The sequence below is a fragment of the Sorex araneus genome, chromosome 3 (assembly GCF_027595985.1).
Source record: "Sorex araneus isolate mSorAra2 chromosome 3, mSorAra2.pri, whole genome shotgun sequence".
NCBI lineage: Eukaryota > Metazoa > Chordata > Mammalia > Eulipotyphla > Soricidae > Sorex > Sorex araneus.
In genome coordinates this window covers 49828542-49972720 of record NC_073304.1, presented here as the reverse complement: position 1 = coordinate 49972720, position 144179 = coordinate 49828542, and the positions used below count along the sequence as shown (strand labels likewise).

General features: G+C 43.0%; 6 protein-coding genes across 9 annotated transcripts; 2 read left to right on the top strand and 4 right to left on the bottom strand.

Annotated features, from left to right (window-relative positions):
• Window positions 1–74724: 74724 nt before the first annotated feature.
• On the bottom strand, window positions 74725–76405 carry RPS29 (ribosomal protein S29). Its single transcript, XM_055132432.1, has 3 exons — window positions 76247–76405; window positions 75930–76029; window positions 74725–74952 (listed from the first exon to the last, which is right to left on the bottom strand). The coding sequence occupies exons 1-3, from the start codon at window positions 76306–76308 to the stop codon at window positions 74944–74946; spliced, it is 171 nt and encodes a 56-aa protein (XP_054988407.1). The 5' UTR covers window positions 76309–76405; the 3' UTR covers window positions 74725–74943.
• A 2716-nt stretch (window positions 76406–79121) lies between these two features.
• On the top strand, window positions 79122–92697 carry LRR1 (leucine rich repeat protein 1). Of its 2 annotated transcripts, XM_004601710.2 has the most exons (4): window positions 79122–79427; window positions 85894–85992; window positions 89169–89890; window positions 91983–92697. In XM_004601710.2, exons 1-4 carry the CDS (start codon window positions 79233–79235, stop codon window positions 92221–92223), a joined length of 1257 nt encoding a protein of 418 aa, XP_004601767.2. In that variant the 5' UTR covers window positions 79122–79232; the 3' UTR covers window positions 92224–92697. The 2 variants fall into 2 exon arrangements, with proteins under 2 accessions (XP_004601767.2, XP_054988607.1); XM_055132632.1 differs by lacking the exon at window positions 85894–85992.
• A 4532-nt stretch (window positions 92698–97229) lies between these two features.
• On the bottom strand, window positions 97230–98209 carry RPL36AL (ribosomal protein L36a like). The gene is made up of 2 exons (XM_004601711.3): window positions 97895–98209; window positions 97230–97771 (listed from the first exon to the last, which is right to left on the bottom strand). The coding sequence occupies exon 2, from the start codon at window positions 97751–97753 to the stop codon at window positions 97433–97435; it is 321 nt and encodes a 106-aa protein (XP_004601768.3). The 5' UTR covers window positions 97754–97771; window positions 97895–98209; the 3' UTR covers window positions 97230–97432.
• Window positions 98210–98351: 142 nt separating this feature from the next.
• Window positions 98352–101181, top strand: MGAT2 (alpha-1,6-mannosyl-glycoprotein 2-beta-N-acetylglucosaminyltransferase). The gene has a single exon (XM_055130865.1). It carries the CDS (start codon window positions 99170–99172, stop codon window positions 100490–100492), a length of 1323 nt encoding a protein of 440 aa, XP_054986840.1. The 5' UTR covers window positions 98352–99169; the 3' UTR covers window positions 100493–101181.
• A 142-nt stretch (window positions 101182–101323) lies between these two features.
• Window positions 101324–114197, bottom strand: DNAAF2 (dynein axonemal assembly factor 2). The gene is made up of 3 exons (XM_004601713.2): window positions 111303–114197; window positions 105381–105524; window positions 101324–104010 (listed from the first exon to the last, which is right to left on the bottom strand). Exons 1-3 carry the CDS (start codon window positions 113061–113063, stop codon window positions 103504–103506), a joined length of 2412 nt encoding a protein of 803 aa, XP_004601770.2. The 5' UTR covers window positions 113064–114197; the 3' UTR covers window positions 101324–103503.
• A 4930-nt stretch (window positions 114198–119127) lies between these two features.
• On the bottom strand, window positions 119128–140940 carry POLE2 (DNA polymerase epsilon 2, accessory subunit). Of its 3 annotated transcripts, none has more exons than XM_055130723.1 (19): window positions 140873–140940; window positions 138315–138415; window positions 137327–137402; window positions 135222–135299; window positions 134984–135077; window positions 134379–134453; window positions 133845–133928; window positions 132722–132778; window positions 132073–132121; window positions 130526–130598; window positions 127118–127290; window positions 125807–125896; window positions 125595–125649; window positions 124426–124485; window positions 124103–124180; window positions 122734–122842; window positions 121110–121286; window positions 120056–120123; window positions 119128–119225 (listed from the first exon to the last, which is right to left on the bottom strand). In XM_055130723.1, the coding sequence occupies exons 1-19, from the start codon at window positions 140938–140940 to the stop codon at window positions 119207–119209; spliced, it is 1584 nt and encodes a 527-aa protein (XP_054986698.1). In that variant the 3' UTR covers window positions 119128–119206. The 3 variants fall into 3 exon arrangements, with proteins under 3 accessions (XP_054986698.1, XP_054986699.1, XP_054986700.1); XM_055130724.1 differs by having other exon boundaries at window positions 124426–124482; XM_055130725.1 differs by lacking the exon at window positions 135222–135299.
• Window positions 140941–144179: the final 3239 nt, after the last annotated feature.

Sequence of the window (144179 nt, the reverse complement as noted above, 5' to 3'; positions counted from 1 at the left end):
GATCCATCATCTGAGATAAGAGCCTGTCCTAAAGACAAGCACCCCAGTGTAGAGAGTTTCTCGTCCCTGGGTATACATACAGACTGTCATGCTCAGCCCTGTGTCAGACTGCAAAACAATGTCCCAAAAGATCAAATCTCCTGGAACCTGTATGTAGCACCTTTGAAGGCAAAATCCCCCTTTGCAGGTGTGGTTAAATTTAGGATCTTGAGACAGAAAGATGATGATTATGGGGCCATTATCCTGAATAGCTGACATGGACTAGAGCGACAGCACAGTGCTACAGCTGGGACTTAAAGATATTCACAAGGTATTCTCAAGTACCTTTAAGTACCTTATACTAAGAGAAGGGAAGATTTGTCACAAACAAAAGAGGAGACATTGACCATAGGGAAGATCAAAGAGATGTGGCCACAAGCCCAAGAATGTTGGCTGCCACCAGGAACAGGAAATAAGGGCCTCAGAACATAACCACCAGCACCTAGTTTTTAATCAGATGAGCCTAAGTCAGACTTCTGACTTCTCGAACTGAGAGAATGAATTTCTGAGGCTTTCAGCCATCAAACTGTGGTAAGTTATTAGACTGAAAGCACATACCAGACACCCATGTTACCCAATAGATGTCTCCTGTAAATTCAGCTGAGCTTGTTTCAAGACCTGGAAAATGCAGTTTAATGAACGGCAAAAGGGAAAGACTTGATACTTGGCCAGAGGTGTGGTTTAGTGGTAGAGTACAATGCCTTGCCTATGTGTGGCCCTTGGATCAATTCTGGCACCCCCAAAAAATTAAAAAAGTAATAACAGCAATAAAAGAACTAAGACTACCCATGACCCATCTCCCTATGGAGTTAAGATTGGGGCAAGTTCAAATGAGACTGGAAATTCATTCTGACAGGATGCAAATGTTCAACCTGTTTTGAATATAAAAACCTCACTTTTTCTTCTTTATTGCAATTTAGAAAACAAATTATCCTGGGCTAGGGAGTCAACTCAGAGATCAAGGGTGCATGCAAGGACTGAAATTTGATCCCTGACATTGTGGTACCTGACATGGTCCCATGAATACCAACAAATATAACCCAAGAGGGCTGAGCATTGATTGGCCCTGGTAGCCCCCACACCACTGGGTCCAAGCAGCACCATATCCTTGGGCCTGGTTTACTGGCCTGGTTTAAATAGCTATAGCTTTTTTAAGCCTATTGCTTATGATAGGAGGAAGAAAATAAGGGACCAAAAATCAAGGTGCACCAGTACAAAGAGAGACCAAAATTGAACTTATCACTACCAAGAAATGGGGCAGAGAGATAGTACAGAGACTAAAGGGGCTAGGATACTTAAGGTATTTGTCTTGCATGCAGTGATCTTTATTTATCCCTGACACTATATACGGTCCCCTAAACACAGAGCCAGAAAGAGGTCCTGAGCATCACCAGGTATAGCCCAAAAATCAAACAGGAAGGAAGGAAGGAAGGAAGGAAGGAAGGAAGGAAGGAAGGAAGGAAGGAAGGAAGGAAGGAAGGAAGGAAGGAAGGAAGGAAGGAGGAAAAAAGGAGAGGAGAAAGAAAGAAAGAAAGAAAGAAAGAAAGAAAGAAAGAAAGAAAGAAAGAAAGAAAGAAAGAAAGAAAGAAAGAAAGAAAGAAAGAAAGAAAGAAAGAAAGAAAGAAAGAAAGAAAGAAAGAAAGAAAAAGAGAGAGAGAAAGAAAGGAAGAAAGAGAGAGAATGAGCAAGCAAGCAAAAAAAGAAGTGGATTTAATCAGCAAAAAGAATATGTCAGCTTGGCCAGGGAATACCCTGAAAGAAGTGGTAAAGTTTCAGGGGCCAAAGAGATAGTACAGAAGTTAAGGCACTTGCCTTGCCTGTTGATGCAGCTTGGCTCAAGTCTCTGCATCATACAAGGTCCCTCAAGCACAACCAAGAGTGGCCACTAGCACCGGAAAAAAAAATTTCTTACAAGTAGGACCAAGTTCATTACTAGTTTCAAATTTCTTTTGTTATAGATTGAACTGCAATTCCCCCCCCCCAAAGGAAAAAAAAAAGAATTACCTCTAAGTCCTTGTTCTCAGGTACCTCAGAATGTGATCTGTTCTGGAAATAGTCTCCACTGAAGTAATGAAGTTGGAATATGATCATCACAGTGATGTAGGTAGGCAGGCAGAGAGGAAAGACCCCCATCCCAAGGCAATGGCAGTAAATTTCCTGGGAAGTAATAATGGCAGTAAAATTCCTGGGAAAGCCAACCTTCCAGAAAATGGGTACTAAGGTCTGGTAAGACTTTCATCTGGCCAGCAACAGACACAGAGAAGGCAGGATCCACCTCCAACTCCACCCCCCACCCCCAGACTCCCACCCCCCTCCGAGAAATTCCACCAGAAACAAAAGGCCAGGAAAGGAATTTCAAAGACCATCACCACTCCCAACCCTATCCCCCATGGCAACCCCCTTAGCAAGACCTTACTAGGTAAAAGTCCCACATGGGGCAAGTTGGAAAAACCCTATAAAAGCCACCTTGAACAAAGAAAGGGCCCACATATGCTGCCTTAGCCCATGTACTGCTTGCGCCCAAGCACATGTGGCACCCACATCGCCCCTCTTGAGATGTGTACTTCCATATCTAATGCTGGGATGTGTATAGGAGTTTCTCTGACTTTGGGGAAGCTCACACTCTCTTGATTGAATTACTCTACCCTCTCCCACTTTCTCTCCCTCCTCTCCTTCAAAACCTCCAAATAAAATCTGTTTTACTTCACTGCTTGTCTACTCCTGAAATTCTTTTCTGTAAGGCGAGACAAGGACCCCGAGACCCTGGATAAGTCCTAGTACTGGCTTTTCCTTTCCTGCAAAGAGCAAATCCTCGCTCCAATCTGAGTCTGTGGCTCCGCAAGAAATCAGGTGGTGGGAATCAAATCCCATGCTTAGAAGACCAAGCGGTCAGGTGTGGTTGACGGCCACCCGGTGGAGCAGGCGGGGCTCTGGCCCATGCGATGAGCAGGGGTTCATCACAGACTGTATCAGTCTTCCCAGTGGAGCCTAGGGTGGCAGAGGCAGAAGGAGAAAAAGTGACTGTCTCTTCCTCATCCTCACCTCACATAAGTTACCAGTGGGGCCCACCAATGTCAACAGGGTCACCAATGGAAGCCCTCCTAAAGGGGGCTTCCATTGGAGCACAAAGACCACCACACACAGGGGGACAGTGTAAAGGCACCCCAGAGCTGCCCAGGGAAGATGGAGGTGTGTAACAGCTCACCCTTTGACCAAGGAATGCCAGAGACTGCTGGTGAACCACCAGGAGCTTGAAGTAGCAGAGAGCTTGGAAGAAGCACAGACAGCTTCTCCACCAGGGGTTAAAGTGAGCATAGTCCAACTGATAACTTGATTATGGCCTCCATAATTATGAAATATTATATGTCTGTTCCCATAATAAAGAGCAATAATATCTCTTTGTTACAGCAACACTAGAAAAGTAATACACACTGCTTTCCAAATATGCAACACATGCCAGCATTTCCCAGACATATTCATTTTAACTATCACACCATTTTACAGTAATATCTACCCTGCACACCCCGACCACACAGAGAGAGAGGGAGAGAGGGAGGAGAGAGAGAGAGAGAGAGAGAGAGAGAGAGAGAGAGAGAGAGAGAGAGAGATCCACCAACACACAGCCAGTGACTATGGAAAGTAATGACTCCAGTGAATTAATCCCTTTAATGTACACTATCAAGAACTTTCAAACTTTCATATTAAAAGCAAACCTGTCCTATGAATAACGTGAAAAACATGTCTCCTCCATGCTTTTACTGTGATGAAATATTTATCTTCAACAACATTACATTATTATCGTTTGACAGCACCTCCCACTTCAAACCTGGCACCAAGAGGAAATAATTGAGTTCATATACTCTAAAGACAATTTGACACCAGTGTGTGATATATCACTCCTGGGTTCCTCAGAAAAAGACCCAACACATTAGAAGTTCTACACTTAGTTTCTTTTATATTTTTTAATTTTATTTTCATAAAGTTGTTCACAGTAATTGATTACATTCTATATTTCAACACCAATCCCACCACCATTACACCTTCCCACCACCATTATTTCAAAGTTTCCCACTACCACTCAGGCCTGCCCCACAGGCAGATGCTAGATAATTTATTTTGTATTGCTTATTATGAATAGTTTAAGATGTCTGTAAGAGTCTATCTGATAGTGATTCAACAAAAAAATTTAAAAAGAAAAACAGTCTGAGATACCGCACAGCCAGATTATAAAAATTTAAATAATTGGAGTCTGGAGCCATCCTGCAGAGAGCTACTGAGTTCTGAGATTCATTTGTGAGTCTCTGGATCATGGCCAATAATGTGCTTAAATGGCACCCAGAGGTAGTTCGTGCCAGGACCTCAGAAGGGAGGGAGATGGGAAGGCACGACCCAGTCCCGCCCCTACAAGGCCTGGCATTTTCAGTCACTGGTCCCGCATACCTGGATTTTTCAGCGGATTTATTCTCTTGTGTGGGGGGCCCAGGATGAGCCTGTGAGTGTGGCGGCAATTGGATTCTGGAGGTTTGCTGCTGCCGGGGTTCATCTCGTGCAGGGGGAAAGAGAGGACGCCTGCTCCCATCTGAGGCACCCCAGTGAAATCAGCCTGGCGCATGGTCTGGAGTTATCCATCCCTGCAGCAAGCTGCTCAGTTTTAAGATTCATTTGTGAGTCCTACACTCACTTTCTTCTAGAACAGATCAACAATGCCAAAGACAAACAGAAAAATATGCTTAGCTAGCACAAATTTCTGTCAAGGTCCGTGAGATATATTTGAATGTTTTGCAAAATGATTTGAAAATCATTAAAGATCAATAAGTATAAAATAAAATAATTAAGAATACTTTGCTGAAAGAAAAGTTCAGTCCTTGGGGCTGGAATAATAGCACAGCGGGTAGGGTGCTTGCCTTGCACACGGCCGACCCGGGTTCGATTCCTAGCATCCCATATGGTCCCCTGAGCACCGCCAGGGGTAATTCCTGAGTGCAGAGCCAGGAGTGACCCCTGTGCATTGCCAGGTGTGACCCAAAAAGAAAAAAATAGTTCAGTCCTTGATACAGATTATTTGGAGGGGGGGTGGCGAGAGAGCATAGGGGCCAACGCACTTGCCTTACCTGCAGCAGGTCACAGTTCAATTCCCAGTTACTGCCAGAAGTGACCCCTTGAGCACAGACAGAGACTGGAGTTGCCCCTGGACACCACAGGTATGGCCCAAAATCCCCCCAAAAAATAACCATCTCTCTTCTCAATTATAAAATATCTCCTAGCCTTAAAATATATAAAGTAGTATATACCACCACTTAATCTACAGTACAAGATAAAAACCACCCAACCTAAGAATAAAAGGTCATAAATTTGCCATTTATTTAAAATTTGTTGAAGCAAGTAATAGGAAATAAATTTTTTATGCCTCCCAAGATGTCAGGCTGGAAGGTGGGAAAAAATCTGGGGGTACACGGAGAGGGAGGGGGGCATTGGTGTTGAAACATTATACACCTAAAACAACTTTGTAAATCCCGCGTCTATAAAACTAAAAGGGAAAAAAGGCTTAAATTGAGAGTGAGAAAAATGAGAAGAGAGACAGAGAGAGAGAGACAGAGAGAGAGACAGAAATCAGCAAATCTTTTAGAGGGTTTTGTTTTTTGGATTTTGGGCCACACCCGGTGGTGCTCAGGGATCACTCCTGGCAGTGCTCGGGGAACCATATGGGGTGCTGAGGCTACACCCTGAGTTAGCCACATACGAGGGAAATACTCTACCTACTGTACCATGGCCCCAGTACCATGGTGGGGAGAGGGGTTCGTTTTTGTTGCTACTTTTGTTTGGTTTGTTTAGGGGCTCAGGGCTGCCCAGGGCAGTGCTTGGGAAACCATGCAGTGCCAGGGACTGACCCTGTGACTCCTGTAGGCAAAGCGTGTGCTTGAGCCCATTGAGCTATCTCTCAGCATGAGCAAGACCTTTCTAAAAAGAAGACTAAAAACACAAATTCAATCAGCATTAAGATTCTTTTTTTCTTAAGTAGGATAAGGATCATATCCTATAGGTATTCTTACTTGTTTACATAATATTGTATGCAAGAACACTGAATCAGCACCTTTCGGTAAAGATTCAAAGTTATATATAACTATAGGTAGCCACTGAAAAGATTCTGGAAGAAAATGTTAGCTTTTACTTTTTGAATAAAAAGTAAAAACTCTGGAGGGGTCAGAGAGATAGCATAGAAATTAAGACGCATGCCTTGCATGTAGTCAACCCCAGTTTCAATCCCCTTTTGAGGTCCCCCAGGCCTCCTGAGCACCACTTGAGTAGGCAAAAAAGGGGATAGACGGATGTTCTGGGTCCAATTCCAAAGTAAGTGTGTTGCTGTTTGGGAGGGGCGGGGCGGGAGGGAGGATGAGTTACACGCAGCCAACCAGAGTTCGGTTCCCAGTATCCCATATGGTCCCCCAAGCACCACCAGGAGTAATTCTTGAGTGCATGATCCAGGAGCAACCCCTGTGCATAGCTGGCTGTGACTCAAAAAGAAAAAAAAAAGAGCCAAAAGTACTCTGTCTTACACACACACACACACACACACACACACACACACATTTCAGTCACCTGTGGCAAAATCTACACTCTGAGCAATGATTAGCAATTGGGGTCCAAGGATTCCCTCCCTTAAGGGGAGAAGGCAGATGGAATAGAGAAGGGATCACTAAGAAAATGATGGCTGGAGGAACCAGTCGGGATGGGAGATGCATGCCGAAAGTAGATAATGGACCAAACATGATGACCTCTCAGTGTCTGTATTGCAAGCTATAATGCCAAAAAGTAGAGAGAAAGTATAGGAAATATTGTCTTCCATGGAGGCAAGGGGAGGGTGGGAAAGGGGGGTATACCCAGGATATTGGTGGTGGGGAATGTGCACTGGTAGAGGGATGGGTGTTTGATCATTGTGAGATTGTAACCCAAGCATGAAAGCTTGTAACTATCTCACGGTGATTCAATAAAATTTTTAAAAATTTTTTTAAAAAAGGATTCCCTCCCTTAATTTCAAATAACTTGGTGGAACCAGATCATAAAATCCAGAGAAACACTTAACATTTGCTAGTTTATCAAAGCATATGAGAATGTGTACAGGTGAACAGCCAGATGCTGAAACATACAGCACAAAGTCTGAGAGCATACCAAGCAAAGAAAGGAGTTTCTGTCATAGTTTTACTCTCCCAGTGTGGATCAACTTGGCTGCCTGCAAATATCCCGAACCCTGGACTCCCTGTACCTCTGGGTGTATTTAACACAAAGCTTCATCATGTATGAATGATAGCTCAGTAATTCCCCCTTTTTTAAAAATCCCTTCTCCCCTTCTCAAGAGAATGGGGTGCTGAAAATTCCAAAGTTCCAGTCACAAATTGGTCTTTCTGGTAAGAAACCCCACTCAGAAGCTTTCCAGTAGCCCACTCAGGGTCACCTCATTAGAACAAAAGACACTCCAATCCCCAGGAAATTGACAAGGTTTCAGGAGTCCTGTCATAAGCTGGCTTCAGAGAAGGAGCATGAAAACAAAAGAAGCTCTCTGTTTTTCTCTTGCAGGAAATTACAAGGGTTTCCGGAGCTGTGCCAAGATCCACGGGCAGAGCACAATATGTATTTTCTATTATCTATCAGACATCAATAAAAAAGTAATATTTTAAAATAAGGTACATCCATATACTGAGAGGTCTAAGCAATTCATTTTAAAATGAGGCGGAGGTAGTTACCTAAGTTTGTTGCAGGCCCATTCCAATAGCCAAGATCTGGAAACAATCCAAGTGCCCAACAGACAAGCAGACAAAAAAAAAACTGTGATCTAGGGTTGAAGAGAGAATAGAGCAGGTGGGGCATTTACTTCATATATGGCTGGCCCCATTTGGGTCCCTGGCACACTATCTAGTTCCCCAAACCCCACCAGGACTAATTCTGATTGCAGAGCCAGGGTAATCCCTGAGTACCATCACCAGCTGTGGCACAAAAACTAACCAACAATAGAGCTGAAGAGATAGTACAGCAGGAGAGAGAGTGCAGGGGGCAAAGCACTTGCCTTGCAAGCTGGCCCATCTGAGTTTGGTCCTTGACATCCCATATGGTCCCCTAGAGACCACCAGGAGTAAACCTTGAGCACTGCTGAGTATGGCTCCAAAACAAACAACAACAAACATTTTTAACTAAAAAAATTTTAATCGTGAAGTTCATGCCCAATTCAATCAGCTTAATCAATGGCTGAATAAATAGCAGTGCTCCTATATTATAAAAATAAATAAATAAATTTAAATAACAATAAAAGAAATAGGGATCTGTATTCACAGTGAAATACTACTCAAATATGAGGAAAAGTTGAAATCCTGCAATTTACTACAGTCTGGTTGGAACTGAAGCACATCCTACCAAGCAGTGAGTCAAAAGGAGCAGGCCAAATATGGGACGATTTCTCTCTTATGTGGAGTTTAGAGAAGTAAAGGAAAGGAATAAACAAATGCAAGAACAACAGCCCCTGAGATTCTGCCTAGACAACTGGGTTTACTAGTGGAGGAACCAGGAAGAGGGAGGGACCTACAGTGGTGGAGCAAAAGGAACCTTCTGATGAGGGCTGGGGGAATTGAGAGAGTGAATATGCCTGAAATATTAATACCAGTATTATTATAAATTAACATGCCTGGGGCTTGAGTGATACCACGGCGGGTAGGGCGTTTGCCTTGCACACGGCCGACCCAGGTTCGATTCCCAGCATCCCAAATGGTCCCCTGAGCACCACCAGGAGTAATTCCTGAGTGCAAAGCCAGGAGTAACCCCTGAGCATCAACCGGTGTGACCCCAAAAAGCAAAAAGGAAAAATCAATATGCCTACATTTCTTTTAAAATTGAGGTAAAGTGAACCAACATGGAAGATGCTCCAAAACTGACTAAAAAAAAAAAAATCAGATTTCCTTGCATGTGTGGTATCTAGTCCACAGTTTTCTGATTTTCTTCTCATTTTTCCCCATAAAGTTCTTGTACCTAAAAAAAAGGATGAAGAAAAAGAAAAATAAAAAAGAGGAAAAGACAGCAGAGAGAATAGTTAGACTTGTATGGCGTAGCTCCTCCTAGTTCCTGATTTGGTTTCTTCATTGTGTGAGAACTTACCTTGGAATATAGTGGAATAGAATACAGGGCAGTTGGAAAAACTAGAACTGGGCTTCCCTGTTTTGTCTTTACTAAAAGCAGACACAGTTCCTGTTTGCCCTGTGTACTTTGTCCGAATTCAATTAGAATAAAGTTACTTAATTTCCACAGAGTAAGAGCTGGTGTACTCTGCTCTCTCTTGCCTGAACAGCAAAAGGAAGGTGAGAATTTAGTAATTTTTTTTTAAAGTAAAAAAAGAATTGGGCTTATGGCAAGTACCTGTGTTTTTTAATTATTCCTGGAATACAAGGTCACAAGTTCAACACCCCCCTATTGCCCACATGTTCCCCACATGGCCCGCCCAACTCTGCTGTTTAAAAAATCCCTTGACACCACACCAGAATAACACACACACACACACACACACAGAGAGGAGCCAGGTGACTGTAAGTACCACAATCAAATTTGTAAAACTGATCATGTACAAGCTCCCAATCCAGGAAGGCAAAAACCACAGTCTCCCGCCCCCTACCTGCCCACTGTAACTAAGAAACAAGCACAACAGAGAGAAGGAATAGGGCTAGGGGAGAGGACTGATGCTCAGTGGGTACATACATAGGGGAAGAGAAAATACTAAGTGAAATCTGAAAAACAGAAGCCCCCACCTGATTCAAACACGTTGAAAGTGTTCGCTAACACAGCAATCATTCACACACCCAGGAAATAAAGGAGTGTGAAAATCCCTTTCGCTTTGGAATTCAGCAATGAGAAGTCTGGGCTCCTAGAGGAGAGAGCTGAAGAGGGAGAGGAATTCATCACCGTGCAGTGCCCCTCAGGTGAGGCCCTCCTCCCTTCCAGCGGTCCCGAGTGTTCCTCCTCTCCCAGGCTCACAAGCATGTTGCTGGGGCCCTCAGTCAGCAGGTCAATGATGCTTCAAAGACATCACTCAGAATTCCAAATCTAGTCCCTTGGAAACTTCAGTACAGTGAATAAAAGTCTGAGGCACTCCATCACTTCATTTATTGCTTTTTTTTCACAGCTCATACTGGCATCTGTTCAGCCTAGGATTATTTAAGGCCTAACATTCATGGTGGTAGAGTGTACAGTGAAATAAATGGGGTTTCAGCTAATTAAATGCTGGCGCAAAGCTGAGGTGTTTGAAAAATCTCAAAATCCATCTATTACCAGCCTGTCCCAGAGCCAAGAGCTACTGCTGTTATATGACACAATAAAAGAGATGCTGTGTAAATTTTAAATATTTTATTGAACATAAATAATTAGAATATCTAACCATTTTCTAAGGCAGGAATATCTAGCAGCTAATGTGTGAAGAGCATTGCAGATGTTCACAAACTACAGAAATGTCAATTTGCTTTTAAGTTCCTTTTAAGCAATTTTTTACTCTAAAGAAGTAAACATTTAAAACTGTGAATAAATGGTTTGTGGTTTGGGCAAATGTTTAGGAATATTCAATAAAGCATCCGTATAAATATTCAGTTATGGAGATAATTTGATTTAAATAGATGGTACTTTCAATAAATAAACATTGTTCAACATGAATAAACATTTTAAACAACCAGCAAGCACCAAAATCCAGCTGATGTTTCATGCAAATCTTTGGAAAACATTTTACTTAGCAGATTTTCTTACATACACGACACATTGTCAGTGGTTCTTTCATATTCTTTACTATCAGGAAAATCTGCATGAAAGGAACACCTTTTCTTAAAAGAATTCGCCTTTTTACAGCAGCATCCTTTTATCTTTTCTTCTTCAAGGAGTGCTGTGTCAAGGAGTGGGTGTACTGTGTGGCATTGTGGTATCCAAGGTTATGAACACAACTGCGGGAACCAGCCTGCCTAGATTCTAGATCTCTCTGCTATAGACAGCTCTGTGACCTTGGACAGTTTAATCTTGTTTAAATCAATTTCAAAATGGAAATCAAGACAACCTCCTCATAGGAATGGAGATTAAAACAAGCACAGAGCCAGGAGTAGCTGCTGAGCACGGCTGGGTGTGCCCCTCCCCCCCAAAAAAAAAGTTTTTCACTTAAAAATTAAAATAAGATAATCAAAGAGCCAGAGATAATTCAACGGTTTGAGTTGAGCTCATGTTGTGTATGCAATCTCCAGGACCGGCACCAAATCCTCTCTGTCAGGACCACAGAGTTGTGGTTCAGATCAAAAAATGGGACTGGAGCTGTAAAAAACTAAAGCACGCCAAGGGGCGCCTGCACTCGCGGGCTCTCCGGGCAGCTCTGTCTCACCACCCACGTTCGGTGCTCTGGAACCGCAGTGTGTGGACTGGGGATCAGGACGGCTGGTGGTCAAGGACAGGCGAAGGAAGAACAAGGACCAAGTTTGTTGCTGATTAGTTACCGTTTATTCAATCTTCCATCTTTCTCATCTCCCGCACTCCCAGCTCCGGCCTCTCTCTGCATCAACTCCAGCCTCTCTCGCTTCTCTCATCTCTCCTCCTACTTGTCTCTCCCACCTTGCCCTCCAGGCTATACCCAGCCAGGTAGCAAAATCAACATAAGAAAGCCCTTCCTGAGGGCAGGGCATTCCAAAGCCCTTCCTGACTCTTAAGGTTTTTTTCCCTTTCCTTAGTCTAAACATTTATTAACATCTTAATACTAGTTATTTTTGTATGGACATAGCAAGAGATACATTGAGGCTGGCAAGACAGCTCTCCTGGCAACATCTTGCCACAGACTCAGACCACAGCACTCAGGCCAGATTAATCATTCCTCACCCTAGCAGTGTCCAAATCTAGTTAGTTATCACTGTTTGGATCATGACAACATTTGTCCATTATCAAGCTCTTAACTTATAGTTAAGCACTAGGCACTTTGGCCAGGCCCATCTCGATGCCAGGGTAGCACTCAACTCACCCCTTGCCCTGGGTCTGCCTCGTCCCTCGTTGGGACCCTGCTTTTGGGGGTGCTAGGAAGTAAGGGCAGCTGAGGCTTAGGTTGAGAGAACAGATGCCCAGGAGGAAAATATCATGTAGAGTCAAATGACTCCCAGGTTATAAAAGCATAGCATTTGCTAAGTCTTCCTGTGTCCATACAAAAAGGACATTGCTCTGAATAAACTATGCAAAGGACTCAAGGAGAAGAGAAAAACAGTATTTACAAGTCAACAGAACACTAAGAAAGAAGCTACAAATAAACAAAGAGGAATGGGAGCACTGTAAAGGGAGTAACCCAATAAACCTGAACTACCTGAGGCTATGTTATCCTATAGGAGCAATAGCACAGTGGGTAGGGCATTTGCCTTGCACGGGGTCGACCCAGGTTCGGTTCCTAGCATCCCATATGGTTCCTGCCCTCCCAGCACCACCAGGAGTGATTCCTGAAGGCAGAACCAGGAGTAACCCTTGAGCATAGCTGGGTGTGACCCAAAAAAACAAAAATAAGTGAAAAAATAAGTAAATTAAATATAATGATCAGAGAAGTGAAATGCCTAGCAAGTACCCTATAAATGTGTTGCTATCATTTTATGTGATTTTGTATAAACTGAACTTTGCATTTGAATCATTTCTTTGTTTTCAGGTTTGGGGCCACACCCAGCAATACTCCTGGCTCACAGATCATTCCTGACAAGTGGAGGGGGAGAGAGAGGTGGGGAACTGGACGGGACCATAGGGAATGCCAGGGATCAAACCCAGGTTGTCCACATGCTGAACAAACACCCTCTCAGTTGTACTATTGCTCCAGTCCCCTGAATCATTTAAAGCCGACTTCTGGGTGTCCCTTGTTATAGCCTGTAAGTAATTTCATTTGCTGTTGTTTGAAATGCGGAATGATACAACATTCCCAGAAAGCATTTTGGTAGAAATAGCTATCAAATTTTGGAATGTATATTTCCTCTAATCCCGCAACTCTACTCCTGGGAACTTACTTATTACGAGCCAGTTAGCAAATATATAACTAGATCTAAATCCCTAGATGTTCACCACTGCGTTTATATAAGAATAAAGTAAGGAAACAACTAAAATACTATTAATAAATAATTAAGTAAATCACCATAAGCCCCACTTAATGGGACTTATCACAATGAGATTTTTACCTTTGAATGCTTAATTATTAGATTATTACTGTCTTTTTTTTTTCTATGAGAAGGAAACACCTGTTCTCCTTTTTAAAAGCTACCTTCTTGAAAGTACCTCCCATAGAGGGAGGCTGGGGGGAGGGGTGGGGTGTTGGGGACGGTGGTAGGAAAACAGGGGGACATTGGTGGTGGGAAATGTACACTGATAGAGGGATGGGTGCTGGGTCATTGTATGACTCAAATCCAACTATGAATAGCTTTGTTATGGTCTATCTCACGGATATTCAATTTAAAAAAATTTTTTAATGAAGTAATGTGGAGTTCATGCCCAATTCAATCAACTTAGTTAATGGCTGAATAAATAGCAGTACTCCTACATTAATTGTTAAAAATTTAATTAAAAAATTAAAAAGTAAAAAAGTAAATTAAAAATAATAAAAAATAAATTAAAAAATAAAAAATAAAATAAAGCTACCTTCTTGGGTTTGGAGCAATAGCACAGCAGGTAGGGAGTTTGCCTTGCATGCAAAATCAAATCCAGGTTCAATCCCTGGCATCCCATATGGTCCCCCAAGCACAACCCGAAGTAATTTCTGAGTACAGAGCCAGGAGTTACCTCTGAGCATCGCTGGGTGTGACCCAAAAAGACCACATGAATAAATAAATAAATAAATAAATAAATATCCCTTCTTTATAGAGAAAACCCCAGTGCTGACAATTCTCTACTACATGCTGATATTTCTGTCTCTTCGTGAACTCAGACCAGGAGAGGCAGAGTGACTTAGGACTCTGGCAAATTTAGGGAGAATCATGACCTACTCTACTCAGTAACTCCCTCTCACCTCTCTGGTGAGGTCAGTCTCCAATGTCTTCTTATCCTGCTGTCTGATTAAACAGGTACCCCCAAGCCCACTCCAGCCCAGCCCCATTTGTGACTGGATATGCATTGTGTTCAACTCCAAATGTGGTATTAGCATGTCCCTGTATTTCAAATTAGCCTTAGTAACAATAGAGGTTTAGCGATCTACTTAGTAGCAAATAGGTCTTTGACCAGTGCCTTTAGATGCCAGTCTTGGTTCTATATCTCAATTTGATTAGAACTTGGGCAAGGAAAAGGAAAGCTTCTGAAGGGTTCTACATAATCACAAATTTAAACTCCGTGAATGAAGATGGGAATTGTATATATTTTGTTCACCATGTTATTTCTAAAAGTAGAATATCAGCCCTAAAATGAATGAATCATACAAAGAGCATTATTTGAAAGTATAAGTTATCGTTGTATGTTATGAGTCAGTGTGTTTCTCCTTGGAGAGAGGAATTAGGAGCCCAGTATCACGAGCTGCCTTTTTAGTGATACTCACTTGCACTGTTTGGATTTTCTGACCGTATTTGTATCACTTGTATCACTTGTCATCCCAGTGATCTTCGATTTGCTCAAGTGGGCGCCAGTAACGTCTCCATTTGTCCCTGTCACATGCTAGTGTAGCTCAATGATATCTGCTCGCTACAGGAACAGGAAGAGCCTCAAACCGTTCATTCAGGGTTTTGACGAAGAAATCTAACTATCTCGTTGGTGGGTGACCATGCAGTCTTTTGACATCCCGTTGGTAACAGCTCTAGTCCAGCGGTTGTCTCTGAATCACATTACGTGTCCAGCCCATCTGATTTTTGATGCCTTGGCAAATGAGACAGCGTCCCTGATTCTTCACCATCGACAGAGGTTGGAACTCCAGATTCCTTCTCTAACTTGAGTAAGATGTGATACTCCTAGTATAGCTCTTTAGATTCTTCTTTGAATAGCGAATACCAATCTCATCCTGTTTGCATGGGGCCCAGGTCTCTGAGGCGTCCATCTTTTTAAGTCAATGATCACTTCCTTGTAGAATGGTGAGATCCTGGTGGCGAATCCCTAATTCAGCTCATGGAGGATCTTGATGTACTAAGTTTGAACACCATGTTTGACTAGGGCTTTGATGACCGCTTCAGTCTCAACAGAATCAAAGGCCTTCTTTAAGTTGATGAATGTTAGACAGAGCAGCATCTTGAACTCTTGTAAAACTTCAATGAGTTTGGTCACTGTGTGGATATGGTCAATCGTGCTGAATCCCCTTCAGAACCCAGCTTGCTCGCATCGTTGTCCTTCATCTAGTGTTTTGCCTATTCTATTCAGGATGACACAAGTGAACAACTTGTAGATGACAGACAGCAGGCAGATTGGGCAATAGTTGCCAATGTCATGGATGTCTCCCTTCTTGTACAACAGAATAATCCTGCTGGTTTTCCACTTGATGGAACCTTGCTTTCAGACAGGTAGCGTATGAAGAGCCGAGCCAGTATATTGATGAGTACTGGCAGCAGATTCTTCAGGTGTTCAGATCTGACCTTGTCCGAACCGGGTGCTGTGTGCGTCTTTACCAACAAAATGGCATGTCGGATTTCAGAAGGGAAGACGTTGGGAAGGACATATCCATCCAGCGGAATTTGGTATGTGGGCAGGTGGACATGGCTGTCAAAGAGAACCGAGTAGAAGTCATAAATAATCCTCTCCATTGCCTTTCTGGAAGATGTGATAGATCCATCAAGACATCGGAGGGCAGTCATCTTGGTCTTATAGTTGGCAAAGGACAGGTGAGCATTGAAAATACTTTTCCCGGTTTGTGCCGCATTGGCCAACACTACTGCTCTTCTCTCTTTGAGGTCTTCCTTTATCACTTCTCTGCACAGCTTTGAGAGCTCGGAACTCAGCTTGTGATTGCCTGAGGCTCGCGCCAAACCACGTTGATGAATGAGCTCAAGAGTTTCCAAAAACAGGCATCTGTTTGTGGCTTTCTCACTCTCGGCATTCTGTGCGCAGTCATGGAGGTGCTGAACCAGTCAATCGTATTCCTTGTCGGTGTTGTCAAGGACGGCATCTTCCCACGTTGCCGCAATAGTGCCAAAGAGCTCCCAGTTGGTGGTCATTCTGGGAATTCTCTTCTTAAACTTAAACTTTGCAGACCTTTCTCCCTGCTCTGTGAAGTAGAATTTTGCATGAAGGAGACAGTGTTCCGATCCCGTTTGGAATTTTGGGACAAAAGCGACATCAGTCAGGCAAAACCTTCAATTGAATATGACGTGGTCAATCATTGTGAAACTGTCCACAGGGAGACTCCCATGCCCAGAGTTTAGATTCAGCCTTCTGGAACTGTGAGTTACCATGGATGGTCTTGGTCGACATGATGAACTCCAACAGTCTCTCACCCTGATCATTCCATTCTAGGCCATGGGTCCCAATGTGGAGTTTTTCAGGTGACCTTCTCAGTCCTATCTTGGCATTAAAATCACCAACAATGATCTTGTAGAAGGTGTGGTCTTCTTTATAGAACTTCTCCAGCTCCATGTAGAACTTCTCAATTTCTTCTTCATCATAGTTGGATGTTGGTGCATAGACGACGAAGATAAAAAACTGTGCAGTGAGCCACATCTATTCAAGCATAATAGTCCGATTCGGGTATTAGGCATTCGAATGAATCAATGTTCATGGCTAAGTTCATGTTGACAAGGACACCGACGCCACTGATGCTTCTGTTGTCGCATGTTCTGAGGAACAGTTCTTCTCCAGTGTCGAAAACTGTGTGATGTGATCAATGCCTTCTTGTCTTAGTCCAATGAGGGAGGGAGGGAGGCAGGGAGGGAGGGAGAAAAAAGGAAGGAAGGAAGGAAGGAAGGAAGGAAGGAAGGAAGGAAGGAAGGAAGGAAGGAAGGAAGGAAGGAAGGAAGGAAGGAAGGAAGGGAGGGAGGCAGGGAGGGAGGGAATGGGAGGGAGGGAATGGGAGGGCAGGAGTGGGGGAAGGACGAAGGAAGGCGAAGTCTCCTGGCAATCATTTTGTAGAATGAGTAATTACCCACGTCATTTTGTTGCATTGTTTCCTTTCCCTTTCTTGTTGTTGCTCCAGTGCCCAGGAGGCTCACACTTGCTTGTAGAACTTGCACACTTGGTTGTACTATCTGGGTTCACACAGCTGAGTTGCAATACTTATGGGTTGCCATCAGATTCACACACTTTGTTGTGTTTTGGGGGATGACACAAAATCAGAGTTCTTGATTGCTTGATTGGGGAAGAGGGGCAGGAAATATAAACAAACTCTAGCTACATAAAACAGAAAAAGGTATATATCCGAACATCAGGTGGAGAACAAAGTTGAGTAAAGTCTAGGAAACTGGCAAAAAAAAAAAAAAGACAGAATGCAAGGCAACCCAGAAAACAAACAACATAATGAAGCCAAAGGAGTTCATTTATGAAGGGTAAAGGGAGAAGTTTGGGGTCACACTTAACACTGCTCAGGGCCTACTTCTGACTCTGCTCAGGGTTCATCCAGGTGGTACTCAGAGAACCATGGATAGTGCTAGAGATTGAACAAGTGTCAGCAGCTTTCAAGGCAAACACTTTCCCCACTATATTATCTTTCCCACCCCACCAAAGGAACTCATGGTGATGACTATTCATTGAAGACACTTCCACAGACTGGTCACCACAGTGGACACTCTCACAGAGCCATGGGAGCATCAGCTCTGCGCCCTCATGTGTGACTCTTCTGGGTCTCCTACTCATACGTTCACAGATTAGGGCAGGAACATTGAGCCCAAGAGAGGAGACCTACCCAGGTTGAGGTTTGGGGAGCATTGGCCTCTGATAGGAAAGGGGACACTCCCTCCCTCCCACTCTCCAACACAAGAGTGTTCAGAGAATTTCCGTGAGGACACTGACAGAGGTGGATTTGTAGGGCAGAAGTGAAAAGATTTCTGATTGCTTGCTTCTATTCTGTCCATGGATTTTGACAGAGGACTATCAGCTAAGAGCACAGTGAGAGCAATGTGAGAGATGTGAGAAAAGAAAAATGCCTTTTGAAGATCATGCTTCAACTCCTGCAGTTATTAAACAAACTATTCCAAAACAATGAGATTTCTGACTGCCCAAGATGGTGATACTGATCATCTTGGGCTCTCAGAAATGGCTCAGTGGCTTAAGTGCCTACTTTGCAAATGTGAGGCCACAAGCCACCACATGCCTCGAGCACAGTCCTGACACTCTACCTCCACACCTGGAAGCTCTGTTGACTGTGCTCTGTGATTCCTGCCCTCCAGCGATTTCCCACCGCACCAGAGCCAGGTGTACAGCTCAAACACACCCCAATTTAAAAATAAAAAAAAAAGATGTGGGGTAAGCACTGTGGCAGGGAGTGCAATCCAGCAATCACCACAGCAGAATATGCAAAGCAACGCAACTGAGAAGTGTGCCTGTGGCCAAGTGTTCAAGCACAGCAATCAGGCATGCGTGCTGGGCAGAGCAACACCAGCAGTGGAGTGGGGGGGGGGGGGTCTTCAAAGAATAAGAATTTAATTTCTCAGGAATCTGGGCTTGAGTATAGCTGGACAGGCAGATCTCCACCAGGACCCTCACAAGTGCTGTCAGAATGAGGTTGGGGTCATCTGGAAGGTTTGTTCAGACATAGACTGGTTCTGCGGCCAGAAATCAAAAGCTTGGGTGCAGAGAACTAGTTCTCTCGGCCTCTCACTCTCTTTTTCTCACTCTCTCTCTTTCTCTCTCTCTATCATCATCATCATCATCATCATCATCATCATCATCATCATCTCGTTGATCCTCGATTTTCTTGAGTGGTCTCAGTAATGTCTCCATTCATCGTAGCCTTGAGATTTTAGAAACCTCTTCTTACTCGTCCTTCCCAATGGTGCCGCATTGGAGGCTTTTTCAGGGTCAGGGGAATGAGATCCATCATTATTTCTGGTTTTGGCATATAAATACACCACGGGGAGTTTACTAGACTTTCCCATGCAGGCAGAAAACTCTCAGTAGCTTGCCAGATTCTCTGAGAGGGAGAACTAGGCTATAAACTATAAGCTTCTGGGAACTTGGTTTTATAGTCTCTGGATGTTGGCCATTGATGGGATTACACGGTGGGGAGGGGGCGTGGGAGGCAGTTTCTGGGTGTGGCTGCCTATGCCTAGCTACTGGAAAATGGGGGATATGGGTAGAAGAGGCCCAGTCCTGTTCCAAGCAGGCTTGGAGATCTCAGCCCCGGATTCCACACACCTGGGTTCCTCTGCCAGTTCCTTCATGCATGAGGCTCATCCAAACATGTGGAGAGGGGCCTTGAGCATGGCTGTGGCTGGGTTCCAGAGGTCTTCGGCTGCAGGGGCTCTGCTCAGGGTGGGGAGGGAAACTCAACCCACCCCTTCCGAGGGGCTTCTCTCTCTCTTTCTCTCTCTGTCTCTCCCTCTCTCTCTCTCTCTCTCTCTATATATATATATATATATATACACACACACACATACATACATACATGTGTATATAAACATATACATACATTATAACGTATATGTGCATAGACATATATATGCATATATATTAATATACATATCTAGAGTATTCTATCCATGTGGTCTTGCCTAATGCTGGCCTCATTATAGCTAGACTTTTCCCATAGCAGCTGGCAGAATGTACCTTTTCTGATGGTCTCAGAAGTCACACAACATCCTGCCTGCTGCTCTAGTGGTGAAAGCAGTCACAAAGGTCCACCCAGACTCCAGGGGAGGGATAGCGACTCTAAGGACAGAAAAATCAAAGGAGTTTCAGAGGTATTTCTGAACCTTCACAAGAAGAAAAACAAAACTACTAAAAGAGAATTGCAGGGCTAGGGAGATGTTTCAAATGGCTAGTGTACATGCTTTGCATGCCACAAGACTGGGTTGGCTCCCTTGTACCACATGGCCCTTGAGCATCACAGGGAGTTATCACAGGCAATAATGCCAGGAGGTAGCCTCCACACACAACTGGGTGTGACCCAAAAGCAAACTTTTCTCTTAATTGAGTCAGAAAGATGGTTAAAAAAAAAAAGTTAAGGCATCCCATATGGTCTCCTGAGCACCTTTCCAGGGGCTGGAAAGGTAGTACAGTAGATAAGGCGCTTGCCTTGCACAAGGCCAACCCAGGTTTGATCCTAGGCATCCCATATGGTCTCCTGAGCACTGCCAGAAGTGATTCCTAAGTGCAGAACCAGGAGTAGTTTGGCCACAACTGAGAAGCATCGGTTGTGGCCGAAAGAAACAAAAAATGTTTAAGGCCTTAGACCTAGTTCAAATTTCCAATACCACATATGAACACTGCCAAGGGTAACTCCTGAGTACAGTGTCAGGAGTAGCTCCTGAGCACTGCCAAGAGTGACCCCCCTCCCAAAAAAAAAAGAAGAAGAAGAATTGCAAGGTTGAGCAGAGGGCTCATTCGAGACAGATAGTCATGAATTAAAGAGACAAACTGTTGTCTTAGCCCACTCATCTATAGCTGCAAGCTATATCTCCATGAAGGAGGACAACTGGGTTTAACATGAATTTTGGTGAATCCTAGCATTTCTAGGACAATGTAAGTGCTCTGAGGGAGGGACCTGGCTTGTCCGATTGATGGCGAGATCACAGGCATTAGAGCTGGGGCTGGTACCAAGAGAACCTACTGTGTATCTGCCTTGGGATTGACCAGGCTCTTTTTCATAGCTTTCATCCGAACTGTTCTTTCTCTTCACGCTGCTTCTCCTGACACCAACCTCACCATATGACTTTGGATAGATCACTAACAGCTCAGTCTTCAGTCTCTGAACCTATAAAGTGAAGATTAGATGATCTTTAAAGTCTCTTTGAGGTATAAAAATCATTTCTTTCTATCTCTTCCCATTCATTTGATGCCTTCCAACAATAATGCCAAAATACATCAGCTGAAAATACATCAGCTCAGATGAAGGCACTAACACAGGTGCCCTCAGGTTTTACCTTACAACTGATCCACTTAAGACGCAGCCTCTGGAAACACATTGAATCTAAAAGCAAAACCTCCTACACTCAATAAATCCTTGTTGTATTTCAGCAGGAGACCACAAAGAGAGAAGTATTGATGCTGGTGTTGTAAAGTCCCTAAAAAAAGACAGATCTAGTCCATTCTTTGCCCTCTTGGGTGTCCATATCCTTTCTTAACTATCACCCAGCCCAGTTGGATAAATATATCTCTCTTTATCTTTCCACATATGTCAATCCCTTCCTTTTCTGAATCATTTTTTGTTACTCTTCTCTGAGCCTTCCCCCACTCTGTCTCTGCCTTTTCATTATTTAACACCTGAGCCTCCACAGAGGAGAAAATTAGGAGGAGGATGAAAGCAAGAGAGGGTCAGGACCAATAGAGACGAATGACACTGGGGCAGCAATTGTCACTGGGCAGCCACTGCATCCTGAAAGCTGCTGACAACTGACAGGATGGAGATCTTAGGTTCTGAAGCAAATTCCTAACCCCAAATGACCTGGGTTCAAGTCTCATCGCTATTATTATGTGTATCTGTGACCTTGGACAAGACATTTCTTAACCATTCTACACCTCTGTTTCCTCATACAACAAGTATGACACTATCCCTGACTTCAGGGTTTTGGTGAGGATTACATGAAATAATATGAAGTGCCTCTTAGTAGGCACTACACAAATGAAACCTATTTTCTATTATCATCCACAGAACCCAAATTCCAGTACTAAAGACTTACTTGGGCTGGAAATACCGTACAGAGGTTAAGATGTTTGCCTTATATCCTGCAGACCCAGGTTCAACCCTCACACCACATGTGGTCCCCCCAAGTACTGCTGGGGGGTCACTCCTGAGCACAGAGCCAGGAAGAGCCCCTCACCATTACTGGGTGTAACTTAATCCCCTGTCCCCACCCCCACTCGAAAAATATACTTATTCTTTGGGATTCAAGCAGGATATCCTGGCTTGCTGATAGTCCTATTCTCTATGTCTTCCCAGACCAAGATGTCTGGCTATGTTTCTGCTTTATTCTGTGGAGAGTAAGGTTTCCACCTTGGGCTCCTGCAACAATTTCCCTGGTTTAATCATCTTTCCAACGTTTAAGCCTTCTACCATCAATTCCTCTTTGTGAATAAAATCCTGCTCCTCAAATCCAGACTCACGATGAACTCTGTCAGGCATGAAGCAGCTGTTCAATTACTATCAGTTGGTTGGCCAGTTAGCTTCTTCAGTCTCCTGGGCACTGATCTGAAATACTGCCCCTTCCACCTGCTCTCAACTTGCTCACTGCCTGCTTCTGAGCCCTCCTGCCATCCGCCAACTAAACAATTACTCTTTTCCTATCTCTTCTACTCAAACAAGATCATTCCATCTCTCAGGGATTTTTCTCCTGAGGACATGTTCCCCAGCTCCTGTGCTTTAAAACTCTGCCTGTTCTTAGGGCCAGAGGGATAGTACAGTATGCAGCCAACCCAGGTTCCATCCCTGGCACCCTATGTGGTCCCACCTAACAGAAAATCAGGAGTAAGCCAAAGGTAGGAGTAAGCCTTAAATATCACCAGGTGTGACCCCTACTAGAAGAAAAAAAAAAAAAACACCTGCCTGTCAGACAATCCAAGGTTTCTTGGATTCCACCTCAGACCATATGTCCACCTTCCCCTGCCCACTACCAGGCATTGCGTGTGTTGCAGAGGGTCCTTCTCTCCTCCAGTGCCTGGAATCTTGATCGAAGTCTCCTCACACCCCTGCCAAGGGCAGGGAGAGGAAGGAATATAACAGAGGCTGCCTGGGGCAGAAGGGCAAGAAGAGAGGAGTGGAGGACTAAGCTGGATAATCAGATGGGGCCAGATCAAGGAAGGCCCTAAAAAGAGACGTGGCAGTCTACAGAGAAATACGCCGAGGAGATGGGTGCTTGCAGGAGAGGGTCCTGTTCCAGTATATGTAGATTAAAATGAGAATTTGGAGGTGAGAGAGCCAGTCAGTGAGAGGAGCACAGATCACAAAATTCTATTTATTTTCTTTTTTTGAGGGAGCCTCCAAGTACTGTTCTGGGAACACAGAAGCAGTGTCAGTGACTATCTTGGCTGTCCTGGCCAGCTGGACCAATGACTCAATATAGGGACCTAAGGATGAAATTCTGCTTGGGCACTGCAGTGCTGAGGGTATCGAAGCCACTTCAGTGGTGCTGGGGACTCCCAAGGCTGACTTGGTGATGATTAGGGCATGACGTGCTGGCAGGACTCAAACCCAGGTCGAGTGCATGCTATGCATGAGCCCTGATTGTTATATTCTCCTTCAAGCTCTTGACTCTTTTGGAAGTCAACATAAGGGACCACTTTTGCTCAGGAATAGATAAATATATTGAACAATTTAAATGACATTTCAAAGAGTTGACAGACTTTTATCACCATACATAGGATGCCTGGGCATACTTCAATTCCAAGTTTAAAAATCTCTGGAAATTTTACAGCTAATCTGTACCTGGCAGAGTCACTCCAACAGTAATTGAGGATTTTTTTTAATTAAATCACTATGTCACCAATACAGTTACAGAGCTTTTATGATTGAGTTTCAGTAATACAATGTTCCAATACCCATCCCCCTGCCAGCCTGCCTCTATACTCTATAGCAGGCACTTCTCTCTCTCTCTTTCTCTCTCTCTCTCCCTCTCTCTCTCTTTCTCTCTCTCTTTCTCTCTCACTCTCTCTCCCTTTCTCCTTTTGGGCATCATTGCTTGTAATACAGATATAAAAAGGCCATCATGTTTCTTCAGCACACATCTCCAATCCGGAGCCATGTCTTCCAACCATTATTGTCATAATGGTCCCTTTTCTGTCCCAACTACCCTCTCACCTCGCCCTTGGGGCAGGCTTCCAACTGTGGATCATTTGTCCTGACCCTTGTTTCTACACCAACAGTAATGTTTAAACAACCACAACAACAAAGCAGGGAGTGAAGCAGTGAAGCAGTGTGCTACCAACAGAAAAGAAAATCAAAAATGAGTCTCAAGGCACTTAAGGAGCAGGGCATGGCCCAAAGATTTAGATTCTTGGATTTGGTATATATATAATCAGAAAGTATGACTATTTCTTTTTTATTTTTTTATTGAATCACCATGAGATACAGTTACAAAGCTTTCATGTTTGATTTTCAGTCATACAATGATAGAATACTCATCCCTCCGCCAGTGCATATTTTCCATGACCAATGTCCCCAGTATCCCCACCCCCACATCCCAACCTTCCCCCTGCCTCTATGGCAGACAATTTCCCCCATACTCTGTCTCTACTTTGGAGCATTATGGTTTGCAATACAGATACTGAGAGGCTATCACATTTGGACCTTACTCTACTTTCAGCACATATCTCCCATCCTGAACGATCCCTCCTACCATCATTGACTTAGTGATCCCTTCTCTATTCCAGCTGCCTTCTCCCCCAGCTCATGAGGCAAGCTACTAAACATGGAGCAATATGGTGTCCTTGGGTGTCAGTCTCATATTATGTTATTTTATATTCCACAAATGAGTGCAGTCATTCTATCCCTCTGTCCCTCTATCCGTCTGTCCCTCTCTTTCTGACTCATTTCACTTAGCATGATACACTCCATGACCATCCACTTATATGCTAATTTCATGACTTCATCTTTCCTAACAGCTGCATAGTATTCCATTGTGGAGATGTACCAAGTTTCTTCAACCTGTCGGCTATTCACGGGCACTCGGGTTGTTTCCAGATTCTGGCTATTGTGACCAGTGCTACAGCCACTGGTAGCACTGGTATGACCAGATGAGTTATGACCATTTCTCATCTAGGTGATCAGGTGCCTGGGAACACTTCCAAAAGAAAAAGGGTGAACGTTTTGTATTGATTTGTTCATCTCCATCGCTGGCAAAGAAGGGTGTGAAGTTTGTTTTTTTTCTTTCAACAAATTTCTCGTGTTCCATTTTCCTTGGAGAGGCCACACCTGGCATGACTCAGGGATTAGACTGAGGACTCAGATCCTGGCTCTGTGCTCGGGGGTCACTCCTGGAGGGGCGCTAGAGACAATATGTGGTTCTGGAGATTGAAACCAGGTTGACAAACACCCTAGCAGGCAAACACTCTAGCTACTGCCCTGGTCCCAAGTTTGAACATTTCTAATCTAGGTGACTAGGTACATGTATATGCATCAGAGGGAGAAAGGGTGCCAGTTTTGTTTTTAATTTTTTGTCTGGTTGGTTGGTTTTTGGGCGGTGTTTTCTTTTTGGTTTTTGAACCACACCCAGATGTGCTCAGGAATCACTCCTAGCAGGGATGGGGGAAACATAGGGGTGAAAAAAGCAAGTCAATCCAGCCTTGAGGGTGCCAGTTTGCATTCATTTATTCTTTTCCAATGCTAGCAAAGAGGAGTGTGTTTGTTCTTTCAACAAGTTCTTTAATAAAGTGCCTGTGAGGTGCCTGGCCCCGGGCACATTAAGAAGAAAAGGCAGAGAGCCCTGCTCTCATGGAACTTACTTTGCAGTGAAGAAACAAGAAGGCAAAGTTGCTGGAAGGTAGAGGAGGTTTGCACAAATGAGGGGAGCATGATTGAGGGTACAAGTCTGCATAGGCAACTTGTAAGGAGATGAGTTAAAAAGTGTCTAAAGTTCAAACTAAAGACATGAAGCCTGGTCGACAGGAAACATTGTTCATTTCCCTCTCCCAGACCAAATCGGCCACATCTCCTCTTGTGTTCTGGGCTGGCTGTCTCCTTTGAAAGATGAGCAGAAAGGTGTGATTACATCTAAGAAAGATCATGCTGACAACTAATGGAAAGACAGGAGCAAGAAGAGATTTGAGACAGTAGAGGAGAAAAGGCCGCATGGAGGCTGTGTTCATGAGCTTAAACCCCAAGTTGCTTCCCCTAGAAGATAAAGATAAGTAATAAATGTGAGCATTCAGACCAGCACAGCCAGACAGGTTTCAGTAAATCCACCTCTGGGGGATAGTAAAATCGCCTGTGGGGAACTCAAGGAGCCCAGGTCTTTGAATTGGGCTTTCATAGCAATGGGGCCAGATTTTCTTCTCTTTGTCTGCACTTCGGTTGGCCTCTGTGATCTCAGAATAAATCAAGAAAAAAAAAAGTTTTTCCTCAAGTAGAAAGCTTTCCAAAGGTGATATCTAGAAATTATAAATGCTGTGCTTTGGCAACTGTGTGACTTCCCAACAGGGAGTCCTAGGAATTGAGGTGACCTGGCAATTACAGATGAGGCAGGTCACGGAGCTCTAGAAAGTTCTAAAATTAAAAAAAGAAGGATATTCACTTAAATAAGAGAGAATGGGTGTGGAGAAAAGGTGAAAAGTGTCATAGCCTAGGCCCCCGAAAAATGCTCCATAAAGTCAGAATTTTGTCTCATCACGGAACCTTTATTAGCTGGCCAGCAACTACTCTTTCAAGCCCAGCCTAGATAGATGAGAGGTAGCCCTGCATGTAAAAAGCAATGTTTTTTTAAGGGGCCAAACCACTTCTTGGAATTTGCACACAAGCAAATGTACAGAAGCCAAAAAGTGGTTAACTAATTAACACAATCCATTGATTAACACAGAAACCAAAAATAAAGTAGTCAAACAAGAACAAAACCATAAGTAGTCAAACAAAGAGTCAATTAGTTGAGTGGTTAATAAACAAAGAGTTAAATGGTTAAATGATTAAACAAAGAGTTAAGTAGTTAGGCAAGAAATTTGATAGTAAAATAGTTAAACAGCAATAAGATACTCAAACAGTCAATTGGCTGCAAGAAAAAATTAGAAAAGAAAGTGGTTAGCTACAGTCTTTGACATGGTTAGCTACAGTCATTCTTTTTTTTCTTTTTAATTTTATTGAATCACCGTGAGATAGTTACAAGCTTTCATGTTTGGGTTACAATCTCACAATGATCAAACACCCATCCTTCCACCAGTGCACATTCCCCACTATCGATATCCTGGGTATACTCCCCTTTTCCCACCCTCCTCCTGCCTCCATGGCAGACAATATTCTCCATACTCTCTCTACTTTTGGGCATCATTGCTTGCAACACAGACACTGAGAGGTCATCATGTTTGGTCCATTATATACTTTCGGCACGCATCTCCCATCCCAACTGGTTCCTCCAGCCATCATTTTCTTAGTGATCCCTTCTCTATTCCATTTGCCTTCTCCCCTCCACTCACGAAGCAGTCTTCTAGCTATGGGGAAATCCTCCTGGCCCTTGTATCTACCATCCTTGGGTGTCAGCCTCATGTGATGTTATTCTATACACCACAAATGAGTGCAGTCCTTCTATGTCTGTCCCTCTCTTCCTGACTCATTTCACTTAGCATGATGCTCTCCATGTTTATCCATTTATAAGCAAATTTTATGACTTTATCTCTCCTAGCAGCTGCATAGTATTCTATTGTGTAGATGTACCAAAATTTCTTTAACCAGTCATCTGTTTTAGGGCACTCTGGTTGTTTCCAGATTTTGGCTATTGTGAACAGTGCTGCAATAAATATATAGGTACAGATGTCATTTCTACTGTGCTTTTTTGCAACCTCGGGATATATTCCCAGAAATGGTATTGCGGGGTCATACAGAAAGAGCCCACAGAATGGGAAAGAATATTTACCCAATACCCATCTGATAAGGATTAATATCCAGGATATACAAGACACTAGTAGAATTATATAAGGAAAAAACCTCCAACCCCATAAAAAAAGGGGGGGAGAAGAAATGAACAGAAATTTCCTCAAAAAAGAAATACAAATGGCCAAAAGGCATATGAAAAAAATGCTCCACATCGCTAGTCATCAGGGAGATGCAAATCAAAACAACAATGAGATATCATCTCACACCACAGAGACTGGCACACATTCAAAAGAACAAAAGCAATCAGTGCTGGCGTGGATGTGTGGGAAAAGGTATGCTCTTTCACTGTTGGTGGGAATTCCGACTGGTCCAGCCTTTCTGGAAAACATTCTCTTTTTTTTCCTCACCTCTCATCTGATGTCCCTACAGGTAAATGTTTTCTGTCCTTTCTTTTCTTTTTTTTTTTTTTTTTTTTTTTTTTGCTTTTTGGGTCACACCTGGATATGCTCAGGGGTTACTCTTGCCTCTGCACTCAGGAATTACTCCTGGTGGTGCTCAGGGGACCATATGGTATGCTGGGAATTGAACCTGGGTTGACCGCATGCAAGGCAAATGCCCTACCCGCTATGCTATCGCTCCAGCCCCAGTGTCCTTTCTTTTTCTTTTAAATAATTTTTAAATTTTATTTTCATAAAGTTGTTCACAATAATTGATTACATTCAATATTTCAACACCAATCCATGATCATTAAAGCCTTCCAACCACGATTATTTTGAATATTCCCACCACCACCCAAGCCTGTCCCATAGGCAGATGCTAAATAATTGATTTTGTGTTGCTTGTCATGAATAATTGACTAAAAATGATACAAAAGCTGCATTCATTCTTTAACATTCTTTATTGATTCACTTCAGTTTTGCATTTTATCTTTCTGTCAAGTGATTGCATCCATTCTGGATGTGAGGTCTGGTCAGTTTTCCACAGCAAATATAGAACATTTTTAGAAAATAGATAAGATTGATTAGAAGTATAGAAGCAAAGCACAGAAGGAATTTAGATTAATACCCAGATTTCTTACCCAGGGAACTTGATAGTTCACGTCACTCAAATAAGGAGTTAATGGAAATTCCAGGGAGAAATGGGTGTAAATGTCACTGGAAGAGAAGATAGGGGCTGGAGAGATAGCACAGCGGGTAGGGCGTTTGCCTTGCACGCGGCCGACCCGTGTTCAAATCCCAGCATCCCATATGGTCCCCTGAGCATGGCCAGGGGTAATTCCTGAGTGCAGAGCCAGGAGTAACCCCTGTGCATTGCCAGGTGTGACCCAAAAAGCAAAAAAAAAAAAAAAAAGAGAAGATAGTATTTGCACCCCTATTTTCAATGAAGCACTATTTATAATAGCTAGATATGAAGAAAAACCAACAATTGAAGTGTAGGTAAAGATATAGTGTATAAGTGAACGGACATGCTAAATATCATGCTGAGTGAAATGAGTCAGAGGGAGAGGGACAGAATGAATGATTGCACTCATTTCTAGGATATTTTAAAAAAACATAGTATGGGACTAATATTCAAGAACAGTAGAAACAAGGGCTGGAAGGACTGGTCCATGGTTGGAAGCTTACCACATATAAGAGGGGAGTGGTATTTAGGACAAAGAAGGGACCACTATGCTAAAGATAACTGGAAATGGTTAAACGATCACTCTGGACAAGAACTGAGTACTGAAAGGAGGTAAAGGGATATACATGGTAACTTTTCAGTACCTGTATACAAACCATAAAGCCCAAAACCAGAGAGAGAAAGAGAGAGAGAGAGATAGAGAGAGAGAGAGAGAGAGAGAGAGAGAGAGAGAGAGGAAAAGTATCTGAAGCATCTGCCATAGAGGAAGTCTGTTAGAGTAGCTGCAGGAAACTAGGGACATTGGTGGTGGGAGATGTACACTGGTGAAGGGATGGGTATTGGAACATTGTATAACTGAAACCCAATTATGAACAACTTTGTAACTGAATCTCATGGTGATTCAATTTTTAAAAATTTAAGATTAATTATAATAAAAAAATTTTTAAGTTTCTGGTAAACCAGAAAAAAATGATTGACTAAAAATAATAAAATTAATAAAATAAATATGTGATTAGAGTCATAATGGAAGACTACTAAGCTATAAGAAAATATTAAATTTTGCCATTTTAATGTAATGACAAATAAGATATTGCAAATAAACTGTATGTTATGAGAAGTGTGAAACTATAAAAAGAACTAAGAAAATGTAGTGGGGACTGGAAAACTGAAACTGACCTCCAGGTTAAACAAGATAAGGGAGAAAGAATCATTCCTTTCATGACCCCAGTCAGCCGAGTTACGGGCGCACCAGATGTATGGGAGTGCACAGAAGTGAAAACCGCATCCACGGGCAGGATATACTGACACTGACTGTTTTTCTTTTGAGTGCCTGGAGGCCATATCATGTGGGAAAGAAGCATGATTTTTTTTTTTTTTTTTGCTTTTTGGGTCACACCCGGAGATGCACAGGGGTTACTCCTGGCTCTGCACTCAGGAATCACCCCTGGCAGTGTTCAGGGGACCATATGGGATGCTGGGATTCAAACCCGGGTCGGCCGCGTGCAAGGCAAACGCACTACCCGCTGTGCTATCACTCCAGCCCCGCATGATTGTTTTTATTTCCCTCTGTATCCCCTGTTTCACTAATAAGAATTTACGTAGATTGTAGCCCACTTTTAGAGGATAAAAAGAGAGATCTTCTCAGCAAATGGGGCTCCAAGTCTCTTTCACTTTCAACTTGGGATCCTCAGTACTGAGCTTCGAATAAACTCACTATCTTATTCTGAGCTCTCTCTCTCTCTCTCTCTCTCTTTCTCTCTCTCTTTCTCTCTCTCTCTCTCTGTTCATTTGCGGCTCACGCCAGCACGACAATAACAACATGGATGCTGTTTGATGGTGTAATGTTAAGCAAAATAAATCACAAAGAAATAAGTTGCAAAGCCTAATATTGGATGACCTAATCCTATGTGGCATTAAAATTTTTTTTAAAAAAAAAGTAAAGGAAAAATGACGGAACCCATCCAAAACCAACTCTTTGATTGGGACCACAGAACTAGATTGCCAGGACAGAGGAGATACAAAGGATGGGGGTTAAGGGGGTAGGTGGGCGGGATTTCAACAGAAAGTACTGAAAGGGCTTCATTTTGGTGTTGGGCATCTTTCAGCATTTCAGTTGTGAGAATAGTGTAACAACTCATTTTGAAAGAACATGGGAAGGGAGGTGCGGGGGGAAACCTCTCCTGAAACATGCAATGATGAAAATCAATGTCATCTCAATATCTCAATGGAAGGGGTGGGGGGCAGGGAACTAGACAATGCATTTAAATCCATTTTGGATATCTTATGTGTACCTTGAGAATATAAGCAAAAATATGTTGAGTATACAGCCTACATTAATAATAATCTAGAATGAACATAGATTTTAGAAAAATAACACAAATCTGCATCACTAATCATCAGGGAGATGCAGATCAAAACAACCATGAGATACCACCTCACACCGCAGAGAATGGCACACAGCCAAAAGAACAAAAACAACCACTGTTGGAGGAGATGTGGGGAGAAAGGGACCCTTTTACACTGTTGGTGGAAATGCCGTCTGGTTCAGCCCCTTTGGAAAACAATATGGACGCTCTTCAAAATATTAGATATTGAGCTCCCATTTGATCCAGCAATACCACCTCTGGGAATATATCCCGAAGAAGCAAAAAAGTATAGTCAAAGTGACATCTGCACTTATATGTTCATCACAGCACTGTTTACAATAGCCAGACTCTGGAAAAAAACCCGAGTGCCCGAGAACAGATGACTGGTTAAAGAAACTTTGGTACATCTATACAATGGAATACTATGCCACTGTTAGAAAAGATGAAGTCATGAACTTCGCATACAAGTGGATCAACATGGAAAGTATCATGTTAAGTGAAATGAGTCAGAAAGAAGGGATAGACATAGAAAGACTGCACTCATCTGTAGAATATAAAATAACAGAGTGGAAGACTAACACCCAAGAATAGTAGTATATAATAACAGGAGGTTGGCTCCATGACTTGAAAGCTGGCCTCACATACTGTGGGAAAGGCAGCCCAGATAGAGAAAGGTAAAGTAAAATGTGATTGGAGAGCCCGAGTGGGAAGGGAGATACGTGCTGAAAGTAGACTAGAGACTGAACATGATGGCCACTCAATACCCCTATTGCAAACCACAACACCAAAAGGAGAGAACAAAGTGGAATGCCCTGCCACAGAGGTGGGGTGGGGTGAGGAAGGATGGGATTGAGGGGTGGCAGGGATACTGGGTTCATTGGTGGTGGAGAATGGACACTGGTGGAGGGATGGGCTCACGAACACTGTATGAGGGAAACATAAGCACGAAAATGTGTAAATCTATAACTGTACCCTCAAGGTGACTCACTAATTAAAAAAGAAAAATTATGAAAATTTTTAAAAAGACGGTTTCTATCAAAACAAAAACAAAAACAAAAAACAAAAAAGAAAAATAACACCAAAAAAGGGATGACAAAATTCGAGTATAGAAAAGACTGCCCCCAAAGAAAACATAGACTAAGATATAAACTAATGGAAGGAGGTTAAGAGGGTGACCCTAGGGAAAAGCTGTATTTAAGAAGAGAAGATTGAGAAGAAACAAGACAGCTAAATTAGTCAGAACAGGGTCAAAGAAATTAAGGGAAGAATTCAAGAATAAGTGATCCAAAAGGTCAAGTGTCCCATAAAGGTCAAACAGAATGTCAACTGACTGTGTCTATTATATTTAACAACTAAGAAATCAGAACTAGTCTTTTCAGTATAGGGGCAAAAAGCAGATTACTCAGGGCTGAGGAGCAAAAGAAGGTGAGAAAGCTAGAAATCCCCTTTATAATAATCAACTCTGATGTGCAGGAAAGAACAGGAACAGGGAATAGTAGTCTGTAGAAGAGATACTAGGTGACCCAGCAAATGTTCTTCTGTTTTCATTGTTTTCTAATGCAAAAGACACAATAGTATGTTTATTCTACAATAAAAAGGTCCATGAAAAAGGAGTAAAAAATTTGAAAAGGGCTGGAGATATAGCTCAGCAGTAGAGCACTTGCTTTGCGTGTGTGAGTTCCTAGATTCAATTCCCGGTATTATTCATGCACACACATCTCCAAACACACTCACACATGAGAAAGGTGATGGCATGAGTTCATGGCAGAGACTGGTTAAGGTAGCACTTTAGTTCACAGACAGGTCTGGGATAGAAGAGACTCAGGATCAACACATAACAAGAAGCAAAGACTAGTGTTGATGCAAACAAATGTGTATATAAGAGCAATCCCTAGAGAATGAGAAAATGCAAATGAAAATGGCATCTTGGAAGAGTGCAAAGGGATGAATGCAATGTCAGAGAAGTTTGGAGGCTTGAAGAGCTAAAGCCACACCCAGCTGTGCATTAGGATCACTCTTGGTGATGCTCATAGGACTATGTGTGGTACCAAGGGTCAAACAGGAGCAAGTTACATGCAAAGCAAGCATCTTCCTGCCCTATTTCTCCAGCTCCAGTCCTAACAGATTGCCAGATTGTTCACCCATTTCACACTTACTGTTCACACTGTAAGACCTAAGCCAACTTCTTTATCAGTTCCTGGATACTTTGTGTAACCCCTCTAGCGTGGCTCAGAAGCCAGGTTTTGGGGAGAAGCACTACCAATGTGAAAAGAGGAGGTTTGCAGGTGAGGTGTAGTAGAAAAACCTGGAGATCAGTGAATTAAAAACATCACCCAAAGAGCCATGAAGACCCCCTGATGTGGTCTCGGTGGTCCTGGTGATCCTGGAACTGTAGGGCCCCACATCACCTCCTCCTCAGGACCTAATAAAGAGCCATCCAACTTGATTGACCAAGCATTGCCAGAAGTACTCTGGGGCCTTTGGACATTGTTTAGGAGATCTTCATATACAAAATAAAAATCGTGTCATCAAGAGAAAATTTGAAGTACCAAGGATAAGAAGTTTTAATTGGTGAACAGAGTAATAGTACCATAGGTAGAAAGATTGACTTGCATGGAGCCAACTCGGGTTAGATCCCCAGCACCCCATAAGTTTCCCTGATCCCTGAGTGCAGAGTTAGGAGTAAGTCCTGAGCATCACCAGGTGTGCCCAGCCACCCAAAAAAAGAAGTTTCAGCTTGGATGATGAAGAAAAGAAACCGAGACTGACTAGTGCCCTTGGAGGCGGGAGGGAGGGGTTGTAAGTAGGAAAGCAAGAGGCTAAGGATGGCCATCAAGAGAGTAAGCAGAAAATCCACAGTAAAGGAAGTGCTAAATGATGACCGTGTGTGAATAATATGGGATATGACTTAAATGTTCTGAATTTGTTTTGTTTTGGGACTACACCTAGTGGTGATCAGAAGCTACTCCTGGTTCTATGCTTGTCAAGGATCAAACCAAGGCCTCCTATACACAAAGCATGTGCTCCAGACCACTGAACACTCTCTCTGGTTCCTACCTATGTTTCTGATTGTAATTATTCTACATATGGAAATGAAGGAGATTCTTAGAATCTCCTGCCCCTGAGCCAGGCTGTTATCTCTGGGGCCCCTTTGGAGTGGAGCAGGTTGAGTTTCTCTCCCTGACCCAAGCAGAGCCCCGGCAGCCAAAAGCCTCCAGAACCCAGCCACAGCCATGCTCAAGGCCTCTCTCCACACTCTCAAACGAGCCTCACCCATGAAGGAACCAACAGCGGAACCCAGGTATACGGGACCCATGGCTGAGATCTCCAAGCCTGCTCAGATCCAGACTGGGCCTCTTCCACCCAGATCCCCAGTTTTCCAGTAGCTTGGCAGTCACACTCACAAACTGCCACTGGCCACTATGTAATTTCATCAATGGCCAAGATCCAGAGACTATAAAACAGAGCTCCCGGAAGAGAGCAATGCAGAATCTCACACCATGGCAAAGCCTGGCAAGCTACCCATGGCATATTGGATATGCCAAAACCAGTAACAATAATGGGCCTCATTCCCCTGATCCTGAATGCGACAGGGACAAATGGAGATGTTACTGGCGTCCACTCAAGCAAATCAATGAGCAACGGGATGGCAGTGATACAGTGATACAGTGATGGAAATGAAGGAGTTGGGACACAGGTCAAGTATAATTCTGAACTGCAGATATGACTTTTGAAAAGTAAAAGCAGAATCTCATCAACAGCCATGATCCAGAGACTCAGAAATAAAGCTCCCAGAAGAAAGTAACATAGAATGTCCAGACCCTGTCCCAGGCTGTTTTCACCAGGGAAACTCAGAGTGGGGTGGGCAAGTTTCCCTCCCTCTCCCAAGAGAGCACCAGCAGCTGAAAACCTCTAGAACTCAATCACCGCCATGCTCTCAGTTGCTCTTCACAGGTTTGGATGAGCCTTGGATGAGTGAATCTGCTATATAATCATTCTAAATTTTAGAATTTATGGAGAGCGCACATAACCTCTCATATGCTATACCACTAATGTACCAAGAATAGCACATACAAGGACTTAATACAGGATGAAATACAACAATCTTCACACACTTTCCTCTAAGGAAACTTTATTAGACCTTATTAGCAGATTATTCATTACAAGCAATACAAAAGTAATACTTCGATTCTGCTTTGCAGGGCATGCTTGGTATTTGGGGTGGAAACATTTGAAATATGATTGTGGAAAGATGCAATAGTGGTGGTATTGTGTTCTAATATTGAATGTAATGAATTATTGTGAACAACTTTAGCACTTCCAACGAGCCTCACACATGAAGGAACCAGCAGAGGAACCCAGGTGTGAGGGACCTGGGGCCGAGATCTCCAGGCTGCTCGGATGAGGACTGGGCCTCTTCCACCCAGATTTCTCATTTTCCAGTAGCTAGGCAGTCACACCCAGAAACTGACTCTGGTGCCGTGTAATCCCATCAATGGCCAACATCCAAAGACTATAAAACCAAGCTCCTGGAATCGAACCCAGGTCAGCCACGTGCAAGGCAAACACCCTAACCCCCATGCTATCGCTCCAGTGAACAACTTTATAAAAATTAAATTAAATTTAAAAAAAAGTAAAAGCAGAGCCAGAGTTATAGTATAGTAGGTGGGACATATGCCTTGCTTGCAGCAAAATGCCCAGATTCATTCTTCAGCTTCCCACATGGTCCCCCAAGCCTTCCAGGAAAAATATCGAAGCGCAGAGCCAGGAATAATCACTGAGCACTGCTGCGTATGGCCTCAAAACAACAACAACAAAAATAAAAGCAATCTTATGTTCAACAAAACTGTTAACTACAGGTCCCACAGAGATAATACAGCAGGTTAGGTGCTTGGCTTGCACACAGCTAACCCCAGTTTCATCTCCAGCACTACATATGGTGCCCTGGCACCACCAAGAATGATCCTTGAACATATACAAAAAAAGTTACAAAACATTACTTCAAGAAATAAAAGAGGACACTAGGAAATGGAGACACATCTCCTGCTTGTGGATCAGGAGGATTAACATTGTCAAAATGGCAATACTCCACAAAGCATTATAAAGATTCAATGCAATCCCTATAAGGATACCCATGACATTCTTCAAAGAAGAAGACAAAACATTCCTGAAATTCATATGGAACAGTAAACCCTCACGAATAGCTAAAGCAATCTTTGGCGAAAAGAAGATGAGCGGCATCACCTTCCCCAATCTCAAACTGTACTACAAAGTAGTAGTAATTAAGATAGCATAGTATTGGAATTGAAGCAGACCAGCAGATCATTGAAACAGAGTTGAATATTCTGTAACAGACTCTCAAATATATGTAGTACTGTAGCACTGTCATCCCGTTGTTCATCGATTTGCTCGAGCGGGCACCAGTAATGTCTCCATTGTGAGATTTGTTGTTACTGTCTTTCCATATCAAATACACCTCAGGTAGATTGCCAGGCTCTGCTGTGCAGGCAGGATATTCTCAGTAGCTTGCCAGGCTCTCCGAGAGGGACAGAAGAATCAAACCTGGGTCAGCCATGTGCAAGGCAAACACTCTACCAGCTGTGCTATTGCTCCAGTTCCTCAAATATATGATCACTTAATATTTGATAAAGGAGCAAGAAATGTGAAGTGGAGGAAGGAAAGTCTCTTCAACAAGTCATGCTGGGAAAACTGGACAGCTACTGGCAAAAAAATGAACTCAGACCTCTGTCTAACACCAGGCACAAAAGTCAGATCAAAGTGGATCAAAAACCTCAATATCAGACCAGAATCCATAAGGTACATAGAGGAAAATGTAGGCAGAACCTTCCATTACATTGAAGCTAAAGTCATCTTCAAGCATGAAACACCACTGACCAAGCAAGTGGAAATAAACATAAACAAATGGGACTATATTAAACTAAGAAATTCTGCACCTCAAAATACAAGAGATCCCACTGAATGGGAAAAATTATTTACCCAATACCCATGAGATAAGAGGTTAATATTCAGGATATATAAGACATTAGTAGAACTGTACAAAAAAAACCCCTCCAACCCCATAAAAAATGGGGAGAAAAAATGAACCGAAACTTCCTCAAAAAAGAAATACAAATGGCCAAAAGGCATATGAAAAATTACTCTACATCACTAATCATTAGACAGATGCAAATCAAAACAACAATGAGATACCATTTTACACCACAGAAACTGGCACACATCAAAAAGAACAAGAACAACCAGTGCTGGCACGGATGTGTGGAGAAAGGAACTCTTTCATTGTTGGTGGGAATACTGACTGGTCCAGCCTTTCTGGAAACCAATATGGACAGTCCTCCAAAAACTATAAATTGATCTCCCATATGACCCAACAATACCATTTCTGGCAATATATCCCAGAGATGTAAAAAAACACAGTAGAAAAAAATTATTTTAAATTAAAAAAAAAAATTAAGCACAGTAGAAATGACCTCTGCACCTGTATGTTCATTGCAGCACTGTTCACAACAGCCAGAATCTGGAAACAAGTGCCCGAGAACAGATGACTGTTTTTAAAAACTATGGTACATCTACACAATGGAATTAACTATGCAGGTGTTAGGAAAGATGAAGTCATGAAATTTCCTTATAAGTGGGTGGACATGGAGAGTATCATGCTAAGTAAATGAGTCAGAAAGACAGGATAGACATAGAATGACTGCACTCATTTGTGGAATATAAAATAATATAATGAGACTAACGCCCAAGGACAGTAGAGACAAGGGCCAGGAAGACTGTTCTATGGCTGGAAGCCTGCCTCATGAGCTGGGGGAAGAAGGCACTTGGGCTAGAGAAGAGATAACTAAGTCAATGATGGTTGGAGGGATCTCTCCGGATGGGAGATGTATGCTGACTGAAAGTAGGCTAAGGACCAAACATGATGGCCTCTCAGTATCTATATTGCAAACCATTATGCCCAAAAGTAGAGAGAGAGGGGCTGGAGCAATAGCACAGTGGATAGGGTGTTTGTCTTGCATATAGCCAACCTGGGTTCCATTCCCAGTATCCTATATGGTCCTTTGAGCACCATAAGGGGGTAATCCCTGAGTGCAGAGCCAGGAGTAACCCCTGAGCATCAGGTGTGACCCAAAAAGAAAAAAAAAAGTAGAGAGAGAATAAGAATGAAATTGTCTGCCATAGAGACAGGAGGTGGGGTAACTGGGAATGGCAGGAGGGATACTGGGAACATTGGTGGTGGAAAATGTACACTAGCAGAGGGATGTGTATTCCTTCATTGTATGGATATGAAACTCAATCATGAAAACTTTGTAACTGTACCTCACAGTGATTCAATTTAAAAAAAAAAAAAAGAATGACCCTTGAGCTCAGAGCAAGAAGTAAACCTAAGCACAGCCAGGTATGACCTGACCAAAACAAAACAAACAAACAAATGCTAACAGCAAAAGAAGATGGATCGGTTACTAACTTTATTCTATTAAAAAGAAAAAAAAGAAAAGAATGGTCAGAGGCAGGGAAACAGACCAAGAAAAGACCCTGCTTCCCAGTGACAATCTGGGGAAGACAGATCACTGAAAAGCAATCTCCTACTTCTGACAATAGTTGCAACCAAAACACAGTTCACCAATACAGATCAAAAACTAAAACTGAGACACAGTGGTTAAATTACTCAGTCCATAATGTCCTCTGAAGTGACCAAAGCCATGTGCCAAAGGGCTGATCTTTACTATCCAGTCATGACTGCAGTCTACGTGGTGACTTCCCTCTCCTACCTCCTACCCTTCACTCTGATCGCTGAACCCCAGAAGGAGGCAAGATCTAAAAGCATTTGATGCAGTGCATACCAGTGTCCTGGGGATGATTAGGAAGAAAGAAGACTGAATCTGGAAGAGGAAACAACAAACACCCAGCAGAGTTAACAAAGACTGAGAAAAGCTGTGGTAGGACCTCAGGACGTGTCTTTAGCTCAGACACAGTGGTTTAAAGACCCACGGCTCAGCAAGCACACTGAACCAGAGCAAAAACTGAACCCAGGGGACTAGTTTAGCCTGCAGACAGCTTTCATTTGGACGATCGAACACATGCTTATTTATGCATTCCACTCAAATGGTCCATGTTTCCATATGCTTTCGAATTAGAAGAGATCACATAAAACTGTAAATATGCCTTTTCTTTAAAACTTACAAGATCTAGAAACAACAGATCCTTCTTAAGGTGCCTTTCAGTTGGTGTGAAGTAACTGCTGCTCTTTATGTAACTTGTTCAATTTTCCTTGGCCCTAATCATAATCAAGGCTGAGTTTTCACACCAAAGTTGTTAATCAGCAATAGGCTTTCAGGAATGTTTTCTTGCAATATAAAGTATTTTTCTAGGGCCAAAAAGATAGTACCGAGCCCAAACAATAGTATAGCAGGATGGATGCTTGTCTTGCATGCAACCCACCAGATTCAATCACCAGCATCCCATATGTTCACCAAGCATCACAGGGATAATTCCTAAGCATCACCAGATGTGGCCTAACCCGAAATAAAACAAAGAGATAGTACAGCAGATACTTCTCTTGCCAGCAACCAACCTGGATCCGATTTCCAGGCCCCACCAGGAGTGATCTCTGAGTAGAGAGCCACGAGGAAGCTCTGAAAGCCATTGAGTGTGGTGCCAAAACAAATAAACAAAAATTATATTATATTTTTTACCTCTACATAGAAGAGGGGAAACAAAAGATAGAACAAGAAGGCAGAATTTTTTTGGTGGGGGTTGGGGCTCCTCAAGGAAGAGAAAACTATTCCTGTTTTTTATACAGGCTTCTGTAGCATAAGAGCATAAATTAAGAGACCATCTTTCTTTCATTCTGCCTACCTCATTCAGTTATGTCACCTATCATGGAACAGTGTATTGCTGTTTCCTGACACTGGTGCTAAATCAAATACCTCTCAGCCAAGATCTCCACTGTAGGAGAACTTTGTTCCTTCACTTAGCCTGAAGCAGCCAGATCTCAAAGATTTCAAAGCTTTACCAGGTGAGAACAACCTCAAAAAGGCAGAAAAATCATACCAGAGACAAGGGCATGTGATACAGAGATGTTGATTGAAGGCATAAATAGGTGAGTTTACTTGATCAAAGGAGAAAAAGGGCGGAGGTAAAAAGTCAGCTATAGAGGTCAGAGCTATAATATAGCAGGTAAGGCATTTGCTTTGCAGACTGCCAACCTAAGTTAAATCCACAGCAATCTATGTGGTTCCCTGAGCACTTCCAGAAATGATCCCTGAGCACAAAATCAGAAGTAACCTCTGAGCATCATCAGGTGTGGTCCCCAAACCAAAAATGTTAAAAAACAAATCTATAGAGTGTGAGAGACAGTACCAAGTTTAAGGCACTTTTCTTGCAAGCAGCCAGTCCTGCTTAGAGTCCCTCCAATGTATGGGATCCCAAGCATTGCCAGGAATAGTCTTTAACATCGCCGTCTATGACCCAAAAACATATAAACAAGAAAGAGCTATGAGGCACAAAAAAATAAACTTGAGGGATGCAGAAAAAGCAGGAATTGAATATTAAAAAATCGGTATGCAAGTGCTTCAAATCTAAAAGGACAATAAGGCAACATACAGATTAGCAAGGGCAGATTTTACCCTTCTTCAGGCTGGCAGAACACACAATAAAGATGCTGATCTGGAGCCCAGAAGCCAGAACTGCCAGAGAGGATTAGAACAGGAGGGAGGCCATCAATCCTGAGCCTACAGCCTACAGGGAAAGAGTCTGCAGAATCTAAAAGGGCAGAGAGACTGAGACACCGTCTGAGAACCATTGGAAGTTCTTACTACCTGCCAAACTCAGTAGAATACAGGCTTGATACAGAAAGAACAGGAAAGTAATAGAGAATAAATGTGCAAGCAATCATAAATAACCAGGGGAAGATTCTAGAGGACTTTAGAAGAAATGGATTTTTTTTCTTTTTTGGGTCACGCCCGGCGTTGCACAGGGGTTACTCCTGGCTCATACATTCAGGAATTACTCCTGGCAGTGGTCAGGGGACCATATGGGATGCTGGGGATCGAACCCGGGTGGGCTGCATGTAAGGTAAATGCCCTACCCGCTGTGCTATCGCTCCCGCCCCTGACTTAGAAGAAATGGAGGAATGAGAAATGGAATCAATAAACACAGACCCCGCACTGCAGTTGTTTGTACTGAGGCAGAATTTGAAGGGAACTTTGCCCTGTTTGCATTTCTGAGACTTTCAAGAAACTCATTTCCCAAAAAACTACAATTAAATAGTTCCATTTCAAGTTACTTTTCCCCAGATGGGATAACTTTTCCCCTTGTTTCTCTCTCCTCCTTTACTGCTAAAATTTATTATCTCTCTGTTAACCTACAATTCCCTTTCTTCCAGAATATTAATGAATATAATAAATAATTGTACCATTTTCCCCAAACAACATGCCAAATTGCCTCCATGCGGAAGCTCCTTTTTTCCCCCCATAAGTTTTACTTCTGCAATCAAGAATTTAGCAGCAGGATGCTCTTCATGTTATTACTTTGCAATTGCAAAACGGTAAAGCCTTTCATTTGAGAGATAGCCAGACTAAACTAATATCCAGGGCCCAGAGCAAGAGTGCAATGGGAAAGGCACTTCCCTTGCACTGACAGACGGGGTTCAATCCCAAGTACCCATGGAGTCCCCTCCCCCACATCACGCCAAACAGGAGTGATCCCTGAATGCAAAGCCAGTAGTATGCCCTGTGCATCACCAGTATGGCCCAAAAAACAAACAAAAAGATAAACTGGAACCAGAGCAATAATACAGAGGATAGAGTGTTTGCCTTGCAAGTGGCCAACCATTGTTCAATCCACAGCACTCCATATGGTACCCAGAGCCTCACCAGAAAGAATTTAAATTAAAATTAAAAAAGATCATTTGAGTGCAGAGCCAGGAGTAATCCTTAAGCACTCATAAGTGTGGCCCCCAAAAAATAGTAAACAAATAAACTAATATCTAAGTAAAAACTAGGGTCACTCCCTTATTGACTAAGTAAGGTTTCCCATTTCAGTCATATGAATAGCTTAGAGTATAAATAAATGTTTCAAGTTAAACACTCCTGAATCAAGTTTTAGTCATATGGTTAGTGAGACAAACTCTGGTAAAGAGAATAAAACATTGTAGAATAAAACTTAGCCTACAGGGGCTGGAGTGATAGCACAATGGGTAGGGCCTTTGCCTTGCATGCAGCTGACCCAGCATCCCATATGGTCCCTCCGAGCACTGCCAGGAGTAATTCCTGAGTGCAGAGCCAGCAGTAAACCCTGCATCGCTGGGTGTGACCCCCCCCAATAAAAAGAAACCTAGCCTAGAGGGTCCGGAGAAATAATACAGCAGGTGGGGTATTTGTCTTGCACACAACTAACCCGGGCTTAATTCCCAGGATCCCATATGGTTCTCCAAGGTTGGACAATAGTAATTCCTGAGTGAAGAGCCAGGAGCAACCCCTGAGCATCATTGAGTGTGACCCAAATATAAAACAAAACAAAATCCTGGCCTAGAGACACTGGAGAAATAGCAGAGTGGGTACTGCACGTACAATAAACAGCTGGCCTAAGGCACCACATACGGTCCCTGAAAATCTGAGCAATGCTGGGTGTATCCCAAAAATAAAAACAAAAACACAAAACCTGATCTAGATTGTAGCCATTGGGCTACACTAGCACACGACAGGGACGAATGGAGACATTACTGGTGCCCGCTCGAGCAAATCGAAGATCAACGGGATGACAAGTGATACAAGTGATATTAGGTCTATCAATCCTGCTACCACACGGTTCTGCAAACACCCCTGAGCACACAGCAGCGAGTAGTAGCCTGAGCACCACCAGGATGACCCCAAAACACTAGATAAAAACTAAAAGGCAACCCAGAACTGAACTTCAGTTTTCTCATCTGGAAAATGAGAATAACCACTGGAATCCTGACTATCGCAAAGAGTTTTGGGAGGGGACCCAGGACGCAGCTCATCTGCAAAGCACTTACCTTGCATGTATGAGGTCCCGAGTTCAATTCTTGGCACCACACACTCAAAAATAATATTAATAGTTTTGGATTGATAAATAATTGAGTATTTCTTATAAATATAACTTAAAAACAAATGCAGAGGGCCAGAGAGATAGCACAGAGGGTTCAGCACTTGCCTTGCACATAGTCAACCCGGGTTCTATCCCTAGCATCCCATGTGGTCACCCAAAATCCCCAGAAGTGATTCTGAGTGCAGAGTCAGGAGTAAGCCCTGAGCACCACCGGGTATGACTCAAAAAAAAAAAAAAGAGCATAAGTGTAGAGCTGGAATGGTCCAAAGCTTAATCCCACCACTTTCTGACCACTGAACTTGAGCAAATAGAAAGAGTAAAAGGACCTTCACCGTGACATAATGTTTTTTATGTGTGTTTGATGACAACTAGATTTATTTATTATGCACATGTTTAGCACCTGGCTTATATTTAAAAGGCCAACCTTGAGGAGGGGATACAAAAGCCCTACTCTTCCTCAACGATAAGATAGGTTACAATTACGGTTTCAAGCAAATCACTTGAAATCCCAAGAGTATAATCTCTTTCCACCGACATCTCTCCCTCACCATTTTTTATTATTTGGTTGATATTTGGACCATACCCATAGGTGCTCAGAGGCTCAGGGCCTGGTCCCAGCTCATCACCTAGAGGTCACTTCTGGTGGTGCTCAGGGAACCATGAGGTACCCGTGATAGAACCCAAGCCTCCAAGCATGCAAAGCAAATGCTTAGCCTTTGAACTATTTCCTGAAAAACTCCCTCAGCAGTTTTCCCTACATGCATCTTCTTAATAGTCTTGATAATGATTGGAAATTATCCTTTTATCCTAACAAGTAAAAAACTGGACCTGTTCTTCAAACCTGTGTTCTCCTTTGAACACATATCCTATTTGTCTCTCTTTCTCTGTTTACCTATTTCCATTCTGAAGAAGCTTATGTTTTCTCTTGAAACACACACTTCTAGCTTGCTATCCCCTCACATCTTTCTAAATAAGTTTCAATAAAAAACTATCTTGCATCAAGTAACAGGCCGCCTAAACTGAAAAATTAATAACTCCTCTTAAGTGTGTAGGATTTTTTAGCACACAGGACAAAACATTGTCCCTAAAAGGAGAGATAGCAGAGAATCACAACTTAATATAGCAGAAACCCATAAGCAGAAACCTCTGTGAAAACCAAGGGAACAACTGTAATTGACAAAGTGCTGTACAATTCCCAGTGTAGGCAAGTTTCAGAAATTTCAATTTAAAACAAAAACAAAAGCCAAACCTACTCCAGGGGACCCAGTTATAAAAGAAAATTGAGGGTGTAGATAGGAAATATTTTGTCAGTTTCGCCTCCAAGAACCCTTCCAGGATCACACAGTGACAACAGAAAAGTACTCTGGTGTCCGTTGTTCCATTTTATTTTTTGGTGGGTCACAGCAGGCAATGCTCAGGAACTACTCCCCATTCCATGCTTGTGTTAGCGAGAAGGTATATTTTCCTGTGCTGGTGGGTCTCTCTCAAACTGAACCTCAGTTGCTCCTGTCATCAAATTCCAGCTTTCCTTGTCTCTAGCCATGACAATGGTGTGCATGAGTGAGATTCCCATGGTCAGCACCTTGTCACTACCTGGGTGTCCAATCCCTGCCTGAACCTGGGCTTTCCTGGGCATCTGAGTCCTGCCTGAATTCTACCCCATCTGGGCCTATGAGGCCTGCCTGCACTCAGTCATCTGCCTAGGGGTGCAGCCCTACCTGATTCTGCAGTCAGCCTGAGAGTATGTAGAGAACATGCAAAGAGAGAGAAACAAGAATGACCGGGGGCCTCCTATCTGCTACCATCTTCCGCCCCTAGACTTTCCTTGATCTCTTTTGACTGCTACCTATTCCATGGGTGAGATTTAAAGTGACCGACTAAATTCACCTGGCACTCCATATTTCTGTTTGCATTGTATCACTTGAAGCTTGCTCTCTCAGAGGTGCTGGGGCTGGAACCCAAGCCTCCAGCATGCAAAGCCTACCCTCCAGCCCTTTGAGCCATTCCTCAGACCTCCCTCGGATGCTTTCTGCAAGAAGAAACAAAAAACAACCCTTGTGATATAATACCTGCAAATTCTGTTCTTCCTCCCAAGGCCTGCCCTCCAGAGGAGCTATTTTGCCAGAGTCTCATTTATGGGGGGTTCATCAAAGCCTGAGCCAGCAGAAAGGCAATGCCCAACTCTAAGTCTCCTCTGACCACTTGGTCTCCCACTAAGCTGGGCCAGGAGGACTGAGAATCACTGGTGATAGCCACAGCCCAGCTATACAGGCTCCTAATAGAGTGATACCTGATCATGGGACCAATGGCCACTCCTATCCCCTGACCCTTTACCACAGCACCTTGGGTCCATTTACCCAGGGCCTCTCACCCAGTATATCATGAGTCACTTTGAACAGAAAAATTACCAGGTGTTTTGGAGAGCAAAAAACACTGACCTAAGAGTTCGACACAGATAGGACAACATGGTTGGAGTCATCAGACCAGAAATTGAAAAGCAAAGTTAATATGTTAAGCGCTTTAGTAGAAGGTAGTCCACATGCAAGAACAGATGGGAAATGGGAGCAGACAGGTGGAAAATCTGAAAATCAAAACGAGATCAAAACACAGTGACAGAAATTAAGAGTGTCATCCATGGGCTTATTATTAGTAGTAGACTGGACACAGCTGAGAAAGAATCTCTAAGCACAAGAGTGACAATGAGGACAGAGAAAGATAGGCCAGCAGTGAAGGTGCTTGCCTTGCATGTAGCTGAACCCAGTTCAGGTTCACATGGTTTCTGAGCATCATAAGGTGTAGCCCCTCCACTCCCCAGCACCACCACCCCTCATCAAGCCCTTGCACTGAACTACTGTCTCTTTGGGCTAATGAGGTAGGTGAGGCAGAGGCAGTGGCGGCAGATCTCTGTTTGCTCATGATTCCCAGGTTCTTCAATATTTTCAAGAATGAAAATATTAAATAATAAAGATGCTCAGACTCAGAGTTGGAAAGTATAAAAGTGTATTGGAAAATAGAAGAGAAAAGAAAAGAAGCTCCCCAAGTGGGAAGGAACTTAGTATCGGACTAAGTTAAGGGAAGGGAGTTCTGTGGAGTTCTTTTTAAGGAATCCTGGCATTCTTTATCAGTTGGCAAGTATTTATAGAAGATGACAGAAAATTACAATGATGTCTAACTGGTCTAAATTTTTCTGGGCATTTTTGCCTCTTATCTTAGTCTCCCTGTCAGCCTAAGCTCCAGGACAAAGTTTCTGGGAATCCCTGGGAATGCTGAGACTGAACCGTGGGGATGGAATATGTGTCAGGTTGATGGGGGGGGAGATGGAACATCTAGAGAAAAGAAACTGTGGCTTTCTCTCTAATTGACAAGGGGAACTAAGTCTTCCTCTCTCACTAATAATCACTGGAAGGAATCTCCAGGCCCCTTCAGTACCACTTGGAAGATTTCCCCACCCCACAAAAAAAAAAGGAATAATAACCTGAGGGGCTGGGGAGATAACTCAGAGGGCTGGTGCAGAGTCTTTGCATGCAAGAATCCCAGGTTCAGTCTCTGGCACTTCATGAAACCTTGAGCAGAACCAGGTATGCCGCCCCTCAACAACAACAACCAAAAATGTCCCTTTAAGAGTATGTCAATAGAAATTTCAAAACTGCAAAGCAAAGAGGAGAGGGGGGGAAAGATTTTAAAAACCAAAGCAGGGGAATAGATTGCTTATTTTAGGGGAGAAAAAAAAAAAGGTTTTTATTTTCCTCTAGCACCTGTGCTCCAGATTGACTAAAAAGCGCCAGCTACCATGTCAGGCTTTCAGGCTGACATTAGTAGAAATCTAGAGAAAAAATAAGTTTCTGAGAGTGACTCAGGGGAAGCCGGAAGACTGTGAGTGGGCTGGGCTGGGCTTCAAGTTACTTATGTGTATCTGCAGGGCATTCACAGACACCCATGGCAATATGCAAACATCAGCGTGGAAAAAGCAGAAGTATGAATCATAAACTACAGTGCACTGGATCCAAACTCACTGAGCTGGCTCTGTTACAGCTGGGAGGAACAGAAACTCAACCTCTTTCTACAAATGCCGAGTGCTTCTATTTAGGAGAGAGTGAAAACAGTGGTATAGCTATTTATCCAAAATACAAACTCAACACTGAAAACACGAAATCTAAGCTGCAACCTCTGGACTTTGTAATGTCATGGTGAGGGAAATATGGGAGCAGCGAGATGGAGCATGGGATCCCTGGGGAGGGAAGCTGACACTGGCGGTGGGATTGTTGTTGAAATATTGGATGCCTGTCATTGTCACTGTCACTGTCACCCCGTTGCTCATCGATTTGCTCGAGCAGGCACCAGTAACGTCTCTCATTGTGAGACTTATCAATAACTTCGTAAATCAAGGTTCTTTAATTTTTTAAGCACTGCACTGTAGCACTGTCGTCTCATTGTTCATCGATTTGCTCGAGCAGGCACCAGTAACACCTCCATTGTGAGACTTGTTGTTACTGTTTTTGGCATATGGAATATGCCAGTGGGAAGCTTTCCAAGCTCTGCCATGTAGTGGGATACTCTCAGTAGCTTGCTGGGCTCTCCAAGGTGTATGGTGGAATCGAACACGGGTGAGCCAAGTGCAAGGCAAACACCCTACCCGCCGTGCTATTGCTCCAGCCCTATGAGGGCGATCTGGCTGCGACATGCGTGACCCCATTGATTGCCAGGGTTGATTTGGCTGATCTCGCTGGCTAGACGGGTATCCCCTTCCTCCCTCACCGCTCCATGTGCGTCCCTCCCAAAGGTGCGCACTCTGTCAAAGAAGATAGCCTTCCCGGAATAGAGATGGACTGGTCTTCGGTCGAGGGTATACGAGTAGCTGCATTCCCCTGCTAGAACCTCCAAATTTTTTAAATGTTAAATAAATGTTTAATGTTTCTTCCTTTGGGAAAAAGGAGAAAAGGCTTTTTTTTTTTTAAGAAATACTTTCCCCCAAGAATGAATGCTTTACCCTTATGCTGCTAAAAACATGGAGTATCAGATCAGTCAGACTCTGTGTTCAGAATTGCTTTTTCTGATTGCCTGAATATAAATTAACAAGATGTGTCCTTGTGAATGCAATCATACCTGGAAGCTTTTTCAGGAGATTTTCTAAGTTATCATACACTGACTGTACAGATGTTTCCACAAGGTTGAACTTTTCCACAGCTCCTTTCCCTGCCAAAGAACATTTTGGGATCACCCCTCGTGAGCTCCTGGCCTTATCCTCAGACCAAAGTACCAGGACTAAGGCTTCAGCTCTGGTCTGGGTTCCCTCCAGTCAGTCATAGGACCTCAAAATAGGTCCTGAAAATGAAACAAACTTCCTGTTGTCACTGGTGAGGCTAATGCAACACTGCACAGCAGTAATGCCAGCATAGAACCTAGATTTAAAACACACACGCGCACACACACACACACGCGCGCACACACACACACGCGCACACACACACACACACACACAACAAATTTTAAAGCACTGCACTAACAGAAAAGGGAAACTCCTTTTAGCAGTCAAATTTAAGAAAGAAGAGTGCCTTCAGCTACTGTCTACTCCTCAGTCATTTCAGGCCTATTATTAGCAAGAAATGCTTCTCTCCAACCTCACCATCTCTTCAGTGAGAGCAGTAACAACATTGTTGTGCTCTCTGTGCACCGGACACCTCCTCATCTGGCCTATGGTTCCCATTATTATGTCTGCAGCTGCTGGCTTTCTTTCACTCCCGCTCTGCAGTCCTCCACCCGGGAGATTTCTCCCTGCAAATGTTTCAGCCCTGCCCTTGTGGAAGATGCCTGGAGTTACTCTGTTTTCATTCTCTGGAGCCAGGCTACCTGCTGAGCAGGGGCTCATTCTCCACTATGCGGTACAACTCACAACTCGATATCGGCTCGGAATTGCCAGTGCAATTCTGGGCTACCTGAGAATCAGGGACACTCAAATTCTAAACAACACTTCGGTTTCCTAAAGCACCAGAATCCCCTGTGTGCTCAACTTTAGGATATGTTCTCTCTCACCAATCTGTTCTACACCCCTTTACCCCAAAGAGACAGGAGTTCAGAACATGTCCTTCCAACCTGTTAGGTCCCCCGAAGTATGTGACGTAAGCCCCTGAACTTTGTGAGGACACGCGGGTTATATTCAAGCACTGAGTAAGGATAGAACTTAAAACTCATGCCAGGCAAGCTGGAGAGATAGTACAGCAGGTGGGGCATTTGCCATGCACACGGCCAACCTGTGTTCAATCCCCACATTACATATGAGTCCCCTGAGCATCTCCAGGTGTGATCCCTCGGTACAGAGTCAGGAGTAAGCTTGGAGTACCACCAAGTGTAATTAACCCTCCCCCCAAATTAATTAATTAATTAAATAAATTATGCCAGAAGGGGCAGAAGGACAGAGAGGTGATATGGGGCCTGGGGTTAAGGGCTAGGGTTAGGGTTAATGGACTTGCTTGCAGTGCAATCAACACCAGTTTGAATCTCTGGCACCACCACCTGAGCACTACCAGAAGTGGTCCTTAAATAGCCTCCTGAGCACCGTTGGGTATGACCACCCCTACCACCAAAAACTTTGCCAATAGATGTTATCTATTAACCTATAATCTCCTGCCCAACCCCACAACTTCCCCTTCCTGCCCATCCTGATGGGCCCAGCAGGACCTTTGCAAAGCCATTGTCATTACCCTCACCTACCATGCCCAATCATCTTCCTTATTCAGACACCAATAGCCCTGTCTCTAGCACTCATGGATGGAGAACTGTGCTATTCTGCCACATGCGCTATTCATTATATTTCTACGTGTGGAGTCATTCAGGCCAAGCAAGCTTTATTTGCCGACACTGTGATTTATTATAAGTCACTTTACCAAACTGACAGCTTGCAGGCCCAGTAATCTGAATGCTGAATTTAAAACAATGTCAATAGACACCAATGAATAACCCTTGCAGGAGAATTGTTGGTCATTTACAAGGTGCAGGAACAAACCCAAAACTAACCTGGAAGCTCCCTTTGTACTTTCAGATGTTCCTTTTAATGAAGAGGATACGGTTGTAATACAATACAGCTTTATCAGTGAAAGTATCAGAAATGAAAATAAAGTGAGTGCTAAAGAGTTGTATATGAAAAGGTGGGGAGGAGTCTACAGTGAAAAAATCATTAGATAAGAGTCATTAGATTCTAGTTAAGGTAAGGTCATCTAGTGGGCATTAGAGGCAGAGAAAAGTTAAGGTGATATCAGTAAAGCCAAATAAGGGCCAACCACAGACAGCAAAGAGGGGTGGGTGGGGAAGAGAGGTAAGCCCCACTAGGGACCTGTGCCAGGGCAAGATGAGATCCAGGTGTGGATTTGCAGAAGTTCACAAAGCTTGTGCCCTCTAGAGGGGACACTATCCCTTCCCCTCTCTGTTGGACCTGTCCAGAGACCAGAGAGGACTGGAGAGATAGAACAGCAAGAAGGTATTTGTCTTGCAATTAGCTGAAGGCTGTCAGCTAACTCCCAGCACTGCATGTGGTTCCCCCAGCAAAAGTCAGAGCTCACTACTGAGCACACAGCCAGCAACAGCCCCTGGGTACCATTGGGTTGGTCCAAAAACAAAACAAAAACACACAAACCAAAGAGACCAAATAAAGGGCAGCTGGAGGACAATATTGAGGTAATCTGATTATTGAGGTGATTATTGAGGTAATCTGATCTATGTTATTCTGCCACATGCGCTATTCATTATATTTCTACGTGATCAGGTGACCCAAAGAATCTCTTCCTACAAGTCTGCTGGTTCCCAAAGAGTCATTCTTTGGTAACTAGAGATTAAGACTTAAAAGGTGAAAGCAGTTCTATGTGCTGACTAGATCATCCACTTAACAAATGTGATTATGTCAACCCTTCTGGCATTTATTTAGGTAGAACAGAAATCAGAAAGACCACCAGAAAGAAAGACAGGGAGGGACCTGGTGAAGACCCAGCGAGAATGCGGTCAACCATCTGCATTCCAGAAAGAAAAAGACCTCACCAGAAACCTCACTAATTCTACTCCCTCTTTGACCTTCAACTTGAAGCCTCCAGAACTTTTTTTTTAATTTTCTGTGTTTTAAGTCACCAGCCTGTGGTATTCTGTTATAAAGACAGGAACTTATAATACACACAGAGAGAGGGAGAGAGAGAGAGAGTGACAGAGACAGAGAGAGACAGAGACAGAGAGAGACAGAGAGAGAGAGAGAGAGAGAGAGAGAGAGAGAGAGAGAGAGAGAGAGAGAGAGAGAGAGAGATCCACCAGTGGCGAGGTAGGTAGAGGAGAAGAGAGAAAAATTGCTGGCATGTGTGAGGTCCCAGACTCAATAATGGAAAGCATAAAAAACTCAAAATTGCACGTAGGGCCTGAAGAGAAAGTAACAGGGGTTTAGCCACTTATCTTGAATGCAGTCAACCTGGATTCAATACCCCTACCACATTATCTCCCAGGTACCACCAGGAGTGATCCCTGAGCACACTAAGTTCAGGAATAAGCCCTGAGTTTACTCCATATGTGGTCAGAGAGAGAGAGAGAGAGAGAGAGAGAGAGAGAGAGAGAGAGAATTTTACACTGGGAAAGTACTAGAGAATCCAAACTAAAGATACACTTTTGCTTTGTTTTAGGTTCACACACAGAATGTTCAAGGGCTATTTCCAGCTTAGTACTTGAGGGTTACTGGCAGTATTGGGGGGCCTACATGGAGCTGGGGATTGAGCCCAGGCCTGCATCTCTTCAGCCCTAAAGAATATTTTCCTGTTTACGTCACATCTGGTGATACTCAGGGGTTACTCCTAGCTCTGTACTCAGGAATTACTACTGGTGGTGTTCAGGGGACCATATGAGATGATGGGAATTGAACCCAGATTGGCTGCATGCAAGGAAAACACCCTACCTGTTGTACTATCATTCCTGTCCCAAGAATTCTCTTGATGGTCTTCAGGGTCCACCCATGTGCTTCAACAGAAGTCCACTTTTTAATCTCATTTCAGTACTGTTGTTATGGTAGATGGACTATCTCTTCCTAAGGTTTTCATGCATAGGGGTCCACAAACACTTAGGCACTTATTACAACCAGTTCTAGGTCATAGGGGCCAAAGATGATGATGTCTGCCTCCCAGCAGGCTCACCAAGCCCCAAGACCAAGAACACTGAACTGGCTGGACTCTTTCTTATCACTCTCTATCCACCTCACCTGATGGTTGCAGAGTACACAACTAGATGCTAGGTTAAGGCACTTATTTTGCATGCAGTTGACCTGGATTCAATACCCCTATAACATATGGTCTTCCAAGCACCAATTGGTGTAGGATAACGGTTGGTTTGCCCTTCTTCCCTGACTGCTGGGAGCTTGTGTTTGTTGATTGACCCCCTGACCTGTCAATTACCTTTGTCTTCTGTAAATATTGTCTTTCTCTTCTTCTTAATATCTTTTGCATGGTTAGCTATTTCAAAGCAATTGCTTTTTGTGTGGATATAGGAAGACAGTTAAAAAGACAAGCCTGTGGCTTGGGAGTTGGTTGACTCCAGATAATATACCTCCTGGACATCTGCTCTCTTGACTTAAGCCTCAGTTGCCCTTACTTCCTAGATCCCCAAAAGTGGAGTCCCAACGAGGGACTGGATGGACCCAGGGCAAGTGGTGAGCTATGAGCTATCCTGGCATTGAAATGGGCCTGGCCAAAGTGCGCTAATGCACCAAAATACAAAGAGAACCCACAGAATAGGAAAGAATATTTACCCAAACCATCTGAGAAGGGATTAATATCCAGGATATTCAAGTCACTAGTAGAATTGTACAAGAAAAAAGAAACCTCCAACGCCATCAAAAAATAGAGAGAAGAAATGAATAGAAGCTTCCTCAAAAAACAAATACAGGGCTGGATCCATAGCACAGCGGGTAGGGCATTTGCCTTGCACAAAGCTGACCCAGGTTTGATTCCAGCATCCCATATGATCCCCTGAGCACCACCAGGGGTAATTCCTGAGTGCAGAGCCAGGAGTAACCCCTGTGCATCGCCGAGTATGACCCAAAAAGCAAAAAAAAAAGAAAGAAAGAAAGAAAGAAAGAAAGAAAGAAAGAAAGAAAGAAAGAAAGAAAGAAAGAAAGAAAGAAAGAAAGAAAGAAAGAAAGAAAGAAAGAAAGAAAGAAAGAAAGAAAGAAAGAAAGAAAGAAAGAAAGAAAGAAAGAAAGAAAGAAAGAAAGAAATACAAATAGCAAAAGGAACATGAAAAAGTGTTGCACATCACTAGTTCGCTAGTCATCAGGGAGATGCAAATCAAAACAACAATGAGATATCATCTCACACCACAGAGACTGGCACACACTCAAAAGGACAAAAGCAACCAGTGCTGGCATGGATGTGGAGGAAAAGGGACGCTCTTTCACTGTTGGTGGGAATGCCGACTGGTCCAGTCCTTCTGGAAAACAATATGGACAGTCTTTCAGAAACTAGAAATTGAGCTTCCATATGACCCTGCAGTACCACTTCTGGGACTATATCCCAAGGGAGGTTGCAAAAAAAGCACAGTAGAAATGTCATTTGTACCTATATATTCATTGCAGCACTGTTCACAATAGCCAAAATCTTGAAACAACCCAAGTGCCCGAGAACAGACGACTGGTTAAAGAAACTTTGGTACATCTACACAGTGGAATACTATGCAGCTATTAGGAGAGATGAAGTCATGAAATTTGCTTATAAGTGGATAGACATGGAGAGTATCATGCTACGTGAAATGAGTCAAAAAGAGAGGGACAGATATAGAAAGACTGCACTCATTTGTGAAGTATAAAATAACATGACATGAGACTGACAACCAATGATAGTAGGTACAAGGGCCAGAAAGATTCCTCCATAGCTGGAAGCCTGCCTCATGAGCAGAGGGAAGAAGGCAGCTGGAATAGAGAAGGGATCACTAATTAAATGAGGGTTGGAGGAATCGGTCGGGATGGGAGATGTGTGCTGAAAGTAGATAAAGGACCAAACATGATAACCTCTCAGTATCTGTATTGCAAACCATAATGCCCCAAAGTAGAGAGAGAATATGGGGAATATTATCTGCCATGGAGGCAAGGGGAGGGTTGAAAAGGGGGGAGTATACTGGGGATATTGGTGGTGGGGAAGGTGTACTGGTAGAGGGACGGGTGTTTGATCACTGTGTGATTATCACTCAAAAATGAAAGCTTGAGGGGCTGGAGCGATAGCACAGCGGGTAGGGCGTTTGCCTTGCACGCGACCGACCCGGGTTCTAATCCCAGCGTCCCATATGGTCCCCTGAGCACCACCAGGGTTAATTCCTGAGTGAAGAGCCAGGAGTAACCCCTGTGCATCGCCGGGTGTGACCCAAAAACCAAAAATAATAAATAAATAAATAAAATAATACTATCTTTAAAAAAAAATGAAAGCTTGTAACTATATCTCACGGTGATTCAATAAAATAAAAAAAATAATAATAAAACAAACCAAAAAAAGTACCCTAGTGCTTAACTATAAGTTAAGAGCTTGGAATAGACAAATTCTGTCACGATCCAAAAGTAATAAATAGATTTGGACCCTGCCAGGGTTAGGAATGATTGATCCTGTCTGAGCACTGTAGTCTGAGTCTGTGGTAAGATGTCCCCAGGAAAGTCACCCTACAAGCCTAAAAGTGTCTATTACTGTGTCCATACAGAATAGTAAATATTAGGAGATTTAAAGATGCTAATTAAGTTGCAGATCTAAGGAGAGGAGAAACACACCTAGAGATTGTTTTTGCCCTCATGGGCTGCAGATAGTTGAGAAGTCTGGAAAAAAAACTTTTGATCACGCTTCAGTTTCTGAAGGACTGTCCATATTGTTTTCCAGGTGAGAGGATAAAAAAGAGTGGCTGCAGGGAGAAGGGGGGAATTGATTGATGATTGGAGATCCAACAACAATTGGTTGTTGGATTGTGGAAGGAATTGTTTGAAGGTTGCTGCAGGGGGATTGAAGGAGAGAGAGCAGAGAGAGGTAGACGAGATGGATACAGAGGGAAGAAAGAATTGCGCTGTTAGAGAGAGACACACACAGAGAAAGAGAGCTGGGAGAGACAAGAGATTAAATAAACGGCAACTAATCAGTAACCAGCTTGGTCCTTGTTCTTCATCCGTCCGTCCAAGGCAACAGCCTCTCCAGGTGGAGAAGCAGCTCGAGAGCACCAAACTCAGGCGGCGAGAGAGAGCCACCAGAGAGCCCGTGAACATCCTTTCACCTATAATGCCTGCTGGTGCGTGTGGGGTTTACACAGCTCCTCACACGTGAGGGAATTTCACACACCAGGAGTAATCTCTGAGCACAGAGCCAAGAGTAAACCCTAACCCAACAGGCCCCCAGATCTCTTGATGGATTGGGCATGAGTATCAGGCCAGTCTTGAGACATTTTTATACTAGCAATGTCTAGATTTGTCTGCATTTCTAAAAGGCTCCAAAGTGACTGAGAAGAGTCCTGAACTTGAGACCTAAGTAAATTCCATGCTCCCCACTTTAAACAAATAACCCAGTCCGGCCCAGTGTTCACTGTAGATAAATGGAAATGCAAACGCCTTGCCTCAATGAATGCTGTGAAGATGTAGAGAAATGTGTGTATTTATGTGCACAGCTATGTAAATAATTCAGCAGTAATAATAAATATTATGTGCAAATCTGCTATGCACTAGGATGTATGTCAGCCCTCACAAAAGCCATAACCATCGCAACTCTGCACCATGGGTACGATCACCATCCTAATTTTACTAACAAGAAAATCAATGCTTTGGGGCTGGAGAAACTACACAGAGGTTAAGACACTTAACCCTGCATGCAACTATGAACAACACTTTGCATCCTGCCACCAGACATGAACTCCAAGCACAGAGCCAGGTGTGCCTCCCCTCACTCCCCGCAACAGCATCTCTGGATGCGGAAGACAGGAAAGAACAAATGGAAGGAACTGAAAACTGAAGAATAAAAGAAGGAACAAAGGAAGAAAAGCCCTCCCTCGAGAAGCTACACAAGTCAAGGTCAGAAGAGTGGGAATTTAAAGCTTGGTGGGAGTGATAGTACGGCAGATAAGGCATTTTCCTTGCCCGTGAACAACCGGGTTCGATCCCTGGTATCCTATGTGGTCCCCTGAGCACCACCAGGAGGAATTCCTGAGTGCAGAACCAGGAGTAATCCCTGAACAATGCTAGTGTGGCCCAAAAACAAACAAGCAAACAAAAAAACACCTTGGCGGTGTGACTGACAGTCTTCCAGGACATTTACCCTCCCAAAGTCCCACAGCCTTTTGATCATTGCCTTTCATGTCATTTGCATTTGTTAGAACCACAAGTTAAAGGGGCTAATGCAAACTTAGTTGATAGCTATGAGAAAGAGAAAGAGATGGACAGAAACTTAAGTAATGTTGAACTGTAGAAGGGCTTGGAAGACACTTGTGATCCAGGATGCTGCCAAGTCTATGCCTCTAAATACACACCTCCTCAGTCTTTCAAAGTGATGTAGGCAGGTAGATAGGGAAAGGCCCCTGGCAATGAAACTTAGATTATCAAAGTCTCCGGGGAGGAGAATCCTGAGACTGACCCACCCTGTGGATACAGGAAACGGACCTGATAAGACCTTCAGCAGACCCTGAGGATAATGGACCCCTCCCCAGGAGGTTCCCCAAAGAAGGCCATCACCACTCCCAACCTCGCTGGTAACCTTAGCAACGAACTTTTACCTGGAAAGAAACCCCATGTGGGTGGGGGCAGGTTGCAGAAACCCTATAAAAGACACCTTGAACAAAGGAAGGGCGCGCATATGCTGCCTGAGCCCATGTGCTGCTTGTGCCCACGTGGCCGAGCACATGTGGTGCCCAAGCACATGTGTCGCCCGCATCTCCCCCCTTGAGATGTGTACTTTCATGCTTTCATGTCCAGTGCTAGGATGTGTGTAGAGCTCTCTCCACCCTTGGAGAAGCCCGCGTTCTCTCTTGAGCGCGTTATTCTTACTATTCTCTCTCCCACTTATCCTTCCTCCTTCCCTCAGAAACCTCTGAATAAAATCTGTTACTTCACTGCTTGTCTACTCCTGAAATTCTTTTCCGAGAGCGAGACAAGAACCCAGTAACCCTGGGTCATGGGTGGTAGAGGCAGTTGGAGAGAAAGTGACTGTCTTTCTCCTCCCCGCTTCACGTAAGTCACCCGTGGGGCCCACCGACATCCAAAGGATCCTGATGCACTGAACTGACTACAAAGAACAAATCTCAATGCTGAGGAAGTTTTCTTGATTTTTTACTAACTTTAAAAATTTATATCAGGTGGGTTGGTGAGGGGCTGGAGCAATAGCACAGTGGATAGGGCATTTGCCTTTCACTCGGCCAACCCGTGTTTGATTCTTCTGCCCCTCTTGGAGAGCCCGACAAGCTACCGAGAGTATTGCGCCCACACAGCAGAGCCTGGCAAGCTACCCATAGAGTATTCGATATGCCAAAAACAGTAACAATAATAAGTCTCACAGGGGCTGGAGTGATAGCACAGCGGGTAGGGCGTGCAAGCTGACCCGGGTTCGATTTCCAGCATCCCATATGGTCCCCTGAGCACCGCCAGGGGTAATTCCTGAGTGCAGAGCCAGGAGTAACCCCTGTGCATTGCTGGGTGTGACCCAAAAATAAAAAAAATAAAAAAATAATAAGTCTCACACTGAGAGACATTACTGGTCCCTGCTCTAACAAATCGATGAGCAACAGGATGACAGTGACAGTGGGTTGGAGAGATAGTACAGCAGGTAGGTCACTTGCCTTGCACGCAGTCAACCCTAGTTTCATCCACAGCCCCCCATATGGTCCCTTGCAGGAGTGATCCCTGAGCACAGCCAGGAGAAGGCCCTGAGCACTGCCAGGTGTGGCCCATAAACCAAATAAATTAAATTAAGTTAAATTTGTGCCAGGTGCCAGAGAGATAGTATAGCTGATAGGGCAATTAGCTTGCAAAAGCTGGCTTTGGTTTCATTCCTGCACTGCATATGGTCCCTTGGACACAGCCAGCAGTACACCCTGAACACAGCCAGGATATATCCCTGAAAACAATCAGCTCTGGAACAAAATACAAACATTTTGATTAAAAAAAAAATGAAACAAAATCCGTCCCTAATCAGGGAGGTGGCACAAAAGACTGGGCTTCATGCTTTGCATGTTTGAGCCCCAGGTTTAATCCCCAGCACCACATGGTCCTCCAGCAAGAGTGATCCATGACCACTTTAAGGTGTGGCCCAAAGAACAAAGGCAACAAATTGTTTCTCTTAGGGACCAAGAGCATAGCTCATAGATAGAGTGCTTGACTGCATGTGTCAGGCTCTGGGTTCTGCGTCTAATACTCCCCACAACAGTTCCACCATATAAATCATTCCTCTTAGAAACAGGATAGAGGGACCAGAGAGACAGTACAGCAGATAGGGTGTTTGCCTTGCATGCAGATAACCCAGGATCCGTCCCCACCACCCCATATGGTCCCCTGAATCCACCAGGAGTGATCCGTGAGCATAGAGCCAGGAGTAAGCCCTGAGCACCGTCGATGTAACCCCTGGTGTTGGGGATGGACTGAGCTATCAGGGCAAGCCCACGTAAACTGTACTACAGACAGGAACATTTTCCCCCTTCAAGCTGCCTTCAGAAAATAATTTCAGCATATTGAAAGAAGCAGTTTTTCCTTTTCTCACAAAAGCCTGGCTGGTCTTTAACATGCAGATCTCAGGTGTTAGCCAGGCCTGATTTTTGACATTGTAGATTCCAGGCTCTGGCCCAGCCTAGTCTTTGGGATGTAGATTTCAAGTGCTGCTAGTTTGTAATGGACATGTAGATTTCCTGTGGCAGCCCAGTCTTGTCTTTGGGATGTAAATCCAAGTTCTTTTAGCCCAAGAAAGGTTTCGGTTTTTGGTTTTGTATCTTCTTTCCAAAGGCCTAGATTACTGGCCTGCAGATACAAGGAAATAATGCTGCCTCAATGTTCTTCCTATAACATTTTTTTTTATAATTTATTTATTTTTAATTAGAGAATCACCGTGAGGGTACAGTTACAGATTTATACACTTTTGTGCTTATACTTCCCTCATACAAAGTTCGGGAACCCATCCCTTCACCAGTGCCCATTCTCCACCACCCGTAAACCCGGCGTCCCTCCCACCCTCCCCAATCCCATCTCCCCCCCACCCCACCCTGCCACTGTGGCAGGGCATTCCCTTCTGTTCTCTCTCTCTAATTAGCTGTTGTGGTTTGCAATAAAGATGTTGAGTGGCCGCTGTGCTCAGTCTCTAGCCCTCATTCAGCCCGCAACTCCCTTCCCCCACATGGCCTTCGACTACAATGTAGTTGGTGATCGCTTCTCTGAGTTGCCCTTTCCCCGGAACGTGAGGCCAGCCTCGAAGCCAGGGGGTCAACCTCCTGGTACTTATTTCTACAGTTCTTGGGTATTAGTCTCCCACTCTGATATTCTATATACCATAGATGAGTGCAGTCTTTCTATGTCTGTCTCTCTCTTTCTGACTCATTTCACTCAGCATGAAACTTTTCATGCCCATCCACTTAACTACAAAATTCTTGACTTCCTTTTTTCTAACAGCTGCATAGTATTCCATTGTATAGATGTACCAAAGTTTCTACAAAAAGAAAACATCCAACCCCATCAAAAAATGGGGCGAAGAACTGAACAGAAACTTTACCAAGGAAGAAATACGAATGGCCAAAAGGCACATGAAAAAGTGCTCTGCATCACTAATCATCAGAGAGATGCAGATCAAAACAACCATGAGATACCACCTCACACCACAGAGACTGGCACACATCCAAAAGAACAAAAGCAACCGCTGTTGGAGAGGATGTGGGGAGAAAGGGACCCTTCTACACTGCTGGTGGGAATGCCGGCTAGTTCAGCCCTTTTGGAAAACAGTATGGACGATTCTCAGAAAACTAGAGGTTGAGCTCCCATTTGACCCAGCAATACCACTGCTGGGAATATATCCCAGAGAGGCAAAAAAAGTACAATCGAAACAACATCTGCACATGTATGTTCATCGCAGCACTGTTTACAATAGCCAGAATCTGGAAAATTCCTATAACATTTTGGTGACGTCACTGTATTGCGCCCTTTAGAGATAGCATGATCAATAAAAGGAGATCCATGGGGCTCTCTGCCTTTGCCAAGAGCCAGAGAGAGCCTTGGACCTCCATAAGACACATTTCTTCCTCGTTCCTTATCTCAGCGCCTCCGACCACACAAATATTCACACAACACCCTGGCCTCCTCCCCCCCCTCCCCCCCCACACACAAAGAAAGAAACAGAGGATAGAGAGCAGTGGTTATACCAGAAATCGGGGTGCAGAAATGACAAGCTATTGATCAAAGAGCACAAACTTCCAGTTAAAAGATTAAGTTCTGGGGGGTTAGTGTATTATATCATGCTATAGCTAATAACATTGTCAAATATTTGAATGTTGCTCACATTCAAATTTAAGTGTCCTCCTCATTTGTGGAATATGAAATAATATGAGACTAACACCCAAGGACAGTAGAGACAAGGACCAGGAAGTTTGCTCCATGGTTGGAAACCTGCCTCATGAGCTGTGGGAGAAAGCAGTTGGGTTAGAGAAGGGATCACTAAGTCAATGACGGTTGGAGGGATCACTCGGGATGGGAGATATGTGCTGAAAGTAGACTAAGGACCAAACATGATGGCCTCTCATTATTTGTTTTCCAAATCATAATGCCCAAAAGTAGAGAGAGAATAAGAAGGAAATTGTCTGCCACAGAGGCAGGGAGTGGGGTGGGCTATGAGGTGGGGAGGGATACTGGGAACATTGGTGGTGGAAAATGTACAATGGAGGAGGGATGGGTATTCAATCATTGTACGTCTGAAACTCAATCATGAAAGCTTTGTAACTGTATCTCATAGTGGTTCAATAAAAACATTAAAATAAATTTTAAAAAAAATTTTAAATGTAAGTATTATCTGGGGCTGGAGCAATAGCACAGTGGATAGGGCATTTGCCTTGCACGCGGCCAACCCGGGTTTGATTCCCAGCATCCCATATGGTCCCCTGAGCACCACCAGGGGTAATTCCTGAGTGCATGAGCCAGGAGTAACCCCTGTGCATTGCTGGGTATGACCCAAAAAGCAAAGATTAATTAATTAATTAAATGTAAGTGTCCTCACCACAGAAATAAATGATCTTGGGGCTGGAGCAATAGCACAGCAGGTAGGGCATTTGCCTTGCACACGGTCGACCCAAGTTCAATTCCCAGCATCCCATATGGTCCCCTGAGCACCGCCAGGAGTAATTCCTGAGAGCAAAACCAGGAGGTAACCCCTGTGCATTGCCGGGTGTGACCCAAAAAGCAAAATGAAAAGAAAGAAATGATTCTGACATAATCTGTCAAGGTAGTAGGTGTTAATATGTTAATGCCACACTGGTAATCAAAGTAATCAAGTAACATGAATTGTATCAAATCAATGTTACATATCTAAAACTTACCCAATGTTACATGTCAATATTATATGTCAGTAAAGGTGATAAAAAGAATAATCCTCTTAAATCCCCACAGAACAGTACCTCTTTTCTATCATTCAGACAGGTAAGCAGGAAAATTTTTTTCTTTCTGTCAGCAACAGTCTCAAAAACCCCGTAACTGTGTGATTACTCTGCCATCTAGCTTCTTAAGCCTATATCGCTGTTCACGGGAATCTCAGAAGGACTTTAGAGTTAAGAATTGTTCAGATTTTAAATTCTTTCGCCTGGGGCTGAGAGAGCTCCAAGCGGGGTGCTGCTTTGTTTACGGATGCTCAGCACAGAGTCCCCCTGCCTTCACCCCAGGGAGTAACCCCCAGGAACAGAGCTGGTAGTAGCTTCCAGCACCACTGAATGTGACTCAAAAAACAAAAATGAACAATAAAATGTATTCCATTTAGTTTGGGGGAAGAGGGGATGTGTTGTTGGCTTTTGGTTGGTTGGTCTCTTAGCCCATCCTGGTGTATAAGCAGTGCTGTGACTGGACTGAACCCAGGTAGTCTGCATGCAAGGTCTCATTTGCTGTACTGTCTCTCCAAACCTAGTTGTGAGTTTTAGATCACTTAACAATATTTAGTGAGCTGTCTCACACACAAACAGCAATAACAGGAAGCATGATTCTCCTCAATAGAAACCTGTCCTTGTTTGAAAGATCATTCTACAGTATTGTGAGACCCCTGGCCAGTTGACATTTCTGCTTGCTAAAAGGTCAAGATAATAGCACTGTTTGTTTGTGTTAAAATCAGAAAAATGACAGAAAAACACAAGGGGGAAATTAACACAAAGCAGAATGGGAATTTACTGTGCCCAGTTTCCAGAACAAAGAAACTTGCAGCACCTGTTTTCAGGATAAGGTTCCAGTAATTATGCAATAACTGAGTCAGCTTGGGTCAAGATGCATACTTCACTAGCTGCTATTCTTTCTTGCTTCTGTAATCTGCTTGCTTGCCTAGTGAAATTCCAAGATACGGTTTTGCCATATTAAAAAAACCTTGCTTTTTACTCTCAGGGCTACCTTTCTCATCTAGACTGGGTTTGAGAGAGCAGTCGCTGGCCAGCTAACAAAGACTCCATGACTTGAGACAAAAGTCTTGACTCTGTGGAGTATTTGGGGCTGCCTGTCTAACCTATAACATTTTTTTGTTTGTCAAGAACCTGGATTGAGGGGGCCGAAGAGAGAGAGCGGTTTCCTTGCACACGGCACCCTATATGAGCACCCAAACCCAGCCTGGAGAGATCCCTGAGAGCAGAGCCAGGAGTCAGTCCTGAGCACCGCAGCGTGTGCCCCCCTCACCCAAATTATATTATTATCATCATCATTATCTTTATTATTATTAGTCTATACCTCTTATATACAAAACATAAAACTATCTTAAAATAATAGAAAGCATAGAAATTAAGCCATAATTCATAAAATTATGAAATTGTCATTTTTTAAAAGGACAAAAAAGACTGATCAAAGATAGTAGCACTGCACTGTAGCACTGTCATCCAGTTGTTCATTGATTTGCTCAAGCAGGCACCAGTAACATCTCCATTGTGAGACTTGTTACTGTTTTTGGCATATCGAATACACCACGGATAGCTTACCAGGCTCTGCCGTGTGGGCAGGGTATTCTCGGTAGCTTGCTGGGCTCTCCAAGAGGGACGGAGGAATCAAACCCGGGTCAGCCGCGTGCAAGGCAAATGCCCTACCCACTGTGCTATCGCTCCAGCCCCAAAGATCAAAGATCAAAGATACAAAAAAAATTAAGATGGGGCTAGAGAGATAGCTCAATGAATTGACACATGCTTTGCATGCAAGTGACCCCAGATCAATTCATAGCACCTCATGGTCCCCTGAGCATCCTTGAGAGAAATCCCTGCCCCTATCGCCAACACACAGCTGGAAGTAGCCCTCCAGCACTGCTGAGTACGGGCCCCAAAAAATAAAAACAAAGATACCAATATAAAAACTTTGTGGGGGTAAGTTTTGAATCAACACCTGATGATGTTAAGGAAGTACTCAAGTGATCATAATGCTCATGGAACTATAGAAGAAGAACACTGAATTGAGATATTTTAAGAAACTGATATTTTTGTTTGGTTTGTTTTTATTTTTTTATTTTTTGGCAGTGGGGCACACCCAGCAATTCTCAGGGATTACTCCTGGCTCTGTGCTCAGGGATAACTCCCAGGGGAACATATGGGATACCAGGGATCAACCCCAGTCTTCACTGTACCCCGTATTTTGAGAAACTCTTAAGGAATCAGAAGGATATATTAGAGTAGGCATAAGAGGAAGCAATCCCATTTCCCTGTGGGAGAACAGAGAGATAGAAAACTGCTGCTTTTTGGGGGGAAAAAAGAGAAAAGCTCTTCCTCTATTGTCCTAGATTCAGTGACTGGGACTACAAATCAAACTGATAAAAGATGTATTCACAAGAGAAAAAATAGATTTATTTGTGTACATAGACACACAGGAGTTCATAAAGAAAAATGTGGTTCAAAGAGGCAGCCAAACCTTGAGAGTTTATATATGATCTTGGACTACACAAAGGAAAAGGCATATTTTTGGCTAGGGTGAGAGGATGGGAGCATAAATTATGGGAAACTGGCCAGGAAATGCACAGTAAGGAAGACTTATTTAGCAAGGATTATAATAAAGAATTAATCAGTGTCTTCCATATTGGTAAGAGTTGAGTCTTCTTTCTCATTCATAGCATGGGAGAGGGAAACACCTTTACAAATAGTTACTTCCCTAATACATGTAAATTTCTCTCTCTCTCTTTTTTCTTAAATGGTGGATGTAGGGAGCATACCCAGCAGTATTGGGGATTGTCCCTGGTAGGGTGCACAGGATCCACACCCAGAGGTACTCTAAGGACCATATGGTGATAAAAAATGTTTTCTCTTTTGATGATGGGGTCATGGGGGTGGGGGCGGGCACACCCAATAATGCACAGAGGTTACTCCTGGCTCTGCACTGATGAAATACTCCTGGTGGTACTCAGGGATCCACATGGGAGATTGGAGATCAGACCTGGGTCAGCAGCATGCAAGGTAAGCACTCTACCCATTATGTCACAGCTCCAGTCCCTCTGATTTTTGGATTTTTGAGCCACTGTGATACTCAGGGATTATCAAGGAGTCTGTGCTCAGGAGAGACTCCTGGTAATGGTGCCAGGTTTTACAAGGTGCAGTGATGTAAGCAAAGCACCTTAACTCCGTAGTGTCTCAGGACCCCTGATTTTTTTTTTCTCAAGAAAATTTTGTGTAAGAGGACCAGGGATGTAGCTCTGCTATAGAGCACTTGTCTTGCCTATGTGAGGTCCTCGGTTCAATTCCTGGCACTGAAAAAATAAATAATTGTTGGGGACTTGACCAATAATACGACAAGTAGAGCCTTTGCCTTGCAAGAGATCTACCCCGGCTGGATTCCCAGCACCCCATATGTCCCCTTTAGCCTGCCAGGAGTTACAGGAGTGATCCCTAAATGCAGAGCCAAGAGTAAGCCCTGAGTACAGCCAGTGTATCACCCCTGGCCTCCCAAAGCAAAAGATTTATGTTAGGCCTCATAGTAACCACAGAGTCTCTTGCCCCCACTCCTGGCTGCCTTCACCTCGGCCCCTCAGAGGGGGTGGGTTGACTCTCCCTCCCCGCCCTGAGCAGAGCCCTGGCACACGAAGACCTCCAGAACCCAGCCACAGCCATGCTCAAGACCCCTCTCCACATGCTTGGGCAAGCCTCACACATAAAGGAACCGGCAGAGGAACCCAGGTGTGCGGGACCCAGGGCTGAAATCTCCAAGCCTGCTCGGATTGGGACTGGGCCTCTCCCACCCAGATCCCCCATTTTCCAGTAGCTAGGCAGTCCTACCCACAAACTGCCTCAGAACCGTTTAATCCCATCAACAGTCAACATCCAGAGACTATAAAACCAAGCTCCCTCTCGGAGAACCTGGTAAGCTACCGAGAGCTTCCTGCCCTCATGGGAGAGCCTGGCAAGCTCCCCATGACATATTCATATGCCAAATACAGTAACAATGATGGGTCTCATTCACCTGACTCTGAAAAAGCCTGTAATGCTTCTAATGTGGCACTGTTGGGAAGGACAAGTAAAGAGAGGCTGCTAAAATCTCAGGGCTAGGACAAATGGAGACATTACTGGGCCTGCTCAAGCAAATCAACAGGATGATAGTGATAGTAGATTCACAAAATATAAAGAGAAGGAAATCCAAGCATAGGACTTAGAAAAGTCACCATTATGAAAGATACAAAGTAGAAAACAATAAGTGGTATAAATGAATTCTTATCAATAATTATTCTAGATATAAATAAATTAAATTTTCAAATCTAAAGGTATAGAAGAAAGTCTTGAGATGTGTCTCAGCAGTGAAGCCTATGATTTTACAATGTGAGTCTCTGGATTCCCTCCCTACTACAGCAGAAAAAAAAATAGAAAAAAAAAAAACATTAGATGACTGAATTAGTTGAAAAAACAAAACTCTGGGCCAGAGAGAGATAGTACAGAGGTTGGTTAAGACATGCTGCCTTGCATGCAGCTGGCCCCAGTCCAATCCCCACCAGGGGTGTCCCCTAAACACGGCAGGGTATGGCACAAAAATAAAAAAGGATAAAGAAAAAACAAGACCCAGTCCAGAAAATTGGCTCAAAGGGCGAGAGTGCAAGCTTTTCAGAGAGAGCTTGGATTCCTATCCCATTTCCCCATGGTCTCCCAAGAGCCATACTGGGGCCATTTGGGGAACCCTTCCAAGTATGCCTTTCCCCACAAAAAAAATTCCATTTGCTTTTTTTTTTTCCTTTTTGAGTCACACCTGGTGATGCACAGGGGTTCCTCCTGGCTTTGTACTCAGGAATTACTCCTGGCGGTGCCCAGGGGACCATATGGGATGCTGGGGATCAAACCTGGGTCGGCCGCATGCAAGGCAAACGCTCTACCCGCTGTACTATTGCTCCAGCCCCCCCAAATTTCCATTCTTTTCTAAAGAAGCTTGAATGAAATTGAAAAGATAAAAGGAAACCATGACAAAGCAGATAAATTCCTGTAACAGCTATCTTCATTACTAACATTCTCAATTCTAACCCTTTATAGTTTGGTGTTAAACTTTCATTTTCCCTCAGTGTGCTTTCCAGTGTGATCGGTCAAATCGGTATGTGAGAACTACTCTTGTTGGGGCTGGACTGAGCTACCAGGATGAGCCCATGTAAACTGCTCCACACAAGGCAGGAACATAGGGACCCATGAAAATGGGCAAGATTTCTCGTGTGTCCTGACTGGTTTGGATGAGGTTGAACATCTTCTTTGGGCTGCCTTAGTAAATAATTTTCTAAATTATATCGAAACTGTCAGTCTTCCTTTTTCTCACAGATCCCTGGTTCTTCTTAACCTGTTTGTAGTCAGTATGCAGATCCTACAGTGTTTGTTTTCAGTATGCAGAAGAACTTTGCATGATCTTCTTGTAACTCCTTTGTTGATGACCTCACTGTATTGAGCCCTATGAATTATAGAATGGTAATAGAAGGAGACTTCAGGGCTCTCTACTTTAGTCACAGAGTCAGAGAGAACCTGGACCCTCCATGACATACATTTCTTCCGCGTTCCTTGTCTCAGCGCCTCTGATTGCATGAATATTCACGCAACATACTCCCTCCTTTTGCTGGTCTAGTACCCCAGTCTCTGGAGCTTGCATGTAACCCTGCACTGCCCCAAATCACATAACTCCTGTCCATTTTTGTTTTTTATTTTACTTTTATAAAGTTGTTCACAATTATTAGTTACATTTAATATTCAAACACCAATCCCACCACCATGCACCTTCTTACCATCATAAGAGAAAAGTGTGTGAAGATTGTTGTATTTCTTCCTGGAGCCATCTAAGCCCTTGTATAGAGATTACAAACCAGTATGTTAAACCCAAACAAATGCGTGCTACTTTTGGTACATCAGTGGGCTAGAGTATGATGGATCGCTCCGGGAATTTTGATTTTAAAATATGATTATACAGCAGATTCACTCATGGATGAGGTCTATGTCACTCTCTTCTTGGCTGTTGATGAGATTGTATGGCGCCAGGGGCAGTTTATAGGTGTGACTGCCAAGCTACTGGAAAACTTGGGAGCTGGAGGAAGCCCAGTCCCACTCCAAGGGAGCTTGGAGATTTCAGTCTCCTGTGCATTTTTGGTCCTTTACTTCATTTTGATTCTTGCAACAGTTTAGTGAGATAGACACTATCATTATGCTTATTTTCTAGATGACGTTATTATCTTATAGATTGGTCCACATTTTATTATGAAAAACAATCTAATTAATATGTTTAAATATGAGTGGAAATTTTTCACTGGGTCAGCATGAACTAGTATGAATAATCAGATAAGCTGTAAACCAACTATTATCCACATATAAATGAAGGAAAAACTGAATCTCAATATTAAGCAAGAAGAGCTTTTGGGGGATGGAATTTTGTTTAATTTTGAGAGGTCATAACTGACAGTGTGCAGGGGACCATTACATGAAGAGATCTTGAAGAACATGCTTACTTGGAAGTTGCCACAGCTAGATAAAATGCTGACCTTATATGCTCTCAAAATATGAGCCAAGGCTGGAGAGATAGTTCAAGAATTTGTAGTACATGCTTTGTAATGACCCAAAAACAAACTGAAAGAAAAGAGGAAGAGGAATATGGAAAGAAAGAAATACAACATACACACACATACAACACGACCATGTAATAACACAACAAATACACAACACATAAAACAGCACACAACACATACAACACAACACACAAAACACATAATGCATAGCACACAATGCACACCAGAAAACAGCAAACACACACAATAGTACACAACACACAAACCACAGCAGCACACAATAAAACAACACAAAAACAACACACCAAAACACTACACATGACACAAAACACAAAATACAAACAATATACAACATAAAACATACAACATAGCACATGCAAAACACAATATACAAAGCACATACATACAATACGTGACACACGAAACACACACAAAAACAATACCAAAAAACACATACAACAACACCAGAACACAATACAAACAACAAACAACAAACAGCATTCAACACACACAAAAACCACACAACAAAAAACACCACATGACACAAAACACATAGCACACAAAATACAAGACACAAAATAAAACACACAACCCAGTACTCAACACATAACACACAAAATGTAAGATAAAGTGTGGGGATTCAGAAACTCAAATGATGCCCCCCTTTGTTAGATGCTTATTATTATTTCTAACTCTACACATTTCTCTCCCCTACTACTTCTCACTGTTCACATTTCTGATTCTCCATCAATTTCGGCGTAATTAGATAGATTAATTAGTGATTAATCCACTAATAACTGACTTACATTTTAGTCAGTGAACAGTCAAGTTAGGTGGTCAGTGGTTGGGTGGTTCAGGGACCACTTTATAGTAAAATCACATATGGAGCAAAGTCAAAAATACTGGTTGAGAACTGTTCTTTTAAGAAGACAAGTCCTCAGTTTGCTGAAATATTCCTTAGTTGATTACATTTTATTTTGCCTTTCTGGATACACAAAGTGTGTTTTCTGGACTTTGTCTGGTCATACCTGTAGGGTAACATTGGTTTTCCTTTCTGCCTTGTCATAGAGAGCTTAGGTTTATTGGGTTACTCCCATCACAGTGCTCCCAGTTCTGTTTTTTGTAACCTTTCTTTGTGCTCTGCTCCCCCAACTAGTCAATCACCTTTATCTCCTAATCAGACTGTTAACTTGTAAATATTGCTTATCTCTTCTCCTTAAGTCCTTTGCATAGTTAATTCAGAGCAATGTGTTTTTTGTATAGACACAGGAAGACAGCTGCTATGCTTTTGTAACTTGGGAGTTAATTGACTCTGTAATGATATTCACTCCTGGGCATCTGTTCTCTCGATTTAAGCCTCAGTTGCCCTTACTTCCTAGCACACCAAAAGCAGGGTCCCAACGAGAGACCCAATGGACCCAGGGCACTTTGTAAGGTATTGTGAGGTACTGTGAGCTGTGAGGTACCCTGGCATCGAAATGGGTCAGGCCAAAGTGTCATAATACTTAACTCTAAGTTAAGAGCATGGTCATGGACAAATTCTGTCATTATTCAAAAAGTAACATCTAGATTAGGATGCTGCTAGGGTTGGGAAAGATTAATCTGGCCTGAGGAGAAACACCCCTAACTGGTATTTTGCCTTTGAGTGGAAGAAGGGCTTTCATATGTTAATTGTGCTACCTGATGGGATGTGGTGGCTACCCCCAATGCGGGGAGTTGAGACTAGAGAGAGACCAGGCTGTAAGATGGAGCACAGAGAGATGAGCGGGAGAGACAGGAGGAGACGACAATGAGGGGCAGTGTGAGACAATGAGACTAGAAGGAGGAGCTTACCGAGACTGGAACAGGTGCGTGGGGAGAACGGAATAAATGGCAACTGGTCACCAGCCAGCCTGGCCCTTGTTTCCTCCTTGTCTGCCCATGGCATCGTCCAGCCGGGGTGGGAAAGTGGCCCGAGACCACCGAACCGCAGGCGGCGAGAGAGAGCCATGGGAATCCCAGCCGCCTGGAGATTACACAATTACCCACATACCCTATACTTCTTGAAAATGTCTATAGCCACCTGATTCAGCTTTTCCGACCCCTTGGCTTCAGAGCTTCCTTCTCATTTGCTCTCTAGCATGGCCAGTCGTCCTGGCTAACTTATGCATGCACCCACCAACACAGAGTCCAGGGAAGACCCAATAAGTCAGAGGTTCCTGTCTAGAGCAATCTGTTTGCTCTTTATGCTTAAAAGAGAAACTCATGAAAAGGTTCTGAACTTTGCTTTGTTTTCTTATTTCAGAACTCCCAGAGCACAGACCTAATGCGAGAAATTACAAGAAATTTGCTCAATTTCAAAACCATTGTATTGTGTTGTCATGTATTGTTTTATTGTGTGTTGTTGTGTTGTTCTCCCAGGATGATGTTAATTTTCTCTTCTGAGCCTTTTCCTGCACCTAATTCTCCCTGTTTCTTCAGTATCTGTTTTCTCTCGGCCTTCAAGAAATCTTTTAATTATTGGAGTGGGAGTGGATATTGAGTCCTTGTCTGTAAGTGAATTCTTTAAATCACCAAGAGTTGCAGATTTGGGAACAAAGGACATGGAGACTCTCAAGTCACTGTTGCTTTCTATCTGCCACATCTTTCCTGAAAACAAAAGGGGAAACTTGATCATTTTCCTGAAGAGAGAAGAAAGGAAAAGATGAAATATTCATAATAAAAAAATTCTGCAAATTGTATCAAACTAATAAAAAATACTCTTAATTTTGCTGTAAAATATACTTTTGGAACACATTTTACCCATAGCTATTTAAAAAGTAGTTTTAAAGTATTTCTAGGAAGGTACACTAAACAGAGAATCAACTTTGATATTTATTTTAGTATTACCATACTTGTAATTACTATACTTGATGCTTTTCATGTTCCTGGAGCAAGCAGACGCCATTGGGCTACACTAGCATGGAACAGAGACAAATGGAGACATTACTGGCGCCTGCTCAAGCAAATCGATGAGCAACGGGACGACAGGTGATACAGGTGATTACTATACTTGTATGGTAAGTGTATTTGAGATATATAATTACTTGGTCATGTTCAACAATAATGCTCAATATAGTCTGCTGTGCCGTTATTTTTAGAGTTCTGAAAAAAAGATGTTTTCCCTTCTTATTTTTCCTGCCACATCCACCCAGACTAACCTTAATACACTATTAACGTATCCTCAATATTTTTAAAATGTAATTTTTAACCAACAAAAACTTTTAAGCTTTACGATGCTGTGACTGTGGAACTTTGATGTATTTAGTTTTCTAGTCTCTGTAATACATATGTATATTTCTCAATGTATCCTGTCCTTGGAGTGTCCAGTATAAATTTCTGGGGGGGTTGAACTCTGATAGTCAAAGGCCTTTTCCACAGCCCTTTTCCTATCATACACCCTACTGAAGCTGACATTTTTATAAACTTTTTTTGGCGTGTCTATAAAATCCTCTGCCATGTGAGCCTGTAGTGAGTGTTCAGGAGCAAGTATTCTAACTGCTTGACATAGGTGTCCTCTCAGCTTTCTTATGAAGATAAACGTAATATGTAGACATTTAGATATGAGACTTCTTTGCTGTATTGAGGTACTTGGAGAGATAACTGTCTAGTGGATGCTCTACAGAGCTAGCACTGTAGCACTGTAGCACTGTAGCACTGTTGTCCCACTGTTCATCGATTTGCACAAGCGGGCACCAGTCATGTCTCCACTGTGAGACTTGTTACTGTTTTTGGCATATCGAATGCACCATGGGTAGCTTGCCAGTCTCTCCAAGAGAGACAGATGAATCGAACCTGGATCGGCTACATGCAAGGCAAATGCCCTACCCTCTATGCTAGAGCTATCATTAGGCTGAAAAAATAGAAATAACTGAATTCTGAAAAGGAAGCCATGGGTTAGAATTGCTATGCTGAGATATGCCCCATATGAGACTAAAAACTTTCCTTGTCTTCCCTGTTGTTACTGTCCCATAACCAGAGGTCAGATTCACTCTGTTCTGGTACTGACACAGAATTCTAGTTGGCATATGATTGTGGTGCAGTCAAGATCTACACTTTTTTATAGTGCCAGAATCACAAACAGTACTACAGAGAATGCACTCATTGAACTCATGGCCTCATGCCTGGAAGGCAGGCACTCTACCACTGAGCACAACGGGACCTGTTGATCAGAGATCACATAACAGTTCAACTTGCTTCTTTAGCTCCTCCAATACTCCTACTGCTTCCAATACTGTTGCTCTTAGTTCTGAGGTTACTCCAGAAGCTCTCAATTCCCATCATACTCTGAATAGTTATATTGCTGCTCTCAAGATCAGCATGAGTTTTGTGGCTAAAGGGGACTTTCTCACCATCAACATACGTTACCATCTTCCATCCATCATTATAGGCCCCAGGATGCAAAAGACACATCAATGTTGGAATCATCAGATTTGTATTCAAATGAGCCTAGCAATTCAATGAGCATTCATGAACCAGTTACCAAAACAATCTGTGTCATCATTATCCCTTCATCTGTGAAATGAATATACAAACTCACAGGGCTGTAATAAACTTTCAGTAAAAAAAAATAAGGGGCTGGAGCAAGTACAGCGGGGAGGGTGTTTGCCTTGCACGTGCCCGACCAGGGTTTGATTCCCAGCATCCCATATGGTTTCCCGAGCACTGCCAGTAGTTCCTGAATGCAAAGCCAGGAGTAAGCCCTGTGCATCGCTAGGTGTGACCCAAAAAGAAAAAAAAAATTTTGCATTAGTGACACCTATTGCACGTTTTTGTACTAGTAATAAATTTTATTACTGCTGTTATATCCTTGAGAATAACTTCTAGTGACTTAGTCAAAGTGGCAATATTTTCTTCACTATCTACCATACTTCATTATATACAGAAAAAACCTGGTGCCTTGCTGTGCCCATTCAATTTCTCAGAGATTTCTTTGATACAATTTCTGAATAGATTTAAGACATGATCTCATTGTTTTTTTAATTGAATCACCATGATAGAATATTACAAAATTGTTAATAACAATGTTCCAACACCCATCCCTCCACCAGTGTAATTTCTCAGTTGTGTCTTGATAGTGCTCAAAATGCCGTTTAGGAACTTAATCGGGCCATTGGAATTTTCCTCTGTAGTTAGCAAACATCACAGGACTCACATACCTTGTTGAACTGAAACTTTTGCTGTTAATATTCTGATTCTGCTATCCAACCCACACAATACACACCAAAAAGTTAAAAATGAAAAATATAATTAAGGAGAGGAAATAAAGTTAAGGGTAAAAAAAAGCAAACTGAAAATATACGCTAGTTTCCAGACCTCCAATTGTGAACAGTGTTGCAAAAACAAAAAACCTTCCAACAAAATTTAGTTATAAATTTGAGAAAAATGTAGATAAGAATTATCAGTGAATATACACCTGAAACCCAATCACAATTAACTTGGTAATTCACAACAATTCAATAAATTTAAAAATTATCAGCAGCACCAGATCTTATTGGCCTTTCGTCTTCATGCAGCTAACTCAGATTCAATCCCATAATCCTGTATGATCTGCTAAGTGTGGCTGTAGCAGATTTTTCTTCTTTCCAGGATAAAAATCTTGATAATCAGATGTGCGCCAACCCCCTCAAAAATAAATTATAAGCAACAGTAGGATTGCGATAAGGAAAGCCAATTAGTAGAATGAACATTAGTTTTGAGGAAAGATGGAGAATTAAAAAAATTTTTAAAAAAGTATGACAAATCTGAATCAGAATTTAAAGCCAAAAAAAAATTTGTAGATAAATGAGGTAAAGGCAAAAGCAGCTTGATAAATGGGAAATTAATGCCCTAATTCCTACTTTTCCCCAAACCGTTAGCCCAGCATCCTTTCTAGCCTTTGTCTGCTCCAGTAAAAAACATTGAGATACTTCTCATTTTCAAGCAAAGATTAGTAGCCCAGATGGAAATTCTTTCCTATTACTACCTCTCCATTTCCAAGTGTAAACTCATCTCAAATCATTTACTTTTATCAGCACTGGTAACACCCAACGCAGCTTTCTAGTTTTCATTTGCTTTACCCCACCATTCTGAATGCGAAAGGTTCCAGGAATTCTTCCCATACTGCTGTTGCCTGTTAAGTCAACTCACATGTAGGCATGTTTTTTCAATCTTTATCATTGCTTTCAAACCCATTTTATTCAACAAAAAACCTCATCTTCACTGTTCTCAAAGTTACACACACCCACGCTCCCGCCCGTGGACTAACTCCTAGACCAGGTTTTAAAGCACCCACACACCCACCCTCCCGTGGACTAACTCCTAGACCAGGTTTCAAAGCATCCACACCCCCCCCCCACACACACACACCCTCCCGCCCGTGCCAATTCCAAAATTGAAAGTTTTATTCTTGCTGCTACCAATGACGTTAGTTGATCAGGGGCAACTTTCCGTAAACAGGTAAGGAAAGATAAATGTACCTATCACACCATACATAATACGAACACACTGATAATTGAAGTCACTTTATTTTATGTACAAAGATCTGCATGTGTTCCAGCTGCCAGGTAGATGTTTCTGATGACCAACGCCAGAAGTTCACTTAGTCCAACTAGAGGGGGAAAGCAAGGGAGAATAGAAATTAATTCAAAATGCTTTAATATCCCTTCTATTTTCACAAAACTGATTCATGAAGGAACTGAGGCTAAAACCAGAGATCGTGACCCAAGCCAACTATCAACACTACAGCCTAGTACAACTTGCTGTGCAATCACCCAAGTAGAACGAATATGGTAATGTTCCCTTCCCATGCAGTAACTGCCCATTAGACTCAGTAAGTAGGTAATCATATGGCAAGCGTTTTGATATCCACTGCCCTCTACCAGTCCGAGATGGACTTCCTCCTCCCAACACCCAGCAAGCGGATCTCAAACCGATTGCGCCCCCAAACGTCTTAGAGCCAACGTAAAACGGCATGGGCGGTACCTATCTTCAAGTTGGTTCCACTGAATATCCGCAATAAATTATGTACGAGGAAGTAAAGATCTCAGACCTTCAATATAAGAACTCACGGCCACCTTTTTTGAGGTGCCCTGTCCTCTCTGCGCTCGGGCTTCACTCCCGGTGGGCTCAGGACTGCCCGATCAACCTGGGGCCGGCGGGCGTGCAAGACCAGAGCCCGACCCGCTGTCCTATCACTCCGGCCCCCACTTCCACCAAATAAAGGGTGTAAAACCTATTATCTCTATTACCTGTCCCAAACCTCAAGCCTCAAGCTCATATCCCACCTTTATAACGCTATCAAGCATTTCGGGCTGAAACACATATACTCGGGTGTGAAATCTCCAAAACTACGTGACATATTTGGGGAAAAAAAAAAAAGGTGCTTTATAAACGGCGGGTAAATTTACCCAGCCATTAAAAAAAGAAAAACAAAACACGCGGCAGCTAAACGTGTCAGAAGAAAGGCACCTTCTCCAAGGTCTCTCCCCCTCGGCCCCCTCCCCACCCCGCTGGTCCGCTGAACCCCCCCGCGGCGCCCCCGGGCGGGACACGCGCTCGCGGGCGCGGAGAAGCCGCGGGCCGTACCTTGATGAAGCCGATGTCCTTCGCGTACTGGCGGAAACACTGGCGGCACATATTCAGGCCGTATTTCCGGATCAGGCCGTGCCGGTTGGAGCAGACGCGGCTGCGAGAGCAAAGGCGGCGTCAGTGCCCGGCGCGGAGCCCGCCCGCCCGCCCGCCCGCTCGCCCGCCGAGGAGGCCCGTGATGGCGGCGGCGGCGGCCCTCAGGCTCCGACTCGGCCCCCACACACACACCGCACACGCGCCGCGCCCACAGGGCTTCCTTCGCGAGAATCCCTCCCAGCAGCGGCCCGGGGCCCCCCAGCTCAACTCTTACTCACCAAGAGCGCGACCCCTGGCCGAATTTTCTCGGATGGCTCCAGTAGAGCTGCTGGTGACCCATCTTGCTCGCTCAGAGGCAACGACGCAAAAGGAAGGAACGGGCCCACGCGTGCGCTCTTGAAAATTCTGGGCCCGGGATTTTACCCAGAATGCAGCGATGACAGACCACGCATGTGCAGTGCTGCGAGCCAGCGAGTGGAGCGGCCCGGGAAATTGAGCTGAAGTCCAGGGAGGGGGAGGGAGGTGGGGCGGGGCGGGGCTGCCGTGACGTCACCGCAACTCTGCCTTTAGAGCCCTAGTGCGCCGCAGTTCCTTCGCCGGGCGTGGTGGCGCGCGCCTGTAGTCCCAGCTACTCGGGAGGCTGAGGCCGGAGGATCGCTTGAGTCCAGGAGTTCTGGGCTGTAGTGCGCTATGCCGATCGGGTGTCCGCACTAAGTTCGGCATCAATATGGTGACCCTCCGGGAGCGGAGGACCACCAGGTTGCCTAAGGAGGGGTGAACCGGCCCAGGTCGGAAACGGAGCAGGTCAAAACTCCCGTGCTGATCAGTAGTGGGATCGCGCCTGTGAATAGCCACTGCACTCCAGCCTGGGCAACATAGCGAGACCCTGTCTCTTTTGAGCCCTTGAGTTGAATCGGAGATAATTTCTATGTTTAATCTAACCAATTTTCGTTCTTTTATTTTTTTTTAATTACTGAGTCACAGTGAGGGTACAGTTACAGATTCATATATTTCGTGCTTGTTTTTCCCTCATGCAGTGTTCGGGAGCCCACCAGTGTCCATTCTCCACCACCAATGAACCGAGTATCCCTCCCACCCCCACCCCAATTTTCGTTCTTTTACTTAAAATTTACTTTGAAAAACAGAATTTTCTGCTGGACTCAGCACTGACACCTACTGGTTACATTTATAAAATAACTTAAAATAGATTGTAATCGTTAGGAGCCAACGATAGGGGGCTCTATGTTTTTTAAAAATACTCTTAAATTTATTTTTTTTTTACACTGACACAACATTTTAAATAAATACACCATTCCAGAAAAGTAAAGGTGCTCGATACGCCTTCCCCCACCACCGTTGGCTTTGAGCCACACCCAGGGGTGATCAGGGCACTCCTGGCAGGTTCTGGACCATACAAAAATTTTGCAGTAGTAGCAGCTGAGGTCTGGGGTCCATCTTCTGGCTAAGCTCTCCAGCTTTTCTCTGCAGTAACGCTACTGGGAGACCAAGAGTGGTCAGGTCCACACAATTCTTTACAAGCTGACCGGTCACTGTGGTTCTCTGCTCATGGAGCCTCATCCCTGCACGGGGAGACATTGGCAGTCTTGGATCCTGTGTCCAAGAGTCTATTGCTGATGGTTGGTACAACAGTCAGCTGCACTGTCACCTGGAAAACTTAAACAAGGCCACCACTGATGTCATCTCATGGAGGACCTCTGAAAAGAGGTCACCAAGTGCCCTAGGAATTCACTGGCTACTCTATGAGTCTCCGTGTAGGAAATTTGGGCTCCATTTGTAGCCACCACAGTTTTTATAGAAAAAATAAAGTAAATAAAACTTATTTTTAAAAAATGTTCCTCGTATATTTCCATAATCAGTTTGCAATGAAGGGTAACTTGAGACCACTGAACATTGTGACGTCAGAGGTTTTATTTGTATAAAGAGTACGACTAAGTATTCAACTTCTTGGGTTTTAGATGGTCAAGTAAGACGAAAATGAACATCAAATCTAAGTATTTCAGTCATTGAAAGTGGATGCACTAGAGAAAGGTTAGGGTGGGAGGAATGAAATATCAAAGTGTTATAGGTTCATCATACTATCAGCTCAATATTAACTTATTAGTTAATAAAATATCTCACTTGAATAGTTTGTGAATAGTATTTTTCATTTGGTTATTTATTTTTGGAGACTGGTAGTTAGGGAGATATTTTTAGTAGCATACACCATTGTACCACTCTGAAATCCGGTTGTTTATAACTTGTAACTTTCATACACTTAAAACTTAATTTCTGAGTCTGTGATAAATCACAACCCATGCTATAAATACCAAATAAAGGTTTGAGTCCCTTCTCCTGTATTCTTGGGTTTTGTATGTTCCTGCCAACAGTCCAAGTTTTTGCATATTTAAGTATAGTTGTTGCAAATTCTAAACTGTAAATTCTATTTCGTTTCTTTCTAGCCATTGATCAAATACCCTCTGCTAAATGCAGAGTAGTGTTGTCACATGCAAAATACCAAATGGGGGGGAGAGTAATTTTTATTACCTTTATTATAATGAGTCAACGACATAGACCCAGGGTAGGAAATCAATAGATAACATTTTCAGGTTCAGTATCTCCAACAGGGATGCTTATTTAAGGAAAACTTCACTGTCACCGTTGAACTGAAGATCGTTATTACTGGGCACCATTTCACAAGCACGAAAGCACAGCCCAGGTGAAACACAGTGCTTAAGGTAAGGCCTGGGCCAGTGTGGGGAAAGGAAGAGCTCAGGGGTGCAACCTTGAAGGCAAGTCTAGCACCCAGGAGTGAGGAGAAAAGGTAAAGCGGGGACACGGGACCTCTTCTTTCGACTCCGCCCCAACTCCCCCTACCGCTCCGCGCGCTCCCGGAAAGGGACGTTGCGCCCCGCCGTTCGCCTGTGGCGCCCCGTCGTTCGCCTGTTTCGGAGGGTGCGAGCCGGGACGTCGGGCGGTATCTCCGCAGACCCGCACGCAGGGCCAAGACTCGGCTCCGCCGGGGAAAGGGACGTTATTGGTCTCCGGAAGACTCGGAGAGCCGAGTGCCGGGGAAATCGAGATGCTTTGCGCCGATACGGCAGGCACATCCGTGGACAGCTCGAGCTCCAGGACCCCGGGGGCGGTGCGGCCCGAGGGCAGATTGAAATTTCGCCGCCTTTGCGAAAGCCGGCTGCAGAAAGAGGTGGGGACGAGGCGCTCTCAAGCTCGCCGGCTGGTGGTGGCTCTGGTGGCCCGAGTTCCAGCATGAAGCTGCACTGCGAGGTCGAGGTGGTCAGTCGGCATTTGCCCACTTTGGGGTTAAGGAGCCGGGGTAAAGGCATCCGGGCGGTGTTGACGCTGTGTCAACCGTTGCCCCGCGCCGGTGCTGAGCGGGGCGACCCTCACCCTGCCTGCCTGTGCATCGCCACCCTGAAGGACAAGCGCGGGACCCGCTATGAGGTAAGGAGTGGGCGGGGAAGGCGGGTGCTGCTCGGGGCGTCCGGCCGCCTCGGACGCGGGCTGCTGGGTGGCCAGCTCGGAGCTCCTGGGCCGCTGTTGAAGCGCGCTTTGCTAATCTAGCTCTCTCTCTCTCTCGCTTTCTCTCTCTCTCTCTCTCTCTCTCTCGCTCTCTCTCACTCGCTCGCTCTCGCTCTCTCTCTCGTTCTCTCTAGTTCTCGCTCTCGCTCTCTCTCTCGTTCTCTCTAGTTCTCTCTCTCGTTCTCTTTCTCTAGTTCTCTCTCTAGTTCTCTCTCTCTAGTTCTCTCTCTCTTCTCTCTCTACACAACCCGACTCTGACTCACGTTCACATACAACACACCCCGACTGTTCATAGCTATCTTACCCTCCCCCTTTCAGAGCTCCTAGGCAGCTTTTGAAGCGCACTTTTCCTAATCTCGTTCAAACACACACACACACACTCACACACAGACACAACACACCCCGACTGTTCATAGCTATCGTACCCTCTCCCTTTGAAAGTTAGTGAACACACACACAAACACACACACACACACGACTGTTCATTGCTCTCCCTTAGAAAGTCACTGATCGGTCGACTTGCGCGCACACACACACACACACACACACGCACGCACGCACGCATGCACGCACTTTTGCGGAGTAAACTATCTCGCTACATTTTTTTTAAAAAGACGCGAAGACTTTGGAGTATGGGGAATAAATACAGAGATAAAATAGTAAGTGCTGTAAGTTGCATGATGATATTTCAAAATTTCGATTGCTAGGTATCCTTCGTTTTTTCTTAAACGTCTGAATCTGTGGGGCTTTCTTCGGTTGTTTTGTTTGTTTTGGTCCTGGGCCCTTTCCGATCTGTGTAACAGCAGAAAACTCTAGAAGCCACTGAAATTAACTTAGAGGTGTGTATGTGTGTACCTTTGGAGTATGTGCACCACACATGCTGCGTTACATCCCGGTTAATTTAGAACTGGGGCTGAGAGCTTGTAAAGACCACCAGGGCTGCACCCAGCAATGCTGGGGCTGAAAGTCAGGTCTTTGGGGACATGCGAATAGAGAGAGCCGTTGCAGCTTTCTCCAGCCCCAACACCAACATAGAACTTTTAAGGCAAAAAGTATTTTGGGGTTTGTTTATTCTTCTAGGGATGCATGTATGGTCCAACATATAGACACTAATTAATACGTTTCATCACAAACAAAAGGAAAGTATATGTACATATTTAAACACAGCAATAGATCCATTGAAGGAATTTGACAATATTCAGTATCTATATCTAACAAAAACTCTGAAAATGGGAAGAGAAGGAATATACTTCAGCAGATAAAGACAATATACACAAACCCATAATGATGAAAATGTCACAAAGCCAGATGGCTAACATTATAATGACCAAGATGAATGTTTTCCTGTCAGATCGGGTAAAAGGCAAGAGCGTCCACTCTCACATGGTAAAAGAAGTCCGGACCACATTAATTGTGGCTAATAATAAAAAACCAAGACAATAGAGGAGAAAATTGGAAAGGGAAGTAAAAGATTAGTGTTTGCAGATGATATATATGATATATATATGTATATATATATAAAATTCTTAAAAACCACCTATTTGAAACAGTATATTTTTATACTCAATTGCAGGCTACAAAACCTACATGCAAAAATCTGTTGCGTTCTAATGCAAATTAGAAGAGAAAAAAACAGGAAAGCAGTCACTTTTATAATGTTAAAATAACTGTAGAAATAGATCTGAACCAATAGTCTCTTTTTTTATTTAAATTTTTCTTCCGATAGCACAGCGGGTAGGGTGATAGCACAGGGGTAGGGCATTTGCCTTGCACGTGGCCGACCCAGGTGTGATTCCCAGCATCCCATATGTTCCCCTGAGCACCACCAGGAGTAGTTCCTGAGTGCAGAGCCAGGAGTGACCCCTGTGCATCGCCAGGTGTGACCCAGAAAGCAGAAAAAAAAAAAAGTTTTAAATTTTTCTTCCGACATCAAGATTTACAAAGTTGTTTACAATAGGATTTCGGGTATACAATGTTCTCACTTTCAATCTTGTGACCCATCCCTCTATCATTCACCCCCAGGTTCCATCCCTAGCATCCCCAGGTTCCATCCCTAGCATACAAGGCATTCTGACAGGATTCCCTTGTATTAAATTGGAGTATTTCATCACCCACACTTGCATCAAGGTTGAATTTTTTTTTAAATGACTTTTCAGATTCTTTCACTTATGATGAATATGCTTTAAGAAAAGGAGGCACTACCCAGAGCTACCTAACGTGGATGTAATTAGGTTAAAATCTGTATTAACTTTCCTCATTTATGGACTCTGTTCATATAATTTTTCTAATTGAAAGGACAGAATCAAAAATCCTGTGGCTGGAGCGATAGCACAGCAAGTAGGGTGTTTGCCTTGCACATGGCCAACCGGGGTTCGACTCCCAGCATCCCATATGGTCCCTTGAGTACCACCAGGAGTAATTCCTGAGTGCAGAGCCAGGAGTAACCCCTGTGCATCACCAGGTGTGACCCAAAAAGAAAAAAAAAAATCTTAACTAAATTAGGCCTCCCTACTTTTCCTTTTTGTTTTCTACATTCTTTCTTACATATCTAGCTCAGTGAAACCCTTCAAGTTTGTTTTTGCTTTGGGGGCCATGCCCTGCCAGGTTCAGCGGGTGCTTTTATTCTGTGTAACTGGAGTTGCTCTAGGAGGTGTGGGGAAATAGTTGTGGCGCCATTGTTAGTGTTTTCGAATCAAGCTTGGAACCCCAGACACAGAATCAGCAAGCTGGGGGAGTATTATTATAAGTGGGGATAAAAGAAACTTGCAGTACAAAAGCTCCTCATAAGTGGGAGGGAAGGTGAGCTAGAGCTGGTGGCCCCTAGAGATCTAACTGTGCTTTTTTTTTCCCTCTCTAGACCAGAATCTGTCTGGCAGCTGTTAATGGGATACGGGTGTGGGGTGATGGATGGGGACTCCATTATTGGTTCTGTATTCCCTGAGGTATGTTGATATCAGAAGGGATTTATGAAAGACATGCAACTGGATGGGATGTCTTAAGCTATGAGAGAAAGGTTCCAGCTGATGTCAAGAGCCTCCCTTCCCCATTTTGTCTGCCTAGCATGTCCCTTTCCCTGTCTTACTGGGATCCAGCATAGGCCTCTTGCATGCAAAGCGTGCAAAGCTTGCACTCCAGTTAATTGGGCTTTTTGGCCTAGCATTACCTATTTTTAAAGCCGTAATAATCTGCTTCTTAAAACTACTACTACAGGGGGCTGGAGCGATAGCACAGCGGGTAGGGCATTTGCCTTGCACGCGGCCGACCCGGGTTCGAATCCCAGCATCCCATAAGGTCCCCTGAGCACCGCCAGGGGTAATTCCTGAGTGCATGAGCCAGGAATGACCCCTGTGCATTGCCGGGTGTGACCCAAAAGGCAAAAAAAAAAAAAAACTACTACTACATAATTACTTGCTAGGAAGAATGAACATTTTGTGAGTCACTTGTTAAGATTTACTGTGTGCAAGTGTATTGCTGGATACTGTGGGAGATAAACTTGATCACTATGCTAAGACTAGGAAAGGAGAAACAAACTAATACTTAAAAGTGAGCTATGATGAATGCTATAAAGTAGAAGTAAATCCTGTGAAAGAAGGAAAAGGTTGGAATTCAAAGGGGCAGAGTGCATGTTTTTTACCCAGAGGAGTATTGGGTTCAATCCCTGGCACTCCTTGATCTCTGAGCAGTGACCTTGAACATCCCCTTGGTGTGGCCCCCAAATGAACAACTCAAACAAATGAGAGGCAGAAGATAGCTAAAGTGCATGCTTTGCATGCTGGTGGCCTGGGTTCTATCCTCTGCACCTTATGATCCCCAGCATTACTAGGTGACTCAAAAAGCAAAAAAGTGGGGGGGAGTCACTGTCATTGTCATCCCATTGCTCATCGATTTGTTCGAGCGTTCACCAGTAACGTCTCTCATTGAGAGACTTATTGTTACTGTTTTTGGCATAGGGGCTTATAAGGATTTTGTAGTAAGAGTTTATGCACAGGGCTTGGAGCCTAAAGGTGCTCAGTAAACATTTGTAGGAAGAATTTTTTATTGAATCCCTGTGAGATAGACCCTTGCAAAGCTGTTCATGATTAGGTATCAGTCATACAGTGTTCCAACACCCATCCCTCCACTATTGTATAGTACGTTTTCCAGCACCATTGTCCCGAGTTTCCCTCCCATCACCACCACCTCCAACCTGCCTCTCCCCTCTCTCCCCTCTCTCTTTCTCCCTGTTTTTAGGCATTGTAACAACCTCTGCTTTTTTTTTCTTATGACTTCAGCTGTCTTCCTATCTGACGCTTTACTTCCAAATTTATAGCCCTTAGCCAGTATTCTCCCTTACCCTCCAACTTGAATTTACTACCTACTCAAAATTTTCACTGTTCGCAGTGTTTCAAATTCAAGATAACCCCTATCAGGAAAACTTAAATCTTTGTCTCCTAAAATCCAGTATACTACTGAACCCTTTCAGTTCTACTCCTGGGAATCTTTCAGATTGCCATCCCTCTTTCTGTCCCTGCCACCACTATTCTTTACCTTTCTGTTCTTTTAAGGGATCTTCCTACCTCTACATTTGTCTTTGTCTCATCTCAATTTTTCTCTCACCAAAGTTCTTTACACTGAGTTAAAGGGAACTTTTCATTTTTTTATGTTTTTTATTTCGGGCCACTCCCAGCAGTGCCCAGAGCTCTGTGCCCAGGGGCTCAGGGACTATATGTGGTACTGAAGAATCGAATCCAGGTTAGCATGTGTAAGGCAAGCACTTTACCCCCTGTACCATCTCTTTAGCCCCAAAAAGTGTTTTTCAAAATGTAGATCTTATCTTGTTTCTATCTTGAAGTGATTCAGTGGGTTTTATTGTTCTTAGGATAAAATCTTAATTGTTTTGGTTTGTTTTTGTTTTCGGACCATACCTGGCTGTGCAGGGATCACTCCTGGCAGACTCAGGGAACCATATGGGGTCCTGGAAATTGAACCCAAATTGGCCTCATTCAGTGCAAGTCTCTATCTCTGGCCCCTAAAATCCTGAATTCTTAACTCGGTTTACAAATCACCTGCCTATCATATTTATTTCTGATTCATCTGCTCCTTTTACTGGCCTTACAGCTCTTCAGAGCTACCAAGCTCTGTTTTGCCTTCAAGGCTTTGCACAAATTATTCCCTCTTGGAATTTCATCACCTCCTTAGTCAGTGCTGTGGTAACATGTAGTGCATAGTACCCAGGATTTTGGCTATATCTCTGACTCTGAGCTCTCTCACCTTTTAATACCTCTAGGTCTTACAGCAGCATATACTTCACTTATCTTAATCTTTTCTTAAACACCTTGCAGTGCTCAGGGCATATTCCCTGATCTATACTCAGGGATCACTTTTGGTGGGCTGCTGAGAGACTGACCATATGAGATGCCGGGTCAGTCACATGCAATGCAGGCTTCCTACTTGCTGTACTGTCTATCTAGACCTCTGTTATGCTTTTGTTCTGTTTTGTTTTTGTTTGGGGCCACATCTGGTGGTACCCCAGGCTTACTCCTAGCTCTGTATTCCGGGATCATGCCTGGAGGGCTTGGGGATAATATGGTATGTCAGGAATGGAACTTGGGTTGGCTGCCTGCAAGGGAAACATCCCACCTATTATGCTTTTAGTTATATGTTTAGTAATTATCTTTTCATAAAACTGGCAATTTTAGAAGTATAATTTCCAATTGATATTTGTCACTATTGTCCAAGTTCTCTGTCATGCTACCTGGAATAGTGGTTTCTCAGATAATTGTTGCATTCTGAAGCTGAAGCACCAATTGTTAAAAATTTTTTGAGCACCTATTATGTGTCAATCACTGTTAAAGCCCTGGAAAACTTTGTTTGCAGTAGTGAACAATAGGAGGTGAGATTCCTTTCATGGAGTTTATGTGATTTTTGTGGGAGATGTGGGACTGAAGTTAAGAGAGTTAACCACTGCTATTGACAATTTTTATGATAGCCATATAGTTGTGTAGGGGGTTGGGGGACACACATTTCCACATTTTTTCACAAAAGGGAGTCAGAGAAAAGGGATCTTCTGTTCTCAGTAGAGGAATGTTACAAGATATAATAACATATATCACAAAGTAGATCAAGAGTGTAACCATATAAAACCACAAAACAAAAGAAAAGATCCTGCCATAAAGGGAGTGGAGGTTGGGGGTCAGTGCACTGGAGAAACTGGGGACTTTGATGGTGGGAGATGTGCAGTGGTGAAGGGATGGGTGTTGGAACATTATATGACTATGGGGGAAAAAAAGCACAAAACAGTATGTGTAAGGACTAAAAACCAAACCATGGACTGGCAAAGTGATTGGCATATTCTAGTTGAAATAAATATTTCTGGTTTTGTCCCTTTTCTCCCCCATGGTTTAAACAGCTAAAGGAGAACATTGAACAGTTCTTTACTAAATTTGTGGATGAAGGGAAAGCTACCGTCCGGTTAAAAGAACCTGCTGTGGACATCTGTCTAAGTAAGGTACGTTGTTGCATGAATTAATGTTTATCAGAGCAGAGAAATAGCTCAGAGGACTGGAGCTCATGCTTTACATGTGGGAAGCCCGAATTCAATCCCTAGCAAGCTAGGTCTCCTGAGCACTGCCAAGGGTACCCGAAATCACAAAGCAAACAAAAGTAAGTCTTGGTTTTTTTTTTTTTTTCATATTTAAACAAAATAAAAAGTAGGGCTGAAAATACAGAACAGAACTACTGTTCTGTTCTTAACTACTTGCTTTGTACGCAGCTGACAAGGGTTCTATCATTAGTACCACAAATGTTCCACCAAGCACCACTTAGGAGTGATCCCTGGGCACAGAGCCAGGAGTAAGCTCTTAGCACAGCCATGTGTGGCCCCCAAACAAATAACAATACATGAGATTTTGGAATGACAAGACTAAATCTATTGCTTCTACTTGGCATCTTTGACATGTGTTTTCATTGTTTATTCAGTGTAGTAACTCAGTAATAAAGTCAGTAATCTTGTTTGTTAATCATATTGCTGTTGTTTCTCATCCTTTTGGGGATGTGGGAATGGACCAAACCTGATGGTACTGGGAGTGACTCTTGGTGGTGCTCAGGGGACCATTTGGTGCCAGGGATCAAACCCAGTCTCCATTGTACAAATCATGCAGTCAGCCTTTTGAGCCTATGGAGCAGTCTCTCTGACTTTGCATGCATTCCACAGATTTGCATTCGTGCGTACACACACACAGACACACACACACACCACTTACTTAATTTTTTTAAATTTGTTTTGTGGTGCTGGACATTGAACCTAGGAACTCACATAATGGCAAGTGTTCTTACCACAAATTTCCATCCTGAGCATTCACCCTTATCCCTGGCATCCTTTATTCTATCCTAATGCATTATTCCAACTAACCTTTGTCTGTTCTCAAATTCTGCCTTCCACATCCATAGCTCACTCTTCACTGCACTCTCAAGTCTATAAGCCAGTACCCTGAACCTCCAGACTTTACTCCACTTGTGTATACTGCTACTAAAATTATCTGCTCTTGACATGTAATTCACATGTTCAGTATCCTTCAGTGATTTCTTACGGTTTTTTCCTCCCTCCATTTCTTTCTCATTAGTTTAATTTGGGGGGAGTCACACATAAAGGTATTATGACTGACTTCTGATTCTGAGCTCAGAAACCACACTTGGTGGGGCTTGGAGCATCATATGAGGTACCAGGGATTGAATGTGACTGGCCATGTGCAAGGCAAGTGTCCTACCAACTGTTCAGGCACCTCCTTTCTTTCCTAAAATAAAGCTCATCCAATGTATATTCTAATCATTTAGTCTTTTTCAAAACTTACATATTCCATCCAATAGTATCACATACTTAGTTTCCCATATTTACTAAATATTCACTACTTATTTATATGTAAATTTTGGGAAACTTCTAAAGTATTCTTCAAGCAGTTTTTTGTTTGTTTGTCTTAATTTTTATAAGGTTGCTCACAGGACGGAGCAATAGCACAGTGGGTAGGGTGTTTGCCTTGCACTCGGCCAACTCAGGTTCAATTCCTCCATCCCTCTCAGAGAGCCCGGCAAGCTACCGAGAGTATCCCGTCCACACGGCAGAGCCTGGCAAGCTACCCATGGCGTATTCATATGCCAAAAACAGTAACAAGTCTCACAATGGAGACATTACTGTTACCTGCTTGAGCAAATTGATGATCAACGGGAGGACAGTGCTACAGTGCAAGGTTGTTCACAATAATTAGATTCAATATTCCAACACCTTACCCACCACTATTATTTCCAGTTCTCCCAACCATCACACAAACCTGCTCCAATGGCTGGCCCTAAATAATTTATTTTGTATTGCTTGTTATGAATAAGTCTCTGAAAATGATTTTTTTAAAAAAGGGTTTCCATAGAAGAAAGTGTGTGAAAATTGTTGGATCTCACCCTGGAACCATTGAGCTCTTACATAAGAGATTACTAACATGTTGTTACAGGTTGAACCTTGTGTGGTAATATTTTTTTAATTGAGATTGATTTCCTTCTACCTTACATTCAGTGTATGCTATCCCGGGACATCAGTGGATTAGAGTATGAGATGTTACAGCCGCATGCTCCAGGAATTCTGAACTTTTTTTTTTTTTTTTTTTTTTTTTTTTGCTTTTTGGGTCACACCTGGCGATGCACAGGGGTTACTCCTGGTTCTACACTCAGGAATTATTCCTGGCGGTGCTCAGGGGACCATATGGGATGCTGGGATTCGAACCCGGGTCGGCCGCGTGCAAGGCAAACGCCCTACCCGCTCGCTGTGCTATCGCTCCAGCCCGGAATTCTAAACTTTTAAGTAAAGTGATACAGCTGGAGTTAAAGTTTTAACTGGATGGTTACTTTGGGGTGTAAGGCATCTCTGCAGCTTGTTGATCTTTTCTGAGATTTTTTTGTGAGTCTCTGGATCATGGCTGTTTAATAAGCTTATATGACACCAGAGGCAGTTTGTGGATGTGACTCCCAGGCTTCCAGAAGAACAGGGCGATGTGTGTGTGAATGTGGGGGGGAGGGGGGGAGGTTGCCCAGAGCCAGCTTTTAACAGATTTATTCATGGATGAGGCTTGTCCAAGCCTGTGCAGGTTGGCCACGAGCATGGCAGTGATTGGGTTCTGGAGGTTTTCGGCCGCCAGGGCTCTGTTAGAGTGGGTGGTGGGACTCACCCACCCACTCTGGGTGCCCTGATATGAAGTTCAGTCTGGCACAGGGCCTGGAGGTATCTCTCCTTCAAGTAGTTTTATTTATTTACTTATGTATAGATTTTGGGTGATACTTAGAGGTTCTAGCCTTTTGTGCTACCTCCCTGGCTCATAGATTTTTATGTCTATAATGAAATGTACTTAATTTTTTGTTTTTTGGGCCATAGCCAGATGTACTCAGGGATCACTCCTGTCAGAGCTTGGAGGATTGGTGCTGGGAATCAAACCAGGATAGGCCGTGTGCAAGGCCTTTACCACTGTACTGTCTTTCCTGAGCCTTCTGTGTTGGTTTAATCAAAATAAAATTCTGAATGGCTTCTTTTTGCAGACATTTTCAATAAATGATTGTGTCATTTGTATTTTATAGACTTGTGGGATAAATTGGCATTCTTGCTTTTTCTAAAATAGAATTAATTTTACAACTTATTTTTTTATTCAGGCCAACCCCAGCAGTTTAAAAGGTTTCCTTTCAGCTCTGAGACTGGCTCATAAAGGTTGTGATTTTGAAGCACCACTTTCAACACAAACACCAGTGAAGACTTCAGAATTTGAAAAATTTAAAACTAAAATGGTTATCACATCGAAAAAGGACTATCCTCTCAGCAAGAATTTTCCATATTCTTTGGAACATCTTCAGACTTCTTACTGTGGCCTTGTCCGATTTGATATGCGTGTTCTGTGTTTAAAAAAACTTAGGAAATTAGACTTGAGTCATAACCATATAAAAAAGCTTCCCACTGGAATTGGAGACCTCATTAATCTTCAAGAACTTAACCTGAATGACAATCACTTGGAGTCATTCAATGTTGCCTTATGTGAATCTACTCTCCAGCAGTCACTTCGGAGTTTGGATCTCAGCAAGAACAAAATTAAAGCACTCCCTCTGCAGTTTTGTCAGCTACGAGAACTGACAGATTTAAAACTTGATGATAATCAGTTGATAAGATTTCCCTTTAAAATCGGACAGCTGAAAAAACTTCGTTTTTTGTCAGCAGCTCGAAATAAACTTCCTTTTTTACCTAGTGAATTTAAGAATTTATCCCTTGAGTACTTGGATCTCTTTGAAAATACTTTTCAACAACCAAAAGACCTTCCAGTTATAAAGCTGCAAATGCCATTAACTTTATTGGAATCTTCTGCACGGACCATATTACATAATAGGTAAGACTTTACATGTCTTAAAATTTTAGATAACAATCTGGTATCATCATCAGTATGGGAATAGAAACCGGTATGCAATTTTTTTTTTTTTAGTTGTTTTGGGGGCTATATCCAGCAGTGTTTAGGGCTTACTCCTGGCTCTGTGCTCAGGGTTTGGGTGGGACCTTATTGAGTGCTGGGGTTGAACCTTGGTCAGCATGCCAGGCCAGTGCCCTACCTGCTGTACCTGCTCTGGCTCCCAATAGTTTTTATTACTATGTTTTGTTCTGCTGTACTGGGAATTGAATCTTGGAACTTAAACATGCAAGGCAAGAGCTCTGCTGCTAAGCTGTATCCCAAGTACCGTGTCATTTCTTTTCTTTCTTTTTCATTTCTAGACCACACTTTGCATTGCTCAGGGGCAACTCCTGGCTCAGTCAGGAATCCCTATGAGGTACAAGCCAATTGAGCCCAGGCCTTATATATGCAAAGCATATGCTTTAACGTACTGAGCTATATCTCTCGTCCCGCAATCCTTCTTTTAAATTGCTCAGGTGATTATTTTATACAGTTCTGTTATAGTTCTACACTAGGGCTTCTCAAACTTAAGTCCAGGGTGGAAAATCTGCATTTCGAACTAGTTTCTAGGTGAGCGTGACTGAGCATATACTAGTAGTCCATGGCACACCACTTTGAATACTAAGGATCTAGAACTGAGGGTGTAACTGTTGTTTTTTAGACAGTGATGCTCAGAGTTTGAGAGTGTATTTATGGACTAGAGAAGCAAAGTATGTGGGAGACAGAGAATGTGTTTGTGTTCAGGGAGTTGGGTAAGCAATCTCAAGACATTATTAATGTCTTGTTGGGAAAAGAGACTTGATTGTGATTGCACTGAGTGGACTAAAAAGGGTACAGCAGGCAGGGCCAATCCATGTTCTGTCCTCAGCACTGCATATGGTTCCCCCAAGCCCCATTAGGAATGATTCTTGAACACAGAACCAGAAGTAAGTGCTAAGACTTCCAGGTGTCACAGAAACAAACCAAAACCAAAATAATAAAAGCAGGACTTCTGAATGGTATAGGCAAGAAGAAATCAGTCTTTCTTGCCCAGCCAAGAAAATACAAATAAATTTGAAGGGGGGTGGGGGGTGTTGGTTTCGAGATAAAAGGCAAATGCCCTACCTGCTGAACTATTGCTTCAGCCCTAAATTTGACATTTCTAAAAACTTGATTCTAAACAGTTGATTTCTAAGGACTGTATGTGGATTTATTTAAAGAAATATGTCCTCACAGGTAGAATTCAGCAATTCTCCCACTACTCTTAGGAGAATTGTATGACAGCTTTACATTTAAGTTGTTATACTGGCTTAAAAAATGCAGTTATATTTTTATCATATGGCACTGTATCACTGTTGTCCCATTGTTCATTGATTTGCTCAAGTGGGCACCAGTAACGTCTCCATTGTGAGACGATTTGTTACTGTTTTTGGCATATCCAATATGTCACGGGTAGCTTGCCAGGCTATGCCATGCAGGTGGGATACTCTCGGCAGTTTGCCGGGCTCTCTGAGAGGGATGGAAGAATCGAACCTGGTCGGCCAGGTGCAAGGCAAACTCCCTACCCACTGTGCTATCACTCCAGTCCATTTTATTATATATTTTATAAAAATACAGTTAGAGAAAAAGGACTCATTCTGTTCAATAGGTAATGCTAGCTTTACTAAAAGAAACTTTATGGATCCTTTTTAAAACACAATGTATATTATTTTTAGTGTTATTTTCTCTAGTCTTATCAGTTGAAATATAATATACTAAATCATTTCCTCTTTCAAAAAAGGAATTCTAGGAGCTAGTGAGATAGTACAGTGGGAAAGGCTCTTTTGCCTTGTGTGTGACCAACCTGGTTTGATTCTTGGTACTCTTATAGTCCCCTGAGCCCACCAGGAGTGATCCCTGAGTGTAAAAACTTTAAGCACAGTCCAGTATTTCTGCCCCCTCAAAACAAAAGGGATTTTATTTTTCTGTAGTTATTTGCTATCAAATAACTCATATACTATTAAAATTCTGAATCTAGTGAAACTTTTATTCTTATTTTCCAAACTTTCTTTAATAGGATACCATATGGCCCTCATATCATACCTTTCCATCTTTGCCAAGATTTGGATGCTGCAAAAACTTGTGATTGTGGAAGATTCTGTCTAGACTCTTTTATTCAAGGAACTACTACCACGAATCTACACTCCATTGCTCACACTGTTGTCTTACTGGATAATATGGGTAGTACACAAGCACCTATTACCTCTTACTACTGTTCTCTAGCCTGTTACGTAAATTCTTCTGATATGTTGAAGTGATGAATGATACCGCAAAAATAAATTAATTTTATGGAGTTTATAAAATTGAATGAAACTCATTTATTTCATTTTATAAACCACTTCAGGAATATTATGTTTCAGCAATGTCAAATTGAAGGGAGAATGTGTTCTGTAAGACCACTTGACTTAAAGGCCTTAATTTTATTAAAACCTAATTAATTTTGTTGTGAGAGTAATTTTGTTAGTTTTATTATACACAACTGTATAACTATATATAACACAATTGTTGTATTGAAGTTGTATTTATTTCAGCCTAGGGTTTTCAGAATGGCTTGTGGGGTAATCTTATTTTATGATTTGGGGGGGCATGTGGGGGTCACATCTAGCACTGCTCAGAGCTTATTCCTGGCTCTGGACTCAGGTATTATTCCTGATGGTTCTCAGGGGATTGTTTATGGTGCCAGGGATCAAACCCATGTCCACCATGTACAGGCAAGGACCCTTCCATTGTGTTCAGACCCCTTGGGATTATCTTTTAATATTAAACAACTATTTTTTTTTAAATCTTATTTTATTGAATCACCATGTGGAAAATTACAATGCTTTCAGGCTTAAGTCTTAGTCATACAATGCTGAAAAAAACATCCCTTCACCAGTGCCCATATCCCACCACCGAAGACAAAAGAAAAAGAACCACAGTACACCTCCCATCCCGCCCACCCCCACACCCCCCCGCCTTGTAACTGATAAATTTCACTTTACTTTCTGTTTGCTTTGGTTACATTCAATATTTCAACACAAACCTCACCATTATTATTAGGAGCATCCCACTAGCTGTTGTGAAGAGAAATGAGGTCGCGCGGCCGCAGTAGCGGTCACGCGGTTTTGTATTTCTGTACTTTAACAACTAAGTCCAGGGAGATTTCTTCTGGATATTCGATCATTGCAAGCTTGTAAACCCCATCTGTGGTCGTCATAATATGGCGGTCCCCACGCCCTTCATCCCCGGGAAGGGACAGGCGAGAGAGAGAAATACCTTTCCCCTCCCGGGCGGGCATGGGATCACAGCTTAGTTCTCTGGCAGGAAATAATCTGCTAGGAGCAGTCCATGTTTTAGTTGGTTCAGCTGGGTCTGGATTCACGCGGGTGCAGCTGAGGAGGAGCCGCACACGGGTCACATCTCGGCAGCGGTCTTAAACAACTATTGATCCAAATCACTTCTCAGACAGTGCGTAGGGCAGACTCCTGGCTCTGTGCTCAGAGATCACTCCTGGTAGTGCCAGGAACAGGAGGAGGTCAGATGCTTACTTTCATGAGGTGGGGGTACCCTTTTATTTTTTTAATTTTTGCTTTTGTGTCACTACTGGCAATGCTCAGGTTATTCCCAGCTCTGCACTCAGAATTACTCCTGGTGGTGCTGAGGGGACCATGTAGGATGCCGGGGATCGAACCTGGGCAATTGTGGCAAACTCCTTACCCACTGAGCTATCTCTCAGGTCCCTAGTGGTGGGGTAGTTTTTGTGCCGGGAATGAACATGGTGCCTCAGCTACTTTGTGCCCTTTATCCTAATCTATATCATTTATTAGTTTATTTTTTAGTTGATCATAATGTTGCTTTCATTTCATGGGTAATTTAGGTCACTTGAGTTTCAACCTTCCACTGATTTCAGTCATAATTGTTTTTTGAGTATGTTCTAAAACATGAGAGGGGGGATGTGCCAGACAACATTGGGTTGTCCTTGCTCTTCCCGCAGGGAGCTTAAGATTTATTGAGCTACTCCCACAACAGTACCCCTGAGGCACCCCAAATCCATCAAGCACTAGTAATCTTATATTGCTTTTCTCTTTCCTTTAGATGTCGTTTGCATGGTTTATTTAGCAATGTCCTTTTTGTATAGACACAGGAAGACAGTTCATGCTATGCTTTGTAACATGGGAATTAATTGATTTTAAAATAATATTTACTCCTGAACATCCATATTTACTTTACTTAAGCCTCAGATGCCCTTAGTTCCTAGCAAACCAAAAGCAGGGTCCCGACAAAAGGACTGGATACACCCAAGACAAGCTGTAAGCTACCGTGGCAACAAAAGGGGACAAGCTAAGTGCCATAAGTATAATAAGAGCACGGTTACGGAACAAACTCTGTCATGACCCAAAAAGTAACTGAATAAGGGTCCTGCTGGGGTTAGGAAAGATTAACCTGGCCTGAGGACTGTGGTTTGGAATATATAGTGAGATGTCCCCAGGAAGAGCCAACCTTTACGCTTAATATATCTCTTACTGTATTCATACAAAATGACTAGAAATATAAGTAAATTTACTGTGATTGTTTAAATGGATTATTATCTGAGGAAAGGAGAAAGGAATACACTTTGGATGGAATCCCACCCTTGAGCAGATCTAGTAATCTGGAGTGCTGAACCCCCAGATGAATTTTGTCCTTGAGTTAATCTCCTGATGGAGTAGCTTTACCTCTGTTTATTATGATAATGTTCAACCCCACCTATGTGTATCGCCACCCTTCATGATTTCTATATAACTATAAGGGGTAAGAAGGGACTAGACGGTGAAGACTAGAGGATGAGAACTGAGACTTGGGTCTTTAGGACTTTGAAGTCTTGGAGAACTAGAGGATCTGTGAGGACTGGAAGGACTAGATGACACCATAACTGGAAGTAGAGGACTATGAGACTATGACGAGATGAGGAAGAAAATGTAACGAAGTAGAGGACTTGGAGGTCTACGAGGAGACTAGGATGACGGAACTATGATAACTGGGACTAAGATCAAAACTATGACTATGACGGCACCATAAGGGAAGAGATTGGACAACGCTGGGGATGAAAGACCGTCTACTAACCATTCTGGGGCCTGTGCGCCCCACTGCGCCTTTTTTTGTTAGAAACTCAAAAGGATAGAGAGGTACTACAGGACATATCGTTTACCTTGCATGCAGTTCACCTGGGTTCAATCCTTCACACCCCATATGGCTCCTCTTCCTGACACCCAATATAGTCCCTTTTCCCCCACCCCACTAGCCCTGTTGGGAGTGGTTCCTGAGTGCAGAGCCAGGAGTAAGCCCTGAGCATTTCCAGGTGTGGCCCCCAAACAAAAAATAAAGCGTTTACACTCTAGTAGACTTCGTAGACTTCAGGTTATTTTCTTCTTCTATCAGTTTATAGGGTAAACTATGAAACTATGAGCTAAGCAATTTAAGCAGCTAGTGTGATTGCACGGCTTTAAAAAAAAAAAAGGTAGCATGGTTAAAGTTTATACTATCGATAAACAATGCACCTCACCACCTAGACTTTCTAGGAACAGGAACAGGGCACTGTTTTGGGGCCTACTCAAGGATCACTTCTGTAGGTACTCAGTGGACCACATATGGTGTTGAGATGTAATGCAAGTACCCTCCTATCTGTGTACTATTTCTCCTGGCACCGGGAACTGTACTTTTAATCTTGCATGGCTAGTAGTCTTTACTGAACAGAAAAAGACTTTAAGAGGGGGGGAAAAAAAAACTTTATCCCCGAATTTGGATTCTGCCTTACTCACAAGCCAAAGTTAAAAGTCTTCATTTCCTTCCCCCAATTCCTATTAGGACCTACCCCAGAAGCTTTTATTTATTTTTTTTTAATTTATTTTATTGAATCACCATGTGAAAAGTTACAAAGTTCTCAGGCTTATGTCTCAGTTATACAATGTTCAAACACCCGTCCCTTCACCAGTGCCCATATTCCACCACCAAAAACCCCAGTATGCCTCCCACCCCCACCCCCCACCCCCGCCTGGGTAACTGATAAATTTCACTCTTCTCTTTACCTTGATTACATTCCATATTTCAACACAAAACTCACTATTGTTGTTGGAGTTTCAACACAGACTCACTATTTTTGTTGGAATTTATCCCCCAAGAATACAGCCCTAATGACAAAGAAATATTTGATATTGAGTTTTCCACTGATGAGAATGAAGAGATAAAAAGTCGCTCAGCCGCTGCTGTGGCCGCGCAGTTTACAATTTCTGTATTTTAGTAATTAAATCCAGGGAGATTAAAGTTGGAAATTGAATCATTTCCCTTCCTGGAGCAGCATGGAGCAAAAGCTTAGTTCACAGTCTGGATACATGGTTGCAAGCACTCTCTGGAACCCCAAGTCTTATAGCTGCCTCTGGTTCCTGCTCGTTGGGCATTCACGTGGCTGTGCAGAGGCATGGCCACCCAGGTCGAATCTCGGCTGGAGCCCGAGCTCCGGCCCCGGCCCAAGCCTGCCCAGGTGTCCCGGTTTCAAGTTCAAAGCACACATTTTTTTTTTTCGCGCCACAAAGTTCATACCTGCTCAAAGGACCCATAAAATGTCAGACATCACGCCTTCTCCCCCAGGAGGGAGGAGAGACCAAGGGAGAAGGATATTTCCTCCGTTAGCCGGCGTGGGGCAAAAGCTTAGTTCACAGTCCACATACCCTACCCCAGAAGCTTTTCAGACACAAATCTAAGACATCTAACACATCTGTAAACACCATATACCCAATTTTAAAAGGTTTAAGTGGGACAAAGGCAATATTCCCTTTTTCTTTGGTTTTCTTTTGGAGCCACATCCAGCAATGATCAGGGGTTACACCTGGCCCTGTACTCAGGAATTACTTCTGGTGATCAGAAAACCTTATGGGATGCAAGGGATTGAACCCAGGTCAGCTGTGTTCAAGGTAAAAGCCCTACCCACTACACTGTCACTCCATCCCAACATTCCAATTCTTCTGGACCTAAATGAAAATGAGGGCTTAAGGTAAGTAAGGCCTAATCACTTAAAACTTTACTTTGGGGGCTAGAAAGGCAGTACGAGTATGGTGCTGATTCAGAGTATAGTGTTTCAGTGGCTGACCCAGGTTTGGTCTCCCAGGACTTCCAGGATGATCTGTGAGCGTTGAACACAAAGTGTTGCCCCAAAACAAACTTCCCCCCCAAAAAAGGAATTTATACTTACTCCCTCAATTACAAACCACAGTAAGGTGTTGGAGTCCATACCTGAAATAAAAGATTCGAGTAAGAAATCAGTGCATTTATTTTCATACAGGTGAAAACAACTCTTAAAACATTAACAATTTCCACTTTTTTACACTCAAAAACAAGACTGGACCAGGAATGTGGCTCAGGGATACAAGAGGCCTCCAACTGGGTGATATGCCTGGGTTTGGTCCCTGGCATCTGGAACAAAAACACAAGAATAAACTAAAGAATTGGGCAATCCTAGAACTGGATCACTTGGCCCTTTCTTTTCTTATCTCCTCCCAGTTCAAAATGCTTGCATCTCTTAATGGCCAGCATCCTCTTGGATCGGCAGTTGGAGTCCATGCACTCCAGCCGCAGCACGATCTTCTTGGTGGTCTTGGCCTTCTTGCGGAAGATGGGCTTGGTCTGCCCGCCATAGCCACTCTGCTTGCGATCGTAGCGCCGCTTTCCCTGGGCGTACAGGGACTCCTTGCCCTTCTTGTACTGGGTCACCTTGTGGGGCTGATGCTTCCCGCACTTCTTACAGAAAGTCCGCCGGGTTTTGGGTACGTTGACCATCGTGGCGGCAGGGCTTGTGTCTGCAGGACGAAAACTGCGGTCAAACACGTTCAACATGTGCAACAGTCAGGAAAGACCACGCGCTTTCCCGAGTGAGAAACCCCCGCCCCGCCAAGGGCGCATCCACCGATTTTCACTTACCGTCTAAGTGGCCACGCGCGGGTACGCCGCTTGGGGGTCTGGAGCTCAGGAGCAGCGTTTGAATCTTTCCTAAAAAACCGCCTAAGGGGGCGGCACAGACACGCCCCGTAAGGTCAGTACCCCGAGGCTCGGTTTACTGTCACGGCGTCCCGAGAGGGCCAGGACGCTTCCCAGGTCACCCCTCCGCTCTAGGCCCCTTCTCCGTCCACGCCCTGGTTGCCGGGAAGCGGGGTCAGTGCGCGAGGTGGGGCGACTGCGTGGGCCCGCCCCAGCGCCTGCTCCGATAACCGCCCTCGCAGCACCATCTCCGCGAGCAGCCCTGAAGGCTGACGTGTCCTTAGTTCAGGTGCCAGCGGACCCGGGGGCCGCCATCCGCCAGGCGCCCCACCCCCACCACGCCCCCCGCGCCCTGCGCCCTTCTTAACGAGAAAGGCCAGCTGTTGCGTTCTACCAAGAAGGCTGCGGGCCCCGCCCTCCCTGACCTCCCTGGTGGTCTGGCCCGCAGGCCCCCTTTTCGGAACCTCGGAGGTCCCGAACTGTCACCAACGCGAGAACTGTCACCAACGCAATCTCAGTTTACCTGAAAATTCAAGTCTTCAAGCTCCACTCCCCTCTCTGAGCGCGTCCTCCCGGAAAGGGAGGAAAGGAACGGAAGTAGAAGCGACGTCTGAGTGACAGGACCACAGTCCAATAGGCCGCCGACAGCCACTGCCTGGCGTCTCCGGCCGCGTCCGGGAGTCGCCAATCAGCGGCCCGAGGGGCGGGCCGGAGGGGTGTGGGCCCGAGGGCCGCGGTGCTCCGCGGACCAGTCGCGGATTGTCAGAACGGTCGGTGGCCGAGCAGGCGAGGCTGCGCCGTTGGGTCCTGGCGGATTCCCGGCCCGCGGAAGGATGAGAGCGCGGAGGACGCCGGGCCCCGGACGTCGCCGGTGGTGAGACTCGGGAGCTGTGGGGGCCGTGGCAGGACTTCTTCCGGGATCCGTGCTGAATGGAGAGGACCGAGGCGACCCCGAGCCGCAGCTCCTAGCGGCGGGGCGCTGCCCCGGCTGCCTCGGCCAGCCTAGGATGTGTGGGTGCCGGGCGGCGTCTGGGAGTTGAGCGCCTTCGTGCCTCAGGACCTCCCCGGGGCCCCGGGATGAGTTAGCGAGAGCAGCCGCGGGGGTCGGTTGCTCAGCCCCAGGCCGAGTTAGCGGCAGCTGTCCACCCTCCGCGCGCCGTGCCGGAGCCGCTCGCTCCCTTCCGCGCCCGCTCGCCCGCGGCGCCGGCCCCGGAGACCATGAGGTTCCGCATCTACAAGCGGAAGGTGTTGATTCTGACGCTCGTGGTGGCCGCCTGCGGCTTCGTCCTCTGGAGCAGCAATGGACGGCAGCGGAAGAACGAGCTCCTCGGCCCGCCGCTGCTGGACGAGCCGGGGCGGGGGCCGGGCAGCCGGGCCGCTGAGCATCCCGCCGTGTCCGTGGGCATCCGCCGGCTCGCCAACGAGTCGGCGGCCCCGCAGCGCGAGGCGGACAACCAGACGCTGCGGTACCGGTCCTTGGTGTACCAGCTGAACTTCGACCAGACGGTGAGTAACGTGGACAAGGCCGCCGCGTGGCCCCCGCGCGAGCTGGTGCTGGTGGTCCAGGTGCACAACAGGCCCGAGTACCTGCGGCTGCTGCTCGACTCCCTCCGGAAAGCCCGGGGCATCGGGGACGTCCTAGTCATCTTCAGCCATGACTTCTGGTCTCCGGAGATCAACCAGCTGGTGGCCGGTGTGGATTTCTGCCCAGTGCTGCAGGTGTTCTTCCCTTTCAGCATGCAGCTGTACCCCAACGAGTTTCCGGGGAGTGATCCCCGAGATTGCCCCCGAGATCTGGATAAGAGAGCGGCCCTGAAGCTGGGGTGCATAAACGCCGAGTACCCGGACTCTTTCGGCCACTATCGAGAGGCCAAGTTCTCGCAAGTGAAGCACCACTGGTGGTGGAAGCTGCATTTTGTGTGGGAGAGGGTCAAAGTTCTTCAGGACTACGATGGTCTCATGGTCTTCCTGGAGGAGGACCACTACGTGGCCCCCGATTTCTTCCACGTCTTGAAGAAGATGTGGGGGTTGAGGCAGAAAGAGTGCCCTGAGTGCGATGTGCTCTCCTTGGGGTCCTACACGCCCGTGGGCAATTTCGCAGGCATAGCGGACAAGGTAGATGTGAAAACTTGGAAATCCACTGAGCACAATATGGGCCTAGCCTTGACCCGAGAGGCCTATCAAAAGTTGATCCAATGCACAAACGCTTTCTGTACTTATGATGACTATAACTGGGACTGGACTCTACAATATTTGACTGTCTCTTGTCTTCCAAAAGTCTGGGAAGTGCTGGTTCCTCAGGTTCCTAGGATTTTTCATGCTGGAGACTGTGGCCTGCACCATAAGAAAACCTGTAGACCGTCCACACAGGGTGCCCAAATTGAGTTACTCTTAAACAATAATAAACAATACATGTTTCCAGAAACTCTAAGTATAAGGAAGAAGTTTGGTATGGTAGCCCCTGTAGCAGCTAGGAAAAATGGAGGGTGGGGAGATATTAGGGATCAAGAACTCTGTAAAAGTTATAGAAGATTGCAGTGAAAAAATCAGTTAACAAAAGCAAAAGTGACAGTCAAGTTTTGATATGTGTCTGAACAGAATATACAGTTAAAAAAGGGGTCTAGGGACTGACTTCTGCTTTAATTTTTTTTAAAGATTATTGTAAAAGGTATTCAGATGTGTAATATTTTCCAGTTATGTCTGATTAAGATTTAATACACAAATCTTCATTTGGAAAATTTTAAACAATCTATCTGCTAAAGGTAATTGTTGTTAATTGGATTAGAGAAAAGGGAATTTTATTTAAATCATATTAGTCTTTTTATCTGGAACTTTATACACTTTTCCACTTTCAAAACATTTTAAGTACAGCAAAATTTAAGATTGTCATAGCAGTAAAAAGTATTACAATGAAATTGCTAGAGTATTAATGAAATAAACCCAATTTCACTATTGACACAGTTATAGGGATTGCTTTACTGGATTTATAATTCAGAAGTTGTATTTGCTAAACACCCAAGCAAAACAGCCATTTTCAGTATTAAGGATTCCTGTATTGCTGTGTTAAGATTTGCCTGTGCTTTGGAAACTTCATAGACACACTTTCTTTTGGAATGTATTTGATTGTTAAGAAAGTTTCAAATTTACACCTCAATGTAGAAATACAGTGGTTTCATTTTTATTTTCCGTTAGTGCTGCCAAAATAAAATATTCATTTTTGCATAAAAAGATTCCTTATCATTTTGCAGAGTAAGTTGTTTACACCAAATTTCAATTCAAAGCATTCTCAAAGTTTTAAAGTTAGCATTACATACTCATTTTATCTGTACATTGTCTAACAGTACAGGAAATAAAAGGAACCCAGCTCTTTCAGATTAGCCAAGATTACACAGATTTAAAAAAAAACTGTAAAGTGAAGTAAGTCTAATTTGTTTTCAAATTATACAAAGTTCAGTCATGCCAAGTGAAACATACTGGGATGCCTGCTGTAGTTTAACAGAAATGGTGCTTTTGTGCTTTCTGTTGCTTTTTAGGCCACACCCTCCTGTGTTCAGGCCTTAACTCCTTACTCCTGGTGGTTCTTGGCCCGCCAAGTGCAAGGCAAGCACCCTACTATTGCTCCGCCCCCATGAAATCATACTTTTTGAAAGGACACAGTAATTGGAAGCAGACTGAATAAAGGATTTCTCTTCTCCCGTCTCCCAGTTTTTGGGGTCACACTCAGTGATGCTCAGAGGTTAACTCCTGGCTTTGCACCCAGGAATTACTCCTGGCTTTGTTTGGGGGACCGTATGGGATGCCAGGGATCAAACCCAGATGGAGCACCTACCTGCAAAGCAATTGCCTTACCTGCTTTATACTATCTCTTAGCCCCTTTTCTATGTATTTAAATGTTTTCCTTAGCTGCATGTAAATTGGCTTCAACCAAAAATTCAAAACCAATTTGTGTACATCCATTTCAAAGAAAACAGCATATCAGTCTCTTTTCACTAAATTGTTGAAATAGTATTCTCTAAGGTGAGTAAGGTAAGGCTCCCCGTGGTGTATTCATATCCCAAATACAGTAAAAGATATATACATACCTCTTGGAGAGCCTGCCAAACTACCGAGAGTAGCCCACCCACACGGTAGAGCCTAGCAAGCTACCCGTGGTATATTCGATTTGCCAAAAACAGTAACGATAGATCTCATTCCTCTGACACTGAAAAAGCCTCCAATCGTTGGGAAAGATGAGTAAGGAGAGGCTGCTAAGATCTCAGGGCTGAATGTAATAGAGACGTTACTGGTGCCCGCTGAAGTAAATTGATGAATAACAGGATTACAGTGAAGATAAGGTAAATAAAATTCTTCTGCTTTATGTGCTACCTTTATAATGCCCCAGCTCCATCTGGCTTCAGATTTTACCAAGGTTGTAAATGAAAAAATCAATGAACTGTCAGACTTTGTACCAGTTTGTTGTGTGTGCTCTAACCTTCCCAGTTCAAAGGACTAAAGTTATAGGATATCTAGGACTAAGGTAACTGGATCACCTCAAGGCCTTCGGCTTAGCAACTAGATCTGCAAAGATTTTACTTCCTGTTATCTTTTAAATGATCCTAAAACTTGCTGGATTGTATTTTGGGTGCTTTGGTTATTCTCAGCTGTCCTGGGTTGCTCTCCAAAAATCTTTTGAGAAATCTAGGATTATCTACTGGTTACAAAACTAATAATTTAACCAGTCACAGAAACTACCTGCAGCCCTCTCAAGGTGTTATAATACAAACTGTTTACAAAACAGGCTTTTTGTTGTTTTTGTGTGATATATAACAATTTTGCTATGTTTACAGACTTCTAGATTTCTTTATCCTATTCTAAAGTTCCTAAAGGTATTCTATAAAATCAATATATTTTAGAAATATAACTTCCAAAAAAGTTTAACTAAATTTTCAGTTATTACAAAATAACCCATAGAACATATGTTTTGTATGACAAACAAAAGACTGAAGTAGAGTTGAAACAAAAATAGTTTCATTTGGTGTATTTATATTATTGGTGGGCTGCTGTTTAGTGAAGTTCATTTCACTAAGAATCAATTTTAACATCCTAGTGAGATTCATAAATATTTTGAGATTCTACTCTTCCAAATAACACACATTCGTATTTCTAGTGAACTGCATTCTTAGTAATAACTTTATGTGGCACGCCATTTAGGGATATTCTGAAACAAAGGAAGCGAAGACATACATAAGTTAACTTTATTAAATTAATAGTGAACTCCATTTTATCTATATATAAATCATAAAATGTATCTTTATGATCAGGAAGCTTTGTATAAACTATCTAGATCCAAAATAAAAATTAAATAAAAATCTTGTTTCCCCCTTAATACAGATTTTAATTTTTTTTAGCTTTTGGGTCACATCCAAGTAGCCTTTACCCATTATACTCTCTCCACCCTCCAAATTTAATTTTATACTTTCTTGCACATCTCATTTTAAAAATAACAGGACTTAACAGGACCTATTTTAAGTTTTATAAGTTTTATTCTTTTACCTTTCTAGACATATATAGAATTAATCCAAGTCATACAGCAGAGAATTCTGAAAGCTGAATGCACAGTTGGTCACATGATCCTTAATAATTTGCACACTACCATCCTGCATATTGGTTTCTTTAATGGTGTCAAAACCAGGTATACTGTGAACTCTAGTTTTATTTGGTACTGAAGACAGATAATCTCCATCAAATTCTTTCTCTTCAGTTATTTCTTTTCCTTTCGAATTATCTTTTTCCTCCTTTGAGAAAATAGCGTCTTTTTCTTGTTTATATTCTGGTTTCATTTCTGATTCAGGTTGCTGAGACTTTCCAGATAGTATTTGAGAACCATCAATTGAGTCTTGCTGCAAGCATGCAACTGAATCACAACCATCTGTTTCTAGTACTTTAACGATAAAGGATGAATCAGAATTATTTTTTGAGGTAGTAGGAAATTCTATATTTTCTTTTTCTGCAAGATGACTTCCTTCATTGACTCTTTCTTCTTTTTCATGAAGCTGATCAGAGTTACTATTTTCTTGCAACTATATCAAGAGAAACAACAAATAATTCTTTGATACAAATAGAAAATTAAATTGAAGGACCCATAGAACTAAGTGTTCAGGGGCTGTTTTGTTTTGTTTTTTTGGTATTTTTGTTTTGAGGTCACAACCGACATTGCTGGGGACCACTCCCCGCTGAGGTTGAGGGGACACTAGCCAGGTATCATACCCTGGGCTCCGGTATGTAAAGCATGAACTTTGGCCTATTTTGCCATCTCTCCTCCTCATAACATCTTTTCAAATGTGAATGGATAACCCTTGCAGACCTACTATAGCTTCCAAGCTTCTATCTCAAAAGTTACCCACAAATGTCGAAGACATTTAACAATGCAAAAAATACGAACCTGGGGGCCGGAGTGATAGCATAGCGGGTAGAGCGTTTGCCTTGCACGCGGCCGACCCGGGTTCGATCCCCGGCATCCCATATGGTCCCCCAAGCACTGCCAGGAATAATTCCTGAGTGCAAAGCCAGGAGTAGCCCCTGAGCATCGCTGGGTGTGACCCAAAAAGCAAAAAAAAAAAAAAAAAAAAACCCACGAACCTGGAAGTTCTAATAAAACCCTTCCAAATGACTTTTTTTTTTTGGCTTTTTTGGTCACACCCAGCAATGCTCAGGGATTACCCCTGGCTTTGCACACAAGTGGTGCTTGGGGTACCATATGGGATGCTGGGGATTGAACCTGGGTCGACTGGGTGCAAAGCAAACACCCTACCCACTGTACTATCACTCTGGCCCCCAAACGATTCATTTTTCTTATGAAATAACCCAAACTTTGAACATGGTCACAATATAATCCTTTTTCATTAAAGACATTCTTTTTTAAATTTCTGTGACTCTCAGAGGTAATCCCCCACCCACATTCATATATCAAAGTCAGATTGTGCTTTTACTATGTAATTGTTTTACAATCAACTAGGACTAGAGAGAGAAGTATGGTGGTTAAGGTGATTGCCTTGTATGTGGCCAACCCCATTTTATCCATGCACTGCATAGGGTCCCCAGAACACCACTGGGAAACAGAAACATGAACAGGGCCAGGAGTATGCTTAGAGCACTGCTAGGTGTGGCCCAAAAACCAAAAAATTTAATTAAAACAATTAAACTTAGTATTCAACTAGAAAGAACATACATATTAGATGATGTGCTTTCTGTGGTTAAAAGACTCAATTGTTTATGGACTCAAACTTCCAAAATGTTCCTTTCTATTTTTAATTGAACAAAAGAGATTTAATTAGATAATACAAAAATGAATCAGCATGTTAAACTGCTAAACTTAAGTACAAGAATTTAAGTGATCTGATGAGCTTTAATTATGTCCTGAAAATCATTACTCTGTCATACCCATCCATACCTTTGCATGAATTTCAATTTTGCTGTCAGTAACCTGCAGAACTTCTATTAATGGTGAGGCTAGAGGATTTGTCTGTTTGAATGGAGAACTCATGACTTCTTCAAGAAACTCATTAACATTATCTTCATTGACAAACAATCTTTCCTAAAATAAAAAGGGAAAAAGTATTTTGCCTTATAAACCAGATTTCACACAGTTGTACCTAAATGAAGTATACGATTTCTCATGTAGTACAGGATTACACTTTTAAAAAGACTGTTTTATGTGTATATCTTGGGAAAGGTTGAAGGCACACCCAGCTGCATTCAGGAGTTACTCTTTGTTCTGTATTTAGGGGTTCTGTACCTATGCAATCTTCCCAGGTCAAGTCATTTTTTTTTGCTTTTTTTTTTTTTTTTTTTGCTTTCTGGGTCACACCCGGCAGTGCACAGGGGTTACTCCTCACTCTGCACTCAGGAATTACCTCTGGCGGTGCTCAGGGGACCATATGGGATGCTGGGATTCGAACCCGGGTTGGCCGCGTGCAAGGCAAATGCCCTACCAGCTGTGCTATTACTCCAGCCCCTCAAGCCATTTTCTTAAAGGGATTTTTCACCCAAAGAGAATTAAGAAGCAGTCTATCATGGAAAGGTTTTAAGCTGGCAAATAATATTTTACATGCTTATAAAGTAAATCTATTTTCAACTATGTACTACAAGTTCATAGATAGGAAAACAAACTCAGAGTCAGATGTGAATTTAGTTTTTTAGGCCACAACTGACAGCTCAGGGCTTACTCCTAGTTCTGTGCTTAGGGCTCCCTTATGGCAGTGCTCAGGGGACCATATGGGGTGCCAGGGATCAAACGGGCCTTCATGTGCAAGGCAATCAACCTACCTGCTGTACTATCTCTCCAGCCCCAGATAAGGATTTAAATATCCAATTCTGAACTGGGGCTAGAGGAATAAATAGCATGGCAGGTAGGGCACTTGCCTTGCATTTGGATAAGGATTTAAATACCCAATTCTGAACTGGAGCTAGGGGAATAAATAGTACAGCAGGTAGGGCACTTGCCTTGTATTTGGCAGACCTGGGTATCCTCCTGGCACCCCATATAGTTCTCTGAGCTCTGCTAGGTGTGATCTCTGGATCCAAAAAACCAGGAGTAAGCCCTAAGCACCATAGATGTGGCAACCTCTCCCCGAGAACACCCCAAATAAAATAAATATCTGACTCTTGGTCATACAGTGCTGTTGATGTTCCTGTTTTTGTTTTTGTTTTGGGGCCACACTCAGCAGTTCTCAGGTCTTATTCCTCACTCTTGAGCTCAGGAGTCACTCGGGGAAGTTTTGGGGGAAGAAATGGGATGCTGGGGAATAGACTCTAGTTGATTGTGGGCAAGACAAGCACCTTACCTTCTGTACTATCTCTGAAGCCTCCCCTAAAGCAATATTTAAACTTATAAACAGAGGTCATTTTCCTATTTCATATTCTGGAAAAATATCTCACCTAGGCTTTCTATCATTTGATTTATTATTTTGGGGTCATGGGATGCCAGACCCAGCGGTTCTGGGGGGGTACTCCCAGGTCTATGTATTAAATACTTTAGTCCTTATTAGCATAAGGAAAAACATTTATAATGTAAATGGTAGTTGTCATTGGACAAACCTGTTATTCTAATGACTGATGCTATTATAGACACACTGAAATTCAATGGCCTAGGGCTGGAGCAATAGCACAGCGGGTAGGGCGTTTGCCTTGCACACAGCTGACCCGGGTTCGATTCCCAGCATCCCATATGGTCCCCTGAGCACCACCAGGAGTGATTCCTGAGTGCAGAGCCAGGAGTAACCCCTGTGCATAGCCAGGTGTGACCCAAGAAAAGCAAAAAAAAAAAAAAAAATTCAATGGTCTTAGAGCTCTAGAAAAGTTCCCAGTAAATGTTTAAGGGTAATAAAATAAATATATTTCTATTTGTTATGCATAAATAATAATTCTGATGACCATAACCACAAATCAGTCTCTTTAGATTGTAATTATTTTCACATGATGCATGTACTAATTCTGGGGTTGAAAAGATATACAAGTACAGTGACTAAGGAGCTTCCTTGCATATACCCTACCCTGATTCCATCTCAGGGACCATTTAAAATCCCCAGAGCAGAGCCAGGAATAGCCCTTGAGCACTGCTGGCTGTGGTTGCCAAGGACCCTGCAAAACTGTGTAATATATTAATTCTATATCTATTCACCCCCTTACTCCTGTGATTAAAGAACAAAACAGTTTTGGGCCAAAGAAAAGAGCTTAAAGGGCTGGTCTCACTATTTGCAAGCAAGAGCCCTAGCTTTGATCCCAAGTACTGCATAGTACCCCCAACACTTTTAGGGAACACCCCATCCTGCTACCAGCACCGAGTGGGGAGTAGCTCTTGGCACAAAAATAGGCACAAAAAATAAAAAAAATATTCAGAACCTAGTCCGGTGAACCATAAAGAGAAAAAAATGAACATCAATCTTAATAAAAATGAAAATTTGGCACAGAGTGATAGTATAGAGAGTAAGGAACTTGTCTTTCAGAGAGCTGACTCAGGTTCAATCCCTGGCACCTCATGTGGTTTCCTGAGCCCCACCAGGAGTGATCCATAAGCACAGAGCCAGGAGTAAGGGCTGAGCACCACCAGGTGAGGCCCAAACAATGAATACCCCCAGGAAAGTGATTACTGAAGTAATTATAAATCTGTTTCAGGTTTCCAAGATATATTAAAAAAGTTGCCTAATTGTAGAAAATTGGATTAAAATATATTCCTTACTATTTTTTTGGGGGGGAGGGAGCTACACCCTGCTAGCTTAGGGGTCACTTCTGGTGTGGTTCAAAGGATCATTCGTGATACACCAATTGAACCCAGGCCAGCTGTGTAAAGGCAAGCACCTTACCTCTGTACTATCTTAGCAGCACTGAAGCACTGTCATCCCGTTGCTCATCAATTTGCTGGAGCGGGCACCAGTAACATCTCCATTGTGAGACTTACTGTTACTGTTTTTGGCATATCGAATACACCATGAGTAGCTTACTAGGCTTTGCCATGTGGGCAAGATACTCTCAGTAGCTTGCTGGGCTCTCCGAGAGGGACTGAGGAATCGAACCCGGGTTGGCCGAGTGCAAACGCCCTACCCACTTTGCTATCGCTCCAGTTCACTATCTTAGTATTTAGTATTATTTCTTAGTATTAGTATTCTTACTAGTCTTTCTTTTTGTTGTTATTGTTGTTGTCTTTTGGGCCACACCCAGCGGTGCTCAGGGTTTACTCTATTCCTGGCTCTGTGCTAAGAGATCTCTAAGTCAGTTCCTTGCGGTGCTTAAGGGACTGACCGTATGTAGTGCTGGGGATCAAAACCAGGTTGGCTTGCATGCATGGCAAGCACCTTACCAGCTGAACTATCTCTCCAACCCCTGCCCGCTTAGTATTTTCTTTTTTCCTCAGTTGTATTTTCTGAACAGTTTATCCATAAAGCTGCTTTTCACAAGGGCTGGATCAACAGCACAGCGGTTAGGGCGTTTGCCTTGCATGTGGCCAACCTGGGTTCGATTCCCAGAATCCCATATGGTCCCCCGAGCACTGCCAGGAGTAATTCCTAAGTGCATGAGCCAGGAGTAAACCCTGTACATAGCCGGATATGACCCAAAAACCCCAAAAAAAAAAAGCTGCTTTTCAGTGTTAACTTATTAAAATAATTACAGGAAAATGACTGCCCTTTCCTTAATTTCTCCCTTTTGAAATAAACTGATGTCATTTTTCTATTTTATATTCTCACCACATATCTTACCTAGGCTGGCTATAGATAGTTGGGTTTTAAGCCTATTGTTTGCCTTGCAAGCAGCTGACCCGGGTTCGATTCCTCCGCCCCTCTGGGAGAGCCAGGCAAGCTACCGAGAGTATCCCGCCTACAAGGCAGAGCCTGGCAAGATACCCGTGGTGAATTCAATATGCCAAAAAAAGTTACAACAAGTTTCACAATGGTGCTGGAGCAAATTGATGAGCAACGGGATGACAGTGATACTATGATACAGAATATTTCAACACCAATCCCACCAGTGTCAACTTCCCTCCACCAGTGCTTCCATATTCCCTCCCCAATCCAACCCTCACCCCATCCCCACTGTCAACTTGACAGGCACTTTACAAAGTTTCAGTGGTAACTTTTTCATTTTGTTGAGTCCCTTTCAAAGGAACTCTGATAACTATTGTTTCCTCTTCTGCTGCTTATCTCTTTTACCAAAAGTTTCAGTGTGATGTCAGGCTGGGACTTCTGAGAACTCTGCTTTTTTACTCTCCCAATGGAATGGATCAGGCCTCATCTTCTTTTGTCTGTTTTCAGCAAGACAAGTGTTCATGATGCTTTAGCTCACTCAAAGCAAGGACTAATCAAACAGTTTTGCAGCAATTCCGTCCTGATCCTTAATACCCAGCTCCCTGCTTACAGGATATTTGGTTTCATCTCTGGTACCAGAAATTAACCTGCTGAAAATTTGGGTATGTGTCACAAAGACCTGAGACTGACATCTCCAGGCTTTCTCCGAGTGGGGATGGGCTATCTCCTAATTACCATTTTATTATTTGGGGGGGGGGGCAGAGTCAGCGATACTGGGGGCTACTTCCAGGTCTGTGCTCACAAGTGATGCCAGGACTTCAACCCAGGCCTTCCACGCACATACAAAGCATGCACTAAATTCCTTGAGTTATCTTTGGCTATTTTACCATTTTCAGAGGGTTTCAAATTGCCCAATTCTCCCAGAAGATACCATCATCATAAGATACAATTTATTAACCAACTTTCTAATGAAACAACAAAAAGGGGTTGAGAAGTAGTACAGGGTAAAGCACAGCCCAACGGTATTCCAAGCAGCGTGATCCTTGGGCACAGATCTTGGTGTAGCCTCCAGCAACGCTGGATTAGACCCAAATCTCACCTCATCCCGTCAAAAAAGAAAAAAAAGCGGTGAAAATTTTGACATTTTAAAACTCAAGTTAAAAAAATTATTTTTTATAACCCGTGCAACTAATGTTTCTAAGAATATAAACCCTGAATACTAGTATTTTTGAACACTAGTAAAAAAGCTACATGGAACAAGATAAGAACATCAATTAAAACCATCAATTGTTCAAATGAGTTTTAAAAGTTACTTAACAGGGGCCATAGTGACAATATGGCAGGTATGGCCTTTAACTTCATGCAATTGATACAGTTTGATCCCCAGCATCCCCATGTGGTGTCCCCATCCCCTCAGGAGTGATCCCTGAGTGCAGAGTCAGGAGTTAGACCCGAGCACCTCTGGGTGTGTCCCAAACACCAAAACACTTTTTTAAATGAAAAAGTGACTTTTACAAAAAGCAAAAGGCCTATGACTGATTTATTGAAGGAAGCGCCCTTAACGTTCGGAATCCAGCTTCAGAGATCTGAGTCCCCAGGAATCCAACGTACTCCTCCTTAGGGGTCAAGAACTCCAAGGAAACAACTACATTAAGAATACCTTGGGAGATTTTTAATCCCGTGCACTCGAGGAGATATATGAGTCCTTTTGTTTTTCTCGATACCAGTAAATACCCAGATGTATCATCTTCAAGTCATTATGAAATAAATTACAGCGGAAAAAACGGCTTTGCTTAAAATAAACGGCGAGGGTGTCTATAATACTGCAAAATTTAAGAGAATGAAACACGCGTTCCAAATCTTAAGATTTTTTTTTTCCTTTTTGCTTTTTGGGTCACACCCGACATTGCACAGGGGTATTCCTGGCTCCGCACTCAGGAATTACTCCTGGCCGTGCTGGGGGACCATTTGGAATGCTGGAAGTCGAACCCGGGTCAGCCGCGTGCAAGGCAAACGCCCTACCGGCTGTCGAATCTTAAGAGTTAAAAAAAAAAAAAAACAAAACTGTAAGTTACCTCCAGAGAATCGTCGTTTAAACCGTAATACCACTCTCTCCAATGTCCATGGCTCTCTGGAGATTTGGCGAATTCGATCACTGCATTGTTTGAAGAGATGTCAATGACAGGTTCTCTGGGGCTCAGTTTATTCTCTGGAGCAAACTGCAACAAGAAGGAATAAGACACAGAGTCCTCTGTGGAGAAGACTAGTTTGTACCGTTGGGGGCTCAAGTCCCCTTGAAGACTTTGCGGCTGGATGCGGGGCACTCGAACGAGCAGAGTCAGGGACTCTCCGTCCTGGTCACACTGCAGAGGTGGACACAAAGCTACCCCGCGACTGGCGTCGGGGCCTCCCATGGCTCCATCCAACGGCGCCACGTGCGTCTCCGAGCCCAGAGCGCCGCACACGTTTCCTCTTGGGTCCGCAGGTGAAGGGCACCGGGAGCCCCCGGCTCCGGGGGGCGCCTCCTCCTCGCTAGCCGCGGCGGTCGCCACTCGCTCTCCACAGTCGCGTCCCTCCGGCGCGGAGACGAGCGGCTCTCCGGCTGCGGCGGGCGAGTCGCGGATCGCGGCGTCCCCTGGCGCGGCGTGGCTGGGACTCGAGGCTCGGTCCCCCGCGCGCCCCCCAGCCGGGCCCGCCTCCCCGTCGCCGGCGGAAGCGCAGGGAGCGCCGTCAGTTCCGGCCGGCTCTTCCGGCTCGAGAGCGGGTCCCGGGCGCGCGGCCCCCGGCGCCACGGGCAGCGTGATCACCAGCTGCCGCCGGGCCTTGTTGAACTGCGCTTTGCCGCGGCTGTCGTCCACCGCGTACGGGAGCGAGAGCCGCAGCCGGTAGTCGGGTTTCCTCGAGTCGAGGCTCAGAAGCTTCCCCGTCACTTCCAGCGCCGCCTGCTCCGCGGAACGGAGCAGCGGCAGCTCGATGGTGACCACCAGCTCCTTGGGCACCGGGCTGGGGGCCGAGTCCCGCGAGCATCGGTAATCCTGGAGGTCCACGTGGTGGCGCTGCACCACGCTGTAGCGAGGCTCGGTGGGGGCGGCCGGCGGGACCGCCTCGGGCCGGGGGGCCGCGGGCGGCTGGCGGGCCGCGGAGCTCCCCGCGGCGGCGGGGTAGGGGTAAGGGAAATCGGGGAGAGGATTCTCGGGCTCCCCGTCCGGCCGGGCAGGGGCGCCCCCGGGCAGGGGCGTGCGTAGCACGGCTGCCTCCGGGGTCCCCTTGTACTTGATCTTCAAGGTCTTGGCATTCCTGCGGTCCAGCTTCACGTGGAACTGCCGCTCCACAGCATCCAGGGCCGTGGCGTCCAGCATCTGGCGGAAGGGCTCGTGACGCCGGGCCAGCGCGAGCGTGTCCGGGTGGTAGACCACGTCGTAGACGGTGTAGCGGGTGCCGCCACGCCCGGCGTACTCGCGGCCGGGGGCCAAGCTGTAGGGCAGAGACCAGTGGCTGCCGGCCACCGCGGCCTTGGCTCCCGGCCGGCAGCTGGGCGCGCCCACCAGCGCGTTGCTACACACGTTCACGAAGCAGCGTCGCGCCCCGTCCAGACTGGTGCGCAACACGTGGCCCGGCTGCGGGTGCACGAACCGCACCTCCACGCCGCGCTCACGCTCCAGCGCGGTGATCTCCTCCTCGTAGCGCCGCCGGTTCTCCGGGTCCGTGAGTTCCTCGGCATATTCGGAGAAGAGGCGCCGGAACTCGGGGTCCTGGAAGGCGGAGGTCAGGCGCCGGACCTCCTCGCCGCTCAGGTCCAAGTCCTCCAGCGGGGAAGGGGCGGTCCCCCTGGCCATTCTGCACCGGGGCTCTTCGCCCTTCGTCCGAAGGAGGTCAATGTAGGGAGTCAGCGGGGTCGGGACAGACCTCGGAGTCGTGCGCCCGCCTAGAGTAACCGCCGCGGCTGTGTGCTTGTTGCCATAGTGACAGCGATGCCACGCGGGAGGCGGGGCCGGAGTCGAGGGGGTTGTGGGAATGCCGGAAACAGCTTTGCTTCAAACCGGATTCCTGCGCCTTGGCAGCTGTGTGTGCAGAGTATCTATCACCTTGCTTTATGATCCCCTGCATTGTGTGCGTTTTTCATTCCAAATCATATTTTGAAGGTACACCTGACCTCTTTCCCCCTCCACCACTTAAGACGTGCAGGATCACATGGCTAATGTGTTTGAGGAGCTGTGACTCCTGACAAATATAAGTTTGTTGTTTTGTTTTTACTTTGGCTAAGTCGGCGTTTCTTGTTTTGTTCGTGATTTTGGATCACATCCAGCAGTTTTGAGGGCTACTCTGTACTTAGGGATCACTCCTGGCGGCTCCGGAATTATAGCTGGGCTGAGTGTATTAACAAGATCAGGAATGGTGAAGGGGGCGAGCGATAGTACAGGGGGTAGGGCGTTTGTCTTGCAAGCGTCTGACCCGAGTTCAATCTCCGGCATCCCAGATGGTCTCCTAAGCACCACTAGAAGGAACCCTGAGTATGATTCCCCCCCCCCCAAAAAAAAGGAGTGGTGAAGATCAACTTGGCAGTAGGATGTACACTTTGTGGAAATTTCACAATTGTACACAGATCACAGAGGATTTCTCTTAATTATAAAAATTTTCAAATATGCCTGTGAAAAAGGTGATACCCTCATGGATCTCATGCAGGATGATTGACTACTGTGGGTCCAATATCAATATTAATTTCCTGAACTCAAGGTGAATACCACTGCCTGCCAGGTAGCTCCATGTGTCTGATAGGCATCTCAAAATAGAAATACTGTCTATCATTTCTTTATTCTCAGCTAATAGTGCCATCCATCCAGTTACCCAAATATCCCTTGGTCCCTCTTTATCCCATCATGCACTGCCAGACTGTCTCTTGCATGCCCTTAAATAAATGCTTCCATCTCTGGTCAGGTTCGTGCCTTTTCCAACTTTTGTCATTGCTTCCTGACTAGTCTCATCTTTTTTTTTTTTTTTTTTTGCTTTTTGGGTCACACCCGGCAATGCACAGGGGTTACTCCTGGTTCTACACTCAGGAATTACTCCTGGCGGTGCTCAGGGGACCATATGGGATGCTGGGATTCCAACCTGGGTTAGCCGCGTGCAAGGCAAACGCCCTACCCACTGTGCTATCGCTCCAGCCCCCTAGTCTCATCTTCTGTTCTTCCTTTCTACTAAGGGAATCTTGGCATACAGGAGCTTTAATGATTTTGAAAGCATTAAATACCTTTGAGTGGGTAGGATAATTATCTTGCATGCAGCTGACCCCTGTTTGATCCCCAGCACCTCATATGACCCTGACGTCAGTGGGAGTGATCTCTGGGTGCAGAGCTAGGAGAACTCCCTGAGCACTGCTGGGTGTGACCCAAAAACAAACTCCCCAGAATTTTACAACTTCCAGCTGCTTCACATACAAACTCCTTGTGACTAGACTAACTATGCATCAGCCCTTAACCCTCTTTCTGCTTAGCACTGAATTTCTTTCCCCTGATCTTTATACTTAACAGTTCATTAACAAAACATTGTTAATTGCTCCTATACAGGTTCAGCACAGGTCCGTAAATTTCATGAACTTCATCACTTTGTTGATTCCATTGTAACACAGTTATCCCACCTCCCACCCATTTAAAACTGCACAAATCATTTTATTTTCACCATGATTAATACTTACTATTGTCTTACTTGATCAGAGGTATGGCTCACCCCACTTAAGCATAATGAAAGTGAGGATTTTGCCTGTTTGGGTTTTTTTGTTTGTTTGTTTGGGGGCCACACCCACCACACCCGATGCTCTGGGGTTACCCCTAGCTCTGCACGCAGAAGTTACTCCTGGTGGTTCTTTGGGGATCATATGGGATGCTGAGAATTGAACATGGGTTGGCCACATCCAAGGCAAATGCCCCAGCCACTGTACTATCGCCCCAGCTCCTCTTGCCTTTCTTTTTTACCACTGGATTCCCCAGTACTTAGAACATATTAGACAATTAGATATTGAATGAATATAGTACAATAAAGAAACAATTTGGTTTGTATAGATTTTCCCAAAATCTTTTTACAGGAAAAAATGTATTTATAAGAAATCCATTAAGATAAATGCCAAATGTTAACGACTGTCTCTGATGGTGGAATTTCAGTGTCATTAAAACTCTATTGGGGCTGGAGCGATAGCACAGTCGGTAGGGCGTTTTCCTTGCATGCAGCCAACCCGGGTTCAATTCCCAGCATCCCACTTGGGGTCCCCTGAGCACTGCCAGGAGTAATTCCTGAGTGCATGAGCTAGGAGTAACCCCTGTGCATTGCCGGGTGTGACCCAAAAAGAAAAAAAAAAAAACAACTTTATGATTACTTGTGTTTCCTTTTTTTTTATTTTTTGTTTGGGAACCACACCTGGCTATGCTCAGGGCTTTCTCCTGGTTTTGCGCTTAGGGATCTTTCCTGGTGGGCTAAGAGAATTAAGCCAAGCGCCCTAGCTGCTATATTATCACTCCAGCCCCTTGTGTTCCCTAATTTTGTTGTAAAAAGCTTTGTTTTGCCTGAAACCTGTTAATAATCTCTTATACAAGAGCTTACTGGCTCCAGGGTGAGCTACAACAATGTTCATGTACTTTCCACTAAGGAAACTTCTGGATAATTTTTAGTGATTATTCATAACAATACAAAATAAGTCATTTAGAGCCTACCCTAGGGGCAGTCTTGAGTGGTGGTGGTGGTGGAAAGGTATAATGGTGGTGAAATTGGTGTTTGAATATTGAATGTAATAAATTATTGCGAACAACTTAAAAAAAATAAATTGTTTGTAAAAAAAAAGCTTTGTTTTGGTTTGGGGCCACACTAAGCTATGTTCAGGACATATTCCTGACGTGCTCAGGGATCACTTCTGTTAGGGTTTAGGAGACTATGTGGTGCTGGGGATTGAACCCATATCAGCCACCAGGCAAGCATTTTATCCACTGTACTACTCTCTGGTCTCTATTAAAAAAAAATTAAAAAGTTAACCTCTATCATATAGATCTTACAAATTTGTCTAAACCACTTTGAGTGGGGCCTGCTTTGGGAGCAGTGCTAAGGGGCTACTACTGGATCTATGCTTGGGTCACTCCTGGTGGTGCTCAGGGAACCAAAGGCAATGCTAGCAATAGAACTGGGAGGGGCAGTATGCAAGGCATACACATAAACCCCTGTACTATCTCTGTAGCCACTGAAAATATGGTATGAATTCTAGGAAATCTTTTTAAGAATGTGGGATAAATAAAATTTCACTCTTCTTTTGTAACCCTGACATGTGAACATACACAATGATTGGGCTGGAGTGATAGCACAGCAGGTAGGGCATTTGCCTTGCACACGGCCAACCCGGGTTCGATTCCTCCGTCCCTCTGGGAGAGCCCGGCAAGCTACCGAGAGTATCACACCCACATAGCAGAGCCTGGTAAGCTACCGGTGGCATATTCGATGTGCCAGAAACAGTAACAAGTCTCACGATGGAGCCATTACTGGTGCCCGCTCAAGCAAATTGAATAACAGGTCGACAGTGCTACACAATGATTGGTTTCAACATTGTTTTTTAATTGAATCACTATGAGATAGACCCTTACAAAGCTATTCATGACGAGGTTTCAGTCATACAGTATTCCAGCACCCATCCTTCCAAGCAGTGTACATTTCCCAGCACCAGTGTCCCTAGGTTCCCTCCCATCACCCCAGCCTCAGCCTGCCTCTATGGCAGGTACTCACCCCGCCTCCTCGTGCCCCTGCATGTGTGCATGCGTGCGTGTGTATGTGTCCCCCCCTTGCAGTGCCAGGGATAAAACCCAAATGAGGCATATCCTAGACAAGTGTCAGTTAAAAGGCTTTTTCAAACATGAACACATTATACTATTCAAATGACAGTGGTTTACACCTGCTGTTTAGAAATGAGAATATCATTCAGAATTCCTGTATCTTCTGAAATTATACATCAAATTATGCATAAAAATAGATTAATTTTGTGGTTTTTCTAAGTAAAGTTCCTGCACTTTCACTGGAGTCAACGCTCTCTACCTTGCCAAATTTTCCGCCATATGACATTTATTTTCCCAAAAGGAGTTCTTTTGAAAATGATAATACAGAATTGTGGAGAAGCCCTTCCTGAAACAAATGATTTCGGTGTCTAAAAATCAACCCACTGGGAAAAATCTATTATTCTTATTGAAAATATAAATGCTTTATTAGGAGAAAAGATCATGAATATTAAGGCCATTATCAGTTATTAATCTCTTAGCACAAACTGTTGCGTCCTTCTACAATAAATGCACTGGGGACCTTTTCAGATGCTAGCAGGGAGACAACTGTGGGACAAAAGAGGTCAGGAAGACATGGCCTGTGACTTAATTAAGCAAGTGATATAGGCTAACTCAAAACATCACTGAAACAAGTTTCATGAAACATTATAGCAGAAATTTCTGCTCTGCATAGGCTCATTTTAACCCACTAATGAGCTTAGCTCTCAGTTTAAAACACAGTTCTAGAAAAATAATATGGTATAGACTTTAAAAAAGCAAGAATTACTGTCCAGTAAGGAAATGAAGGTGATACTGACCTCAGTCAAATAATCCACAGTTGGCTTAGCTCAGACTGTTCAGACTGTGTGCCCAAGGTCACACAACTCTTCTGCCTGTTTGTTTTATTTTTTTCATAAATAAGAGAAACCATGAATTTCCAGTGAATAATAAGCCTTAGCACAGCACATATTTAGTGCTGCAGCTGATTTAACACCATGTAGGGAAGTGTATCATTTCTTTCCCCAATAAAGCTCCAATCCTGTCAGTGCTGCTCCTTCACTCTTGATCTTTCTAACCTCTGCTTCAACTGCCTTGCTTCCTCCCTAAAAGAACCTTACTGGTTCTCAAAAGTTCTCAAAAAACTTATTGTAATTAAAGAAGCATTTGTTCAAGGATTGAGGAGACATTGTGTCCACATAACTTTCTACCCACCTTTGATATTTAGCTCTATGCTTCTCAAAACTGGAACAACTACATCTCTATATACTTTCAAGGCTCAAACTATAAAATATTTGTGCATAACCTAGTTTTAAATTTATGTATTGACTTCATCTTTAACCAGTTTTTCAAGCAAAATCTTGGTCTTCTAACATGACGTCCCTTGTAACATTCTCCCTAACGTTTCTACTTTAGACCATATCTCAAATTACCACTTTGTCCTTAAATCACTGACAAGTGATTTATATCATTTATATCAACTTTCCTTGAACAATATTTCCTTCACTGTGTCATTTTAATTTTTTCAACAGTACTTCTTCCTCCCAAAGCTAATTTTATTTTTAAAAATATCTTTATTCCAGGGGCAGAAAGATACTCCAGGAACTAAAGCACTTGCCTTATAAATGGTTGATCCTGGTTCAATCCCTAGCACATCCCTGAGCACTACCAGGAATGACCCCTGAACATAGAGCCAAGAGTAACTCCTGAGCACTGCTAATAAGAAACAAAGTCTTTAGTTCAGGCTCTTTGTAATTATTAAGATTACTCCTATATTGAAAACTCTTTGTATCTCTAACAACTCTGTCATTATGAATTCTTTTTGGGCTGCCAATATTTTGTCAGAAAACTTATATCAAAATTCTTTTGGTGCTATCATTTCAATGCTACAAATGCTAAGTATGGGTTGTTAGTGATTACACACTCAACAGCAAAACTTGCTTCTAAATAAAAGATGAAAATATGCTGAAATGTTTTTCCCATGAAACTTTATAAAATACAGTCAATGATAATTATAATATTAAATTTCATAAAACATAAATAACACTTTAAAGTTTACCATAATTTTATGGTGACTTAACATCTAGATTACATAAAATACAAAACTAAGAACGTTGAATTTATTTCTTGTCAAAATCACATAATATACAAAATTAAGCAGAAAATTGATGAATTTATTTCTTCAGATGGTCTTTAAGAACTCAAAAACCTTGAAGTTTGCTGAAAACAAAATATTCATAAAAGTAAACATTTTAGAAATCTGTTATTGTACATTTCTTTGTTGGGGGGTTGGGAAAATTGGGTGATACTCAGGGGCTACTCCTTGTTCTGCACTCAGGAATTACTCCTGGTGATGCTTGGGGAACCATATGGGATGCTAGGGTTCTCGTACTCAGGTTGGTTGCATGCAAGACAAACATCCTACCCACTATACTATTGCTCTGTTATTGTATATTTCTAATATTTAGTTATAATTAATTTTAAAAATAAGTCAGTACATTGTTCCAAACTCAAATGGGGACACAATAATAAAGAAGTTTCATATTCCAATTCTGTTCACCAAAAGCAACTGTAGTAACAATAAAGACAATGTAATCCAGGCTGGTTTATTTTGGGAATATTTGGGGCCATATCCAGAAGAGTTTGGGGACTACTCCTGGCTGTGTCTGGGGATTGATCCTGGTGGTGGTCAGTGGATCACATGGTGCCAGGACTGAACTGGGTGGGCAGCAAAAATGGGAGGCCCTGTGTTTAATTTCTAAAGCAGCATGGCCCCTAAACCCTGAGCACCATCAGATATAGCCCCCAAACAAATAAACAAAAGAAAATCACATTATTGGTAGAACCAAAGAGACAGTATAGTGGGTAAGACCTATTCAGAAAGTTTCCCTGAATAACCTAGTACCACACGAAATAACCACAGTAGCATCTTGTCTAGAACATTTCCAGTGGGCATTACAAAATATCAGCACACCCACAGGCCATCTTGTTTGTAACCAAGTAATAATACCAAGGGAAAGCTACTTCTGCTATTTTTGTGGCACACTTACCTGTCCTCTACAGTCTTATTGGAAGGATAATAAACCTTGAATGAAAATCCACTTCTTGGAAATGAGCCCTTTGAAGAGAAAAAAAAAATGAATGTAAATGAAGACTTTTTATAAGTAACTGCTATTTTTTATGTAAGATTTCTTGCCCAGGACTAAAATATTTGTAAAATGTGACTATAAAGCAATGAGAAAGAAATCTATGTGATCATTTTAGAGAAGGTATCACTACAAGTATTTCCACTTGAAGCAAAATTCTTTCAAGTCAGAGATAGGACAGTGAAATGCTTAGGAAGGCCTTATCAGAATTAAGAAATAAACTTTACTGTGTGGTGCTAAGTATACATAAATACATTCAAACTTCATGTGCAAAAAATTTCCCTGTCCCTCTCCAGTGAAATTTTGGATTTGATGTCCTTCCATTGTGCCCTCAAAGTAAATTAGAGCGATTAACATACTCTAATAACTCTCGAGCCTGGACTAGAGTAGAAGGCCAGTGAGCTGTCTTTCTCAGTTCTGGTATCACTGGCACTAACTCAATGCCAGATCCAACTCAACAGTGTGACTAAGAGTCAAGAAGGGATAAAGCAGTGTCCAAAACAAATTAAGAGGATGGGCGTTGGAACACTGTATGGAAATAAGTATAGAGTGTGCATGACTAGCAATTTTATCTGAAAGTAATTCCAAAAATATCCAAGGCACTCAAAAGGAAAAGTACCTGCTTGGATTTGTAAGTGTTGGTGTTTTTTGTTTTTTACAGAAGATCTCATATTACTCTATAGTCATGTTCCATATATTTTTTAAAATTATTAGTGAATTACCTTGAGGTACAGTTACATACTTACAAATTTCTGTTTTTGTGTCTCAATCATATAATGATCGAGTACCCATCCCTCTACCAGTGCCCCTTTTTTCATGCTGTAGATTTAAGAAACTTCTGTATGCCAAATTAATTCAGTTTCATTAATAATCTGTTTTACTTAAATACTAATTTAATTATTTTAAAGACAATATTCTAAGACAAATTATGACTATATCACATTATCGGCATTCTTACAGGGTTTATGCAGAGGCATTCAGTATTGGTCAAAGTGAAAGGATCGTATTTGTCTGCAATGACAAGTAGATCAGGCACAGGATACACTCGCAAAGCGAAGTCATATGCCCAATACACCGGGCATACATAAAGAGGTAGAGGAGTGAGGTGTCCTTGGGATAAGATGGTCTTTACAAACTACAAAAGAATGATACAAAAGAAACTTCAGTCATTTGAAAAGTTAAAATAGCTAGTAAATAATTAAATACTATTTCCCAAAAAGACAAGAAAATTTGAGAAACAATTAGGAAGATGTCAAATTGTAGAATCTGGGAAACACTGATAGGAAATGAGTTGAGGCTTGCTCTTCAGCCCCGTGTTCTCTCTTGAACATGAAACTTGCTTGTCTCAGTTTCTTTGCTTTATTTCCACTCTAAAGAAGCCTGTGTTCTCTCTCTTGAACACATACTTCTCCCCTTCTCTCACCCTTTTTACCTTTCTAAATGAGTTTCAATAAAAACTAGCTTGCTTCTCACACACACACACACACACACACACATACAAGAACATGAACTGGGGCTAGAGCGATAGCACAGCGGGTAGGGTGTTTGCCTTGCACACAGCTGACCCGAGTTCGATTCACAGCATCCCACATGGCCCCCCCACAAGCACCACCAGGAGTAACTGTGCATCGCTGGGTGTGACCCAAAAAGCAAAAAAAAAAAAAATTGATAACTATGTTAGAGAACCTTTAAGCTAAGGAACAGACATACTCCTGATGTAAACCTAATCATTCTGAAATATATAATATATGATATATTATATATAATAAACTAAAATATTTGTAAAATGTGACTTAACATATAAACATATAAACAGTTAAGAAAAACAATTATACTTTTTTTGTTTGTGTGTCACACCCAGTAGTGCTCAGGGCTTACTCCTGCCTCTCCGCTCAGGGATCACTCCTGGCCAGCACAGGGGACCACATGTTGTCCTGGGGATTAAGTAGGGCCAGCTGCATGCAAGGAAAGATTCTTACCTGCTGTACTAGCTTTCAAGCCCTTCTACATCTATTTTAAAGTATATTTTTATACTTTATATATTTACAAGACATAAATTGTATTTATATTTTAGGTTTTTCCATCACACCTGGCAATGCTTAGGGGTTACTCCTAGCTCTGTGCTCAAGAATTACTCCTGGCAGGCTCGGGAGACCATATGGAATGCCTGGGATTGAACCTGGACCAGCCGCATGCAAGGCAAATGCCCTACCTGCTGCACTACTTCTCCAGCCCCTAAGACTTTAAAGACAAAAGTTTTAAAGGCAAAATAAGAAACTTTAATGATCCAAGCTATCTTCTGGTCATTAAGGGATATTTTAGAGAGAAGTTAAACTTTAGTAACAAAAATTACTGACAAAATTTAAATTTTTTTCCCAAACTATTTTGAACTATAAACATAAAAATGCGGAAAAGCGGTTATCAGCTTAAGAAATTCAATAGAGGCTGGAGCAATAGTGATTCCTGAACTCAAAGCCAGGACAACCCTGAGCGCTGCTGGGTGTGGTTCAAAAAACAAGAACAAACAAAAAATTCAAAGCAGTGCAATATGTAAGGCACTTTAATGAAGAATGATAACTTACATGATTAGGAATATCCAAATTGCTGCTAGGAAAACGAACACAGTTTCTACACATTTTATTTACTAAGTCTTCACGAAAGACAATAATTTCTTGTGTACAATATTGAATTCTGAAATGAAAAACAGCTGAATTAGAAAAAAAATGAAATAATCTTAAAAACTAAAATGCTTTACAATACAAAAATTCCTGCTTTCTCTTGTCTCCACAGGAGTGATTCTGTAGTACAAAGCCAGGAGTTAAGCCCTGAGCACAGCTGGGTGTGCCTATCCAGCAACAAAAAAAAAAGAAAAAAAAGATAGCTAGTAATTAGGGCTAGAGAAAGTTGCAGAGGATTATAGAGATGGAGGTATAAAGTGACCAGATTACGAATATAACCTGAAGCCTTCCTTTACATTTTTAAGTAGGGACCAAAGAGATAGTAGAAAGAAAGGGGAGGGAGGGAGGGAGAGAGAGAGACAGAGAGACAGAGAGACAGAGGGAGAGAAAGAGAGAGAGAGAGAGAGAGAGAGAGAGAGAGAGAAGAGTATAATAGGTAAGGCACTTGCCTTGTACCCAGCAAATTCAGATTTTATCCCTGGAACCCCATATGACCCTTCAAGCACCACCCTGAATACCCTGAGCACTACTGGGTGGGGCACCAAAACCAAACTACATAAATTAGGAGATTTATGACTGGATAATTGTATACATGAATCTGGAATTTACAAAAAAGGTCTGAGTTAAAGATATAAATATGAGGGGCTGGAGCAATAGCACAGCGGGTAAGGAGTTTGCCCTGCATGAGCCTGACCCGGGTTTGATTCCCAGCATCCCATATGGTCCCCTGAGCACTGCCTGGAGTAATTTCTTAGTGCGAAGCCAGGAGTAACCCCTGAGCATCGCCAGGTGTAACCCAAAAAGAAAAAAAAAAAGATATAAATGTGAGAGTTGTCAATACAATGATAGTATTTAAAACCATGGGCCTGGGTAAGGTCACCAAGGAAGTACAGCAGAAAACAGAAAAACAGAGGACCAAGGGTATTTTCTCAGTAAGAGACTGAGAAATGGCAGTAAGTGGCACAGAAAATATTTACATGTATAATCTTCATTGTCACATTGGAACTCTTCTTACAGGACACATGGGAATGATTAGATCTGGGCTGGAGTATAGTACAGCAGTTAGGGCACTGCTTGCAAGCAGTTGACCCAGGTTCAAACCCTGGCATCCTATATGCCCCAGCACCACCAAAAGCGTTCCCAAATGCAGAGCCAGGAGTAAAACCTGAGCTCTGCTGGGTGTGGCACCTCCCTCCACTAAAAATAATTTAGAGATCAATTTTCAGAATCAAATTAAGAGAGACAAATAATAATACAGAATACTAATATTTACCTGCAGGGATTAGTAGTAAAAACTGAAAATGGTACTCGTTGTCTGAACTCACTAGTGATGCTTTCAGCAAGTGGAGGCCTATAAAACAAATTATGTAATATAGTGTACACTTTAAATTGCACAAAATTTTGATTACTATTTCAGGGAGATCATTAAATGGGCTGAAATATGTATTACATGAAGAAACGTAGGCTTAATCCCCAAAACCACATGGTGTCCCAAGCATAGAGCCAGAGGTAGTCCCTGAGCACCACCAAATATGGTCTCAAAACCAATACAACCCCCAACTTTAGTTTACTATTGCAAATATTTGAAAAACTTGCCTTGGTAGGATAGAACCAAATCCAGGATCCTCTGGGCCAGGAACAAACACAAAACGACTACTGTAGCAAAATTAAACATAATTCATTTAAAAAAAATTCTCGACATTACCAATAGTATAAAAATAATCAGTTGCTTTAAATTAAAACATGCAAATTAAAATTTTTAATTTCACATATTTCATTAAATTAACTATTCCAATTCTCCACAACTGTTCAAGAGATCTGTTTGTGATAATGGAAATATTTTCTCTCTGCACTAATTATATTTGAAATGTAGCTAGCATGAGTGATGGACTGAATCTTAAGCATTATTTAAACTTATATATTTAAGTGTACAAGGACATATGTGGCCAGTAACTACCATTAAGTGAAGCTGTAGACCCTCTGAGTAGTGTTACCAAGAAATTAAAAATAAGTCCGAGTGTATGCTTTGCAAGTGGGAGGCCCGGGTTTGGCACCACCTGGTCTCTGAACACCAACAGGAGCTCCCCCTGAGCTGGATACAGACCCTGAACACTGCTAGGTGCTATACCCAAAAGACCTCCACCCAAAATATATACATATATCTGGCTGAAATTATTACTTTTCCTTGAGGGGGGGCGAGAGCAGTAGAGAGATGGGGAGGTTTGAGCCACACCTGGCATTACTCAGGGCTTCCTCCTGTCTCTTGTGCTCAGGGGTCATTCCTGGCAAGCTTCGGGAACCATACGGGTTTCAGGATAAAACCTGGATAGCGCATATGCAAGGCAGACACCCTACTGCTGTGATAATGGGCCCCTCCTTTAAAAAATTTTTATGACGGGCTGAAATGAGAGCACAGCGGGTAGGGCATTTGCCTTGCACGCGGCCGACCCAGGTTCGATTCCCAGCATCCCATATGGTCCCCTGAGCACCGCCAGGGTAATTCCTGAGTGCAGAGCCAGGAATAACCCCTGTGCATTGCCAGGTGTGATCCAAAAAGAAAAAAAAAAAAATTAAAAAAAAAAATTTTATGACAACATTAGTACAGTGTAACAAACACCAGGAGGAGGTCAAGATAATTCTACCTCCTGGGTTTATTAGTTTCCTCAATCTTTAATTTTAATAATTACTGACAAAGGATTCATTTTTTAGTTGTTTTTTAAAAAATATAAGCCCATTTAAAAAAAAACAGAAGTAGAAATCATTACCTTTGATGAATATTTGGATGTTCACATATTATATCTGCCAAAGCTTTTAGGGAATCTAAAATTTTAAACAAATATTTAATTTATATATACTGCACATAAAATCATATTACATTTGATTAGCTCTAACCCTATTTCGATAAAAAATATTACAAATTTTTTTAACATTTTACTTTCAGTAAATATAAAACACTGGTTAAGCAGTCCCTTAATACCTTTCAAAGCTTGAACTTGATTTTTCCCATATGGTGCAGATGAAAAATTACCACATAGTATAAAACAAGTTGGAGGTGCTGGTGAATAACCTAAAACATAAAAGAATAAATATAAATTTTCTAGTATAGATACCAGGTTTAAAACAATATAAACTTACCATTACTACCATTATAATAACATTTGTTTATTTTTGGGGGGCCACATGAGGTAGTACTTAAGGTGCAGGGATCACTCTGGAGGTGCCTGGAGAACCATATGTAGTGCCAGGGATCAAACTTGAGTCAGCTGCATGCAAGACAAATGCCTTAACCCACTATACTATTTCTCTGGCCCTAATAATATTTAAGTAACTTGCTAACCAAATAATAGTAATCATAGTTCTCACTATTGACTACTTACAAAGTGCTATGTCCTACAGTGAATTAATCCTCACGAAATGCCTATATGCTGAATATACCGTGCTCAAGGTTATTGGCTGTTAAACCCAGTTCTTTCAGACTCGAAGTTCTTCTTTTTTTTCTTTTTTGGAGGGGGGGGGATTGTTTTCTGTTTTGGGGTCAAACCTGGCAGTGCTCATGGCTTATTCTTGTCTTTAAGCTCAGGAATCACTCCTGGCGGGATCGGCGACCACATGGGGGTACCAGGAATTGAACCTGGTTTGCTGAGAGCAAAGCAAATGTCCTATCCACTGTGCTTTTGCTATACAGCCCCAGACTCCAAGCTCTTAACCTCTTATTCTCTCTTGCTATACTTAAGACTTAAGACTAATTACCATTCATTATAGACACACATATACACACAAGTGTTTTTGTTTGTTCGTTTGTTTGTTTGCTTTTTGGGTCACACCCCATCGATGGACAGGGGTTACTCCTGGCTCATGCACTCAGGAATTACCCCTGATGGTGCTCAGAGGACCATATAGGATGCTGGGAATCGAACTCAGCTCAGCCGCATGCAAGGCAAACACAATACCCGCTGTGCTATTGCTCCAGCCCCCCCGACACAGTTATTTTTCAAATGTGAAAATTAAGTCTTTAAGATGAACTATAAGCTATCTTACTGCTGAGAAAATTTAATATCATTATGTTTTTGCAGTACCAGATATAGATTCCAGGTCTCATACCTGAGAAGTATGTGCTATACTACTGAATACATCCCAGATCACTGCATCGACTTAAAACACATAAAATGATTTGTGTGTGTGTGTATGCATGTGTGTATGTACTATTTCTCCCAGCCCAAAATAACTGTTTTAGTACATGATCCCGTACAAGAGTTTTAAAAGAACATACATAAACAATGATACTTACCAGCAAACATGGTGTTAAGTTTTTCCAACACTTCTACTTGGTCCAACCAAACATCAGATACAAAAACAAACATGGCATCTTTATTCTCATCTTCTAGTTGTTTGAGTTTTGCAGAACTTTTCACAGATGTATTAGAAGGCCCTCCAAAAAAATTAATATTTCCATAGTATGCCCTAAGTAATTAAGTATAATACATTATTATCTTCTATATTATCTCCAAGATTAGAGATAATTTAAAAAATAATTTTACAAATCTAGATAATTTCTAATAATACAATTTTCTCCTGCAAATAATACCACAAAACGTATAGTCTTTGTAATGTTTACAAAGTAAACACATTTGGGCTAGGAATCCACTGTGCCACTGAGCATAAAGCCTGGGTTTGATCCCCAGCACTGGGGGAAATAGTTAAATGTTCTAAAATAAGAAAGGAAGCAAAACAAAGGCAGAAAATATTTAAGTAGTAGGTTATATCTGTGTCTTTAAAAACTGAGTGAAACATACAAAAAGGTCCTATGTAACTGAAATTAGGAGAAATGGGTATGCAATTCAACAATACCTAGGAAAAGACTCCAAAAGAGTCAATGGCCTGACTAAGCAGTTCCACGTCTAAAAATCTATTCTAGGGTTGGGAAGACAACTCCAAAGCTGAAGAACATGCTTTGTGTAGGAGTCACAAGTTCAAGTCATTTTACATATATTCACACACATACATATTTTTTTAAGAAATTATTTTTAAGGAATTAAGAATGTGTGGGGCTGGAGCCATAGCACAGCGGTAGGGCGTTCGCTTTTCACGTGGCTGACTCGAGTTCAATTCCTCCGCCCCTCTCCGAGAGCCCGGCAAGCTACCGAGAGTATCGCGCCCGCACCACAGAGCCTGGCAAGCTACCCATGCGTATTGGATATGCCAAAAACAGTAACAACAAGTCTCTCAATGAGAGACGTTACTGGTGCCTGCTCTAACAAATCAATGAGTAACGGGATGACAGTATATAAGAATGTGTGAAGCAGGGAGAATAACACCCAAGAATAGTAAAGGTAAGCACCAGGAGTACTGCTCCATAGCTTGGAAGCCGGCTGCACACGCTGAGGGAAAAGGCAGTTCAGATAGATAAGGGACCACCAAGTAAAGGGTGCTTGGAGGGCCCTCTCGGGATTGGAGATATGTCCTGAAAATAGACTATAGACTGAACACGATGGCCACTCAATACCGCTATTGCAAACCACCACACCCAGAATGAGAGAGAGAGCAAAAAGGTATGCCCTGCCACAGAAGTGGGGTGGGGCGGAATGGGGGAGATGAGGCGGGGGTGGGGGGAGGCACTCTGGGATCATTGGTAGTGGAGAATGGGCACTGGTGGAGGGATGGGTACTGAGCACTGCATGATTGAAATGTAACCACGAACGTTTGTAAGTCTGTAACTGCACCTCAGTGAGGAGATCCATTACAAAAAATAAATTAAATTAAATAAAAAGAATATCTGTGAAGACTAACCTATATCCCAAAATGGAAATGTGGAGAAACTTAAAACTTCTCAAGAGAGAAGAAATCAAGGTAAAAATTAAGGTAATCTACCAAATGCTTGTGCCCAGTCTACACTAACTACCATCTTGCTTTAATGTTACTATCCAAAGAAGGCACCACCAAGAATTGCAAAAAAGGTTAGATTTCTCAATTATCACTATAGGACATGCACTTCTCCTTTGTAGAATATCAAATTTATGACCAGCTAGTATATATATATGTGTATATATATATATATATATATATTTGGCTTTTTGAGTCATACCTGGCGATGCTCAGGAGCTACTCCTGGCTCTGCACTCAGGAATCACTCCTGGCAGTCTCAGGGGACCATATGGGATGCTGGGAATCAAACCCAGTTCGGCCGTGTGCAAGGCAAACGCCCTACCCGCTGTGCTATCACTCCAGCCCCATGCCAGCTAATTATTTGACTGACTGTGTAGTGTGTTTACCCCCAGTGAACACCAAACAGAGACTGACAATATATGTACTCAGAATATTATTTGCAGAATGTCATAAATCATAAAGTAATATTCCATGGCAATAAAATGCTGAGTATATATATATATATAAAAAGCCACACCTAGCAGTGCTTATGACTTAGCCCTGGCTCTGCATTCAGAGATTACTCCTTAGAAGACTTAAGGGCACTCCTTGGAGTGCCAGGGATTGAACCTGTATTTGCCACATAATGCAAGGCAAGCAACCTACCCACTGTACTATTGCTCCAGCCCATTATTGCATGTTATTAAATAAAGCCCAATAACAAATAAAAGTATAGTATTATTCATTTTAGTGTTTTACTGTCTTGTTGGGGTTTATTCTTTTTTTGGTCACACACAGCAATGCTCAGTAGTTACTCAGGGCTCTGTACCCAGGAATTACTCCTGCAGTATTTGGGGGACCATATGGGACGCCAGGGATCAAACCTAGGTTGGCTTCGTGCAAGGCAAACACAATCTGCTTTGTACAATTGCTCAGGCCCCTAAAGTTTATTCTGGTTATTCACTGTAGCTCTGTTACTGCAAATACTGCATTAGGAATATTGAACCTTTTATCCTAAGTAGAAATATATATAGATAATATATGTATGCAAGTATCAGACAGACATGATCTTAAATGCTTTAAAAAAAATTCCAAGGGTGGGCTGGAGCAATAGCACAGAGCACAGCGGGTAGGGTGTTTGCCTTGCACAAGGCCAACCCGGGTTCAATTCCCAGCATCCCATATAGTCCCTTGAGCACTGCCAGGGGTGATTCCTGAGTGCAGAGCCAGGAGTAACCCCTGTGCATCGCTGGGTGTGACCCAAAAAGCAAAAAAAAATAAAAAAAATTAAAAATTCCAAGGGTTTATTTTATTTTACAAAAGAGAAAATGAGGTTCAGACTCAGAAGTGTTTAGTGTATTACCTTAGGCTGCCCCATTAACATGAGTAAGAGTTGGAATTGAAACCCTATTCAAAACTCTCAGAGTTGGGCCAAAGAAATGATAGAGGGGCTCGGGCATTTGCCTAGTATGTGGCCAACCTTGATCCAAATCTTTGATACCACATATTGTTCCAGTGAGCACCACCAGCAGTGATTCCTGAGCGCAGAGCCAAGAGTAAGCCCTGAACATGGCTGGGTGTGATGCTACTGCTCCCACCCCCCACCCCGCCCCTCCCAACATCAAAACAGAGCAAAGGCCAGTTAAGCTGGAGTCAATCTGCTAGCTTTCACATGCATATAAAGCTCAAATTTCTAGATCTCATTTTTCACTTCTCTTTGCATTCTGACACAAAGCCCGGACTTGTGATAATATTTCACAATTATGGCTACCTATATTACAATTATGGCTACCTATTACAAAGTTTCTAGAGTTCAATTTAAACATGTTTGTACCTAGTAGTACTAGAGGGTTCAGTGGGTGGAAATCCAAATGCATTTACATGAAACACTTGATCTTCAAACCAACCTGAAACAAAAAAGGAATGAATCACTTTTATTTATCTTATTCTTCTGAGAAGATAAACCAATGAAACACGAACCTGTTATGTTAAGCTATCATCTCATCCTGGTCCACTAACTACAGAGGGAGCCAGTTTGACTGAGCTACAAGGTAACTTCAGATTTAGAGATAGTCTCAGTTCTACTTAAAAAGTTTTCACTAAAGGGGCTGGAGCGATAGCACAGCGGGTAGGGCGTTTGCCTTGCACGCGGCCGACCCGGGTTCGAATCCCAGCATCCCATATGGTCCCCTGAGCACGGCCAGGGGTAATTCCTGAGTGCAGAGCCAGGAGTAACCCCTGTGCAGAGCCAGGTGTGACCCAAAAAGAAAAAAAAAAAAGTTTTCACTAAATAAAAATAGATTAAGAAGTGAAACTTTTTTGTGGGTGCTGGAGTGACAGCACAGCAGGTAGGGCATTTGCCTTGCCGCCACGAGTTGGATTCCCATCATCCCATATGGTCCCCCAAGCACCGCCAGGGGTAATTCCTGAGTGAAGAGCCAGGAATAACCCCTGTGCATCGCCAGGCGTGACCCAAAAGGAAAAAAAAAAAGAAGTGAAACATTTTGTTTTTTGGCTTTTTGGGTCATACTCAGCAATGCTCAGGGGTTACTCCTGGATCTGCACACTCAGGAATTACTCCTGGCGGTCATCAGGGGATGATATGGCGTGTCAGGGATTGAACCCGAGTTGGCCGCATGCCAGGCAAACACCCTCCTGCTGTACTTGCTTCAGCACCAAGAAGTGAAACTTCACTTTTTAATTTTATGTTCCTTGAGCACAGTAATTAGGTATAGAGACATGTCTTATTTTATGACTCTCAAGAAAATTTAGATTTTTTTTTTACCCAATTTTATTACAATAATTTATATCCCACTTGATTCTCCCTTTAAATGTGTACAATCGGGGCTGGAGCGAAAGCACAGGAGTAATTCCTGAGTGCAGAGCCAGCAGTGACCCCTGTGCATCGCCGGGTGTGACCCAAAAAGCAAAATATAAATAAATAAATAAATAAATTGTACAATCTATGGGTTTCAGCATATCTACAAGTTGAATAGCCATTAGCATTTGTTCCAGAATATTTTGTTAGGCTCTTACAGAAAACCCAGGCCAATGAGCAGCCAGTTTTTTTTTGTTTTGGGTTTTTGGGTCATACCTGGTAGTGCTTGGACCTACTCCAGACTCAGTTCAGTTTGGTGCTTGAGGGTCATTCCCCACAGTGCTCCAGGGGCCCCTGCCATGTCAGGGATGGAACCTGGATCTCCCACATGCAAAGGCTATATGTCAGCCTTTTGAGCAATCTCTCCCTTCAGAGTTATTTTATTATGAATACTACGCATAATCAGTGTTCTCCCAAATTATATTACGATACTATTTTTTAAAATAATAGAAATGATTTTAGTGTAGAGTGACTTAGACAAGAAAAAAATGAAACAGACTTACCTTCTGCTAAGACAAAACAGGACTCTGTGTATAAACCACTATGAAACTGGTACACAACAGTCAAAAAAAATCTATTTCAATACTTGAGGTAGTGATAAAGTCAACATACATCTTGAGGCCAAAAGGACTGCTAAATAATATATCCAGAAACTTCACATGTGAAACTACATGGACCATGACTTTTGTAATAGAAGTTTTAAGTTCAAAATGTCTCCAGGCCTGATTCCAAAAGCCTACTAACACTAACAAATCAGTTCATTCTCAGAATATTATAATAAATTTCCTCAGTGATCTAAATGGATTCTCCAACTAAAGGGAAATGAAAACTATTTGTTTCTTTCTTTCTTTTTGTTTTTCGGCCCACCTGGCAATGGCTCAGGGATCACTCCCAATGTGTTCAGATCACCAAGTAGTGCCATGGATCAAACCAGGGTCTACTGGTCTACTGGTCTACAAGCAAAGCATGTGCTCAGCTCCATCTCTCTGGCCCTGTGGATCTTAAATTATGCCTCTAAATTCAACACTACCACCATAAATATAGAAGTTATACTGGAAAAACAAATAAACTTGAGAATGATCTGTATTCAATTACCCCAGTTCATGTAACATAGTTTTTTTTAAAAAAAAAAGGAAAGAAAGCAAAGGATATAGCTTTACTGAGATCTACTTGTACTGTTCCTGTTGGATCTTCTAGAAAATATTTGCCCTGAAAAAGATATATATATCTATATTAATCCATGTACTACTACAACAAAATTAAACATTGAACGTTTTGACAACAGAATATAGTACAGACTTCAGTGAATTTTTTAAAAAAATATGTAGTTTCTAGGCCAGGTCTTTCCATTTACTAGTTTGGTGAACTCCAATCAATTGCTTAATTGAGATTCAAACTCTTTGTCAGTGTTTGGGAATGACCATTAAAGACCAAGCAATGCAAAGAAATACTTGCTGGCTTCCAAAGGAGCACCTCTCTAAGTAGCTTCACTAAAGAAATCAACAGCACTTCAAAGGAACAAGGGGGTGGTCTGCAGCTATGCTTGTTCAGAAACACAATACTGTCGATTCAACCAGAAACTGCACTGCACTTCACTGTCATCCTGTTGTTCATCGATTTGCTCAAGTGGGTACCAGTAACATCTCCATCGTGAGACTTGTTACCGTTTTTGGCGTATCAAATAGGCCACAGGTAGTTTGCCAGTTTTGCCATGCGGGTGGGATACTCTGGGTAGCTTGCCAAGCTCTCCGAGAGGGGTAGAGGAATCAAACCCAGGTCCGCCGCATGCAAGGCAAACGCCCTATCTGCTTTGCTATCGCTCCAGCCCCAACCAAAAACTACAATCTAATTTTATATTATATAAACTAGTCCTACATACAAGATACAACTTCTTGATATCCCAAGAAACCAAACACAGATGAAAAAGTGACTTGTGCCTAAGGTACTCAATTAGATATGAATATATTCAAAGAATATTCAAAGGTACTTGCAGTGAAGAATATATTCTGTACTCTGTACAAATGCTCTAAGTAGTCAATACTTTAGCATTCCAAAGGCTGAAAATAAAAGTCTGATGCTATCAAGTTTATTATTAATTTATTTTTGGTTTTGGGGTCACATCTGACATTGCACAAGCTTACCCCTGGCTCTGTTCAGGAATCACTCCTGGCCATAAATAGCATCAGGGATTGAACCAGAGTCAACTACATGCAAGGCAAGCACTTTAACCTCTGTGTTACCTCCCCCACCTTGATGGTATTAAGTTTTTACCTACCTCCCTCAACTGAGTTATCATTCCAAGAACTATCACATCTCCAATTTTGGTTGTACTGCCCAATAAAGTTTCTATTGTTTTAAGCTAAAATAAAGCAAAATAAATTCTTAGAGATAGGAAACTTTCTCTTAAGAAATTAATGTTTTTATCAATAAGTAAGTGTTGCATTTGCACATAGAGTAGAAAATCAAATAAAATTCAGAATTATATTCTTATTGTACAAAAAGCTGTATGATGGCTTGGAAGAATTATACCCTAAGAGAAACACCACATCAACTCTGGCCTTTACCAATGACTGAAGTTTCGTATCACATTCTGAATATGATAAGTACATTTGTTTTCAAATTTGTGTGACCCAAGACACAAGGTATGGTTATGATGTATATTATATGTCCATTAAGTATGGGAATATACAGCTTAGTTAGCTAGTTAGACAGTAACCAGTGATTCAATTTCAGTTAAAATTCAATAAATTAGATTTAAGCAATAAATATTAAACCTCCACCCTCTAAATAATTAGGGTAATGCTCTAACCTGGAATTTGCTTCCGCTTTCATCAGGGTGAGATCCTATCACTGGAGGAGTAAATAATTCATGTCTGTGTGTTCTCTATAAGAAATTAAGATTCACATGAAATATTAATGCACATTTAAAACTCAGCAATACCAAACAGAAACAAAACAAAACACAAAACCCAACAATTAAGCAGTACCATGATCAAGGGCTGTCTTTAAACTAATGTTACAAATCTGAGGTGAACAATATCTATTAAAATGCCAGCTAAAAAAATTTTTTTAATCCTTTACGGTTAGTAGACAATACAAGGGTTGGAGTTAATGAAGAAGTTAACACTCTTGTCACATGCAGGCCTAAAAATAATAATTAATTTTTTAAAAAAGAAAACACTAATTAAGCACAATCCCTGGCTTATCAAAAGTAGATGACAAACATTAACTACTATTTTTATTATTATCATTATTGCAAAGGGAAAAGTTTCCTTTTTTATTTCTGTATCTCCTTATATGTTTTCAAGCAGAGACCAGTAATAGTCTATCAAATGACAAACTAAACTACAAAATTTCAACCTTCAATTATCCTTAGGTCTTACCTAAGCTAAGACAATGCCTTTCCCCAATTACCTGGTGCAGAATGGTATAACGTTCACGAAACAGCTCTGCTTTATCTCTTGCTGTTCCAAATAAGCTTGGTGGAGGGTGGTTGGTCAGTAATAGACTAGAAAAAAAGCATTCATTTATGACTATCATAATCACCAAGATAGGCCAAAAATGAAACATGAGACTATATACCCTCCAAAAATGACATTCATATGTTTAAAATTATTTAAAATTAGCTTAAAATCAGTAATTGTATACTTACGGAAGAAATTTTTTTCTTTCTGAACTGTACACAAAGCGTGGAATATCAAATGCTCCTATGATATTGAAAATATGTTCTCTGAAAAATATCCCACAAAGAACACAGACTCAATTTACTAAAACATTATTTCAGGTGAGCGTAACATTGGCAATATAATAATGTTTTATTATATGTATACATATATATTTTTACCAATGACATATAAAATCTCTTATAATACCAAAATGTAGGGATAATAATTTTAGCTTCTCTCAAGAGATAAATGCATTACCAATACACTCAAGCAAACAAAAACAAAAAAATCAAGTTGAAAGGTAAGTTGGGTGCTTGCCTTGCAAGTGGCAGACTTGGGTTCAATATCTGGCACTGCCTACGTTCCTCTGAGCACTGTCAGAAGTGATCTCTGAGCATAGAGCAAGACCTGAGCATCACTAGGTGTGGTCCAAAAATCAAACACAACAAGAAAGTTATCTAACATCTAGGAACTGGAGAGGCAGTTCAACAGCCAGAGCACACGTTTTGCATGGAGAAAGCCCAGGTGTGATTTCCAGCACCACCTGGTCCCCTGAGCACTGTGAGGAGTGATCTCTAAGCATTAAGGCAAGAGTAGTCTCTTAGAACTTCCAGGTATAGTCCACAAAGCAAAAAGAATGTCATCTGTTAAAAAAGAAAATTTATATAAAAAATACCCATCACATCTTAGGGGCCAGAGCAATAATAAAGTGGGTAGGGTCTTGCCTTGAATGCAGTCAACCTGGGTTTGATCCAAGGTACCCCATATGATCCTCAGAGCCTGCCAGGAGTGGTCCCTGAGTGTAGGGCCAGGAGTAAGCCCTGAGCACTACGAAGTATGCCCCCCTATCCCTGCCAAAACACACACACACACACACACACACACACACACACACACACACACACACACACCTTTAAAAATAAACTCTCCTATATGTACATTTATATTATGCACATTTACTTTATCAGTTATAGTATTACAAAATAAGATTCACTCCCAACATTGTTTTTTTCATTCATTTCTTGGTTGTGGGCCACTCAGTAGTGCTCAGGGCTTACCCTGGCTTTGTACTCAGGGATCGTTCTAGCAGGACTCAGAATCGTAGGTGGTACTGAGGATCGAACAAGGGATGGCCGCTTGCAAGGCAGTTGCCTTAGAGGCTATACTATCTCTCTGGCCCTTTGAAAGAATTTTTAAAACATTTACAGCATCAGAGTTGTGTGAGGCCATGAATTAAATCCCTGGCACAGCAACAAAATAAAAATTAAAAATTAAAACACTATTACATAAGTGTTCCAACTTTAAAAAAGTAAATAAACTACCTTCCCTTTGTCCCAGGTACCACCTATGATTCCCCCAAGCTATATAGATAGATACAGATATAGATATATATAAAGATATATACCCACATATATATGTGGATATATTATTGTTATTATTATTAATATTATTATTATGCACGGCAGAGCCTGGCAAGCTCCCTGTGGCGTATTCAATGTGCCAAAAACAGTAACAACGGGTCTCATTCCCCTGACCCTGAAAGAGCCTCTAATATAGCACGGTTGGGAAGGACAAGTAAGAAGAGGCTGCTAAAATCTCAGGGCTGGGATGAATGGAGACATTACTAGCGCCCACTAGAGCTCAAATCCATGAACAACGGGATGACAGTGACAGTGACAGTGATTATTATTATAATTTAAGCACTCCCAGGCCTAGGGATATAGCTCAAAGGAAGCTCAGAAGTAGAATATATATCTTACATATGTGAGGCCCTGAGTTCCATCCCCAGCATCACACACACAAAAATTAAATATTAAAAAATAAAGTAAGCATTGGGCCAGAGCAATAATAGCACAGCGGGTAGGGCGTATGCCTTGCACGTGGCCAACCTGAGTTCTAATCCCCAGCATCCCAAATGGTCCCCCAAGCACGGCCAGGAGGAATTCCTGAGTGCAGTGCCTGCCAGGAGTAACTCTTGAGCATCGCTGGGTGTGACCCAAAATAGCAAAATAAATACATAAATAAAGCACTAAATAGCACCGCTAAAGGGTAGCTAAAGGCTAGCAGGGAAGAGCTTCTTTTATCCACATACATTGTTTCATCTACAGACTGGCTGCATTCCTGGACTGCTGCTTCCACTACAGATCTTTCAATCATGTTTGATGACACTAAAAAGAAAATTTCAAAATCATATTTTTAAACAATGCATAAAAATCAATTTCCACAAATTCCATTTACAAACACGTCTGTGGCCTCCTGGATTTAATGAGCTACATAGTATAACTTCTTATCACAATTGTTGCTGCAGGAGGCATGGTAATAATAATAGCCAGCACTGGGGCCAGATGTGGCTCAGAAGTAAAGGTCATGCCTTGCATGCCTGAGACCTGGATTTCATCCCTGGTATCCACAAGGAAATAAAATATAGCTACCGTTTACCCTTCTAATACATGTGTACTATATTCAGTATGTTACTGCAGGTCATGCTGATGGTGAAAGGTTAATGTATTGATAAAACATTAAGCATTTAACAAAAATATCCCTGAAGAAAGTCTGAAACAGGAAAGGATGGACTAAAGAGATAGTATAGAGAGTAGAGCACTTGCCTTGTATAGCAGCCTACCAGATTCAAGCCCTGGCACCCCATCAGTTACCCTTATCCCTGTCAGGAGTGATCCCCAGTGCAGAGCCAGGCGTAAGACCTGAGGACCACTGGGTGTGGTTTTCCATTGCCTCCCCTCCTACCCCCCGCACCACACATATACACAGCAAAAATTAAAGAAAGGAGAGGAAAAGTCACCTAGCTTAGTTCTATTTTGTTACCCAAAACATCTGGGAAACCTAATTCAAATAAAACACAGTAACAAGCATGCAGAAAAATGAGTGGATTTCATCAAGAGAAGTATAAAAGAGTTTCTAAGAATTGGTGGTTACCCCTTGGGAAAAGGTACTGCCACAGGTATATATCCTAACGCAGGGATATTCTAATACTGAATCCTCAACTTCTGCTTCAGTCCATGCATCTAATGGAAGATGTAGAACTACTAACAACTTAAGAGCAATCAAAATATGTTACTTACAGGGCTGCTTTTCAACTGCATCAATGATCTTATCCAGTGCATCCTCAAGCTCCACTCCACTAATAGACTGGAGAGCTTCTATAAGGTACTTAGTAGCTTCACTGATAAGAGAGGGAATAGAAAGAGGATACCATTGGCATTAAGTCTATAAGTTTTATACAAAACACCACCAAATACTCATCAATCTTGCCTCGAAATTAAGATAGTTATTCCTTCCTTACAAATAGTACTTATGTTTCCTGTGTTTACTAAACAGTTTCTTCCTTTTATTTCATTAACGTAAGATTTCTTTTCTTTCCTTTTCTTTTCTTTTGGCCCATCAGGCAGGTCTGGCCTCTCTGACTGTGCGCTCCAGTAGGGACTGCAGCCAGGGATGCGGAATTGATGGGCACTTGAGCACCTGAGCCTCCAGCAGTGCCTCCTACCACAACTGCAACCTTTGTAATCCCTCTCTGGCCTACAGAGCTGGAACCTGGGCCAGGCCGGGATGGAAGTCTTAACCTAACTTTTCTTAAAGCCAAAGCAATCCTTGTCCTCAGAAGGCCAGTCAGGCCTGATGCAGTCACCACTCCGTTCAGAAATTGCTAAGGTCCCACATATATACTTAGATCTTACACTAAAATCTGCCCAATATTATTACTTGACATTTGAAACAGGGCTCTGTCTGCCTCAATGTCCTGATCAAAACACTCAAGTATATATTTATTAACTTGATAATTCTCAGGATGAACAATCTGCTTAAAATAACTAGCTAGTTTACATGCTAATCTGCATTTAGAGCATATAACATGCTTAACATCAATGATTGTTAATAGTCATCACACTAATTGTTCTATGATGTGAATTATTTGCTTATTACCTCATACTTGGGTATCACATCTCTCCATTTATTGCAGGTGATGATCCTTAGAAAGTCAAACTGTGTCAATCTTAAGCACACTGATGATGGTTCATAAACAAATGATAACTGAGTCCCTAACATTACACACTTTTTGGGTGAATCTTGGCACAGTACTTAGGACAGACCAAAGCTATATAGGATCTGGTCTCTGCAAACCTCATTAGGCCCATCGTCATTTCCTTCCACCTTCTACCTGAAGTGTGGGTTGGACCCATGACTTGTTTCTACTAGTAGAAACTACCGAGAGTGATGAAACATTTTACTTATCATCTTTTTTTCTTTTCAGTTTTTCCAGCCATACCTGTGATGCTCAGGAATAACTCCCAGTAGTGCTCAGGTATCCAAGCTGGGCCTCCCACATGAAAAGTGTTCTCAGACTGTTGAATTACCTCTCCAGCACCACTTTATCATCATGTTAAAAAATAAATTTAGGGGGCAGAGAGGTGTAGGTGCTTACCCTACAGGCAGCTGACTCAGTTCAATCCCTGATAATGCATATCATCCCCCTAGCACCAGGAGGAGTGATCCTTGAGCTCAGTCAGGAGTAACCCCAAAACCCTGGGTATGGCCCAAATACAAAACAATTAAAAACAAAAAACCATCAAGCAAAACTTCTACTAGAAGTCTTCTATTAGACTCCTGATAGCTTCACCCCACAGAATAAGAAACTCAGGATCACCATCAAAGATTAAAGCCTTCAATTTATCGGTTCTCGGAGAACTGAATCCTGCCAACCAAACAGCAAATCCTATCCAGTGGACATCAGATAACCTCATTTTGACTGTGTCTGAGGAATCAGCTAAGTCTACCCGAATTCTGACCCAAAGAAAATGTGAGATGAGAGTGTGCTGTTAAACCTCTACCTTTTGGGGGCTGGAGAGATAATACAGCACATAAGATACTTGTCTTGCACATGATCAATCCCGTTGATCAATTCCCATCACTCCACATGGACCTAGAGCTCTCCAGGAGAGATCCCTGAATCCAGAGCCAAGAGTCACCCCTAAGCACCACAGTAGCCCAAACCCACTCCAGTCAAATAAAGCATACATTAAAAAAAAAAAAAATTGCCAAAAATCTTGGAAATGTTCAAATGTTCACACTATAGAACCAAGAAAACTGGATATGAGTCAAAAGTGCTAAAGAAAATCTTAAAACCTGGAAGAAAAAGCCGCAGATCTAGGAATAAGCTTCAAATGCATCCACTTGTTTAACTCCCCAGAAACTCTTCCGTGACCCAAGATTGCGAAGGCTGGCGGTCCACAATTTCAACAGTGGATTAAACTGACAACTCCTGACAAGCACCCGGCCTGGTGCGAACGCTCAGGAACTGCATCCAGGAGCGCGGTTTCGTAGGTTTCTCACTTTGCACAGGCTGAGACTTCTGGCGCTGGGGGGTGCCAAGTCGCAGTGATCAGGAACGGCCGCGGATGTCCACTTGTCACCTGCAGGCGCGCCTGGTCCTGCCTGGTGGGAGGCAACGCGCCCGCCCCGCGCATCGCAGACTCAAGACGCAGGCAGACTGACTTCGCCCCGGTTATTTTTTTAAGGTCGGTGATCTAAGACCTAACCCCCTCGCGGCGCTTCCGGCAGCTTGGCGCGGCTATCTGGTCCTGACTCAAACCTCCTGCCCCGCTAGCTGCCCAAACAGACTCACCCCCGGAGCAGAAAGCCGCGCAACTTGAAGGCGGAGAGGGCCCGGCTCCGCAGCCGGTCTGTCGCCATGTTCGCGTTTTGGCGCCACGGCAGCTGCCCCGCCCCTTCCTGGGATGACCACGCCCCTCCGGGGCCACGCCCCAAGCCGCCCAGCGGTCCCGGGATCTCTAGTATACCCTGCTCCCTGTGCCACCAGACCGATGGATCCTTTTTAGGAGCTGGCTGTGGCCGTGATATTTGCTGGTTGATGGAGGAGATGACCCAGCACATTTCTAAGGCCTGGCCATCAAAGGCATTGCTATTTCTCTCTAATTCGTACTCTGGTGCTAACTCTTGGAGACACCAACTGCCCTGGAGCAGCTCCATGGAGAGAGCTGTGTGTGAAAATATCAAGGGCCACAGCCCAAAACCTGCTCGCCTTCCATTATGCCAGCCTGGGCCGGAGCGATAGCACAGCGGGTAGGGCGTTTGCCTTGCACGCGGTCGACCCGGATTCGATTTCCGGCATCCCATCTGGTCCCCCAAGCACTGCCAGGAGTAATTCCTGAGTGCAAAGCCAGGAGTAACCCCTGAGCATCGCTGGGTGTGACCCAAAAAGCAAAGCAAAACAAAACAAAACAAAACAAAAAACCATTATGCCAGCCTGTGTGTGAGCAGTTTCAGAAGCTGTTTCTTCCAGCTTTCGTGAAGTCTTCAGATGATTGCAGCGTGACCAAACTGTTGACTTTGCAAACGCAAGAGAGACACTGAACCGCCCCAAGAGACTATTCCTAAATTTCCGATCTACGGAAATTAAGATAATGAATGTCGTGTATTTGCTCCACAGAAGCTGTGTGAGATAATGAATGTCATGTATTTGCTCCTGATGTCATTCAGGCATCCTGAAAGAGATTGAATTTTTAATTATATTCGATAGTTATATAATATAAACAATAATTATATTCGATAATTATTGTTTAGATGACATAATGATAATATGGTGATGTACGTGAATATCTCTCATTTTTAGGAAATGGATGCTGACATGGATGCTGAAGTGTACTAATTTTTAGGATGTGCAACTTTCAAAATTCAAAGTAAAAAATATGCACACAAACATAAAGTTGTGATACCAGTATTAAGAATTATTAAATTCAAGTAGAGGGTACTCAGGTATAACATGATCTGTTTTTTTTTAACTTTGATTTTTATATTAAGAAGTCAATTATAAAAAAGAAAGATAAAGAAACCAGTGATAGTGGCTAGAGAACCAGCTCAGGAGATTGCAGGGCATGTTTTGCATGTCTAAGGCTTGGTCACACATCGTGCCCCCACCCAACCCCTAGCACTAGACCAGGAGTAGTCCCTGAGTAAGGCTGAATGTGGCCAAAAAGAAAAAAAAATCTGAGATAAAATGACACCTTGCTTTCTCTTACAATTTGGGTGATTCCTGTTCCCAAAATGAATTCCCATGTCTTCCTGGACATTGTGACTACCTCATTAAGTCTTTTTGTTTTGTTTGCGGAGGATTAGTCCCAGTCTGGTGCTAGGTGGTCCCTACCAGTAGTGCTTTGAGATCAAACCTGGGGTTCCAGCATACAAGCATGTGCTTCTGCCCTTCGCGCTATCTCCCTGGCTCTAAATCCTTCAGTCTTATTTATTCAATTAACAATTATCTGAGCATGACTCCAAAATTCTTCTAGCCCCTATCTCTCTCAGCCTTCAAATCCAAGTGAGAGAGCGCCAAAGCTGGAGCACAAAACTCAGATTTGGTCCCCAGCACTCCAGGGCCTCCTGAATGCTAGCAACAATATCCAAAAGTACAAAACAAAAATCATTTTAAAGGTAAGTCCTGAGTTCCCTGGGAATGACTCAAAAAGAAAAAAGAAAATTGGCCAGGGGTCAAATGCAAGGCCTCACATATGCAATGCATGTACTCTACCTCATCTCAGCAAAACAATATTTTTATTGGGGCATAATTTACATTGCAAATATCTGGAAAATGCAATTTAATGAGCTTAATGTATAATCCATGTAAACACTACCCAACTGTACAAAGGACATTTCCATTACCCAAGAACATTCTCTATACCCCTTTCCATAAATTCCATACTCCCAAACAACTATATTTCTGTTTTTGAGCATGATATATTAGTTTTATATATTTGGAGCTTCATATAAATAAAATAACTTTGGGGTTGGAGAGAAACAACCAAGGGTTTTGATTCCTAGCATCCCATATGGTCCCCTGAGCACTGCCAGGAGTAATTCTTGAGTGCAGAGCCAGGAGTAATCCCTGTGCATTGTTGGGTATGACCAAAAAAGCAAAATAAATATATAGATAAATAAATAAGTAAATAAATAAAATAACTTTGCTAGAATTCTTTTTCTCAGGGGTGAGCGAACACCTGTCAGTGCTCAGCAGATATTTGACTCTGTGCTTAGAGTCTGTAAGAGGTATCAGGTATTGAACTGGGGTTACCTGCATTCAAGGAAAGCACCTGTACTAGCACTCTGACCATAGTTTTGTATTTATGCAAATGAAATAAATTTTCATACAAAAAGCCCTGCAAGCTACTGAGAGTATCTAGCCCACACGGCAGAGCCTGGCAAGCTACCCATGGCGTATTCGACATGCCATAAACAGCAACAAGTCTCACAATGGAGACGTTACTGGTGCCTGCTCGAGCAAATCGATGAGCAACGGGATGACAGTGACAGTGACAGTGACAAATGAAATAAATTTTCAGGGAGTCTTTTTTTTTTTTTTTTTTTGGTCGGGGAGGGGAGAACCTGAACAGTTCTTTTTTTTTTTTTTTTTTTTTTTTAATTTATTTATTTTTAATTAGAGAATCACCGTGAGGGTACAGTTACAGATTTATACACTTCTGTGCTCACACTTCCCTCATACAAAGTTTGGGAACCCATCCCTTCACCAGTGCCCATTCTCCACCACCCGTAAACCCAGTGTCCCTCCCACCCTCCCCAATCCCATCTCCCCCCCACCCCACCCTGCCACTGTGGCAAGGCATTCCCTTCTGCTTTCTCTCTCTAATTAGCTGTTGTGGTTTGCAACAAAGGTGTTGAGTGGCCGCTGTGCTCAGTCTCTAGCCCTCATTCAGCCCGCAACTCCCTTCCCCCACATGGCCTTCGACTGCAATGTAGTTGGTGATCGCTTCTCTGAGTTGACCTTTCCCCGGAACGTGAGGCCAGCCTCGAAGCCATGGAGTCAACCTCCTGGTACTTATTTCTACAGTTCTTGGGTGTTAGTCTCCCACTCTGTTGTTCTATATACCATAGATGAGTGCAATCTTTCTATGTCTGTCTCT

Bases quoted from the DNA above. Each gene is read 5' to 3' on its own strand.
- LRR1 (XM_004601710.2), top strand. From the start codon at position 79,233: ATGAAGCTGCACTGCGAGGTCGAGGTGGTCAGTCGGCATTTGCCCACT. The intron at 85,993-89,168 runs GTACGTTGTTGC...TTTTTTATTCAG, and splicing joins TGGACATCTGTCTAAGTAAG to GCCAACCCCAGCAGTTTAAA. The intron at 89,891-91,982 runs GTAAGACTTTAC...TTTCTTTAATAG, and splicing joins CGGACCATATTACATAATAG to GATACCATATGGCCCTCATA.
- POLE2 (XM_055130723.1), bottom strand. From the start codon at position 140,940: ATGGCGACAGACCGGCTGCGGAGCCGGGCCCTCTCCGCCTTCAAGTTG. The intron at 132,122-132,721 runs ATATCCTTTGCT...ACTGTTGTGTAC, and splicing joins AAGTAGATCTCAGTAAAGCT to CAGTTTCATAGTGGTTTATA. The intron at 124,181-124,425 runs GCAAGTTTTTCA...TTTGTTTTATAG, and splicing joins TTTGGTTCTATCCTACCAAG to GCCTCCACTTGCTGAAAGCA.
- DNAAF2 (XM_004601713.2), bottom strand. From the start codon at position 113,063: ATGGCCAGGGGGACCGCCCCTTCCCCGCTGGAGGACTTGGACCTGAGC. The intron at 105,525-111,302 runs GTAACTTACAGT...TTTTTATTTTAG, and splicing joins TAAACGACGATTCTCTGGAG to GAAAGATTGTTTGTCAATGA. The intron at 104,011-105,380 runs GTATGGATGGGT...CTCTTGATATAG, and splicing joins AAATTGAAATTCATGCAAAG to TTGCAAGAAAATAGTAACTC.
- MGAT2 (XM_055130865.1), top strand. From the start codon at position 99,170: ATGAGGTTCCGCATCTACAAGCGGAAGGTGTTGATTCTGACGCTCGTG.
- RPS29 (XM_055132432.1), bottom strand. From the start codon at position 76,308: ATGGGTCACCAGCAGCTCTACTGGAGCCATCCGAGAAAATTCGGCCAG. The intron at 76,030-76,246 runs GTGAGTAAGAGT...TTGCTCTCGCAG, and splicing joins GGCCAGGGGTCGCGCTCTTG to CCGCGTCTGCTCCAACCGGC.
- RPL36AL (XM_004601711.3), bottom strand. From the start codon at position 97,753: ATGGTCAACGTACCCAAAACCCGGCGGACTTTCTGTAAGAAGTGCGGG.